General features: G+C 38.3%; 1 protein-coding gene across 1 annotated transcript; it reads right to left on the reverse strand.

Moving 5' to 3' along the window:
* Positions 1 to 27,212: 27,212 nt before the first annotated feature.
* LOC150079900 (CD151 antigen-like) lies at positions 27,213 to 89,810 on the reverse strand. Its single transcript, XM_090383274.1, has 10 exons — positions 89,688 to 89,810; positions 84,979 to 85,170; positions 76,589 to 76,663; positions 65,296 to 65,400; positions 52,899 to 53,084; positions 46,919 to 47,034; positions 43,439 to 43,503; positions 43,105 to 43,167; positions 41,183 to 41,472; positions 27,213 to 27,275 (listed from the first exon to the last, which is right to left on the reverse strand). The coding sequence occupies exons 1-10, from the start codon at positions 89,808 to 89,810 to the stop codon at positions 27,213 to 27,215; spliced, it is 1,278 nt and encodes a 425-aa protein (XP_090239400.1).
* Between the last annotated feature and the right edge of the window lie 54,369 nt (positions 89,811 to 144,179).

The raw sequence follows: 144,179 nt of genomic DNA on the forward strand, positions 1-144,179 counted from the left end.
CCCAACGCTACAATACTCAAACTTACACTGAAACCTACATTGCCTCCGGCATTTACAGAGCTTGTATTGCAACACAGAGAATACCTCGAGGTTTGAAGGGGTAACCCTCGGTGCTGCTGGACAATATACGCTATACACTATGCACTTTACTTATCTCCAGTCTGGTCTTCTGCTCCACCGTCATACGTAAGCAGATTCCTGGCAGTCGAATGCTGGATAATGCAATGGATGAATAGGGTCATGCGCAACCCATTCACCATTTCCAGGGCTGTATTCTTTACCAATCTAAATATCACCACCTGACGAGTTCACATAGCATCCAGCAATATTCTTCTGTTTCAAATGCTTACCGGTGTGAATGACTCCACAAGTCTTCGAGGCGTTATCTTTACTGACGTGCTCGACGCAGTAATGGCAGGCAACCCGTACCTACAGTTACATACTATACTGTCCAGCGTCTTCTGTACAAAGAATTTCTTTCCAAACAAAGCAGTCAACTTTTTTAATCCACTGGCAATATACCTTGTGAAATATTCTGAAAGCATGCTGAGCCTTTACTTTTGTAAGTTACTGTTAATAATTGCTTCTTGTAATATTACCAGTAACTGCATTTTGTAAAACAATTGCTGTTCTTGCCTTTTTTTATACACCCTTCTTGCCGATTGGTGGTGTTTAAGTGGTTAAAGCAAACACCTGCTAGAAAAAACCGAAAGTGCACATGTAAAGCTAAACGTTTGCTAAACTGAGAAGCGAATCCACCTGACCGGAAAAAAGTAAACGCTCTGCTCACATTTCCGCAAAATGTGACAATCGTTCAACACCTGTGGGGTTGTACAGAATGATATACGTGATCAGAAGTTTTGGGATTATGTTAATACCGGATACAGTATTTTTGTACGTTTCAAATTTATTATTTTTATCATGATCGAATATCAGGAAATTTCTTTAATTAATCTTTTTAAAATCCATGAGAACACTGACTGAAATGCTAACTGGACTACAATATATTAAAGGTATAATACTCTTTAAAATACTGTAGTCCAGTTAGCGTTCCAGTCAATGGTCACATGGATTTTACTAAAATCCACGTGAAGGATTCATATTTACAACCGAGTAAATCTGATCAATCGCGAAAAATTCGTCACGGAAGTGACGTCATCGGCGGCTTCCGCCAGACGCTTCCCACGCTCCCACCACTAGTCTGTCCCTAGCACTCACTAGTAGTGTGATTAGAGCGATTGACACATTTTTCATTACCGGTACAGTATCTCGAGTTCTAGTGAACCGATTTACACCAGTATGATTGCAACAATACAAGTATTTGTCATATGACAAATACGTGTATTATTGCAATCAAATGGGTAATTAGGCTAAAAACTGTGGCCATAATTAAAGTATCCCTATTCAGAGTTCTCTGTAACTCGTAATAAGCGGAATTCCACCAAAATTAGTAAGTAAACTATTCAAAGTATAGGGAGAAGGATCCAGTGAAAGAATAAATTAGTTCCAAAATCTGCCAATAGGAGATAATATGGGGCTGTACAAGAGGAAAGACATGACAAAGTACCAACAAATATATAACTAAGACAAACCTTAATGAAATTAAAAAATTTTATTTGTGCTCTGCAAAAAAACAGAAAGAAACTGAATTGCACTAAAGTTTTAAATCCAAACTAAAAAATAAGACACCTAAGAGAGCAGAAAATTTGCATAAATCTGAGTTAATTTAATTTTCCCAGCAGCTATAAAGGCACAACACGAACATCGCAAGCGTATTCTGTAAGTTTACTGTTAACAATGCGTCTCACTCTGCCTGATCGCGCTTTAATTGCGAAGTTCTGTGTTAATGGGTGCAATGCAGCAGCCGCTCTGCATGCATTTAGACGCTGTAAGAACTTACGTCAAGGTCCTTTATCAGCTGCAGCAGATAGAAGGATGATTAACAAATTTGACGAAAGTGGGTCCTTGGTTGTTAAGCCTGGAAGAGGAGAGAGCCCGTTTCACCTCAGGTAACAGAGGAAGTTGCAACAGCTGTCGTCGACTGATCCATGGATACAGCTGCTGGAACTAGTAGCAGTGCACGGGGAGGAGCGAGGCAATTGTATGTCCCATATTCCACTGTGTGAAAAATTCTTCGGAAACTAATCCACTATTATCCATGCAAGATCAGTCGCCAACAGCAGTTGCAAAGAGATAATCCTGAAAAACGAATGGCATTTGCTCTAACGTTTTTGGCTGGAATGGAAGTGGATGATGCCTGGCCATGGAACATCCTTTGGGGAGATGAGACCCATTTTTATCTGGATGGGACTGTCAGCACTCAAAACTGCCGAATATGGGCTTCAGAAGTACCTCATGCTATTCAACAAATCCCATTACACTCGCCGAAAATCACCGTCTGGTGTGGTGTGACTTCAAATTCCATCCTAGGGCCATATTTTTCGAGGAATTGCACCCAGCAGAGGCAGGCAGCCACCTGTTCCGTTAAAGCACAAAGATATCATCACATACTGAGCAGTTTGATTATTCCTCGACTGCACCAAAGAGGATGCTTGGATGAAACAATTTTTATGAAAGATGGGGCTCCTCCTTATATCGCACGACCAGTACAACAGCTTCTCCGGCATCACTTTTCTGCAGAAAAAGTCATTAGTCGTTTGTTTCCCATTGCATGACCACCACGTCGACCTAACCTTTCACCGTGTGATTTTTGGCTGTGGGGCCACCTCAAAGCCAATGTCCATCGAGGAAGTGCCCCTAACCTGGTTGTCTTAAAAGACAACATAATGCAGCATGTGTGGAACATTACTCCAGAAAATGTTGCATTCTGCAGTCGAGAACACTGTGCATCGCATGCAATTTCTGGTCCAGAACAATGGTAATCACATCGGAAACCAACTCCACTATCAGCGACATCATCGACCATCGGAGGTAAACTGTGAGTGAATTTGTAGCTGTGAAACCATTTCCTCTGCCTGTTTAGTTCAGTTTCTTTCTGTTTCTTTTGCAAAGAGCACAAATAAAAATTTGTAATTTCATTAAAGTTTGTCTTAGTTATTTATTTGATAGTACTTTGTCATGTCTTTCCTCTCGTACAGCGCCATATTATAACCTATCGGCAGATTTTGGAACTAATTTATTTTTTTCACGGGATCCTTCTCCCTATGCCTTGAATAGTTTACTTACTAAGTTTGGTGGCATTTCGCTTATTACTTAGAGCTACAGAGAGCTCTGAATAGGGATACTTTAATTATGGCCACCCTGTAAATACTTTTAAATAAATAATTTGCTGAAATTATGTAAAATTTGTGAATGATGATGGATATTTTATGTTTTATGTGTGGTTTTATGTTTCACATAAAACCATGTACCACGCGTGCCCGGCACGCACGCCACTTTTTTTTTTTTTTTTTCTGAATAACACCTTTGATTTGGATACAGCCATTTTATCAGCATAATGGAAAGTGATGAAGCCACAATATTGGAAAGACCAGAAAAACATTTAACACCCTTTTCATTCAAAACAGCTTTTTTCAAGATTCACCTGTATTTTATTATTATTTTTTTAATACAAAAATATGCAGAGTGACCCGCATTCCTTGTGATAATTTGTTTAAGACAGTGTTATACTGGGGTGTTTTTATTTATTATGCTTCTTGCTTGCTTATTAATTACTTACTTTCGTTCGGACTTCTCTGGACAACACATCTGTATGGCGGGACACTTTCCTTCCTTAATCATTTGTTCAATGATAACCCCAGTATACTCACGTGATTGTCTAGTGGTTTTTCATATTAGGACAATGATCTCGGCCCTCGGTAAACTATTCAAGGGAATAGGAACTGCAGCTTCGATCAGGCGTTGTGAAAATACTCAAACTCTTTCCAATTATAGGTAGAAATTCGAGTACCCGCGGTATCAGTTCTATTATATAATTCTTTGCTTACTCATTCGTGTGAATAGAGGATAGGCCTGAGGCATATGTTTAAAACAAAATATAGTTTAATATACTCCACTATAGAATTGATACATGTATGAAAACTACTGCCCTAGCGGCAGTGACAAGCAAATCCTAAATCATTTGGTTACAATAATATAAACTGACTTTATGGAAGTATTTAAGAGTTCTTAGCATTTATTGATGTTTTGGAAATTAATGGGTTCTTCACATAGGTGTTCTTCGTGTGGATACTTCATCTCAGGCAAGGACTAGCATATGACATAGTGGTTGTACAAACATGATGGGGTCAATACTAAAAATTCTGCATAAGATGTGTTTTAACTTATTGTACACTATTTTATCTATCGTTAATTGCGATAGACGACAATATAAATGGTGCGCTATTTAAGATAGCAGCATTAGGATATTCTATACTTAACAATACCATCATAATAAATCATACTGGTTACATTCAGTGTCAAAAGAAGTAATGGGAGTTATTACTAAAATGTCGCGCTATTTAGGATAGCACACATAAAATAGGTTTTACCTTGTGACACATCATGTTACCAATAGTAAATTATGATAGACTGAAATACTATGTAGTAAGCTATTTAAGATAGCAGCAATTAGGGTATTCTACAATTTATCAATGCTAACATAATTAATTATATTATTGAGGAGTAAGGTTTATGTATAGCTGTTGGGATAACTTACCTAAATACGGATGACTCATTCTACGGGGGGCGGAACTCGGTGAGGGGATTCCGTGCTTTCGCAGCCTTCCTTCAGGTTCTGCTATCTTCGCTCGCTCATTCTGTATCTTCTTGCGCTGTTCTTCAAGCTTCTCTCTGTACAGTCATTCTGTAACGTAATTCCCGTTTCCAAAAACTTACTGTATTTTTTCACTCTCTCTCATACAGACTAACTAACCGACTGCTTCTACCAAAAGCCACCACAAAACAACCCCCTTTCGCTCATCGTCCACCAGGGTATATGCTCCTTATCGCATGAACTTTCGCCTCACACCGAGCTTGAACTAGGGTGGGACACTTTTCTCACGCGGTCAACATCAGACACACTGACCAGTATTTGTCAGGGAGAGCGAAGCTCGTATTTTCGTGGACTTGTGAACTTACTTCTACGTAGCGACTGTTATCTTCAGTTAGGAAAATAATGGCAAAGGGAATTTATAACTGAGAAAGCAACTAAGTCGAATTTAACCATTCTATATTTGACAAGAAACTGATAGCGGTTACTCATGTACGATTGGCATTTATATTTTCTGCTGAAACGGTCAAAACAACTCTTTAGCAAGAAGGGGCACAGCAAAGGGGGGGGGGGGAAATGCATGGGAAATATCTGTAAATTAATATGAAAAATGTGGGCATTTTACAACAGGCATGGCACTAATTAGCTACAGAAATTTCTTTCTGTTCACCAAGTGGGGCAAAGAATTTCCTTCAAACAACCCTAAAGGCTGTAAGTGGCAAAAGACGGATAACATAGATAGGTATACCTAAAAACAGTGAGTTTTTTGGTCCACAAGTTGCCTACAGAAAATAAGAAAAAAATGCTACCTGCTCCAGAATTTTCAAAGGTGTTTGCTTTGCCCCATATCTGGTTGAACGATGGGACAAACAAATCCTGATTCTAATTTTAATTCCCTTCTAATTTTAGGTTGTTTATATACAACCTAAAATTAGAAGCTAAAACTTGAAACTCCAAGCATGTTGCTTGAAACGGCATGTACCAGCAAGGCAGCAACTCTGGAATTAGTGGTGAATAGTAAAGAAACATATTAATGCAATTAACATATACGAAAAAATAATATTTATTAATTTCATATAATTGAATTGAACTGGTTTCAAATGTTTTTGCACAATAAGTTTATATTATTAATATGAGTGGTACGAACTCAAATTTAGCTCTACTATATGATAATATAAGGAATACCAAAATACGTTTGACAAATGTCCTCAACGTTTAAACTTGATATATTATTTTTGTCTTTTACCTCTCTCTTGTAGCCCACAATTTATCTTCCTAAACGATATTAATGAAGGAATACAGGATAAGTTGTCAAAGTTTGCTGATTAACTTAAAACTTGGGAGGGTGGTCAGAAGCAGGCCATGCTGTTTGAAAAGGATTTAGACTGGCTGAAAGTACAGGCAGTAACATGGCAGCTAAAGTTTAATGTTACCAAGTGCAAAGTATTGCACTTAGAGAACAGAAACCCAAGGGTAGTTTATAGATTATGGAAGAGAAAAGATGTGCTGGCCTTGGAGATTACAATATAGAAAACCATGAAGATCAACGTGTAGTGTAAACGAGTGACAAGACCGGCATATAGAGTTCTATGATTTATCGGAATTTTTCAAATAGGGAGAAGAAGGTCATTATTCTTCTTTATAAGATGGCGTGACCATATGGGGGCTATTGTATCCAGGTCTGAAAACAGCATCTAAAGAAAGATATAGAATTAATTGGAAGAAGGGCGCTACGTGGTATTCATAATATGGGAATGAATATAAGTAAGCAACACCAGTATACTATATAAACGATTAAAAATTACTTAATTGAAAATGTCTTTCTTTAAAGTCCAAAATAATTTAGAAATTATTGAAGAAATTTATCAGAACCATTTAAAAAGCGATACGTCGCTAACCTAAAGGTATTATGTTGAATACAGAATTCTCCTGGAAACGGCTGGCAAAGTTTTCTACCGGCGAGTATTTTCAGTTAATAAATATCAATAATTATTTATGTGTCTAATCTCAGGCCTCGAAGATTGTGTTTTTCCTTCCTGGGCTCGAAAAAAGTTGAACTGTGTAGTAATGTCGGCTCAAGGATGTAAGAATCATTCTGTTAGCATAGTAACCAGGAAAAAGAAAGTCAGAGGAACGCGGATAGAATTCCATGCGAATATGATCAGGAAAAGTATATCCGGACGTCATAAAGACAGCTGACAGAGAAGTTTAACTATGTTAAAACTTAAAATGTTAACAGTATGAATATCAAAGAGAGTCTAGTAAAAGAAAGAAGAAAATGGATACGAAGGTCTGAAAAGAATACAAAAGTAACCGAATAAGGAAGTGCATCAAGTTGTGGGAGAGGTTTTGGTGACTACCTGAACATTTTCGCTTAAGCTACAATTCAACAAAAAAGCCAGGATTGCTTCTGAATTTTAAAAACCGAAATACTTTATTAAAACTGAAGAGCTGAAAGTTAGAAAGCTGAGAGGTTTCTGAAGCCTTCTAACGGTTTGTTTACAAAAGCTACAACTCACTTCAAGCGATCGTGAACAAGTTTAATGAAAATTCTATTACAATTTCTAATATTCAAAATCCTTTGTTAATTCGCATTGAATGAAATGTATTCGGATGATCTCCATGCGGTGCAGATTAAATGAAATTACACGCTATTTACAAAAATATACACCTGTTCCAAGTAGAGGTTACTGTTTTACTTGTGTAACTTTCTATGTAATTCGTCTCATTGATAGGACAAAAGAAAAAATTCAGATTTATGACTTCTTCCATTTTACTAGAATAATTCATGTTAAATTAACGCGTGACGATTTATATTCTTTTAACAGTGTATTCGTCTCCACATTCTTCAGCAATTGGAAGCTGGGGAATTTACTTTCATGCATAGAAATAGGGCAGTGAAAATATAAATCAATTCATTGTATGTTGTTGTAGTAGTGAGGTTTTTAGGAGCATCAGCGACGTCGTGTATTCTGTGGTCGATTTTCTGTTTGCTGGACAAAAAACTCGAGTTTCCAGGAGAAAAAAATCATGCTTCCCTCGCCTGAGACCGACTAACTCATCCAAATTGTGAAAAAGGCCCATATAAATTCCTCACATCATCGACGGGACATGAACTCAAGTCTTTTCCACCCAGTGTGGGGAGGATGGCAGTTCTCCCAGTTGTGCTATCCACGAGGACATTAATTCATTAACAAATTACTAAAAGAAAAATAATAAAATAAAAATAATTGCAGGACTACTGTGAGAAATAATTACACTGTTACATATTGTTCGAAGACATTACGTGGAAATTAATACATGTATATTTAGTAAAGATTTAAAAAACACTAGGATTGGCGTGAGTTAAATATATTTTAATTTATTGTCTGATATAATAACCTGAATGAAAGAAAACAATCTATTCGTAGAAATATATTGCACCTGTGCTGATAGCTCGTGTTTTCCTCCTTTACTGAAAATAATTACGTGTTATGTAAAACATTACATCCATGTGCGTGATGGGAATAAAATATTTCGAAATAAAACGTGTTTTATTTCGAAAGAAATCGTACGTTTCCTTCCACGTTTCAACAATTTCTTAAATATTATTGTAATTTTTACTATTTGCATAGCAGCATAACTTCAAATTTGAGAGGCTTAGAGCAATCGGCAAATTAAAATATAAATACTGTATATTATTTATTATGCTTATTATTGCTGGATGTTATTTTATAACATAAATGTTACGTATGTACTAATAAACGGGTATAAAGATATATATTCGTATCCTAAGTTAACTAAATAAAAAATTACTAATGAATATTTATGATTTTCTGAGATTTATGGTTTCCTTGTTACAACTATGTAGATGGCGCGGTTGTTCCCCATTTTGCTAATAAAAGTGGAAGTTACTGTTACTGTACCTCTAAATGATGTCTGTACTGTATTTAAAATTTTAAACTATTTAAACTACGTAAGTTGTAGTTAAACAGTTTAAATAATGGTTAAGCTGGTATTTTGAATATGCAGGTATTTACTTTATTAATGGTTAATAAGCTAAGCAAATGCACGTAAGTTGGTTAAAACTTGTTCGAAAAATTAGAGAAATTAAATTAATTACCTTCAAATTGTATATTATAAATTATTTACATTTATATTAATTGTATTAATATTAATTATAGATTAGTTATGAATTATGAAATTATAATGTAACTTCGCGAATATAAAAATCCCCTACACAAATAGGGGAATTTTTGAACATAAATCCATAGCTGAACACACATTTAAAAAAAAACAAATAAATTTTAAAAAAAGACTGTTTTATCCTGGGATAACCCTTTCGTTGAAATTCTTTTGGGCGAGCCCTTTGTTAACAAATTGGCACCACAATAGACCCTCTCCCCACACTACAAAAAAAAAAAAAAAAAAAAAAATCTACACGTGCGCAACATAGTCAAGGATAGATTGCTGCTACATCGTGTAGCAGACATTTACCCTTCACTGCGCTAACTAGGGCAGGAATAGTTTGTCTAGTCCTTGAATTGGTTTAATAACAACTGGATGAAATAGGGAAGTATAATCGATTAATAAGTACGCAAGTGTATCTGAGCAAATAAAATTACATAACGAGGTGTGATAAGTAGGTTTGGTGACAACTAATATTTTAGAAACGATCTCCTTTGTATTCTTGACACCTATTGCCAATTGCAAGGCTTCTGTAACTTGCTGTTGTTGTAGTATTAGGGTTTTGGGAGCATTTCTTTTGGAAGCGACTAAGTCCATATTGCTCCGTATATACTGTCTGTAAATTGCGTTTATTCTGTGGTCGATTTTCTGTTTGGTGGACGAAAAACCCGAGTTTCCGAGAGAAAAAACCATGCAACCCACGCCTGAGACCAACTACTCAGCTATGTTGTGAAAAAGGTCCATAAAAATTTCTACTGTCATCGAGGAGACTCGAACTCAGGTCTTTTCCACCCGGAAGACGGTGATCCTACCAACTGTGCTACCCACGATGGCTTTGTTCCAAAGCTGTAATTTCCAGTTGCTGAGAATTACTTAGTATCGGTAAAGGTAACCAATCCAAGTTGGCTGTGATCTTCCGAGGCCTCTGCTTTCGACTAAAGAAAAGAATCCCGACCTCCATACTTGACATAGAACTGAATCTCGATAATGACATCAAGAGAGAAAAGACTAGATGTTACAATGAACTCAATCTGTGGCAGCCCAGATGGGACACCTCTACCACTGGAGCAGTAACTAAAAAATTCCTCCCGATGGTAACCTTTGCAACAGCTTAAACCACCATCTCATGGTTTTCATTAAGTCTGGAAACTACATACATTGTCACCGGCCACGGTTCCGTTAATGACAAGCTCCACCAACTGGGATTGATCAATACAGATCTTTACATCTGTGGCAACAAAGAAAGCTGGTTCCATATCCTTTTCGAATGTGATCTATACGAAGAACAACGTGAACAACTGAAGACAACTGTCTATAGATTTGCAACTGACCAACTGGAGCAACTCATGCAGTACTCTGAGAACCTCCCCTCCTTCCAGGAGTTTGCCAAGGCTGTCTTTTCAAGGCGTCGTACCCTGCTGGCCAACTCTAACCCAGCAATAATTAATACCCATAATCTCATTATTATTATTAATTTTTTTTCTTTTAATTTTAATATTAATATATTTTTTTCCTTCTCTCTCCGTGCTCTGCTCTAACTCTAGGGCTGTCCTTGGAGTCGGAGTAGCTCTCTGCACTCCCTTTTCCTTCTAGTCCCATGCTGGATGAAAAACTTTTTTTTTCCCTCGTGTTCTGCTTCTCTGAACTAGACCCCACCCCCTGAGCAAGGCAGCCCCTCTTTCTCAAACAAAAAAAAAAAATTATTATTTATTTATTAATTATTATTATTTATTTAATATCTACTTATTTTTCTCCTCCTCTCTCTCTCTCATTCTACCCTGGATTGGGACTTCCCTGGGCCAGGGAAGTCTCGTCTCCCTCCTCTCTTTCCCCTCTTCATCTTTAGATAGTCCTACTTCCTCCCTGGGAAACCCGTTCCTAAGGGTTTCCGAAGGAGGAAGATAGTAGGGGTGAGCAGATAGTAGGGAGGCCTGCCTTCCTGCAGCTAGGGACGAGAGCCTGGAAGCGGTCATCCTGTTGATGGCTGCTCTCAGGTAGCCAAGTAGCCAATATACAACACAGTATGACAAGACGCAAACAGACAGTATTTATTTTCTTTCCTCTCCTCTGATGTGTATTAGCTGAACTTTTTATGGATGTGTATTGGATGAACTTTTTTTTTCTTCTTTTTTTTTCCTCTTTCCGCTTCTCTCTCTCTCTCTCTCTCTCTCTCTCTCTCTCTCTCTCTCTCTCTCTCTCTTAACTATCCTTTTCCTGAATTTTTTTAGCACTACACACACTGGCCTTACCTTCACAGTCTGTTAAAAAAAAAAAAGTTAAAAGTAACCAGGCCGAGTTGAACTTATGTTCTAGGAGCCGCCCACACATATCATACATACATATTCAATCCACGTATTGGACAAGATTTTGCAGCTTTGGCGAATAACAGGGTGCTTGCCCACCCACCGATGAAAGGACGGAAATTCTTGAAACGGTCACATGGACTGGGCCTTCCTCGGAGTGTGTCAGTGGGAGAGTGAGCAGCCCAATTGGGTTGAGCTATGCAAACAGGATCGGACATGGGTGGCTGTCCCTTTCAATTCATCAAGTTTTTTTTTTTTTTTTTTTGAGCCTTATAGGCCACTACGTAGTTCCAAAGCAGGACCCATATGTGGTCCTTATTGGGTTAATTTTATAGAAGAATCTGGAAACTGGAAAGCACGTCTGGTTTAACCAGAACGCCTATTTACCCGCTGATCAAGGCTAAAGAGCCAGAAACGGCACCGGGGGAAGAATTCAATCATCTTTACAGGACTCTGATTGGGTAATAACAGACCTCGGCAGCGGGGATACATTGCCAGCCGGGTCATGGAGCTTTGAGATCGCGTGAAGTAAAACTAATTATCCCTTTCATTTTACTACGGCATCTTTTCCTCCCCCTCTCTTACTGTCACTTTCCTACCTCTTTCTTCTTTGCTCAGTCTAATAGGGATATTGAGGATGGCTCAGATCTTCATCCAATACTATTTTCAAAACGGTGCCGTCTGGGTGGTGCTGCCCACTGGGAATAAGTAACAAGAGTCTTCTCTATCAGTCAAGCGTTACTTATTCGAGGTTGTGCAATACGTGGTAACTTGTTGTGAAGGAGGAGCACAATATGAGATAGTTGAAATGATGCCTTTTACACTACTGTCGTAGTTTTTCTTTTAAGAGTTGTTTATGATGTTTTACACGGATATTATAAAACTATCAGTTAAGAAACGCATAAAATCCAAGGAAGTACAGCCAGTTCACATGGCTGGACAATGCACTGTCGAGTCAGTTTGGTGTGGCATAAACACTGGAAAAGGAAAAATGAGAGTAGGAGTGTGTTATAGGCCTAATGACTGTGATGAGTATAATAAACAACTCACTTTTACTTAACAAGTACGTCACTGTAGGTCACTGTTGAAAAAAGCCGTGAATTAGGGTTGAATTTGAAAGTGTCTGCAATTCTGCCCAGACACGATAGGAGGGAGTATATGATGAGAGCCTCGTCGATCAATTCGGGCCTGGAAAGATTGTGCAAGACTCAACGGGTAGAATTTTTTTCAGCCTTGCCTGTATTTGTTAACAGGGAAGACTGCTTCTACAGGGATGGGATACACTTAAATAGAAAGGGTGCAAGAATATTTGCTGATGCTATCGAGACAGTGTTAGGTGGGTCGGAAAACTGCTAGCTTGGGGGAATACAAGGACTAATAGATTAACAGTAGCCACTGGCAAAGGTGAAAGTGATTCTTGCACTACTTCTATTGGAATGAGCAGCAGCCTGGAAAACAAGATGCAGGGTATTTCAGAGACTGCTGGGCGCCATTGCGGTACAAGTAAACACATGGGTTGTGTTAGGGTAGCTAAGAATAGGAACAGGTGCATGTATACTTGCGTGTACACCAATGCTAGGAGTTTGGTAAATAAATTTGATGAATTTGAGGTATTGCTCAAAACATCAAAGGCAGATATTGTTCGGATATCAGAGACGTGGTGTCACATAGATATAAGGAATGCAGAACTGGAATTTGGGGAGTACAATGTGTACAGAAAGGATAGACAGCATAGGAAGGTGGACGGGTTATGCTATTAGTTAAGAAACACATAAAATCCAAGGAAGTGAAGCCAGTCGACCTCGCTGGACAGTGCAGTGTCGAGTCAGTTTGGTGAGACATAAGTATTGGGAGATCAAAATTGAGAATAGGAGTGTGATATAGGCCTAATGACTCTGATGAGTATAATAAGAAACTGTATAGAGAAATAGAGTGGGCCAGTAAATCAGAGTCTTATAATGGGGGATTTTAATTTCCCAGATATTGACTGGAATTTGGGGGCTGGTCACTCACACACTAGCAAGGCTTTTGTGGATTTATTGGATGATTGTTTTCTACATCAGCATGTTCGGGAGGCAACTAGAGGGAGTAATACTCTTGATTTGATTATCAGTAGTGACAATAGTGAAATTATAGTATAGTATCCTTATTTTTTTATCAGTAGTGATTCTTCATGCATTAAGAATCTGCAGACACAGGAACTACTAGGTGGTAGTGATCACAGTGTGCTGAAGTGGAATTTACTCAAAGAGGTAACTACCATCAAGGGTAAAAGGAAGGGCTTTTGCTTTCGTAAATGCGACAACGATGGTCTGAGACAGTATTTAAATTCTATACGTTGGGACCAACTGATGATGTTAACAACAGCAAATTCAAAATGGGAAGCATTCAAAGAATTAACCTTGGAAGCTACTAGGCTTTTCATACAAACAAAGAAATATTGTTCAAGGTTTAGGCCTAAAATGAATGGCAAATGAATTAATGAGTAATGTGGTATAGAAGAAAGAATTCATGGGACACATAAATTAATCGGTGACACGGAAGCCTATGATAAATATAAGCTGGTCTGTAACCAAGTCACAATGGAGGTTAGGCAGGCAAAGGCAGATTACGAGAAATCCTTGGCAAAAGATGCAAAGAAAAACATCAAAAAGTTCTTTACTTATGTAAACTCTAGAAGGAATGGATGAAACAGATTGGTCCACTTGATATCGATACTTCAACTGTTAATACTTCAACTGTAAACTAAAAGGTGATATAGTTGTACACGTTGGCACTAATGACATTAAGAGTAGGAGACCGGCGGAATTATTTGACAAGTACAGGTCACTGATCAAAAAAAGCCGTGAATTAGGGTTGAAATTGGAAGTGTCTGCAATTCTGCCCAGACACGATAGGAGGGAGTATATGATGAGAGCCCTGTCAATCAATTCGGCCCTGGAAAGATTGTGCAGGGCTCAAGGGGTAGAATTTTTTTCAGCCTGGTCTGTACTTGTTAACAGGAGAGACTGCTTCTACAGAGATGGGATACACTTAAATAGAAAGGGTGCAAGAATGTTTGCTGATGCTATCGAGGCAATGTTAGGTGGGTCGGAAAACTGCTAGATTGGGGGGATACAAGGACTAATAGATTAACAGTAGCCACTGGCAGAGGTGAAAGTGATTCTTGCACTGCTTCTATTGGAATGAGCCGCAGCCTGGAAAATAAGATGCAGGATATTTCAGAGACTGCTGGGAATCATTGGGGTACAAGTAAACACATGGGTTGTGTTAGGGTAGCTAAGAAAAAGAACAGGTGCATGTATACTTGTGTGTACACCAATGCTAGGAGTTTAGTAAATAAATTTGATGAATTTGAGGTATTGCTCAAAACATCAAAGGCAGATATTGTGGGGATTTCAGAGACGTGGTGTCACACAGATATAAGAAATGCAGAACTGGAATTTGGGGAGTACAATGTCTACAGAAAGGATAGACAGGATAGGAAGGGAGGAGGGGTTATGCTATTAGTTAAAAAACACATAAAACCAAGGAAGTGAAGCCAGTCGACATCGCTGGACAGTGCAGTGTCGAGTCAGTTTGGTGTGACATAAGCATTGGGAGATCAAAATTGAGAGTAGGAGTGTGCTATAGGCCTAATGACTCTGATGAGTATAATAAGAAACTGTTCGGAGAAATAGAGTGGGCCAGTAAATCAGAGAGTCTTATAATGGGGGATTTTAATTTCCCAGATATTGACTGGAATTCGGGGGCTGGTCACTCACACAGTAGCAAGGCTTTTGTGGATTTATTGGATGATTGTTTTCTACATCAGCATGTTCGGGAGGCAACTAGAGGGAGTAATACTCTTGATTTGATTATCAGTAGTGATTCTTCATGCATTAAGAATCTGCAGATAAATGAACCACTTGGTGGCAGTGATCACAGTGTGCTGAAGTGGGAGTTATTCAAAGAGGTAACTACCATTAGGGGTAAAGGGAAGGGGTATTGCTTTCGTAAAGGCGACTACAATGGACTGAGACAGTATTTAAATTCTATACAGTGGGATCAACTGATGATATTGCCAACAGTAAATTCAAAATGGGAAACATTCAAAGAACTTATCGTGGAAGCTACTAGGCTTTACATACCAACTAAGAAATATTGTTCAAGGTTTAGGCCTAAATGGTTGTCAGATGAACTAATGAGGCATATGGCAGAGAAGAAAAATGCATGGGATACATACAAATTAACACGTGACACGGACGCCTATGATAGATACAAGTTGATCTGTAACCAAGTTACAAAGGAGGTTAGGCAGGCGAAGGCAGATTACGAGAGATCCTTGGCAAGGGATGCGAAGAAAAACAGCAAAGAGTTCTTTACTTATGTAAACTCTAGAAGGAAGGGGATGAATCAGATTGGTCCACTTGAGATCGATGGGTCAACTGTTGATGACCCTGCTCGGGTAGCTAACAAACTAAATGAATATTTTGCATCGACATTCACACATGAGGAGTTATTCAGCGAGGGGAATGCCAGAGGTGTATTCAATTCTAGCAGTAAGCTAGAGAATCTTGTAATAACTGAGAGCAAAGTGGAGGAGAAATTGTTGAAGATAAACACAAGAAAGGCACCTGGGGTGGATGGGATCTATCCAGTTATATTAAAGGAGGCAGCAAAGGAGGTAAGCAAACCCTTAGCCATAATTATGAGAGCTTCCTTGGACTCAGGGGAGGTACCCATTGACTGGAAATGTGCAAATGTGACCCCAATTCACAAAGGGGGATCAAAGGCTGACACAAGTAATTATAGACCTGTGAGTTTAACTTCTGTTCCCGGAAAATTAATGGAGGCACTGGTGAAAGAAGCACTGCAGGATCATCTAGACAAGACTTCAGTTATAGCTAGGACACAGCATGGTTTTGTTAAGGGGAAGTCTTGCCTGACCAATTTGATTGGATACTATGATGCAGTCACAAAAGAACTGGATGCAGGGAATAACTTTGATATTATATACTTGGATCTTAGAAAGGCTTTTGATACTGTTGCACATGGAAGACTGCTGCACAAATTGGAGCAGTGTGGCATTGGAGGCAAGTTGCTGCTATGGATAAAGGGGTGGTTGAGGGGGAGAAGACAGAGAGTGGTAATCAATGGACACTGCTCATCGTGGACTAATGTTATTAGTGGAGTCCCTCAGGGTTCAGTATTGGGGCCTTTATTGTTTTCTGTATTTATAAATGATATTGATGATGGTATATCAGGCTTAATGTCCAAGTTTGCGGACGATACGAAGGTTGGCAGGGTTGTCAAGGACACTACTGACACTATTCTGCTGCAACAGGATTTGGAAAGGTTGAGCAGATGGGCTTCGAGGTGGCAAATGAAGTTTAACATTGACAAATGTAAAGTACTACATATGGGAAACAGCAACCCCAGAGCAGCGTATCAACTCTGTGGTACTACACTGACAGTGGTAGAGAATGAAAGGGACCTGGGGGTGGTGGTGCAGGCAGATATGAAGTTCTCTGAGCAGTGCAGACGAGCTGCAAGAGTAGCTCATGGTGTATTGTCAATGATATATAGGAATTTTTCTAGCAGGGATAAGGAGGTGATTATTCCCTTGTATAAGGCAATGGTCAGGCCACACCTAGAGTACTGTATACAGGCCTGGAGGCCTCATTTCAGGAAGGATGTAGAGCTGCTGGAAAGAGTACAGAGAAGGGCAACTAGATTGGTGAATGGGACAAAGGGGTTCTCTTACGAAGAAAGGCTTAAGTTTTGCAAATTACAGTGTCTGGAAACTAGGCACCAGCGGGGTGATCTGATAGAGGTGTACAAAGCCTTGAATGGTTTGAGCATGCTCAATGCTGATGGGATTCTTCCTCTAGCTCAGAAAAATCACCTGAGGGGGCATAAATTCAAATTGAGGAAAGACAGATGTAGGATAGATGTGCGGAAATTTGCCTTTAGCCAGCGGGTGGTTGGTGGGTGGAACAGACTTCCATCCCTTGTCGTGGAAGTTGATAGCCTAAATAAGTTTAAGGCTCAGCTGGACAGGTATTTCGAACGAACAGAGGGGTGAAGTGGAAGTGGTTATTTTTATTTATTTATGTTACTTTTTTTTTTTTTTTTTTTTGGCTGATGCTGCATAAGCTTGCTTTCTTGCATCAAATGCCTCTACTAATGCTAATGCTAATGCTAATGCTAATGCTAATGATCCTTCTCAGGAAGATTACAAATTAAATTAGTATTTTGCGTCTATATTCACACATGAGGAATTATTCAGGGAGGAGAATACCAGAGGTGAATTAAACTATGGCAGTGAGGTAGATAATGTAATAACTGAGCAAAGTGGAGGAGAAATTGTTGATGATAAACATAAGAAAGACAACTGGCGTGGATGGCATGTATCCAGTTATATTAAAGTGGGCAACAAAGGAAGTAAGCAAACCCTTAGCCATAAGTATGAGAGCTTCCTTGGACTCAGTGGAGGTACTCAAGGACTGGAGATTTGGAAACGTGACCCCAATTCACAAAGGAGGAACAAAGAGCGACAAAAATATTTACAGAACTGTTAGTTTAACTTCTGTTCTAGAGAAATTAATGGAAGCATTGGTTAGAGAATAACTGCAGGATCATCTAGACAAGACTTCAGTTATTGCCCGGACACAGCATGGGTTTGTTAAGGGGAAGTCTTGTCTGATCAATTTGATTGGATACTATGTTGTGGTCACAAAGGAACTGGAAGCAAAGAATAATTTTGATATCATATATTTGAATCTTAAAAGGGCTTTTGGTACTATTGCACATATAAAACTGCTGCACAAATTGAAGCAGTGTGGCATTGGAGGCAAATTGCTGCTATGGATAAAGGGATGGTTGAGTGGGAGAAGACAGAGTGTGGTAATTAATGGGCATTGCTCTTCGTGGACAAATGTTATTAGTGGAGACCCCCAGTGTTCAGTGTTGGTTTCATTGTTGTTTTCTGTATTTATTAATGATATTGGTGATGGTATATCAGGCTTAATGTCCAAGTTTGCAGACGTACAAAGTTCGGCAGGGTTGTTAATGACACTAATGATAATGCTCTGCAGAAAGTCGAGCAGATGGGCTGAGAGGTAGCAACTGAACTTTAACATGACAAATGTAAAGTACTCATATGGGAAGCAGTAACCCCAGAGTAACGTATCAATTGTGTGTTACTACACTGACAGTGGTAGAGAATGAAAAGGACCTGGGGGTAATTGTGCAGGCAAATATGAAGTTTTCTGAGCAGTGCGGAAGGGCTGCAAGAGTAGCTCATGGTGTCTTGTCAATGATATACAGGAAGTTTTCTAGCAGGGATAAGGAGGTGATTATCCCCCTGTATTAGGCAATGGTTAGGCCACACCTTCAGTACTGTATACAGGTCTGGAGGCCTCATTTTAAGAAAGATGTAGAGCTGCTGGAACGAGTACAGAGAAGGGCAACAAGATTAGTGAATGGAATAAAGGGTTGCTCTTACGAAGAAAGGATTAAGTTTTGCAAATTACTGTGTCTGGAGAATAGACACCTGCGAGGTGATCTGATTGAGGTGTATAAAGCCTTGAGTGGTTTGAGCATGCTCAATGCTAATGGGAATCTTCCTCTTGCTCAGAATAATCACCTGAGAGGGCATAAATTCAAATTGAGGAAAGACAGTTGGAGGATTGAATTGCGGAAATTTTCCTTTAGCCAGCGGGTGGTTGCTGGAACAAACTTCCATCAGTCTTAGAAGTTGATAGCTTAAATCGATTTAAGGCAGAACTAGACAAACATTTGGAGCAAGTGGATCGGTGAATTGAGAAGAGTTTTTTTATTTATTTTTGATGCTATATAAGCATGCTTTCTTGCATCATGTGCCTTTACTTCTAATGCTATTTAATGATAGGAAGCTGAGAACGTCACTGTTAATGATGTTTACTGTTCAGTCACCGTCAAGATAAAAAAAAAAAAATTGTCATAGCAGGACCATCCAAGAACGAACTTATATGCACATGTGTATTATGTCCATAAATTGTACGAGTTCTTTCGTCTCGGTCGATTTGACTGTTTTGCGGGAGTTTGCAAAAATTTGAGTTTCCTTGGAAAAAGCTCGCTATCTACGCTTGAAATCGAATAATTAAGCATTGAGTGAATCAATATAAATAAGTCCATAAATGTTCCTTTCGTCATTGTTGTGATTCGAACCTGGGAATTTTTAACCCAGTGGGTGAAGGACGATGAGTATAACTACTGTGTACCAGCGCACACCTGGAAGAATCAAGGTATCTACATAGGTAGGTACGTACGTACGTTGTATGTATGCATGTATGTATGCGTGCATGTGTGTGTGTGTGTGTGTGTGCGTGTGTGAATGAACATGTATAGAAAGTTGCGAAGTCACGTGAACAGTTTGCACCATTTTCAAACAATTCAGCAAATCTCCTTACAAGGTTTGCGACCATGGATGAGAAGTGGGTCCATCACTTTCGGCCAGAGAGCAAGGAGCAGTCCAAACAGTGGAAACATATTTTCTCTCTCTTCGTAGACAGCTAACTCGATTCCTTGTGCTGGCCGGGTGATCGCATTGATTTTTTTTTGAGATGCAGATGTGTGTTGCTAGTTTGGCCTCGTCTGGCCTTCAGAAAGGCCAGACAGTCACAGAAGAATATTACACAGACCTTGTGAAACGTTAGCGTGAAAACATCAGAGACAAACGAAGAGGGAAGATTCAGCAAAGGAGCCTTGTTCTAATAGGGCAACGCATCTGCTCACAAGTTTGTCATTGCCTTGGCTGCACTGCATGAGTTCAGCTTTGAAGCCTTACACCATCCGAGAATCACCAGATGTAGCACCGTCGGATTTTAACCTATTTTCTTAAATTTAAAAATGACTAGCTGGCATCCATTTTCCCACTGACAATGACGTTATTACTGTAGTGGATGCATTCCTGGAGGGCAAGAGAAATATTTTTTCGCAGATAGAATCAAACATTGATTCCATCTGCGAAACGGTGCATCGGTGGCAAACGTATCGGTCCAGCATCGGTGGCAAAAGTGATACAAAAGGGGACTATGACTCCTCAAATAAACCCTTTGCACTCAAGCCACGAATTCTTATTTAGATTTGGACGTTAAATTGGAACCTTGGAAAAACTTGGAGTAATTGTGCAGTCATTGAAGTTTTCTAAGCAATGCAGACAGGCTGCCAGAGCAGGTCATGGGGTATTGTCAATGATATACAGGAATTTTGATAGTACGGAAAAAAGGAGGTGATTATCCCTTTGTATAAGGCAATGGTCAGACGACGCCTTAAGTATTGCATACAGGTCTGGAGGCTTCATTTTAGAAAGGATGTAGAGTTGCTTGAGCTGTACAGAGAAGGGCAATAAGATTGGTGAGGGTAACGAAGGGGTCCTATTACCAAGAAATGCTTAAATTCTGCAAATTGCGGCTGCTGGAGACTAGGCACCTGCGAGGTGATCTGATTAAAGTGTATAAGGCCTTGAATGGGAGGAGCACGCTGAATTCTGATTTATTCTTCCGCTTGCTCAGATTACGAACCTGAGGGGGCATAAATTGAACTTGAGGAAAGACAATTGCATAAGAGATGTACAGATATTTGCCTTTAGCTAGCGGGTGGTTAATTGCTGGAACAAACTTCCGTCCATCTATAGTTGTGGAAGTTCGCTTAAACTCAAGGAATTGGACAAACTTTTAGAGAGAATGGATGTGTGAAATTGTTTTTGGGGGGGGGGCTGATGCTACACAAGTTCATACGCTTGCTTTCTTGCCTCACATGCCTCCATTACTACTACTACTACTACTACTTACTTTTAACAATTATTGTTGCTGTTGTAGGAGTTTTAAGAGCATCGGCGACTAAGGCCATAATGTTATAATATAATAAGGTTATAATTTTAAGGAGGCGGAAAGTGGGTGCATTGAACCATTAAGGCTAATTATGAGAGCATCACTGAACTCTGGAGAGATTCCGTTGCATTGGAAAAGTGCCAATGTATCGCCAATACATAAAGGCGGCCCGAAGAGTGTAGTGGGAAATTACCGACTGGCCAGTCTAACTTCAGTAGTAGAGAAAATAATGGAGGCAATGTTCAAGGGTGGAATTTAGGATCATTTAGATAGAAATGGAATTCTGAAGGATACACAACATGTTTTCGTAAAGAGAAAATCATGTTTAACAAATCTGGTCAGCTATTTTGACAGGATCACTTATGAGCTGGATTTAGGAATGATTTAGATTAGATTTCAGCAAAGCATTTGACTCAGTCCCACATGAGCAGTTATTTTATAAGCTCGAACAGGTTGGAATCACAGGGAAAATCCTTAAATAGATAGCAAGATGGCTTCAGGGCAGGAGGTAGAGGGTTGTGGTAAATGATTGTTCCTCAGATTGGGTTAATGTAAGAAGTGGGATTCCCCAAGGATTAGTATTGGGACCACTGTTATTTTTGATTTTCTTAAATGGCATCGATGAAGAGATAAAGAGCGTGTTGTATAAATTTGCAGATGATGTAAAGATCAGTAGAGTAGTTAATGATTACTACCAAGCAGAGCTTCTTCAGAGTGACTAGATAGACTTCAGGAATGGTCAGAAAAGTGGCAGCTGTGCTTTAATTCAGCAAAATGCAACGTCTTACACCTGGGGAACAGCAACCCCAAAATAACATACACTTGGTGAAGTTGAACTAAAGTCAGTAGCGGGAGAAAGGGACTTGGGTGTTACGATACGGTGAGACACGAAGTGCTCCGAGCATTGTCAACAGATGGCAAGGAAGGCCCATGGTCTATCGATGATTTAGCGAAGATTTGCTAATAGACATAAGGATGTCATAATCCCATTATTGTAAGGCTATCATTAGACCACACTTGGAATGCTTTGTTCAAGTATGGAGACCGCACCTAAAAAAAGACATCGAGCTTCTTGAACGAGTCTAAAGACAGGTAACTCGCTTGGTGAGTTTCGGAAAAAGGGCGGCCATATGAGAAAAGACATCGAATATGTGGGTTGCACAGCTTGGAAACTAGGCACCTTAGAAGAGACTTGATTGAGGTGGTTAAGGCTCTGAGAGGTATTAGTAAAATGAATGAGGACGAAATTTTCACGGTTATAAATGATTTTAGAGCTAGGAGCCACAAATTTCAGTTACAGAGTGGGAGATGTTTAGAGTGTATTGCAGGAAGTTTTATTTTAGACAGTGAGTTATAAATTACTGGAATAAGTTACCTGCATGGGTGATTGAGGCTGACAGTTTGGAGAATTTCAAAGATCAACTGGATCAGCTTCAAAGATCACGGAAGGAGGGAAGTACATAGGTTGTTTATTTCCTTTTCTCTTATTATTATTATTTTTAAAAAATTTTCTTATCATTATTATTTTATTTTATTTATTTTTTGGCTGGTACAGCATAATCCCGCTGTATAAGCCATAAATTTCTTTGCACCATGTGGCCATTGCTAATAGTAATCCATAATTAAGGTGATACTTTGAATTATTGTGTTTACAGAAGGCAAACAACTTCCTTAACTATATTTTATTATGTCTGCTAATGCCGAAGGCGAATGCTGAATAGAAAGCCATGCACGCAATCCAAAGGGATGAAATCACAACCTAATTTATGTCTCAATTATACATGCGGGCGGAGGTTGCCGGTTTTCTTTTTGCTTAGGGATCTTGTAGGCCGACCATTTATAATTAGTTTTTTGTCTATCTTACAGTATACATTCATTCGTCTTATTTCGTTCAGTAAATGGTTGCTATTTACCAAGATTTTAATTTTTTGTAATGAATTCTGATATTTCGATTGGATTCGCATTATTTTAAAACCAGAATGTACTGCAATGGTTAAGCAAGCGTGGGATTATTGAAAGCTCTATTGGGCAGAATATAAAAACAAGGAGAAATTCGAGAACGCAAACCCAATTAAAATGCGTCCTACTCTTTTGTATAAAATCGTGGACAGAAATAAATGTCTAGAAAACAAGAAGAGAATCTATTAGAGAGCCGAGTCTTCTTGAAAAGGACGTGTGGTCATAATGACTATACAACTGCGAATGTGTTTGTCTTGTGTGTTGGAACTTCTCAGAATAAAGTATATCCGGTGGCCCTAACTGAAAATATCAAATTATGAAAAGTTTATTCAACAAATGAAAATTTTATTATTCCACTGCACTCTTTATCACTTCTTTTTCAAAGACATCTCTTTCAGGTTGCTGTGTCCCCACTGTCTGGTGCGAATAGCAAGTACCACTGGTTATATGGAGGAGGAGTGCTGAAGTTCAGCTTTCATCAGCCTAAAGTGAATCTTATAGTAGCGACCAGGGCTATGCTGCACGCCCCCATTCTCCTGTATGTACATCTATGATGATAGGCGTCCAGCAGTATATTCCACAACCCAGGAGTTTCACTCCCCTGTTGGCCATGCAGCTCCATGACTAGGATGTTAATCTTCCCAGTGTGTGGAATGTTGCAGACGTCTTCCATCTTGACGTGGGATCTCGGCGACCTCATGGGTTTTATCCATTACCTTTACTCTCCTTAACCTGGGGGAGAGATGGCTACCCCCAGTATACCCCTCCCCACTCTACCCCATCTCTCTCTCTCTCTCTGGGTAGATGTTTTCACTTGCATCCACTTCCTATTATTCCCTCCTTCTGCCCTCCCTCTTCACTACTCTAGGGATCCCTTTCCCTATAACTTTACCTCCCCTCCCCTCCCCTCTTCTCCCTAGGTGGAAACTCTCCCCTCCCCTTTTCGCCTGGTGGATAAATCCACCCCTCTTTTAGTATCCCCCCTTGAGCAGGATGGGCATCCAGTTTATCGAAAGATAATCCTTAGAGATAGGGAAATCATAATCCCGCTGTATAAGGCAATTGTACTATTACATTGGGAACACTGTGTTCAAGTATGGAGATCTCATCTGAAAAAAGTCATCGAGCTTCTTGAAAGGATCCAAAGACGGGCAACTGGAATGATGAGATCGACAGAAGGACGATCTCATCATTCCAGTTGCTCGTATACCAAATGAGAAAAGATTCCAATTATGTGGGCTACAGAGCTTGGCAACCAGGCACCTCATAGAGGTGACCTGACTGAAGTTTATAAGGCTCTGAGAGGGACAGTTTACCTTTGAATTTATTAAAGCTGTCAGCCTCAACTACCTGCGAGGAGAACTTGTTCTAGCCATCAACGACTCGTCGACTAAAAGAAAACTTCCTACAATCTAATCTAAAAGAAAACTTCCTACAATCTCAATCCCTGTAATTTGAATATGACCCCTATTCTGGAATTCTTTAGAACAGTAAGAATTCCACTTTCGTTCATTTTACTAATCCCTCTCCGAACCTTATAAACCTCAATCAGGTCACCTCTATGAAGTACCTGGTTGCCAAGCTCTGTAGCCCACATAATTGGAATTTTTCTTCATACTGTCGTCCTGCTGCCGATCTCATCATTCGAGTTGCCCTTCTTTGGATCCTTTCAAGAAGCTCGATGTCTTTTTTCTGATGAGATCTCCACACTTGAACACAGTATACCAAATGTAGTCGTACAATTGCCTTATACAGCGGGATTATGACCTCCCTATCTCTAACGTTATCTTTCGATAAATCATCGATAGGATACATGGGGTTCCTGGCTGCCTGTTTATACAGTTCAGAAAACTTCATATCTACCAGTATTATAACTCCCAGTTCCCTTTCCTCCTCCACTGTATTTAATTCCATCCCTCCAAGTGTATAATTTATTTGTGGGTTGCTATTCCCCAAATGTAAGAACTTGCATTTAGTAGCATTAAAACATAGCAGCCACTTCTCTGACAATCGTTGAAGTCTGTTGAAATCATCCTGAAGGAGCGCTGCTAGGCACTGATCATTAACGACTCTGCCAATGTTTAGGTTATCTGCAAATTTTGACATCACGCCTTCTATCCCTTCGTGATGTCATTTATGAAAATGAGAAACAACAGTAATCCAAGAACCGATCCTTGAGCGAACCCACTCCTGACGTTACACCAATCTGAAGAATATCCATTGATCACAACCCTCTGCCTTCTGCCCTGCAGCCACCCAACAATCCATCTTACAATCTTATCATTAACCGCAACCTGTTTAAGTTTATACAGTAACCTCTAATGTTTTGGCCAATGAGTGTACATTGCAATGAATTCAATACAAAAAAAAAGTATGGTATAATTTGAATATCAAGATAATTTTAATTTTAGCATAGTTAAATGTGATGGCCGGTTACCAACTACTAGGGTTTCTAACAATCCATAAATTAAAAGGTAGATTGGGGCGAAAAAAAAAAAAAATAAATAAATAAATAATCGTAAACTCAATTCCCGGTTGACATTTTCGAATGATTTACATTTATCTTTTTGTTTGCAGAACTCGAGGTCGAAAACGGGTTTTATAATGTATAAGTAAATTGAACGAATAGAAACATGAATATTCATTGTGCTTAGAACACTTCTGACTCTACGTGGCTGTCCCAGAAAATTCGAGGACAGCCACGTAGGATTCAGTTCTTGTAAGATGAATACTTAATAATTAAACATGTACCAAAATACTCAATTCTTTAGTGTTCATCTTATAATTATAAAGTATTATAAATTATAAATTTAAACGTATATTTTAAGGCATAAAATATATTATACTGAAATAATAACATTTCATTTTGAAAATGTACTGTTTGAGGTTATAACTAACTTGCATTCAATGGTTTTGTTGTTTTACCTATAATGATGGTACTGTTATTATTATTATTTTGTTACTGGAATAAATTCTACAGGAAATGAGTATACACTCATGAGCCAAAACATTATGACCAACTATGTAACAGCGTGTTGGAGCGCCCTTTTGCCATGATAATCGTTTTCACCCAGTGTGGCATCGAATTCACGAGACCGTGGAAAAGCTATCCTTTGGTATTCTGGACCAGATGGACAGAAGGACGTCGGAGCGAGATTGGTGTGGAATGGCGAATATTGCGTTCCACTGCTTCCCAGAAATAATCAATGGGACTGCTATCGGAGGCAATTTGGCGACCAGGAGAGCACAATAAATGCTTGGACACGATCCAAGAACTATTCCTGCACAATGCAGGCCTCATGACACGCGGCGTTGTCTTGTTGAAAGAGTCAAGTGCTATCTAAATACAGGATCACTACGTAGGACCAGAGCCGAACCAAGGTATTTCAGCGCCCCGGGCAGAAAGGTTTTTCGGCGCCCACTTACTAAGGATATATATATTTCTTGCCTCATCTTTCTTGTTTTTGGCGCCCCTTAAAGATTGGCGCCCCGAGCAAGGGCTCTACTAACCCGTGCCTTAATCCGGCACTGCCTAGGACAAACCTTGGTTCGAAACAGTGCCGAAGTGGAATTTAGCGGTGGCTTCATTGGGGATGAGAGGATGCAGTGACGTCCATGAAAACATCCCCCAAACCATCATACCACCGCCGCTGGCTTGTTTTCATCCAACCATGCAATCTGGTTTTGGAGCTTTTCACCTACTCTCTGTCAAATATACACCATCCATGGGAATGATAGAAATGGAACCTTGATTCATCTGACCAGACGACTTTTCTAGTTGATCAATGTCTATGAACGGTGCTCCCATGTACACTGTAGGCGAAGGTGTCAATAACGGTTGGTCAACATGAGAACATACGGGTCACCTACTCCGTAGGCCCATTTGCAAGAGTGCCCAATGGATGGTGCTGGGAACGTTTCTCTGTGCACCTTGGTTGCAGTCTGCTATTAATTGCGGGATTGTGATCCGTCTGTTGTCCTGGACAGCACATGCAAACTGCCGTTCACCTCGACTGTCAACCAGTGGTTGTCTCCCCATAATGACACATTGGGTGGTTGTTTGTCCCTCTTTAGACAATTCTCGCCACATCCTAATTATGGCGGATCTCAATCAGCCGACAATGGCCGAGGTTGTTGAAACTCCTGCAGGTCCTTCCCTTTCCCCATTATACGGGTCTCGTACTGACGAACTACCAGGCACTATCATTGCAATCACTATATATGTTGCGTAGTCATGATATCAATCCTAGGTGTTTCGGGAGGCTCATGAATGTATTTCTATAAAAAGAAAAAACACTTTCAGTATCTTGAGAATTTTGCCTAGCTTGAATTTAATTTAAAAGAAGAATGTCCTCTATCTTGAACAATGAAAAATACTGCACTTACCTAAAAATCACATCTTATTTCTTGGATCCCGCTTCTCTTATATGATTTTCACCTTCCTTCTCAACGATAATTCTCCACTTTAGTTACCCCTACAATCTTCAATGATCATATGGTGACAATCCTGCAATCTTGAACTGCTAACAATGATTAAATTACAATCTTTGTATTGTGATAGACTTAAAACTTCTGTATTGTGACTATACTGTATGTTATTATGGATTTGAGTGCATGTTAGCAACTATTAATAATTCATGATATAAAAAATATCTCAAAGAGCAACAACTTTTATGCGTGAACCGTGAACTTTTGGTATCTGCGCATCCGCCACATTGCCCATTCATTCCTCCAATGCATGGCAAGAAACATAATATCCACTGTTCAGCTATAACATATAAGGTGTATGGATAGTCTATCTGGCATGTATGGAAAAAAATTTAAATAAAAATTTTCAGATTCGATTTTAATGAAACTTGGAAAGTCTCGACAAATCGTTCTCATAGAACGAAATATAAAATTTCATGAAAATCGATACGCTGGGAGTGCAGTTATGACATGCGGATGGACAAATAATAATAATAATAATTGTTCGATTTCTATTGATCCCATTTTAATGCTATTTGAGATGACCTGACCGTTTTAAAAGGCTAAATGTAAAAAGTCATGAAAATCCAAGAGTCGAATTGTTACATGCGGATGGACATGGTGAAGATATCTTTAACTGCATTATGCATTCATTAGGTGCTCACATCTGGTGAGTATGGGCTTGGCACACCCAGGGCCCTGAGCTGGATATCATAATTCTTCTCTTTCACCCGGTTTGGGGAGGACAGAGATTTGCCACCAACGAGTGCCGATTCATTTTTACCTGGATTTTGATGGATTCTTTCAAAATGACCACGCAGCTGTCTACCGTGCAACAATTGTATCTAAATGGTTTTAGAACATTTCCAAGATTTCCAACATCTACCCTGATCGCCTAATTCTTCAGACTTAATCCAATTGAGAATGTCTGGATATGTTGGAAAGGCCATTTCGCTTTTGTAGTACTCTACCGACCACAGTATAGCAGCCGACAAATATCCTGATGGAAGAATGGTCCAATCTGGAGTTAGATTCCCTCGGACGCCTAGTGTCATCCATGTCATGAACTGTCATTCTGGAAGAGGTGGCCCTACTAGGTATTGAATAAAGGTTTATGATTTTTTGGTCAGTGAGTTTACATATTACGTTTTATTGTTTCTTCTTGCTGGATGTCAACACCATCTAAACTTTGTTGTGTTAAGAAAATATCATTTGACTTTCTTTCAGCATTCGTATCATTCATGTGAGCAAATATTATCAAAAGCCAAATATATATTTAGTAAATAAAGGATATATACTGAGTGGACAGAAATCATGGGATACCTACCTACCAAGTAACGGGTAGGCCCACCTTTCGCCCGGATAAGTGCAGTCACACGACGAGTCATTGAATACACTAGTTCACGAAAACGTTCCACAGGTATTTCTATCCATGCTTGCTGCACTGCTGTCCATAATTCCGTCGCATTCCTGGGTGGAGAATCCAAAGCCCGAACAGACCTTTCAACAGCATCCCAAAGATGCTCCACGGGGTTCATGTCCGGTGAACGGGAAGGCCATTCCATGATGGTAACATCTACGGAATGCTCTTCGAATCATGTTCTAGTCACCACAGATCTGCGGGGTGGCACATTGTCCATTGCCCTGTGGGTGCATGATGACCATGAAGGGATGCAGTGGTCTGAAAGAATGGACACGTAACCTGGACCATTCAGAGATGCATCTAGATGTACCAGAGGTGACAAGGTGTGCCAGGTGAACATGCCCCAGACTATTACCGACCGTCCACCTGCCTGAACAAGTCCTTGTTGACATCACGGTGCATAGCTTCGTGCGGTTTCCGCCAGATATGCATCCTTCCGTCTTCTCGAAATAACTGTAAACGGGATTCATCGAACCAAGAGACCCATCTCCAATCATCCAAAGTCCAGTGCCGATGTTCTTTTGCCCTGTTGAGGCGTAGAGTCCTGTGTCGTGGTGTCAGCAATGAAACTCTGGTAGTTAGACGGTTCCCATAATCTATTGTGGCTAATGATCGCCTGTGGTCTTGGCGGAGACGTTTGTGGCACCTACCTCGTTGAAGTTGGCGGTGATTTGTGCCACTCTCGCTCTCTCTGGTTGGCTGAAACAATGCGGATGCGGGACAGACGTCGACGGTCACGTTAATCCACCACCTTTCTCCGCTGTTGGCGGAGAAAGGTGGTGGACGAACGGGCCCCCCCAGAGTTGTTGTTTTTTTGGGGGGGGAGGGTGTTTTTTTGTGTTTTTTTTCCATTTTGTCTCATTAACTGACACCTAAGGCGTTTACTGGAACTGGCCCACCTTCCCGTGGTGTGTGGACCACTATCTGGAAGCAGCCTTCCCGCCGATCGCTGCTTTTAGCTAGCCAAGAGGCCAGCAAATCACAACAACACAACATACATAAAATACACAAACATCACACTACTCCAAGTCTGAATGCATGCACACACGTGCTGTATGCAAACATCCAAAGTAATTACGACTGCATGGATGCGTATATATTATGTATCACTGTTGTGTATGTGTGCATATATATGTATGTTCTTATATGTGTATGTGTACATAAGTTTTTTTTTTTTTTTTTAGGTCCTAGCCGCCGAAATCTCAGGAAATTATGCGGCAGGACCTGCCAGAGTAACTTAAGTCTACTAGGTTCCTGGTCTGCCTCCACGGGGTGAAGATGGGGCAATACTGGGCTCTAGCAGGGTCCAGCGGCTAAATGACCAGATGAACAACGGTACACGACATTACACAGGTACAATACCCACACACTTTTAAACCTCTGGCATTCCCAGCAAACTGGTACACCCACAAAGAAAGCAACGCGGAGATGGGGGAAACCCCTGGTGCCGCATGACAACAATATTCCTTATACCTTACTCCAAGTCTGGCCTACTTTATAGAGTCTGTTAAAACCTACAATAATACGAGGCGTATTTTAACTGACGTTCTAGGAGCCGCCCTAATAATAACACATGTCCACATGTCCATATCCGCCAACAGCGCTGTCCACGATGAGATGATGAGATGTTATTCCGGAAATGGCGTATTCCCGATACACCCTTGATACTGTCGAATGGGGACAGTGCAATTTCTGTACCACTTCCCCGATAATGACCCATGCGTCGGGCACCCACTATCATCCCTTTTTCAAAGTCGGTTCTCACGATGGTTCTCACGATATTTATCCATACTAACATCGAATTACCACCTATTATGATTGCAATGTACCTATATACCTGCCAAGCAATGGGTTCGTTCATTAGCGAGAGGGGGTCACAGTGTCGCACTGCCCCGGAACTAGGTATACCGTGAATTCTAAACTTTCAGTGTACATAATTGAGTCTTATGTATCGATTATAATATATTAAAAGATATGAAACATTCAGAACAACTTATGTTTGGATATTAGGTGTTATTTATTCTACTCAGTTGTTGTTGAAGTAGGATTTTAGGAGCATTACCGACTAAGGCCATATCGCTCTGTGTATAATCTGTAAATTGCGTGCGTTCTGTGGTCGATTTTCTGTTTTCGATTTTGTGGTCAATTTGCTGGACGAAAACCCCCAGTTTCCGGGAGAAAAAACCATGATACCTTTGACTGAGACCGACTAACTCAGCCACGTTCTGAAAGAGGCCCATTAAAATTCTTTACATCATCGGCGGGAACTCGAATTTAGGTCTTTTTCACTCGGTGTGGAAAGGACCGCGATTCTACCAACTGTGCTACCCACGAAGGCACTTCTACTCAGATAATACTACTTAATGATAACAAATATAATTGTATCTGAACATGGAGTAAAGAACGAGTGGAACACGTATTTCCAATTGAAAATTTGGTATTCACATGTGACGGAATTATTTCTCAATCAATGCAGGTGTATGTGGGTGTCTGTCATGGCCTTACTTAGCGTTAAAAAGCAACGCTAAGTAAGGCCATGAGGCGAGGGTATGTTTGTGTATTACGTATATTCTGTGGTGAATTTACCTATTTTCTGGATGAAAAACCTGGGTTTCGCTAGAAAAAAACACCATGCAACTTAGCCTGGGGCCGACTAACTCATTCATTGTGAAAAAAAGTCCATAATATTTCCTTGCGTCATTGAGGGGATTCGAACCCGTGCTCAATACATGCAGTTGTCGATCTATGTGTGTCGGGGATGTATTCTGTGAACAGCGATGTGTGTATTGTATTGAAACGACCATAATCGGTAATCAGACATTTATATGTTATAACAGGCGGATGCCTGCTGTGGACTTACTCCAGCTGTATGTTACGCCATACACCATTCATCGTAACTGTTGTTGCTGTTGTTGTAGGGTTTTAGGAGCATCAGCGACTAAAGCCATATTGCTCCGTGTAAATTGCGTGTTCTGAGGTCAATTTTCTGTTTGCTGGACGAAAAACTCGAGTTTCCGGGAGATAAAACCATGCTACTCTCGCCTGAGACCGACTAACTCAGCCACGTTGTAAAAAAGGCCCATAAAAATTCTTCAGATCCTCAACGGGAAAAGAAACTCAGGTCTTTTCCACCCAGCGGGGGAAGGATGGCGATCCTACCAACTGTGCAACCCACGAGGGCCATTGTAACTGCACTCGGCGATTTGCTGTCGCATGGTTCACCGAAACAATAGGTTTTTAATCAGTGCTGGATTAAGGCACGGGCTAATAGGGCCCTTGCCCGTGGCGCCAAAAATAGCATTAGCATTAGCATTAGCATTAGTAGAGGCATTTGATGCAAGAAAGCAAGCTTATGCAGCAACAGCCAAAAAAAAAAAAAAAAAAAAACCCACTTCCACTTCACCCCTCTGTTCGTTCAAAATACCTGTCCAGCTGAGCCTTAAACTTATTTAGGCTATCAACCTCCACCACAAGGGATGGAAGTCTGTTCCACCAACCAACCACCCGCTGGCTAAAGGCAAATTTCCGCACGTCTATCCTACATCTGTCTTTCCTCAATTTGAATTTATGCCCTCTCAGGTGATTTTTCTGAGCTAGAGGAAGAGTCCCATCAGCATTGAGCATGCTTGAACCATTCAAGGCTTTATACACCTCTATCAGATCACCTCGCTGGTGCCTAGTCTCCAGACACTGTAATTTGCAAAACGTAAGCCTTTCTTCGTAAGAGCACCCCTTTGTTCCATTCACTAATCTTGTTGCCCTTCTCTGTACTCGTTCCAGCAGCTCTACATCCTTCTTGAAATGAGGTCTCCAGACCTGTATACAGTACTCTAGGTGTGGCCTGACCATCGCCTTATACAATGGAATAATCACCTCCTTATCCCTGCTGGAAAAATTCCTGTATATCATTGACAATACTCCATGAGCTACTCTTGCAGCCCGTCTGCACTGCTCAGAGAACTTCATATCTGCCTGCACAACCACCCCCAAGTCCCTTTCATTCTCTACCACTGTCAGTGTAGTACCACAGAGTTGATACGTTGCTCTGGGGTTGCTGTTTCCCATGTGTAGTACTTTACATTTAACAATGTTAAACTTCATTTTCCACCTCTCAGCCCATCTGCTCAACCTTTCCAGATCCTGTTGCAGCAGCATAGTGTCAGTAGTGTCCTTGACAACCCTGCCAACCTTTGTATCGTCTGCAAACTTGGACATTAAGCCCGATATACCATCATCAATATCATTTATAAATACAGAAAACAATAATGGACCCAACACTGAGCCCTGAGGGACTCCACTAATAACATCAGTCCACGATGAGCAGTGTCCATTGATTACCACTCTCTGTCTTCTCCCCCTCAACCACCCCTTTATCCATAGCAGCAATTTGCCTCCAATGTCACACTGCTCCAATTTGTGTAGCAGTCTTCCATGTGCAACAGTATCAAAAGCCTTTCTAAGATCCAAGTATATAATATCAAAGTTATTCCCTGCATCCAGTTCTTTTGTGACTGCATCATAGTATCCAATCAAGTTGGTCAGGCAAGACTTCCCCTTAACAAAACCATGCTGTGTCTGAGCTATAACTGAAGTCTTGTCTAAATGATCCTGCAGTACTTCCTTAACCAGTGTCTCCATTAATTTTCCTGGAACAGAAGTTAAGCTCACAGGTCTATAATTACTTGTGTCAGCCTTTGATCCTCCTTTGTGAATTGGGGTCACATTTGCACATTTCCAGTCTATGGGTACCTCCCCTGAGTCCAAGGAAGCTCTCATAATTATGGCTAAGGGTTTGCTTACTTCCTTTGCTGCCTCCTTTAATATAACTGGATAGATCCCATCCACCCCGGGTGCCTTTCTTGTGTTTATCTTCAACAGTTTCTCCTCCACTTTACTCCCAGTTATTTCAAGCTTCTGTAGCTTACTGCTAGAGTTGAATACACCTCTGGCATTCCCCTCGCTGAATAACTCCTCATGTGTGAATGTCGATGCAAAATATTCATTTAGTTTGTTAGCTACCTGAGCAGGATCATCAACACTTGACCCATCAATATCAAGTGGACCAATCTGATTCATCCCCTTCCTTCTAGAGTTTACATAAGTAAAGAACTCTTTGCTGTTTTTCTTTGCATCCCTTGCCAAAGATTTCTCGTAATCTGCCTTCGCCTGCCTAACCTCGTTTGTAACTTGGTTACAGATCAACTTGTATCTATCATAGGCTTCTGTGTCATGTGTTAATTTGTATGTATCCCATGCATTTTTCTTCTCTGCCATATGCCTCATTAGTTCATCTGACATCCATTTTGGCCTAAACCTTGAACAATATTTCTTAGTTGGTATGTAAAGCCTAGTAGCTTCCAAGATAAGTTCTTTGAATGCTTCCCATTTTGAATTTGCTGTTGGTAACATCATCAGTTGGTCCCACTGTATAGAATTTAAATACTGTCTCAGTCCATCGTAGTCGCCTTTACGGAAGCAATAACCCTTCCCTTTACCCCTAATGGTAGTTACCTCTTTGAGTAAATCCCACTTCAGCACACTGTGATCACTGCCACCTAGTGGTTCATTTATCTGCAGATTCTTAATGCATGAAGAATCACTGCTGATAATCAAATCAAGAGTATTGCTCCCTCTAGTTGCCTCCCGAACATGCTGATGTAGAAAACAATCATCCAATAAATCCACAAAAGTCCTGCTAGTGTGTGAGTAACCAGCCCCCAAATTCCAGTCAATATCTGGGAAATTAAAATCTGCCATTATAAGACACTCTGATTTTGATCTCCCAATGTTTATGTCACACCAAACTGACTCCACACTGCACTGTCCAGCGATGTCGACTGGCTTCACTTCCTTGGTTTTTATGTGTTTCTTAACTAATAGCATAACCCCTCCTCCCTTCCTATCCTGTCTATCCTTTCTGTAGACGTTGTACTCCCCAAATTGCAGTTCTACATCCCTTATATCTGTGTGACACCACGTCTCTGATATCCCAACAATATCTGCCTTTGATGTTTTGAGCAATACCTCAAATTCATCAAATTTATTTACTAAACTCCTAGCATTGGTGTACACGCAAGTATACCTGCACCTGTTTCTATTCTTAGCTACCCTAACACAACCCATGTGTTTACTTGTACCGCAATGGCTCCCAGCAGTCTCTGAAATACCATGCATCTTGTTTTTCAGGCTTCTGCTCATTCTAATAGAAGCAGTGCAAGAATCTCTTTCACCTCTGCCAGTGGCTACTGTCAATCTATTGGTCTTTGTCTCCCCCCCAAGCTAGCAGTTTTCCGACCCACCTAACACTGCCTCGATAGCATCAGCAAATATTCTTGCACCCTTTCTATTTAAGTGTATCCCATCCGTGTAGAAGCAATCTCTCCTGTTAACAAGTACAGTCCAGGCTGAAAATAATTCTACCCCTTGAGCCTTGCACAATCTTTCCAGGGCCGAATTGATCGACAAGGCTCTCATCAAATAGAAGAAAAATGAGGCAATAAATATCCTTAGTAAAAGGGCACAGAAAAATCGTTCTGCCCAGGACGTGGAAATACCTTGGTCCGGCTCTGTTTTTAACGTTGTCATCCCTTGGTTCATTGTTTGCAACAAAGACGTAAAGTATTTGTTGGCATGAAATACACACAAATATTGTCATCTTGGTCTTCAGTGTGACCAGGCATATTGCCAGAAACCCGCCCCTATCGTTGATAAAACTTCTAGACGAAGAGAGAGAGATGTTTTTACCCCCAGGGGCTCACATCTGGTGAGTATGGGCTTGGCACACCCAGGGTTCTGAGCTGGATATCATCATTCTTCTCTTTCTTGGTGATTCCTTTCTACTTTCTCTCTCTCTCTCTCTCTCTCTCTCTCTCTCTCAGGGTAATAGGGAATTTTTTTTTTTTTTTTTTTTTTTTTTGCCTGGTGCAGCATAAGCCTCAGACTTCCTTGCACCATATGGCTAATAATAATAATAATAATAAATTTAGAATTTAAAAAAAAATTAAACGTTATATCGAAATAACACAATTCAGATACAATTTTTTGAAACAGTTGTTTTAAAAGCGATCGGTAGATGGCACCACTATCGAGAGGGAAAATTACGGACACGGTCAACTGGGCGACAAAAATTATAATAAAAAAATTTGTTAAATTTATTTCATGAATAATCAATTTTATTTGTTTTTTGTTCTTTTATTTATTAACCTACAATAACATTAGACATGCTGTTCATAAAATAATTATTAAAGTTACACATTTTTAATGTTTATGTTTATAACCCCAGGGGCTCACAACTGATGAGTATGAGCTTGGCACATCCAGGGTCCTGAGCTGGTTATCATCATTCTTCTCTTTCTTAGTGATTCCCTTCTACTTCTGACTCTTACTGGCTCTCTGGGTAACTTGGGATTTTTCTTTTTTGGCTGTTGTAGCAAAAGCCTCAGGTTTCCTTGCACCATATAGCTAATGATGATAATAATAATAATATGCTGTTTATTTATTATTGATTAGTGATTTACATTTTTTACTTTATAAAAATTGATCTATTTTTTTTTCTTTTAGTCCATATTAAAGATGAGTAATATTTTGAGTCAAAGAGCCAATGAAAAATACTCTTTCGATGGTATCATCATACCACAGATAAAGTTAATAAGGAATGTTCAATTCAATTCTGGCACTGTGAAAATAAGCACAAAGGATGTAAAGGTTGAATATTATTATTATTAGCCATATGGTGCAAGGAAGCCTGCGGCTTTTTCTGCACCAGAGAGAAAGAGAGAGTTCCTGAGTTTCAGTCCTGGGTTAGTCCTGTCGATCATGAAGGGTATTTTTATGTCTTTTTCACAACTTGGCCGAGAATTAATCGGTCTCAGACAAAGGTAGAATGGATTTTACTCCCAGAAACTCAGGGATTTGTCCAGTAAACAGAAAATTGACCTCAGAACACATGTAATACAGACAATATACACAGAACAATATGGCCTTACATTACATTACAATTATTTGTAAAAAAGAGATAACATTAGACATGTCCAACAGTAGTTTTTTTCTTTTTTTCAAAAATTATTTTCAGCCTTATCCTGTGGCACCAGAGACCAACCAAGTGGTAGTCAAAACAGTCTTTGAGTAAAATTCAGTTGATTGAGTTTATGTCAGCATTAGCATTAGTTGAGGCATATAATGCAAAAAGAAAGCTTATACAGCATCAGCCAAAAAAAAAAACTGTTTGTCTAGTTTAGCCTTAAATTTATTTAAGCTATGAGCTTCCACAACAACAGATGGAAGTCTGTTCCAGAAATCAACTACCTGCTGGCTAAAGACAAACTTCTGCACATCTATTCTACAACTATCTTTCCTCGATTTGAATCTATACCCCCCTCAGGTCCTTGGTCTGAGCAAGCAGAAGTATCTCGTCAGCATTGAGCCTGCTCAAACCATTCAAGGCCTTATACACCTCAATCAGATCACATCGCAGGTGCCGAGTCTCCAGATGCTGCAACTTGCAGAACTTAAGCCTTTCTTTGTAAGCACACCCCTTTGTTCCTCTCACCAGTCTTGTTGCTCTTCTCTGCACTCATTCTAGCAACTCTACATCCTTCCTAAAATGAGGCCTCCAGACCTGTATGCAGTACTCAAGGTGAGGTCTGACCATTGCCTTATGCCTCCATGACCTGCTCTGGCAGCCAATCTGCACTGCTCAGAGAACTTCATATCTGACTGCACAATTACCCCCAGGTCTTTTTCATTCACCTCCCTGAGTGTAGTAGCACCCAGTTTGTACATTTCTCTTGGGTTACTGCTACCCATACGGAGTACTTTGAACTTGTCAATGTTAAACTTCAGTTGCCATGTCTCAGCCCGTCTGCCTAACTTTTCTAGATCCTGTTGCAGTAGCATACTGTCTTTACTGTCATTAACAACCCTGCCAACCTTTGTATCATCTGCAACCCATTAAATAAATGATAACCTTCTGAATTGTCATTGTTATTAAAATTGCACTAAAGAACACTTATGATTCTTGTATTTCTCAACAGTATTTCTGCATTGTTGATGCACATTTAAATTTTACTTTTATGTCCAAGTTCAATTAATGGCTTCAGAAAATTTCTAAGAAAATATACAAAAATTTTTGGCATAATTTTTAAGCATTACATTCATACTATTTTTTATTCCTGGTTGTATGGTACTACAGAAATTCATTTATAATCATATGTCTTCAATTTATGTCCTCGTGGCAGTCCAGCACTGCAAGGACATTTGGTAGATCCTACTGATAAGAAATCCTGGATTCGACATTTTTATTTGGAGGTTTATCATTTAACGAGGAGATATTAGTGAATCCAATGAAAAAATAATAGCTCAGTAATGCCTCATGAGTAGTATGCCCAACAGTTATGTTAAGTGTGTGTTAAGCTCCAAAGCAACTATTTCCAGTTTAAAATGGAAGCCAAGAATCCTAGAGTCTGTATGCTTGTCATTTGTCAAACTCATTTTTTTTTCTTGAATATATTACTCATTTTTTTTTCTTGAATATATTCTGAACGTTTATCAATTTTGCATCACACAGAAAGTGTCTCATATCCATTGCTTCCAAAAATACATTGGGAACAACAGTATCATTGACGGTGTAGTGATTTTGTGACAATCTCCTTCAACGTGACAAATGTAATTATTGAATTACATTTGTTGACATTAAGATCATTTAAAATAGCCCAATTCAAGAAACTACTGATCACACTTGACTAGTTACAGTCCTGGAATGAAGTGTGCAGCCCACTGTTAACTGTCACACCAGCTTGTCTGCTGCAATAAAACTATGAACCAGCACTCAATCACAACATTCCCCAGTCAAATAACCAGAATATATAAATCAAAAATATATAAGATAAACTTTTCTTTAGAAGAATAGAGTAATTCACTATTTAAGGATGCTAAGGTCAATGGTAGTGGTGGTGGAGGGGGAATTATATGCTAAGAGTTTTGTGCAGATTTCATCTGCTCATTTACTTATAATTCTTTCCATACACCGGTCAACAAGTAGGGAGTCAGTGCATAATCTATTGGACAATCTACCATATCAATATCCAATGTGGCTGCAATCTACCATATCAATATCCAAATCAATATCAAATGTACAGATGTGTAATGTTTTTGTTTATACTTCCGGCACAACCACCAGGTCAGTAAATCAATCAATACAAATTTTAATCGTATTTAGCACTCACAGGCTTGAACCCCGATCCATTTAAAGAGCATGTGCTACTGAACTCATGCTCCTGATCACTATGCCAGACAAGACTTCCTCTTAACAAAACCATGTTGTGTCCGAGCTATAACTGAAGTCTTGTCTAGATGATCCTGCAGTGCTTCTTTAACCTCCATTAATTTCCCTAGAACAGAAGTTAAACTAACAGGTCTATAATTACTTATGTCACCCTTTGATCCTCCTTTGTGAATTGGGGTCACATTTGCACATCTCCAGTCCATGGGTACCTCTCCTGAGTCCAATAAAGCTCTCATGATTATGGCTAAGGGTTTGCTTACTTCCTTTGCTGCCTCTTTTAATATAACTGGATAGATCCCATCCACCACAGGTGCCTGTCTTGTATTTATCTTCAACAATTTCTCCTCCACTTTACTCTCAATTATTACAAGATCATCTAGCTCACTGCCAGTGTTTACTTCATCTATGGCATTCCCCTTCCTGAATAACTCCTCATGTGTGAATGTAGATGCAAAATATTGATTTAGTTTGTTAGCTACCTGAGCAGGATCATCAACAGTTGACCCATCAATATCAAGTGGACCAATCTGATTCATCCCCTTCCTTCTACAGTTTACATAAGTAAAGAACTCCTTGCTGTTTTTCTTTGCATCCCTTGCCAAAGATTTCTCGTAATCTGCCTTCGCCTGCCTAACCTCGTTTGTAACTTGGTTACAGATCAACTTATATCTATCATGGGCTTCTGTGTCACATGTTAATTTTTATGTATCCCATGCATTTTTCTTCTCTGCCATGTGTCTCATTAGTTCATCTGTCATCCATTTAGGCCTAAACCTTGAACAATATTTCTTAATTGGTATGTAAAGCCTAGTAGCTTCCAAGATAAATTCTTTGAATGCTTCCCATTTTGAATTTGCTGTTGGTAACATCATCAGTTGGTTCCACCGTATAGAATTTAAATACTGTCTTGGACCACTGTAGCCACCTTTACGAAAGCAAAAACCCTTCCCTTAACCCTTGATGGTAGTTACTTCTTTGAGTAAATCCCACTTGAGCACACAGTGATCACTGCCACCTAGTGGTTCCCCTATCTGTAGATTCTTGATGCATGAAGAATCACTACTGATTCACTTCCTTCGATTTTATGTTTCTTAACTAATAGCATAACCCCTCTTCCCTTCCTATCCTGTCTATCCTTCCTGTACACATTGTACTCCCCAAATTCCAGTTCTGCATTACTTATATCTGTGTGACACCACGTCTCTGATATCCCAACAATATCCGCCTTTGATGCTCTGAGCAATACCTCAAATTGGTCAAATTTATTTACCAAACTCCTAGCATTGGTATACACGCAAGTATACATGCACCTGTTCCTATTCTTAGCTACCCTAACACAACCCATGTGTTTAGTTGTACCACAATGACTCCCAGCAGTCTCTGAAATCCCTTGCATCTTGTTTTCCAGGCTGCTGCTCAGTCCAATAAAAGCAGTACAAGAATCACTTTCATTTCTAATGTTAATCTATTAGTCCATGTATTCCACTAAGCTAGCAGTTTTCTGACCCACCAAACACTGCCTCGATTGCATCAGCAAATATTCTTGCATCCTTTCTATGTAAGTTATCTCATCCCTGTAGAAGCAGTCTCTCCTGTTAACAAGCACAGACCGGGCTGAGAAAAATTCTACCCCTTGAGCCTTGCACAATCTCTCCAGGGCCAAATTGATCGACAAGGCTCTCATCATATACTCCCTCTTATCGTGTCTGGGCAGAATTGCAATTTATCAAAGAAATAAAAACATAGCCTGTAAAATCAAACAAATTATAATAATAAAGAAATTATTTATGACTTACAAATGTTAAAGAATATTTATTCTTTATCATTATCAACTAAATGCACACTCGTTGATCAGTCATTGTTGTCTTGGCACTTGTTGTTGGTTTGTTGGAAGCACAAGGAGTCATCTCCTTCAGAAATGTGCCAAGAGGCATTTGTTTTCCAAGATAGTCTTCTTATTTCTTTATAAATTTCACAATAACATGCATAAGCATTTTTTAAATCTATAGCAACTTTCCTAGTACACTCCAAATTTGAATCTTGTGACTCGAAAATCTCATTGCTTTTTCTTTCTATGTGTTTAAAAGCTTCATCTAGCCTCTCGAGAGTGAAGGAACGAACAGGAGTTTCGGCTGTTAAATCTGCTTCTTCACATTTTGCCATATCAAAGAGGTCTTGATTTGTGAGCTCTCCATTGATTGCTTGAAGCAAATCAGTGACATCAGTTGTAGAAATGTCAAGCTGCAATTGGTTAGCGACCACTTCTGTTTCTTTTTGTTCAATCTCTTCTGGTTCTTGAAATCCTTCAAAATTATTAATAAACTGAAGACACAGTTTATTCCAAACACTCTTCATGTTCTTCTCTGTAATTTTGTCCTAGGCTCGTATTATTTTAATTGCATCTAAAATATGGACCTCCCTCCTTATCCGTTGCATTAATTATCATTTTAAATGTCTTCCAAAGATTATGCATTTTAAACATTGAAATAATTCCCTGGTCCATTGGCTGCAAAAGTGGTGTCATATTTGGTGGCAAAAAATTATTTTAATATTAGGGTGGTGATGTTGCAGAAACGGTGGGTGGCCAGCTGCATTATCTAAAATCAGAATCACCTGAAAAGAAATATTTTTATCTTCACAATACTGTTTTACTTCTGGCACAAAGTGATGTGAAAAAACAATCTTGGAATAAAGGAATGAAGAGAAATTCTGAAAATTTATTTATATTTTTTATATGATTGAAGATTTCAGTGAAGGGAAAACATTTTGCAAATGCAATAACATCAAGTTTACTACCCATTTATAATTGATTGCACTAACAGAAAAGCCCAATAAACCAGAAAATGCAAATTGTTTTTATTGTTTTATGGTCATAACCTCCAGAAATGTGTTTTAGAAAAATATCACAAAGGCATTCAAAATTGATTCTTATAACAGAACATAGGATAACGATGAAAGTGTAGTGCATTTTAATGATTTGAATTGATAACTAATAGAATTTTCATTATAAAATTTTAGAGACTTTTTAGAGAAGTAAATTGCTTAGTTATAATAGCGAAAATTTGAACTTCCGAGATCTTGGAACGAATAAACAAAAAAAACTATGTGTTATTGTGTTCACATTACGATATTTTCACAATACAATGGTGCCTCTGGAACTGATTAATATTGTAAAGCATGGGTACACTGTACCCTATAGCTACAAGCATGGTTTGAACTGCAGAATTTATGAATGTTTAACAATCATTTTTTGCAATTAATGTTCATATATTCAATTTTGTTGATACTTAAAAAAAAAAAAAAAAAAAAAACAGTTAAACCTGGGAACTTGTAAAGCGGAAACTGCCTGTATTATTATAATAAAAATGTTGAATTTAGGCACCCCCAGATGTTGGCTCCTCTATGCCCTGCTTATTAGGCTTACCATGTTCCGCCGGCCCTGGGAAAACTGCATTTTATGATCTTCTTCCTGTTCAGTGTTAGGCCTAGTGGCCTGTTGTGGTCTCTCTCCATCTTTGCAGGGGGTCTGCCTCTGTAGTTTAGTTTGTAGTTTGTAGTTTAGAATCTCTTTCAGGTAGCATCTATCCTTCATTCTCTCTACATGCTGGATCCATCTGTTTCTGTATGAGTCAATACAATTCAGTACGGTACTGAAGTTGTCTACAGTTCTGACAGGACGTCTTGATTTCTTTTTATGTCAAGTCTGGTTTATGATAGTTTAAATAAAATAAATTCTTTCTTATAACCTTGATTAAATAAAGAACTGTGAGATATCTGCAGTATTATTTTCCAAAATGAAATGGCCTCTTCAGTGCACAGATCTCGCTTTTTATATACAAGGGCCTATAAAAAAGTTTTAAGCCTAATTTGATGACACAAACAGAATTACATACACACTTAATAGTGTGTACGAAATTCTGCAGGGCTGGTGTTACCTGTTAGAAAAATTAGGTCCATGCCTGGGGCACCAAAATCTGGGTACACCACAAATTCTGAACCTAGATAAAATTACATAATCTAAGTAAAGATACAAAAACAAAAAATGCATTAGTGACACAAATCTAAGGACTCGCTTTGGGGTGCCTCCATAGCCAGGTGGGCAGGAGCAGCAGTGCGTAGCACACGCTTCTTGATTAGACCAGGGTTCCAGCCCATCACCACCAAATACGGAGGATGCGGAAAAGTCACAGAATGACTACCGCATATCCCCGGAGCAATATGGCCTTAGTTGCTAATGCTCCAAATAACAACAACAACGAACAAACTCACTTTGGATGCCAAATACCCTTGCCCAACCCCAACTATTAAAATGTATTTCCTTTAAAGCAGCCTTCCTACAAACGAATAGTCTTAATAGTCATAACACTTTCTTTAAGCATGTCTGAAACTCTTCTTTCAAAATGGCTACAGTATTTTAATCAAATCTGTCTCCTTTAAATCGCAGTTTTATTTCAGGAAAGAGAAAGAAATCACAAGTGGTCAAGCTGAGGAAGCAAAAAAAAGGAGATAGTAATATAGAAACATTGTGTTTCACAATACATTAGGATTAGCATTAGCCATATAGTGCAAGGATGCCACATGATTTTGCTGCACTAGCCAAAAAAAAGTAGATAAGAAAATGGACAAATTAGGTGCATCCCTCCTCAAGTGGATAACTATCCAGTTGACCTGTGAATTTCTTCAAACTATCAGCCATAACTAGCAGCAGAGGCAACTTGTTTTAGTAAATAACAATTCACTGGCTGAAAGAAAACTTCCTAGTCTAACCTTCTTTGCTGGTAATTTGAATTTATGTCCCCTAGTTCTGGAATTCTTTATAACAGCAAAAATTCCACTTCATTTTACTAACCCATCTCAGGGCCTTATAAACTTCAATCAAGTCCTTTCTAAGGTGTCTGGCTGCCAATCTCTGTAGTCAACATAATCAAAATCTTTCCTCATACAGTCACCCTTCTGACAATCTCACCATGCGAGTTGCCCATCTTTGGACTGTTTCAAGAAGCTCAATGTCTTTTTTTTTTTTTTCAGATCAGGTCTTCATACTTGGATACAGTATTCCAAATGCAATCTTACAATTGCCTTATACAGTAGGATTATGACCTCCCTATCTGTTCAATAAATCATTAATAGGCCACCAGCCTATTGGGGCTTTCCTGGCTACTTGTTTACACTGCTCAGACAGCTTCATATCTGCCCGTATTGTAACTCCCAGATCCTTTTCTTCCAATACTGTTTTTAATTCAACCCAATCAAGTGTATGTTATTTTGGGGTTTGCTATTTCTCAAGTGTAAGACCTCGCATTTTACTGCTTTAAAACATAGCTGACCATTCTTAAAGTCAATCATCTTGAAGGAGCGCGCTGCTTGGCACTGATCATTAAGACCTCTCCCAATCTTGATATCATCTGCAAATTTTGAAAGCACACCATCTATCCCTTTGCCAATGTTGTTTATGAAAATCAGAAATAACAGCAGTCCAAGAATTGATCCTTGGAGAACCCCACTTCTGATGTTACACCAATCTGAAGAATATCCATTAATCACAACCCTCTGCCTTCTGCACTGCAACCACCCTGCAATCCCTCTTAAAATCGTTTGAGTAATCCCAAGCATGTTCCAGCTTATACAGTGACCTCTCATGAGTCATATGCCTTGATAAAATCCAAAGAAACTATATCAAAATTGTTCCTTTGCTCCAACTCCAACTCAACATAAAAATATGCTGAAAGCAATCTTCATGAGTAACTATATCAAAATAGCTTATCAAGTTAATTAAACAAGATTTTCCCTTAATACGAGATTGTGTATCCTTCAGAATGGCATTTCTATCTAAATGTCCAGGGACATTTAGATAGAAATGGCATCCTCTTAATCATTTCTAAGATTTTCCTTACGACTGACGTCAGACTATTGGTGATATGCTGGCACTTCTCTCCAATCCAAAGAGATCTATCCTGAGTCCAATGATGCCCTCGTAATTAACCTCAATGATTCAATATGCTCTCTGGTTGTCTCCTTCAAAATTACTGGGTATATGACATCAACTTCAGAATCCTTACTTGCCTTTATGCTCGAAAGTTTTTCTAATAAACAGTCATCTGTAATTTTGAAATCACTAATATATGTCTCAGACTCACTCATACAGGCTCTTCTTAGCTTGAAGGGTCTTTTGTCAGTAAAGATTGATGCAAAATACCTATTCCATTCATCAGCAACATCAACTGGGTTATCTAAAATTTTCTGAAAATTTTTTACGTGAAAAACTTCTTGTCCCCATTCTTCACTCTCTTAGCTAGTGATTTCTCATACTCAGCCTTGGCCTCACTAACCTTATCTGTGGTACTGTTACAGATCAACTGGTAGCTGTTGTAGGCTTTAGTACTTTTCACTGCTCTGTAATTTTCCCATGCTATCTTTTTTCTGCTCTATTAGACTGGCCAGCTCTGTGTATTCATCCATCTTAGCATTCACTTCATGCTATATTTTCTTAATGGCTTCATGGCGTCTGTGATTATTGCACTAAAGGAATTCCATTATTCTATTTGCTCTCCCTCTGCAATCTGTCCAATTGACAGATGCCATATAACACCTTAAACTATCATAGTCCCCTGTTCTGAAATTAGCTACTGCAAAATATTGACTGTATGATCACTACTTGCCAATGGTTTCTCTACTGTAAGTCCTATATGATGCCATCTGATTCATGGTTAATGATAAGGTCTAGAATGTTCTTATCCTTAATATTTTCTCTAACATGCTGGTAAAAATAATAATCATCTAGTTTATTTAAAAATTTTATTCCCCACCTGCTTACCCCAATCAATTAGGGGCAGATTGAAGTCACCCATATTGCCCATTCCATCTGCACGTAGAGACTTTCATCATACTCTTCATAATCTTCTGGTCTGTAGATTACTCCCACTCTCATTATAACTTTGCTTCCAAATAACTCACACCACAGATTCTATGCTGGCAAAGCTTCACTTCTGACCCAGCAAAAAGCTCTTTTTGTGCTCAGGCTGCTTTTGATAAGAAGCATGATCACACCACCCCTTCTATCTTCAATATCTTTCCTAAATACATTATACACACTACAGTGGAACTTGTCATCCCATAATTTCCGGGTGGCATCATGTTTCTGTTAGCCCTATCATGCCCTAATTATATCAATAAAAACAGGTGATGCACTTTCTTTGAACACCACTGTAGTACTGGAAATATTTTATAATAAAAATTCAGAACTGTTATACAATTTCAGAGAATACAGGCTTAGTGGTTCATGATAAAAATATGCTGAAAGCAATTCGCGAGTCAAAAAAGGTTGGGAACTGCTGCTTTAGCTTAATTGCTTTCTTTTATATTTTTCACCACAATATAATTTTCCTGCTTATTGAAAATATTTTTCAGTTTCTGTATGTGATCCTGACCCTAAGTTCTTCAACAAATGTGGTTTCAAAAGTAAACACTGCCACAAAAAATAAAAAAAAAAAAGTTCAAGGACAAATTAAGTGAATGAGGTGGCCAAACAACAGATGATCCACTTCTCTTGAATCACTTGTATAGAAAGAATTTGTTTTTTATTCAATGAATAATTTTAATGTTTGAATTGATTTGAAAAACAAATGATTTAATCAGAAAACTCATATAGTTTATTTATCAATACATCGCAAAGTGCTACAGAGTTTATAAAACTATTTCATGCCTTGCAAGAGTCAAATATTATATTTAACTTTTCAAGTTATTTTAAACATAAAGTAATTAATAGCGAGAAATCCCTGTAACTGAATTACAGAAGCAGAAATACTTATTCCTGAAATTATTCCCAAGTTCCTCTGCTTTTGTCCGACAACACTTGAAAGGCAACCCTAATTTTAGAGAAAGAGAGCAAATGAGTTTCCATATATCAGTCTGCAATGTATATTTTATATGTGCATACTGTAACAGGACTGGGCAAATTATTGGATAATAAGAACCACTTACTTTCATTTTTGTTGGACCACTAATTTATTTTTGCAGTCCACTAATTTATTTTTACTTAATTTATAATACTAATCCCAATTTCAGAACTACTGTCAGCATATGAGCATTAGCATTAGTAGAGGCATACGATGCAAGAAAGCAAGCTTCTAGCAGGGATAAGGAGGTGATTATCCCCTTGTATAAGGCAATGGTAAGGCCACACCTTGAGTATTGTATACAGGTTTGGAGGCCTCATTTTAGGAAGGATGTAGAGCTGCTGGAACGAGTACAGAGAAGGGCAACAAGATTAGTGAAAGGAACAAAGGGTTGCTCTTACAAAGAAAGGCTTAAGTTTTGCAAATTACAGCGGATGGAGACTAGGCACCTACAAGGTGATCTGATTGAAGTATATAAGGCCTTGAATGGTTTCAGCATGCTCAATATTGATGTGATTCTTCCTCTTGCTTAGATTAATTGCCTGAGGGGACATAAATTCAAATTGAGGAAAGACAGTTGTAGAATAGATGTGCGGAAATTCGCCTTTAGCCAGCGGATGGTTGATTGCTGGAACAAACTTCCATCTGCCATTGTAGAAGTTGACGGCTTAAATAAATTCAATGCAGAACTAGACAAACATTTGGAGCAAATGGATGAGTCAAATGAGAAGGGTTGTTTTTTTTTTCTTTTTGGCTGATGATGTGTAAGATTGCTTTCTTGCATCATATGCCTCTACTAATGCTAATGCTAATCCATACAGCATCAGCCAAAGAAAAACCATTCCTATTTCGCCCACCCATTCACTCCAAAAGTTTACCTAGTTCTGCCTTGAATTTTTTTAAGCTGTCAACTTCCACAACAGATGGCAGCTTGTTCCAGCAATCAACCACACTAAAGGCAAATTTGCACACATCTATTCTACAAATGTCTTTCCTCAATTTGAATTTATGCCACCTCAGGTGCATAATTAGAGAAAAAGGAAGAATCCTATCAGTATTGAGCTTGCTCAAACCATTCAGGGCCCTATACACCTCAATCATATCACCTCACAGATGCTTAGTCTCCAGAAACTGGAATAAGTTACCTACATGAGTTGTTGAGGTTGATAGTTTGGGGAAATTCAAAGGTCAGCTGGAGTTACCTATAGGAGGAAAGAAATGCATAGGTTGTCTGTTTCCTTTTCTTTTATTATTTATTTATTTTATATACTATTTTACTTTTTTTCTTCTTTTTTTTTTTTTTTTGGTTTAGCATAAGCCTTATGCTTCCTTGCCACCATACGGCCATTACTAATAAATACTAATTTCAGGAATGCTTTTGATACTGTTGTACATGGAAGACAACCATACAAATTGGAGCAGTATAGCATTAAGTGCAATTTTCTACAATGGATAAAGGAATGGTTGAGCAAGAGAAGACAGAGAATACATAAATCAATGGACACTGCTCTTTGCAGACTAATGTAATTAGTAGAATCCACCAGGATTTGGTGCTGGGCCCATTGTTTTGTATATTTTTCAATGGTATTGATGATGGTATATCAGACTCAATGTCCAAGTTTGCAGATGGTAAAAAGGTTGGCAGGGTTGTTAATGACAGTATGCTACTGCAACAGGATCTGGAGAAGTTAGGCAGATGGGCTGAGAAGTGACAACTGAAGTTTAACGTTGACAAATGCAAAGTACTGCATATGGGTGGTAATAACCCCAGAGTAAATTTACCAATTGTGCCGCACTAAACTCAGGGTAGTGAAGAATGAAAAAAGACCTGGGGGTAATTGTCAGATATGAAGTTTTCTGAGCAGTGCAGACAGGCATGCAGGGCAGGTCATGGGGTCTTGTCAATGATATAAACAAATTTTTCTAGCTAGGATAAGGAGGTGATTATCCCTTTGTATAAGGCAATGATCAGGCCACACCTTGAGTACTGCATACAGATCTGGAGGCCTCATTTTAGGAAGGATGTAGAGTTGCTAGAACAAGTACAGAGAAGGGCAACAAGATTGATAAGGGAATAAAGGCATGCACTTACCAAGAAAAGCTTACGTTCTGCAAATTGCAGTGTCTGGAGACTTGGCACCTGCAAGGTGATCTGATTGAGGTATATAAGGCCATGATTGGTTTGAGTAGGATCAATGCTGATGGGATTCTTCCTATTGCTGAGATTACGAACCTGAAGGGGTATAAATTCAAATTGAGGAAAGACAGTTGTAGAACAGATATGTGGAAATTTGCCTTTAGCCAGCAGATGGTTGATTGCTGGAAGAAACTTCCATCTGTCATTGTGGAAGTTGATAACTTAAATAAATTCAAGGAAAAACTGGACAAACTTTTGGAGCAAATGGATGGGTGAAATTTTTTTTTTTTTTTTGGCTAATGCTGTATTAGCTTGCTTTCTTGCATCATATGCCTCTAATAATGCTAATGCTAATATGATGCAAGAAAGCAAGTTTTTAAAGCATCGACCAAAAAAAAAAAACATTCCCTATTCCCATATCACTTGTCAACCCTTCCAATAATTTGTTTGTTCCTTTCTTGAATTTCCATCTTGTTTTCTTCTTGAATTTCTATCTTCCTTCTTCAGATGGAAGTTTGTTCCAACAATCAATCGTGTGCTGGTTGAAGGCAAACCTCTGCACATTTATCCCTAAACTAGTCTGAGCAAGAAGAAGAATGAGAGCTTCTTTGGACTCAGAGGAGGTATCCATGGACTGGAGATGTGCAAATGTGACCCCAATTCACAAAGGAGAATCAAAGGGCAACACAAGTAATTATAGACCTGTGAGTTTAACTTCTGTTCCAGGAAAATTAATGGAGGCGCTGGTTAAAGGAACACTGCAGGATCATCTAGACAAGACTTCAGTTATAGCTTGGACATAGCATGGTTTTGTTAAGGGAAAGTCTTGCCTAATCAATTTGATTGGATACTATGATGTGGTCACAAAGGAACTGGATGCAGGGAATAACTTTGATATCATATATTTGGATCTTAGAAAGGCTTTTGATACTGTTGCATATGGAAGACTGCTGAACAAATTGGAGCAGTGTGGCATTGGAGGCAAATTGCTGCTATGGATAAAGGGATGGTTATGTGGGAGAAGACAGAGAGTGGTAATCAATGGGCACTGCTCATTGTGGACTAATGTTATTAGTGGAGTCCCTTGTACTTCAGTGTTGGGTCCATTGTTGTTTTCTGTGTTTATAAATGATATTGATGATGGTATATCAAGCTTAATGTCCAAGTTTGCAGACGATATGAAGGTTGGCAGGGTTGTTAAGGACACTAATGACAGTACGCTGCTGCAACAGGAACAGGATCTAGAAACGTTGAGCAGATGGCTGATAGGTGGCAAATGAAGTTTAACATTGACAAATGTAAAGTACTACAAATGGGAAGCAGTAACCCCAGTGTAATGTATCAACTCTGTGGTACTACACTGACAGTGGTAGAGAATGAAAAGGACCTGAGTGTAATTGTACAGGCAGATATGAAGCCTTCTGAGCAGTGCAGACAGTCTGCAAGAGTAGCTTATGGTGTTTTGTCAATGATATACAGCCAGGCCTCGCATAACGCGAGTTCAATTAACGCGTGTTTCAGTTACCGCTATTTGAAAAAATTATACCACTTTTCACTTTACACAATGTAAATTTCCAGTTAATGCGGTCTTTTTTTTTATGAGATAGTTGAAAAAGATTTGAATTGTGCGTTAAGCTTACTGCACGTCAGACAGGTAATAAACAAACATTTGCCTGCTGCCCGCCTTGGTGTGTTCCATCCATTAATAAAGTCAATGCAGACTTGCATTTAAAAATTCTAATTTTTAAATGAGCTAGATGAAAATGTTACCGCAAAGGAGATAACGGTAAAAGAACTAGATGAAATCTTTTGTATTGCAGAGAACCTGAAACAAAATTTGTGAGGTTCTCTGCGATATTTATTTCGCCAGGACCCAGAGAAGATTGTCGGCTATCGGAAATTGATTGATGAAAAGAGAAAGTCAACACTGTTCAAATATTTCAGCAACAGTCATTTCTTAATTGTGTATTTTATGTCAGAGGTTCCCAAACTTTCTTGGTTCAAGGCGCCCTTAGTGTCTCAGTAATTTTTTCAAGGCGTACCTAGACCAAAAGAAATACCTAACAGTTCCGTTTAGTAGTTAGGTCCAAACAACTTAATAAGAAATGTTGAAACTGTGAACTACCTCAAGCTAGTAGTTCGCGTGGTGTCCGACAGATGTCGAGTATCGTTGTGCTTCCATTGAAAATTTAAAATATTCCATGGCACACAGTTTGGGAACTGCTGTTTTATGCAATAAACATTTAATTCCATAATTATTTTCATTATATTTTACATTGTATACAGTTAAAAAGTTATTTAAAAGGTATTTTTAAAATTCTTTATAGACATTCCAGAAGGTCAAGGACCAATTATAATTTTTCCTATTGATTATTATATTCGATTAACGTGTTTCCGTTTTGTGCAATACGCTCGCGGGGTGAATTAATTGCGTTAATCGAGGCCAGCCTGTACAGGAATTTTTCTAGCAGGGATAAGGAGGTGATTATCCCCTTGTATAAGGCAATGGTCAGGCCACACCTTGAGTACTATATACAGGTCTGGAGGCCTCATTTTAAGAAGGATGTAGAGCTGTTGGAACGAGCACAGAGAAGGGCAACAAGATTAGTGAATGAAACAAAGGGTTGCTCTTACAAAGAAAGGCTTAAGTTTTGAAAATTACAGTGGCTGGAGACTAGGCACCTGCAAGGTGATCTGATTGAGGTGTATAAAGCCTTGAATGGTTTGAGCATGCTCAATGCTGATGGGATTCTTCCTCTTGCTCAGAATAATCACCTGAGAGGGCATAAATTCAAATTGAGGAAAGACAGATGTACAGAAGTTTGCCTTTAGCCAGCGGGTAGTTGGTTGGTGGAACAGACTTCCATCCTTTGTTGTGGAAGTTGATAGCCTAAATAAATTTAAGGCTGAGCTGGACAGGTATTTGGAACGAACGGAGGGGTGAAATGGAAGCATTTTTTTTTTTTTTTTTTGGCTGATGCTGCATAAGCTTCAGCCATCACATGCCTCTACTAATGCTAATACCACCAGTACTGATTTTGCCAAATCTATTCAAAGCCTTAAACTCCTCAATCAGATCACTTGCAGTTGCCTAGTCTCCAGATGCTGCAGTTGGGAGTGAATATCTGGCACAAATTCATTCTCAACATTATCAGATGTGGGAAGTGAATTTTTGCACACAGAAGCACAGACCTAGTCCTTCATAGTAGTAATACAGATTACTGATGCCTCCATTGGAATTTATGACCTCACTGTGAGAGGTTAGTTTTAGCTTTTATTATACAGAGTGATAATTTAAACTTTTTTTTTATTGTAGTATTTTTCTAATATACATTCCACTGCTCAAACAGAAGTGTCTATATAAAATATTTTTAAATTTCCTTTCTAATCTTTTCTAATCTGTTTTTTCATGGATAAGCATTAATAAAATCCCTATTGTTACCTACAATGAAAATTATGGATTCATAAAGATAAACAAACTACAGCCCATCAAATTACTTTCTGTGATCTATATAAGAGATATTTGTCTCACCAGGTTTATAATCTCTGGCAATTCTTTACTCTCACCCAATCAGAATAACTTAAGTACCTTTATAACCAACAGTAGCTGAAAAATTTACTATGGTATACTAAATTATTATGTGTCAGATAATTTGCTACCCAATAGAGAATCAAAACCTAAAATTTTACCACTAACCTTCGTAAAGATCATTGCTTCATTTACTGAGGTAAAAGGTGGGGATCCTTCATTACAAGTCTTGACATTACGGTCTCTGCAACATGTCTTTGGAACAACTACAGAGGTTTTCAATCTTCGCTGTTCATTCCAAAAGGTAGTGTTTTGATACCACTCTTGATAACCATCAACACCACAGCATGAAAACTAAACAAAAGAAAATAGTACAAAAAATATTAAGAAAATGTACATTTTTCTGAATTTTTAAAATACACTTTTCTAAATTTTGCTTATATAATTTATTACAAATGATGTGCATCTTAATTTCAATGTTTGGACTGTTACAGTGTAGCTGTGCTTGAAAATTTTAGAGCTCACTACCACACAGACATGTAGTGGGTTCATGCTTCTTATCAAAAGTAACCTAAGCATGATAAAAGCTGTCCCAGATTCAGAAGTTACACATGCTAGTAGAGTTTGTTTATACATATAACATTACTTAACTAGTTGTCTTTGTATTGGTATAATGTTAATAGATAAAAGATATAAGAATAAAAAAATATGCTTTACCATGCAATTAAACAAAAGTAAAATTATTTTTTAAAATAATTATATTTGTACTAAATAAGGAGTTTTCATTACTGTAATAAGTCTACAATTCAGTGCATTGAAAATGCATGACACAGGAGAGCAAAGGGTGTAATGGACATTAATTCAACCACAGCAACACCTACTTTTTATATTGAAGTATTAAATTTTTATGTTGCCTAAAGTTAAAATTGTACAGACTCCATAAAAACTTAGGTTACAGAATTTATATCGTTAGAAGTGAAATGTCATTTAAAAAAGCATACTTATTGAATTTATCAATGAGAAACTAGAATGATTACACAGAAAGCTTTCAAAATTATAGTAAAAAACAGGAAATTTTTGGTTAATTATAGCTTAATGTTTTGAGAAATTTAATTGTGAAGAATTTCAGTAAAGAATTAATAAAGAAAAGTGTACAGTATATTAAGAAAGAAAAAAAGAGATCACTACTTGTCATATAACTACCATCACTTAATATTGATACTAGTGTATAGATATTAAGGTATAGGTGAAAAGTTCAGAGGATGAATTTTTTTGATTCAGAATGAATATGCAATAATCACTGTATGAATCAGAAAATTCATGGTGCAGGGTGATTGGAAGAGGCAGCTTCTTCTGTAGTATTAGCCATTTTTAGGTATGGCATTAGTAATAGTATTTGCCATATAGTGCAAGGAAGCTGCAGGCTTTTGCTGCATTGGCAAAAAAAATAATAATAATAAAAAATCAAGTAGATAAGAAGATACAAATTATATGCTTCCCTCCTCATATAGGTAACTATCTAGTTGACCTTAGAATTTATTCAAAATGTCAGCCTCAACTACCTGTAACAGTAACTTGTTCTAACAATCAGCAACTTGCTGCTAAAAGAAAACTTCCTACAATCTAATCAAAACTTTAATCCCTGTAATTTGAATTTTATATATTTTTTTATGAAGACCCCAAGCACAGGAGGTATTAGAACATATGGTACTTAGTACTGCACGTGGGTTGAGAAGACAAAAAATGATACCTGTTGACATTTGAATCAAATTTCTGTAGGTTGTAATTTTCAGGAAATATGTACAAATGGAGGTTGTTCCAAAAAACGGGAGTTGAAGGAATAAATGAGGAAGAAAAAAAGTTGGTTCTGTGAGTTTGAAGTTGGACGGTAATAGGATGCTGACTGGTTGTGGCATGTGTTTGAAATGGTTTGGAAGAGAGAGAGATTGGGAATTATAATAGTGAATTCAGAAGAACAGTAGTTCCCATAGAAGTATCTGTAGAAAAGGCATGCAGCAGAAACAAAACTTCCATGAGAGAGACAGTGGAAAGACTGTTAAAAATGAGTCATGAATTAACCTAACTGACCTCTTTTGAATGGAGTCTAGGAGCCTGAGAGAAGTTTTGGAGCACTGCCACAGATGTGGAAACAATATTCCACGGTAGAGCAAATTTGTGATTTGTACAGCATGAGCAGCTGTTTGGAAGAAAAGTAATGCCAAGAGAAAAAGAAAAAAATCCAGTTTTTTAGATGCAGAGGAAGCAATATTTGTGATGTGCTTATGCCAAGAGTGATTAGAAGTCTGGGTAATTCCTAACAAAGATATGTGAACTTTTCTAGAAATCTGATTGTCATCACAGATAAGCATAGGAGCAGAAGAATCTTTCTTTGTGAGATATAAGATGGGACTGAGTTTTAGAAGGACTGGAATTAACTAAGTTATCTTTTCCCCACTGGAGAATTACCTGGAGATCAGCATTTAGGAAATTAGTAGCGGATATTTGGGAAGTTGAAGCTGTTTGTGCATGGCAAGTATTCTCGAACTGGTAGGTGGAATGCAATGTGCTGTCATCAGAAAAAACTCTGGATAGAATTTCCAGTCAAAAGTCATTAATATAAGAGAAAAAAGGTGTGAGAAAGAACTGAACCTTGGGGAACACCTGCATTAGTGCAGAAATTAGAAGACAGCCATCTACCATCCCTGCAGTGAGCGGTAAGAGAGAAAACTGGATACCCAATTACAAAAAACAGTTGGCAAACCATAAGATGAAAGCTTATTTAGAAGAACTTCATGTCAAACACAATCAAAGGCCTTTGAAACGTCAAGAGCAACTGTTTGAGTTTCGCCAAACTTTTCCACTGAATTTGTCCACAGCTGGGTAACATAAGCCAGTATATCACCAGTGGATCGACACTGAGGGAATCCATACTGGCAATCATTGATCAGTTGGAAGGTTTCTAGATAATTTAGGAGTTGACGGTTAATAGAATTTATATGCCCGAGTTCTGGAATTCTCTATAATAACAGTGAAAATTCTGCCTTCATTCATTTTACTAATCCCTCTCAGAACCTTATAAACCTCAATCAGGTCACCTCCGAGGTGCCTGGTTGCCAAGCTCTACAGCCTACATAATCAGTCTTTCCTTCTACATTAATCCTTTTGTTGATCTCACCATTCGAGTTGCCCATCTTTGCCTCCTTTCAAGAAGTTCAATGTCTTTTTTTCAGATGAAGTCTCCATACTTCAACACAGTATTCCAATTGTGGTCTTACAATTGTGTTATACAGTGGTATTATGACTTCCCCAGCTGTACAGGATAGCAGCATTCAATAAATCATCAATAAGAACACCATAGGCTTTCCTGGTTGCCTGTTTACACTGCCCAAAAAACTTCATATCTGCCCATATTGTAATTCCCAGATCCCTTTCTTCCTCCATTGTTTTTAATTCAACCCCACCAAGTGTATAATTTATTCTGGTGTTGCCATTCTCCAAGTGTAAGACCTTGTATTTTGCTGAATTAAAACATCCCTCTTTTTGGGATGACATGGTTTCTATAAATTCATCAATGTCATTTATGACAATGAGAAACAACAGTGGTCCAAGAACCAATACTTGGGAGACATCACACCAATCTGAGAAAGATCTATTAAGCATAACCCTCTGCCTTCTGCCCTGCAGCCACCCAGAAATCCATCTTAGAATCTTACCAGTATTTCCAACCTGTTCAACTTAATACAGTAATCTCTCATTAGGTACTGAGTCAAATGCTTTGCTAAAATCCAAATAAACTATGTCGAAATATTTCCCTACATATAGCTCATGAGGAATTGTGTTAAAATAAGCATACTAAGTTAGTTAAACATGATTTTTCCTTAATAAAACATTGTTGTGTGTTCTTCAGAATGCCATATCTAGATAAATATCCCTGGGTTGCACTCTTAATCTTTGCCTCTAAGATTTTGCCTACTACTGAAGTCAGACTAACTGGTCTGTAGTCACCAATTTCTCTCTTAGAACCCTTTATGTATTGGCAATACCATGACACCTCTACAATCCAAAGGAAACTCCTCTGAGTCAAAAGATGCCCTCATAATTAACCTCAATGGTTCAATACACTCTCTGGTTGTCTACCTCAAAATTATTGGCTGTATGCCATTAACTCCGGACCCCTACTTACCTTTATGTTCAAAGGTTTTTCTAACAAATAGTCATCTGTAATTACGAAATCACTAATTTCATGTGGCTAATTTCAGTCACACAGAGGCTGTGTGACTGAAACATAATTTCATGTTTCAGTCATACAGCCTCTTCTCAGCATGTAGGGTCTTTTGTCAGTGAAGACCAATGCAAAGTACCTATTCAATTCATCTGCAACATCAGCTGGGTTATCGAAGACTTTCCTACACCCAGTACACAAGGGTCTGATCTGATTAGCTTTATGATTTAGTTGACTTCAAGGCAATGTTTTATATTTCCTCAGGTAAAAACTTTTTTTTTCATCACCAATCTGATGAATTGGTTAAGAAATAATTAATTAATCTCAATAAACAGAGAAAAGACCATAAAACACAAATATCACTGTTGCTACATAACTTTCTATCTCTCTAGTAAAATGATGCTCTCATCACTCCCAACGGTGAATGCAGGATGTTATGCTTGGGCCTGAAATGCTATAGCACATCAAGCCAAAGAACAGCAATTGTGTTTAACAGGGATAGGGCTGGTTATACATCCTGTCCATGAAAGTCATTACCAGACACAATAGAAAACCAAACAGAAAATATTCTGCAGAAACAGAATATTTTCTGTTTCTGCAGAATTCCCAAGTTACAGAGATAAACAAAACTCTCCTTCATGTCTCAAGTGAGTCAGGTATCTCATAAACCAATAAGATCATATACAAGAACATTTCCAACAGAGTGCATATCTATAAGCATAATGAATAAGTGATTGTGAAAGCATTGTGATCATAGTGTTTTTGATAAGAGTTCATAATTGTGGTACTATAGCTTTTAAACAAAATTATTAAATTTAATTAGAAAGGCTCCAGTTTAAACATCACACTGAAGAGAAAAAGAAAAAAGTTAAACACATTCACAACAAAATAATAATTTACAAAAAGCAGGACAACTCCTCTTTACAGTCTAGAGGACAATATAGAAATATATGTCTGCCAGGAGTGAAAGTTGATTACATTGTAGAACAGATAACATTTTTAAATGCACAAAAGGTGATATTCTTCTACACGTTGGCACTAATGACGTTAAGAGTAAGAGATCTGCAGATTTACTTAACAAGTAGAGATCAATGCTTAAAAAAAAAAAAAAAAAAAAAGTCGAGAGTTCAGGTTAAATTTGAAAGTGTCTGCAATTCTGCCCAGACACGATAGGAGGGAGTATATGATGAGAGCCTTGTCAATCAATTTGGCCCTGGAGAGTTTCTGCAAGGCTCATGGGGTAGAATTTTTTTCAGTGTGGTCTGTGCTTGCTAACAGGAGAGACTGCTTCTACAGGGATGGGATACACTTATTCAGAAAGGGTACAAGAATGTTTGCTGATGCTATCGAGCAGTGTTAAGTGGGTTGAAAAACTGCTAGATTCGGGAGATTCACAGGCTAAAAGACTAACAGTAGCTGCAGGCAGAGGCGAAAGTGATTCTTGCACTGCTTCTATTGTAATGAGCAGCAGCCTAGAGAGCAAGTTGCTGGGAATTTCAAGAGCTGCTGGGAGTCATCGTGGAACAAGTAAATATACGGGCTGCATTCGAATAACTAAGAGTAAGAACAGGTGCATGTATACTTGCATGTACACCAATGCTAGAAGTATAGTAAATAAATTTGATGAATTTGAAGTGCTGATTGAGACATCAAAGGCAGATATCGTTGGGATATCAGAGACATGGTGCCACACAGATATAAGCAGTGCAGAATTGGAGTTTGGGGAGTACAATGTGTATAGTAAGGATAGACAGAGTAGGAAGGGAGGAGGGGTTATTAGCATTAGTAGAGGCATTTGATTATGCTGTTAGTTAAGAAAGGCATAGATTATGCTGTTAGTTAAGAAAGGCATAGGTTATGCTGTTAGTTAAGAAAGGCATAGGTTATGCTGTTAGTTAAGAAAGGCATAGGTTATGCTGTTAGTTAAGAAAGGCATAGGTTATACTGTTAGTTAAGAAACACATAAAATCTAAGGAAGTGCATCCAGTTGACATGGGTGGACAGTGCAACGTTGAGTCTGTTTGGTGTGACATAAACACAGGGAAAGGGGAAATGAGGGTAGGAGTTTGTTATATGCCTAATGACACTGATGAGTACAATGAATGGTTGGGCAGAGAAATAGAATGAGCCAGTAAATCAGAATGTCTTGTAATAGGGGATTTTAACTTTCCAGATATTGACTGGAACTTGTGGGTTGGTCACTCCCACGCTAGCAAGACTTTTGTGGATTTATTGGAGGATTGTTTTCTACAGCAACATGTTCGAAGGGAAACCAGAGGGATAACACTCTTGATCTGATTATCAGCAGTCATTATTTATGCATTAAGAATTTGCAGATAAAGGTACCATTAGGTGACAGTAATCAGAGTGTACTGATGTGGGATTTACTTAAAGTGTCACTACCATCAAGGGTAAAGGAAAGGGTTTTTGTTTTCGTAAAGGTCACTTCAGTGGTCTCAGACAGTTTTTAAATTCTATACCGTGGGATCAACTGATGAAGTTATCAATAATGAATTCTAAATGGAAGCTTTCAGGAACTTAATCTTGGAGGCTACAACGCTTTTCATACCAACTAAGAAATACTGTTTAAGGTTCGGGCCTAAATGGAGGTCAAATTGATTAATGAGGCTCGTGGCAGAAAAGGAAAATGCATGAGATGCATATAAATTATCAGGAGACTCATAAGCCTATGGCAGATATAAGCTAGTCTGTAATCAAGTCACAAAGGAGGTTAGGCAAGCGAATGAAGATTACAACAAATTTTTGGCAAAGGATGCCCCAAGAAAAACAGCAAAGAGTTCATTCTTTATTTATGTAAACTCTAGAAGAAAAGAGGATGAATCAGATTGGTCCAATAACATAGATGGTTCAACTATTGATGATCCTGCTCAAGAACTGATAAACTGAATGAGTATTTTGCATCTACATTAACACACAAGGAGTTATTCAAGGAGAGGAATGCTAGAAGTTTATCAAACTCTAACAGAGAGCTAAGTGACTTTTTAATAACTGAGAGCAAAGTAGAGGAGAAATTGTTGAGAGCAAAGTAGAGGAGTAAACATAAAAAAGGCACTTGGGGCAGATGAATTCTATCCAGTTATATTGAAGGAGGCAGCAAGGGAAGTAAGCAAACCCTTAGCCATAATTATAAGAGCATCCTTAGAGTCAGGGGAGATCCCCATGGACTGGAGAAGTGCAAATGTATCCCGAATTTACAAAGGGGGTAAATTTATTTTTGTAAATTTATAATTATAATTATAAATTATAATTATAAACCTGTTAGTTTAACTTCTGTTCCGGGGAAAATAATGAAATCACTGGTTAAAGAAGTGATAATAGATCACCTAGACAAGACAGTAGTAACAGTTCAGACACAGCATGGGTTTGTTAAGGGGAAGTCTTATCTGACCAATTTGATTAGATAGTATGATATGGTCACAAAGCAACAGTATGCAAAATATAATTTTGATATCATATACTTGGTTTTCAGGAAAGCTTTTGATCCAGTTGCACGTGGAAGACTGCTGTATAAATTGGAATGGTATGGCATTCAGGGCAAGTTGCTGCAATGGATAAAGGGATGGTTGAGTGGGAGATAGCAGAGAGTGGTAATAAATGGACACTGCTCTACATGGACTGATGTTATTAGTCGAGTCTCCCAGGGTTCTGTACTGGGCCCATTGTTGTTTTGTGTATTTATCAATGATATCGATGAATCCCAAAGGCTTAATGTCCAAGTTTGCAGATGATACAAAGGTTGGCAGGGTTGTTAATAACAGTAATGACAGTATACTAACTGTGTGGTACTACACTCAGGGAGGTCGAGAATGAAAAAGCATTAGTAGAGGCATGTGATGGCTGAAGCTTATGCAGCATCAGCCAAAAAAAAAAAAAAAAAAATGCTTCCATTTCACCCCTCTGTTCGTTCCAAATACCTGTCCAGCTCAGCCTTAAATTTATTTAGGCTATCAACTTCCACAACAAAGGATGGAAGTCTGTTCCACCAACCAACTACCCGCTGGCTAAAGGCAAACTTCCGAACATCTATCCTACATCTGCCTTTCCTCAATTTGAATTTATGCCCTCTGAGGTGATTATTCTGAGCAAGACAAACCATTCAAGGCTTTATACACCTCAATCAGATCACCTTGCAGGTGCCTAGTCTCCAGCCACTGTAATTTTCAAAATTTAAGCCTTTCTTCGTAAGAGCAACCCTTTGTTTCATTCACTAACCTTGTTGCCCTTCTCTCTGCTCGTTCCAACAGCTCTACATCCTTCTTAAAATGAGGCCTCCAGACCTGTATACAGTACTCAAGTTGTGGCCTGACCATTGCCTTATACAAGGGGATAATCACCTCCTTATCCCTGCTAGAAAAATTCCTGTATATCATTGACAAGACACCATGAGCACAATTACTCCCAGATCCTTTTCATTCTCTACTACTGTCAGTGTGGTACCACAGAGTTGATACGTTACTCTGGGATTACGGCTTTCCATATGTAGTACTTTACATTTGTCAATGTTAAACTTCATTTGCCACCTCTCAGCCCATCTGCTCAACTTTTCAAGGTCCTGTTGCAGCAGTGTACTGTCATTAGTGTCATTAACAACCCTGCCAACCTTTGTATCCTCTGCAAACTTGAAAATTAAGCCTGATATACCATCATTAATATCATTTATAAATACAGAAAACAACAATGGACCTAACACTGAATCCTGAGGAACTCCACTAATAACATTAGTCGACAAAGAGCAGTGTCCATCGATTACCATTCTCTGTCTTCTCCCACTCAACCATTGCTTTATCCACAGCAGCAATTTGCTTCCAATGCCACACTGCTCCAATTTGTGCAGCAGTCTTCCATGTGCAACAGTATATGATATCAAAGTTATTCTTTGCATTCAGTTCCTTTGTGACCACATCATAGTATCCAATCAAATTACTCAGACAAGACTTCCCCTTAACAAACCCATGCTGTGTCCGAGCTATAACTGAAGTCTTGTCTAGATGATCCTGCAATGCTTCTTTAACCAGTGCCTCCATTAATTTCCCTGGAACATAAGTTAAACTAATAGGTCTGTAATTACCTGTGTTTCCCTTTGATCCTCCTTTGTGGATTGGGGTCACATTTGCACATCTTCAGTCCGTGGGTACCTCCCCTAAGTCCAGGGAAGCTCTCATAATTATGGCTAAGGGTTTACTTACTTCCTTTGCCGCCTCCTTTAATATAACTGGATAGATTCCATCCACCCCAAGTACCTTTCTTGTGTTTATCTTCAACAATTTCTCCTCCACTTTACTCTCAGTTATTACAAGATTATCTAGCTTACTGCCAGAGTTGAATACACCTCTGGCATTCCTCTCCCTGAATAACTCCTCATGTGTGAATGTCGATGCAAAATATTCATTTAGTTTGTTAGCTACCTGAGCAGGATCATCAACAGTTGAACCATCGATATCAAGTGTACCAATCTGATTCATCCCCTTCCTTCTAGAGTTTACATAAGTAAAGAACTCTTTGCTGTTTTTCTTTGCATCCTTTGCCAAAGATTTCTCGTAATCTGCCTTCGTCTGCCTAACCTCCTTTGTAACTTGGTTACAGACCAGCTTATATCTATCATAGGCTTCTGTGTCACATGTTAATTTATATGTATCCCATGCATTTTTCTTCTCTGTCACATGTCTAATTAGTTCATCTGACATCCATTTAGGCCTAAAACTTGAAAAATATTTCTTTGTTGGTATGAAAAGCCAAGTGGCTTCCAAGATTAATTCTTTGAATGTTTCCCATTTTGAATTTGCTGTTGGTAACATCATCAGTTGGTTCCACCGTATAGAATTTAAATACTGTCTCATACCACCGTAGTCACCTTTACGAAAGCAAAAACCCTTCCCTTTACCCTTGATGGTAGTTACCTCTTTGAGAAAATCCCACTTGAGCACACTGTGATCACTGCCACCTAGTGGTTCCCCTATCTGCAGATTCTTGATGCATGAAGAATCACTACTGATAATCAGATCAAGAGTATTACTCCCTCTAGTTACTTCCCGAACATGCTACTAGAAAACAATCATCCAATAAATCCACAAAAGCCTTGCTAGTGTGTGAGTGACTAACCCACAAATTCCAGTCAATATCCGGGAAATTAAAATCCCCCATTATAAGACACTCTAATTTACTGGCCCACTGTATTTCTCCACACAATTGCTCATTATACTCATCAGATTCAATCGGCCTATAACACACACCTACTCTCATTTTTCCTTTCCCAGTGTTTATGTCACACAAAACAGACTCAACATTGCATTGTCCACCAACATCAATTGGATGCACTTCCTTAGATTTTATGTGTTTCTTAACTAACAGCATAACCCCCTCCTCCCTTCCTGTCTTGTCTATCCTTTCGGTACACATTGTACTCCCCAAATTCCAGTTCTGCACTTCTTATGTCTGTGTGACACCGTGTCTCTGATATCCCAACAATATTTGCCTTTGATGTCTTGACTAGCACTTCAAGCTCATCGAATTTATCAACTATACTCCTAGCATTGGTGTACATGCAAGTATACATGCACCTGTTTCTACTCTTAGTTAGTGAAGAGAATCAAGAGAAATTCTACCAGCACATACAGTCAATGAAGAAGAGGTACCAAGAAAGATGGGATGAAGCTGTGATGGGCAACTATATGTGGTTCTTGGTTTAGGATGGTCACAATGAACACAAAGATGTTTAAATGCACATTTGTTAAGGAAAAAATTTTTGATTAACCCAAGGAGAGTTTCTAATTTTCAATTTTTAATTTCTTTGTCATTTTATTTATTTGTAACAAAGATTAATACTTAATTCTGTACAAAAGTTAAACACTGTTAATAAATCTGATACAGTATTATTGGATATTTACTATTCTTTCATTTTTTGGGAAAACCATGATATGCAAATATTAAGGTCATATTTAGAATTAGCATACCCAAATTCATGAAGAACAAATTACCAAAGTGGCAAGTACGAGGAGAGGAGGGGATTCAAAAAAGATTTGTACTCACCCAGAAGTAGTTGCGATAGAAGATTGAAACAACTACCATGTATTACACTTTTTAAACCTAGTCACCAGACAAAATGACACATTTTTGCTACTTCTGAATACACTTCCACAGACATTTTGTAGAAGTCCTCTGACCAAGACTTTGCAGCAGAAATCATTTCATCATCAGCAGCAAAGTGTTTTCAATGAAAAAAGGACTTCAGGGAAAGAAAGAAGAAGAAATAGGACAGTGCAGGGCCAGGAGGAATAAGCAAAATGCAGAAATATTTCAGTTTTTCCTGGTACATCGACAACATTTCATGTGCCCTTTCCTTCTTCAAGTAATGGGTCAAAATACTGAGAACTCATCTAGCAAACATAACTCATATGCAACTGTTGATGAATGATGCTCTCCAAAGACCCTACACTAGTTCTTTGATGCTAATAGCATGATTTTCCAGGATTAATGCCCAATTTATGCAACATTCTCTTCTGTTACAGCAGTTGGGCATCCTAGGATTTCTTCATCATGCACTGAGATTCTTCCACATTTGAAATGTTTATACCAAGGTGCAACAACATTGTAACCTGGGCTGTCTTTTCCATAAATAGTGACCATTTCTTAGAGAATTGTTTTGGGGGTTTTCCCTTGCAGAAAGAGGAATCAAATCAGTGATCTGTATTAAATTTTATCCACTGTGACACTTCACTTCATTCAGCATAGCAAAGAAAAAATGGAATTGCCAGATCAAAACCAAAATTTGTGTGGTTGCTGTAGAGATTTCATGAAATCAGACAAAAAAAAAAAATCTTCATCTTTCTATCATAACTTATCATAATTTCATCTTTCTAACTACTTCTGGGTGAATACAAATCTTTTCTGATCCCCACCTCCCCATACAACTGAAATACTACCAAATAGCATACAGGAATACTCAAATTCAAATTCACCAGAAATGTATATAAACAGAACCTTTTTTAAAATTTGTTATACAGTGTAATAATTTCTTCCCTAGATAGATAACTGTTTTTATATATGATTTCAGCTAAAATCAGATAAACTCCTTGGTGAATCAATTTCAGTTAGCAGTGTATAATTTAGGAGATTATCCTATTAATATTATTACCAGCTATTACTTTATTATATGCAAAAATTGCGAAATTATTTCCATCATTCTAATGACCATATGCCATTAGAGTGTTGATTTAGTAGATTATGTAACATTTTGCATGTAGTTATGTTGCATATATTTCAAACTATTATCTTTAATACTGTATGTTTACAAGTATCATTTTGTTAGAAAAAATTTAATCATACCTTTTTCTGTACATAATCAACACTAATGAAATAATCAGAATGATTTGCCATTCCATACTTGTTATTTACCATATCTCGGAATTTGTCTTTTATTATGGCCTCAAGCTAAAAATAAAAAAAATTTTTTAAAAAGTGAATAAACTGTAAAATCAAGTTAAGTAATATACAGTCTATGTTTTTCAATACTGATTATACTAAAAAATAAAAAAAACTTTGGTGATTATGCTTATGTTTTAATAAGATAGCTTTAGTTATTATACCAAAGCTACTTTATTAAAATAGAAGTATGCTGAAATACCAAAAGTATATTTCTAATGAAATACAGATAGCATTTATAATGTCAGCTTAAAGTACAGTTGAATACCACTTGTATGTGATTATCATCAGTGATGGTGAGCTTAGCCACTGTAACCAATTACAATAACATATTGTTGATATACTCATACTAATACTAGTATTCAGTGATAAAATATATATCATTAGGTAATCTAAGACTTTACAATCAAAAATCCATTCCATGCAGTCTGAATAGCAAAAGCCATCTATTCTGAATATGAGTTGGTACACCCGTGCTCTTCCATCCTTAACAAAAAAAAAAAAAATATATATATATATATATATATATACATATTTTTTTAAACACACACACACAGGAGGGCTGTTCAATAAAGAATGATTGTAATTTTTTTTCACAACATACCTTTCTTAATCATCTACATTTTGATGGTCCTTTTCAAGTAGCCCCCCCATTTGATGAAATACACTTACACCAATATTTCTACCATTCTTCAAAAACATAGTGGAAGCTTTTTTTTGACATGCATTTTAGAATTAACTCTGGTGTCTTTACAACTTCTTTTGATGATTGGAAATGTTTCCCTCACAGCTCCTTCTTTAACTTTGGAAATAAAAAATCACAGGGTACAAGGTCAGGGCTGTAGGGTGGATGAGAAACACATTTGACATTAATGCTGGCTAAATACTTGATAGTATGAGCAACATGAGGTCTTGCACTGTTGTGATGCAGTATCCACTCACCTGCATGCAGTAGTGATCGTTTGTGACAAATGTGATCCCACAAAGTATACAGTTCTATAATAAGGTCCTATAACATTTGTATGACATGGCACAACATATTGGTAAACCATTTCTTGAATGTCAAAAAAAACAGATGACCATAATCTATAACCTTTCCTGCAGAAGCAACAACTTTTGCTTTTTTCGGTGTTGTTGATGACACTGACCTCCAAACAGAACTTTGCTGCTTACTGTATGGGTCAAGATGATGAAGCCATTTATTATCTGTCATTATCACCTTATGCAGAACCTCACCATTTTCAGCAACCATCTGTTGGAGCTCCTGACAACCTCCATGTGAAGTTGCTGCTGCTCAGTTGTGAGTAGTTTTGGAACCCAGCATGCACAAACACATGTCATATGGAGAATACTGTGCATGCTCCCTACTGATATTCTCAATATCTCTGCTAGTTGCCCTACTCTTATGTTGTTTTGTTATTTGGTTTTTAGGAGCATTAGCAACAAAGGCCATATTGCTCAGGGATGTGCGGTGGTCATTCCCGGACCTTTCCGCATCCTCCGTATTTGGTGGTGACGGGCTCAAATCCCGGTCTAGCTGCAGATAGAGGTGAAAGTGATTCTTGCACTGAATGAACTGGAACATGTAGTAGTCCAGAAAGCAAGATACTGGTGATTTAAAGGTCTGTGGGTCATCTTGGAGCAAACAATACTTGAGCTGTGTTAGGATAACCTAAGCATTAGCATTAGTAGAGGCATATGATGCATGAAAGCAAGCTTATATAGCATCAGCCAAAAAAAAAAAAAGAAAAAAGAAAAACTCTTCCCATTTCATCCATCCATTTACTACAAATGTTGCCTAGTTCTGCCTTGAACTTATTAAGTTGCGGACCTCCACTACAACAGATGGAAGTTTGTTCCAACTATGAACCACCTGCTAACTAAACTTGGCTTTCCGCACATCTATTCTACAATTGTCTTTCCTTAATTTGAATTTATGCCCCCTCAGGTGAGTAATCTGAGCAAGAAGAAGAATCCCATTAGCACCGAGCTTGCCCAATCCATTCAAGGCCTTATACACCTCAATTACACCACCTCACAGGTGCCTAGTCTCCAGAAGCTGCAATTTGCAGAATTTATGCCTTTTTTGGTAACACCAACCACTTGTTTCACTCACCAATCTCGTTGCCCTTCTCTGTACTTCTTCCAGTAGCTCTATATTTTTCCTAAAATGACCTGTATAAAGTCCACCAGACCTGTATAAAGTACTGAAGGTGTGGCCTGACCATTTCCTTATACAAGGGGACAATCACCCTCTTCTCCTTGCTAGCGAAATTCCTGTATATCATTGACAAGACACCATGAGCTACTCTTGCAGCCTTCTTGCACTGCTCAGAAAACTTCATATCTGACTGCACAATTACCCCCAGGTCCTTTTCATTTTTCACTACCCCAAGTGTAGTACAACCCAGTTGATACATTATTCTGAGGTTACTGCTACCCATATGCAGTACTTTAAATTTGTCAATGTTAAACTTCAGTTGCCAACTCTCAGCCCATCTGCTCAACTTTTCCAGATCCTGTTGCAGTAGCATACTATCATTACTGTCATTTACAACCCTACCAACTTTGTATCATCTGCAAACTTAGACATTAACCCTGATATACCTTCATCAGTATCATTGATAAATACCGAAAACAACAATGGGCCCAACACCAAACCCAGGGGGACTCCACTAATAACATTAGTCCATGAAGAGCAGTGTCCATTGATAACCACTCTCTGTCTTCTCCCACTCAACCATTATTTTATCCATTGCAGCAACTTGCCCTTAATCCATAATGCTCGAATTTGTACAGTAGTCTTCCGCATGCCACAGTATCAAAAGCTTTCTTAAAATCCAAGTGTATGACATCAAAATTATTCTTTGCATCCAATTCCTTTGTGACCACATCATAGAATCCAATGAAATTAGTCAGACAAGACTTCCCCTCAACAAACCCATGCTATATCTGAACTATAACTGCAGTCTTGTTTAGACAATCCTCCACTTCTTTAACCAATGGCTCATTATTTTCTCTGGAACAGAAGTTAGACAAACAGGTCTGTAATTACCCATGTCATCCTTTGATCCCCCTCTTTGTGAACTGGTAACACATCTGAACATCACCAGTCCATGAGAAATTCCCCTGAGTCCAAAGAAGCTTTCATAATTATGGCTAAGAGTTGCTTACTTCCTTTAATATAACTGGACAGATCCCCTCCATCTCAGGTGCCTTCCTTATGTTTAACTTCAACAATTTCTCCTCCAATTTGCTCTCAGCTATTACGAAATCACTTAGCTCCCTGTTAGAGCTTGATAAACTTCTGGCATTCTACTCCTTGAATAACTCCCCACATGTGAACATAGATACAAAATACTCATTCAGTCTATCAGCTACTTGAGCATGATCATCAATAGTCAAACCATATATGTTAAGTGGACCAATCTGATTCATCCCTTTCCTTCTAGAGTTTACATAAATAAAGAAATCTTTGCTGTTTTTCTTTTATTATTATTATGCTGCACCAGCCAAAAAAAACAATTTCTGAACCACCCCGAGAGAGAGAGACACACACACACACACACACACACACACACACACACACACACACACACACACACACACACACACACACACACACACACACACAGCTCAGGATCCTCGGTGTGCCAAGCCCATACTCACCAGATGTGAGCCACTGGAGATTTTTTGCATCCTTTTCCAAAGATTTTTCATATTCTTCCTTTGCCTGTCTAATCTTTTTTGTGATTTGATTACAGACTATCTTATATCTGCCATAGGCTTCTGTGTTGCCTAATAATTTATATGCATCCCATGAATTTTTCTTCTGTACCGTGAGCCTCATTAATTCATCCGATATCCATTTAGGCCTAAACCTTGAACAGTATTTCTTAGTTAGTACGAAAAGCCTAATAGCCTCAACAATTAAGTTTCTGAAGGCGTCCCATTTAGAATTCATCATTGGTAACATCATCAGTTGATCCCACTGTATAGAATTTAAAAACTCTCTGAGACCATTGTAGTTACCTTTATGAAAGCAAAAACCCTTACCCTTACCCCTGATGGTAGTTAAATCTTTCAGCAATGCCTTATAATGGGGGATTTTAACTTTCCAGATATTAAGTGGAACTTGTGGATTGGTCACTCACACACCAGCAAGATCTTTGTAGATTTATTGGCAGCAAGCAAGAGCAATATTCTTGATTTCATTATCACCAATGATTATTGATGCATTAAGAATCTGCTGATAAAGGAATCACTAGGAGGTGGCAGTGATCATAGTGTACTGATGTGGGATTTACTTTTTTTTTTTTTTTTATGTGAACCCCAAACACGAGAGGTATTAGAACCTATTCTACTTAGTACCATGCTTGGGTTGGAGGTTGAGAAGATGAAAGAAGATATTTGTTGACATTGGACTTGAACTTCTGTAGATTGTAATTTTCAGGAAATACGTATGAGGGAAGGTTGTTCCAGAAAACGGCAGTTCAATGAATAAATGAGGAAGATGAAAAGTTGGTTCTATGGGTTTGAAGTTGGACAGTAAATGGATGTTGGCTGGTGGCGGCACGTGTTCGGACAGTTTTGAAAGAGAGAGAGGGAATTATAGAAGCCAATTCAGAAGAACAGTGCCCATGGAAGTATCTGTAGAAGAGGCATGCAGAAGAAACAGTACGTCTATGAGAAAGCGAGTGGAGAGACTCTGTTAGAGATGAATCATTAATTAACCTAACTGCCCTCTTCTGAATGGAATCAAGAAGCCTGAGAGAGGTTTTGGGGACACCACCCCAGATGTGAGAACAATATTCCACGGCAGGGTGGATTTGCGACTTATACAGAGTGAGAAGCTGTTTGGAAGAAAAGTTAACACTGAGAGCGAAAGAGAAAACCAAGTTTTTTAGATGCAGAGGAAGCAATATTTGCAATGTGCTTGTGCCAAGAGAGATTAGAAGTCAGGGTAATCCCCAAAAGAGATATATCATTTTGCCTAGAAATCGGAGTGTCGCTAAAGATAAGCATAGGAGCAGAAGAATCCTTTTTGCCAGATATAAGACAAGACTGAGTTTTAGAAGGGTTGAAATCAACTAAGTTGTCTTTGCCCCACTGGAGAATTACCTGAAGATCGGCATTTAAGGAATTGGTAGCAGATTTTCGAGAAGTTGAAGCTGATTGAGCAGGACAAGATTTCTCAAAATGGAAAGTGGAATGCAATGTGCTATCATCGGCAAAACTATGGATAGGATTTCCAGTCAATGGAAGAAGGTCATTAATATACAAGAGGAAAAGAGTGGGGAAAAGAACTGAACCTTGAGGGACACCGGCATTAGTGGAGAAGTTAGAAGACAGAGAGCTATCTACCATCACCATCAGTGGGCGATCAGAGAGAAAACTGGATAACCAATTACTAAAAACAGTTGGCAAACCATAAGATGGAAACTTGCTTAGAAGACCTTTATGCCAAACAAGATCAAAAGCCTTTGAGATGTCAAGTGCAACTACTTGTGTTTCACCGAACCTTTCCATTGAATTAGTCCATAAATGGGTAACATAAGCCAGAATATCACCAGTGGATTGACACGGACGGAATCCATACTGGCGATCGTTGATCAGACGGAAGGTTTCTAGGTAGTTTAAGAGTTGGCAGTTAATTGATTTCTCCATTACTTTAGAAAGAGTAGAAGTAATTGCAATGGGACGATAATTGGATGGGAGGGATTTGTCACCCTTTTTAGGAACTGGCTGGATGTGAGTAAATTTCCAAGCAGAAGGAAAATCATCTTTGGAATAAGAAAGTGAAAAAAGGCGGCAAAGAATAGGAGTAAGTTCAGGAGCACAGGTTTTGAGAACAAGGGGAGAAATACCATCAAGACCTGGAGCTTTCTTAGCATCAAGATTCATCAAAATCCTTCTAATATCCTTTTGACGGAAGACCACAGGAGGCATTGAATGGAGCGTGTTGGGAATGGTGGGAGGTGTTTTACCAAGATCATTAATGCATGAGCTGGAAGAAAAATGGGATGCTAGCAGGTCAGCTTTATCCTTGGATGGAGTGACAACAGAAACATCTGGTTTGGACAGAGGTGGGAGCAGAGATGGGCAAAAGTTGCGGCCAATAGCTTTGGCAAGAGACCAGAATGCTCAGCTACCATTAGGGCAAGAAGCAAGTTTTCTACTCTTAGCCTGTTCAAACGCTAGTTTGGACTGATTAATAACTGCTTTACAATTGTTGCGAGCTTCGGTGTAGGCAGAAAATGAAACTGAAGAATTAGAAACAAGCCAATTACGATATGCAACATTCTTCTCTTGAACAACCTTAGCACATTTATTGGAAAACCAAGCATATTGGCTGTATGATTAGGATTGTCTAGTATTCTTGTAGGTAAATGAACAATCTGTGCTAGGTGATTAGTAATTGCAAAAGCCTCAGCATCTCGACCTGCTGGGTCGGTGTGACTAGAAAACGGAAGCCAGCTGGAGTTGTGAACATTAAAATCACCGAGGAAAATTACCTCACTGTTAGGAAAGTTGGACTGGAGAAAGTCAAGTTGCAAAGAGAGGAAGTCAAAGAGATCCAAGTGATTAGTGGAGTTGGGAGAATAGTAGAGACAACAGATGAATTTGACACAATGAGGTAGAGAGATTTTAAGCCAGAGAAGATCAAAGAGAGGAGATTCCAAATTGCCAAGTCTCTGACAGGGAATATCAGAACGGACATATGCACAAGTACCACCTTTGAGGTGAAAGGAATCATACAGCGAATAATTTGGGCATCTGAAATGAGCAGTAGTTGAATCAACCGATAACTGAGATTCTGTCAGAAAAAGTACATGGGGTTTGGCAGACTGCAAGTGGAAATGGACATCGTTAAGATTAGAATTGAGACCACGTATATTTGTGAAATGAATTAGGAAGTGCTTAAAGATGCAACTACCATCAGGGTAAAAGGAAGGATTTTTTTGCTTCAGACTGTTTTTAAATTCTATACAGTGGGACCAACTAATGTCACCAACAACAAATTGTAAATGGGAAGCATTCAGAGAAATAATCACAGAAGCTAATAGTCTTTTAATACCAAATAAGAAATACTCTTAAGGCTTAGGATTAAATGGATGTCAGATGATCTAACAAGGCATGTGGCAGAGAAGAAAACTGCATGGGATGCATAAAAATTATAAGGCAATATAGAAACCTGTGGTAGATATAAACCAGTCTGAAATCATGTTGCAAAGGAGGTTAGGTAAGCTAAGTAAAATTATGGAAAACCTTTGGCAAAGGATGCAAAGAAAAACAGTAAGGACTTCTTTACTTATGTAAACACTAGAAGTTAGGGGATAAATCTCATTGGTCCACTTGATATCAATGGATCAACTGTTGATGATCCTGCTCAGGTTGCTGACAAGCTGAATAAGTATTTTATATCTACATTCACATATGAGGAATTATTTTGGGAAGTGGATGCCAGAAGTTTATGAAACTCTAACAGGGAGCTAATGATTTTGCAATAACTGAGAGGAAAGTGGAAGATAAATTGTTGAAGTTAAACATAAAACTTGTACATCTGGTGGCAGTAGTGCTGCATTCATTTGTGCTGCCAGTAAGCAAAATGAAATTTGCCGTTATAAATGTTGAATACTGATATACCAATGGGCATTAACCAATTAGAAAACAATATCAAAAAATTTTTCGGTGCCCTCTTGAACTGCCACCCGTAAGCAAAGTGTACCTCGCCTACCCACTTGCGGCGGCCCTGTGTGGTGGATAGGATATATCCAATTATATTAAGGAAGGCAACATAAAAGGTAAGCAATCCCTTAGCATAATTATGAGAGTATTTTTGGATTCAGGGAAGGTCTGATCTGGTGATAAGTGAATGTATTCCCAATTCACAGAGGGGAGAAAAGTGTGACATGAGTAAATACAGACCTGTAAGCTTAATGTCTGTTCCAGGGAAAATAATGGAGTCACTAGTTAAAATATAGTGATACAGGACCATCTATAGAGGAGTGAGGATATACTTCAGTCATAGCATGGGTTCATTAAGGGGAGATCTTGTCTGACCAATTTGACTGGATACTATGATTCAGTGACAAAGGAACTAGATGCAAAAATAAACTTCTATATCATATACTTGGACGTTCAAGAGTAAACTCAATGCTGATGGGATTTTTCATCTTGCTCAGACTATGCGCATGGGAAGTCAAAAATTTAAATCAAGGAAGGTTGTTGCAGAATAGATTTTCAAGAAGTTTGTCTTCAGCCAACAGTCAGTTGATTGCTGGAACAAGCATTCATCCATTGTTGAAGTGGATAGTCTGAACAAATTCGAGGAAGAACTAGATAAATTACTGGATAGGATGGATAGGTGTAATGGGATTTTTTTTTTTTTTTTTTGACTGATACTGTATAAGCTTGCTTTCTTGCATCATTTGCTACTACTAATACTAATACTAAAAACTGAAAAATCAATGTTATCTGCCAGAATATTGACAAAATAAGAAAAATAGGTCCCAAAAAGGGTTGAGAGGTTCCTAGCCATAATGCATTCCTGCTTATAGTGCTCTTTACTGCTAGTTCCCTAGAAAGTGCTATACAAGTGCTATAAGAGTTTACTGTATATACCTAAATGCCACAATGATCATATACATTTACAAATAGAAATAATTTAGAGTTAAATAAATAAATTAATTAATAAATTTTCATTTATACTTGTATGGTTACCATGGCCAAAGAACTTTATAACTTCACTGTAAATGTTAGATAGGTCCGATATAACTGAGCAGTCAAGTGTGAGAATGCAGCAACACTTGCATTTGAGTGGATCATGATTCAAAGCCTATGCGACTGCTAAATATGGTTAATGATTGTATTCAATGTCAAAATGATTAATTGTAAACACCTCTGACCTAGTAGTCATTCTGGATTATATCATAACATTTTTTGGTCCAACATAGTTGAGTAGCCAAGGGCAAGTATAAACTAGCAAGCACATTTGAGTGGACCATGGTTCAAATCTGCATGACTGCTAAATATATGATTAAAAACTGCATTCCTTGTTGAAATGGTTAATTGTAAACTCCTCTAACCTAGTGGCAATGTGGAAGTATAAACAGTACAACAGTTAACAATGGGCTGTCCATTTTTAATGTGAAAACATCTTTGGTGGCACCTACTAAATTTTGGACTGAAGTAAAACCAATTTGTCACAAAAATGCAATGCATAAACGATGGAAAGTTGACATAATTCAGGAAGTGATGTAAATTATGTCACTTCCTGAATTACATCAACTTTCTAAATGACCAATGACCACTACTTACTCTACCTAGAGTAAGTAGTGGTCATTACTTACTCCGTGATTTAGAAAGTGGGCTGAAGTAACGTGATAACGAAAACGAGAGACAGAAATGATGCAAATGTCATTTCCATAAAGGTTACTAATCTTTGCATTTCTTTTAAGTATTTTGATTTGTATATATTGGTTATGGAATGAAAGAGCTTTTGTACTGAAAATATTTTATTGATCATTCACAGATTTCTATAATTTCAGCTGGAAGACAAGATACAATGGATTTATGCCTAATAGCTTAATTTCCATGTGACTGTCATCTAAGAATGAGTGATCTATCGTGATTTGATACAATCGATAGGCAGCCTTGTCGACCAAATATTGAAGCCACCTTAACCACTCGCTTTCTTACTAACCTGATCAAATAGCTGGACTTGTGTATTTTCTTTCATTTTATATGCACGTTTATACAATGATCATCGTCAATCTTCCTTGGCAAGCAATGGACCATCATGTTGACTGAAACAGGCACATTGATCACTTGGCCCAGAATGCCATATTGTCTGTATGCATGTCTCAGGCACCTTATCTGTATGAATGGTAAGCAAGGAGAAATAAGCTTCTCTGTCACTAAATCCAACTTTGGTAAATGCGATGGAATTTCTGAGTAGACAAAGCCATTCAACTTAGATCATGCTGGAATAGCATGATTCTTAAGTGATCATCTATAACTATTACACACAAGGATCCCATCGATGTCAACATTGGGAAATGCAGTGCATATCAATGGTGTATCTTTAGCAGCTGGTTTCTCTGTGTCAATTTCAAACCATAGATGAACACAAATCATTTTTCATAAACATCCTTTCAAACTCTCGATGCACATTCTTGTGTAAATAGTAGTTGGCATAAGGAAAGGGAGCTTGTTCATTTAAACTCATCTGCTCCGCAACTGGAGAAATTTTCCATTGTACATAATTAACACTCACTTCGGGTACATCATTATTAGATGGAGCGGCATTGCTGGTTGAAGGCAATACTAAATCCAACACTTGATTTTCTGTTTGTCTTTTACGCAATCTCGATAGTCTTTGTCATTCTTGTGCATTCATTGCTACCTCTGTCTTTGTTTTCTCAGGTTGGCTTGTTCGATACTCTTGACAATGCTCCACATTTGACTTCGGCATCGTTGAACACAAAGGCTATAGCAGTGCGGCATTCAGTCCCTTTCACTAATCAGAAAATTATCGATGTGCAAACATCTATAGCAGCACCTGACGATGGAATGTAACAAAAATGAGGATTGTAACAATACAAATACTTGTGTTGTTGCAATCATACTGTTACACAAATGACTACAATCAATTGGCTTGGATTTTGCTAACCTCTTCCAAATGTTGATTCAATAGAGTAAGTAGCGGGCGCGAGCATAAAATACTACATCATTCATACTAAATATTTCGGACTGAAGTATGATGCTAATGTCGTTAACGTTGATTCAGTAGAGTAAGTTGGCAAATTATAGCTTTGGTCGCTGATGTGCCAATAAAACCGAAAACAACAACAACAGTAGAGTAAGTAGCCAGCGTGAGCATAAAACATTACATCATTCATAACTTTGGTTCTAGCTGTTCAATTTTAAAACAGTTCTGATTTTCGTCAAAGATGCTTTCACATAAAACATCTTTCATGCATATAGGGTATACATGCAGGTTTTTTTTTGGTGGCACATAGTCTCAATCTTATAATACATGCCCATGTCCACCATACATAACCCCCCATGACACAGCCAGCCCATTGCTTTTACATTGATAATGTTTCAAAAGAAACCTTTTTTTTTTATACAAAAGAATCACCAAAATTAATCAAAAATTTTTGTATCAATATAAAAAGAAGCATTTACTTACATCAAAAATCCACACAGCAGATATGGTTCCACAAACAACTTGAAATACAAACACAATTGCCAGGAAATAGGTATACTAAGGCAAAAATTAATGGTTTAAACAAATGAAAATTTAAACTTGATTTTAAAAATGAAAGTAAATTCAACTTCCAAATATTAATTATCATAGGGTAGTTAAACCTACTGACTGAAAATATATAATGATATATATTTTTTAATTAAAAATCGTTATATAATGTTATTATTATGAACTGAAACTACTTCATTTTTAACACTAATTTTATATTCTTGTTAATGACACGCTATTAGTCGATTATATAAAAAAAAGAGAGAGGTGAAACTGATAATGAAAGGCAGTCACTTTGTTCAATTTCAAATCTAAATAATACTGAAGTCTAAAAAAAAAATTAATGAAACAGTGATTAGTAATAAAGACCAAACTCTGAGAATCTATGCATGTGAAATATTCCAATTGATAATGATTTTGGAATACAATAATATAAAGACCAATTCAAAAACCACTCCAATTAAAAATCTGTCTGTAGTTAGGAAGGCAGAAAAAATTTAAAATTTTAATCTTCAACAAACACCTAATGCAAGATCATTATTCTTGAAAGGAACCTCCTAAGTCCAGCATCAGAGTTAATAAGTAATTAATGTGTATTATACAATACATGGAAAAATCATATGTCATTATGAAATATGCTAAAAATAAAGGATGTCCATTTTTTATTATTACAGAGCACCTCTTTCTAATAGTGGGACATTGAAAATATAAATCAGCAGCCAATTTTAGGTTTACATTTGAATGCAAACTTAAAATTGGCATTTGGTATACATATAATGTCATGTTGTGACAAAATTAAGAAGTTAAAGTTTAAAAATTCAAATTAAATTTTTAAATTCCAAACCCATACCAAGACACATTCTTGAGAAGTGTCTCAAATTGATTTGATAAGAATGTGAACAAATGAATTGATGATATCTAAGAAACCAAGGTATACATTATTTTGTTTTTGTTGGCTGAAAACTATAGCAGTTTTATTCCCTACCTGATGGGTTTACCAAAAACCACTGTCACTTTTTTTTCCCAACATATCAGTTTTCAAAAAATGTTTTACAACATTTGCTGGAAGTGCTTTCAGTTAACATTCAAAATATTGTGAACTTGTATTTTCTACTAATTAAAGAAGTGTTATAGGTTTTAATTCTTAATTTATGGTGAATATGTGCTAATACTATTAATGTAATGTATTTTTTTATCATTTGATTAAAAAAATGTGACCAAAAGGGGTTGATCCAACACCTGGATGGAAAAGTATAATTGACAAGCTACTTGCTTCAAGCAGGGTTCTTCTGTCACTTATAAATATAAAAGTGGGACTAATGAAACAGTTTGTTAAGGCCATAAATAAAGAGGAAAGCTGCTTTCCAGTACATCATTTCAAAATTTCCCATGGTAAGTGATGTTAAACTCCATGTTTTCGACAAACCACAATTCAGCAAGCTGCTGCAAGATGAGAATTTCATAACTTCTACATCTCAGAAGTGGTTTGTTTAGCAGTAAAGAGTACTGCAAAAAAGCTTTAAACATTTGACTGTCAACAACGTGCTAACTAGCTTCAAAAACCTAGGTTGTAAAATGAGTGTGAAAGTTCATTTGCTACATGGTTACCTTGAATACGGCGCCTCCGTAGCCAGGTGGGCAAGAGCAGCAGTGCATAGCACACGCTTCTTGATTAGACTGGGGTTCGAGCCCGTGCCCACCTAATACGGAGGATGCAGAAAGGTCAGGGAATGACCACTGCATATCCCTGGAGCAATATGGCCCTAGCTGCTAGCTCCTAAAAAAGCCAAATAACAAACAAACAAAACCTTGAATACTTTCTACAAAATCATTCTATAGTGAGGAATGAGAAGGATAAAAGGTTACAAAAGTGGAAGGGTGAAAGATATCAAGATTATGGGGGAAAAAACATAACAAGGTAAATAGAATGAGGTGGTGGTGGCAAACTACTGTTAGTGTTTGATGCTTGAAAGGAAGTTTTGTAATAACTAAAAATTACAGATTCATCCAAGTGTAAAAATAGTGTTGAACCACCTATATAAATTATTTATTTTGAGAGATGACCCAGTATCTGCATATAGTAATGGCAATAGAAATAGCCATATAGTGCAAGGAAGCCACAGGTTTTGCTGCAGTGGCTGACAAAAAAAAAAAAAAAAAAAAAAAGACTAGTAGATAAAATACAAATTATTCAATTCCCTCCTCACATAAGTAACTAACCAGTTGACCTTTGAATTTATTCAAACTGTCAGCCTCAACTACCTGTGAAGACAACCTGTTCCAGCAATCAATGACTCGCTGGCTAAAAGAAAACTTCCTACAATCTAGTCTAGCCTACAGTCCTCTTCCCCTGTAATTTTAATTTATGCTCCCAAGTTTTTGAATTCTCTACAACAGTGAAAATTCTGTCTTTGTTCATTTTATTAATGCATCTCAGAGCCTTATAAATCTCAATCGGGTCACCCCTGAGGTGCCTAGTTGCCAAGCTTTGTAGCACACAAACACGGAGTCTTTCCTCATATGGTTGCCCTTTTGCTCAACTCGCCATACAGTTGCCCATCTTTGGACCCTTTTGAGAAGCTCAATGTCTTTTTTCAGATGAGGTCTCCATACTTGAACACAGTATTCCAAATGTGGTCTTACAATTGCTTTATACAGTGGGACTGTGACCTACATATCTCTACAGGATAATGTTCGATAAATCATCAATAGGACAAGGGGGCTTTCCTGGCTGCCTACTTACACTGCTCGGAAAACTTCGTATCTGTCCATATTATAAATCCCAGATCCCTTTCTTCTTCTACTGTTTTTAATTCAACCCCACCAAGTGTATAATTTATTTTGGGGTTGCTATTCCCAAAGTCTAAGACCCTGCATTTGCTGCATTAAAACATAGCTGTCACTTTTCTGACTATACTTTTCTGACCATTTTTGCAGCCTGTTCAAGTCATCCTGAAGAAGTATTGATCATTAGCTACACTACCAATCTTTCTATTTTATAAATAGAAATTTATTTATAAAAGCCTGGGTAAAGTATTCATTATATTCAGAGTGCCTAATATATAGTACTTCAGTTAAATAATGGAAAAAATTTTCAAATGTGAAAATTCAAATGAGCTTTTACCAATGCAAACTGTTAAACACTAGGATTTACTATAAAAGCCTGACACAGCTAAATGTTATGATATTTTGGGCTTTTAAGGGTTAACAATGTTATAATTCACGATTTATAAAAGAAAATTTCTTTCTGCGTATCCACCACATTGTCCATTCATTCCTCCAACTGATTTACGTTTATTTCCAATGAATGGAAAATCCAGTGCTTCAGCTACAATATACATTATATAAAGAAATTGATTCAATTTTTAATCATTTTGGGAAGGACTAACAAATCTTTCTAAAAGGCTCAAATATAAAATTTCATGATAATCCATACACTGAGATTTGAGTTATTACATGCAGACAGATGGACAAAGAAATAATAATTGTCAGATTTCTATTGGTCAGATTTTAATGAAATTTGGCATAGCTTGACAAAAAAATTTAACCCCAGGGGCTCACATCTGGTGAGTATGGGCTTGGCACACCCAGGGTCCTCAGGTGATATCATCATTCTTCTGCCGACCGGGCTAGCAAGGTGGGTTAAGTGCCTGCCTGGCAACCCAAAAGTTTGCGGGTTCGAATCCCGCCTGGGGCTTGGATACCACGATGGTGCCGCACCTCCGGTTACGGTTGGATTTCACTGCCACGATACATGAAGGAAGCAGGAAAAAACTGGTTCCTTCGTGTATTACTCACATCATACGAAATAAATAAATCATTCTTCTCTTCCCTTGGTGATTCCCTTCTTCTTACTCTTGTTTGTTATCTCTCTCTCTCTCTCAGGGTAACTCAGAAAATTTTTTTTTTGGCTGGTGCAGCAAACGTCTCAGGCTTCCTTACACCATATGGCTAATAATAATAATAATAATAAAATATTTCTAAAAGGCTCAAATATAGAATTTCATGAAAATCCACCCACTAGGAGTCGAGTTGGTACATGAAGGAAGATGAACAGATGAATGGACAGGGAGAAGATAATAGGTGCATTATGCATATATGCTAATGTGCCTTAAAATGATATTAAATACTTTTGGTCAACTTGCAGGTAAACATAGTTTTTTTAGAAAGTGTCTAAGCTATGTCACTATCACTGAAGAAACAACAGTATCTGTCGACTCATGACAGAAAAACATAAGGCTGTGTACTGCTATTTTTTGAAACTATTTCAATACCTGCATTGAAACAGTACCCTGATTCTTTATGTAATTGTTTAAATGAGCTATTAAAAGCATTCTGAATCTAGTAGTAATAGTAATGGAAAATGATGCAAGTAAACAAGCTTATATATCTTGTATATAAGCTTATAGCTTATATACATCAGCAAAAAAAAAAACAAAAAACTACACACTCCACCCATCGGCGCCTCCGTAGCCAGGTGGGAAGGAGCAGCAGTGCATAGCACATGCTTCTTGATTAGACCGGGGTTCGAGCCCGTCACCACCAAATACGGAGGATGCGGGAAGGTCATGGATGACCACCGCATATCCCGGAGCAATATGGCCTTAGTTGCTAATGCTCCTAAAAACTAAATAACAAATAAATAACAACTCCACCCATCCATACACTCCAATAAATTGTCTAGTTATTCCTTGAATTTATTCCAACCGCCCACTTTGACAACAGATGGAAATCTGTTCCAACAATCAACCACCCACTAGCTGAAGGTAAACTTCTGCCCATCCATCCTGCAACCATCCTTCCTCACCTTGAATTTATGCCCCCGCATATGTATAGTCTCAGCAACAGGAAGAATGCCAAATGCTAATAATAATAAGCTCACTCAATCCATTCAAGACCTTAAACACCCCAATCAGATCACCCTGTAGATGGCTAGTCCCAGATGCTGAAATTTTCAGAACTGAAGCCTTTTCTAAATATCAGCACCCTTTTGTTCCCTTCACCAATGTGGTTGCCCTTTTCTGAAACTGTTCCAACAGATTCACATCCTTCCTAAAGTGAGGCCTCCAGACCAGTATACAATACTGAAGGTATTGTATACTGGTCTTGGTATTGGTTCCTGGTAATCACCTTCTTATCTCTGCAAGCAGTTTCTGTATCTCATTGACAAAACCTCATGAGCTGTCTTGGTAGTCTGGCCACACTGCTCAGAGAATTTCATATTTTACCCCAGGGGCTCATATCTGGTGAGTATGGGCTTGGCACACCCAGGGTCCTGAGCTGGATATCATCATTCTTCTCTTTCTTGGTGATTCCTTTCTACTTCTCTCTCTCTCTCTCTCTCTCTCTCTCTCTCTCTCTCTCTCTCTCTCTCTCTCTCTCTCTCCGAGGGTGACTTGGGAATTTTTTTGACTGGTGCAGCATAAGCCTCAGGCTTCCTTGCACCATATGGCTGCTAATATCTGAGTACACAGTTACCTCCCCCCCACACACCAGATCTTAACTCTGGTAACCCAGATAAGTTACCCTGGGATTACTGCCATTGATATGCAATACCTTACATTTGTCAATGTCAAACTGCAACTGCCATTTCTCAGCTCATCGACCAAATTTTCCTAGATCTTGTTGCAGTAGCTCACCCTGTTTACCTTCATATCATCTGCAAACTTATTCATTAATCCTGATATATTTTCATCAGTATCAATAATGAATACTGAAAACAATGATGGACCCACTGAACCTAGGGAACTCCACTAATAACACTGGCTCACAAAGAGCAGTACCCATTGATAACTACTCTCTGTCTTCCACTTAACCATCCCTTTATCCATTGCAGCAACTTGCTCTTAATGCAACATTGCTCTAGTATGTACAACAGTATCAAAAGTATTCCTGAAATTCAAGTATATTTTATAAAAATTATTTTTTGCATCCAGTTCCTGGTATCTACATCACAGAAACCTATAAAATTGGTTAGACAAGACCATCCCTTAACAAATCCATGCTGTGACTGCAGTATAATTGCTTTCCTGTCCAGATGATTCTGCATTACTTCTTTAACCAGTGACTCCATTATTTCCCTGGAACAGATGTTAAGATAACAAGCCTGTAATTACTCATGTCACCTTTTGATTTGCCTTTATGAATTGGGGATTTGCACATCTCCAGTCCATAGGGACCTCCTGGATTCTGTGAATCCAAGGATGCTCTCATAAATATAGCTAAGGGTTTGCTTGCCTCCTTTGCTGCCTCCCTTAATATGATTGAATAGATTCCATCCACCATAGGTGCCTTTTTTATGTTTAGCTTCAACAATTTCTCTTCCACTTTCCTTTCAGTTATCACAAAATTATTTAGCTCCCTATTAGTGCTTGATAAACTTCTGGCATCTGCTCCCCTAAAGAATTCCTCATGTGTGAATGTAGGTGCAAAATGCCTATTCAATTTGTCAGCAACCTGAGCAGGGCCATCAACAGTTAACCCATTGTCATCAAGTGGCTCAATGTTATTCAACCCCTTCCTTCTACTGGTTATAGAAGTCTTTGCTCCTTTTCTTTTACATTCTTTGTCAGAGACGTCTCACAATCTGCCTTAACCCTGCTAACCTCCTCTGTGACCTGATCACAGACTAATTTATATATAAAATAGGCTTCTGTATCACATGATAATTTATATGGATCCCATGCAGTTTGCTTCTCTGCCACATGTCTCAATTGTTCATCTGACATCCATTTAGGTCTAAGCCTTGAACAGTATTTCTTTTTTGGTATGAAATGCCTAATAGCTTCTTTGATTACTTCCCTGAATACTTCCCATTTAGAATTTGCTGTTGGTAACATCATCATTTGGTCCCAATGCACACAATTTAAAAACTGTCTGAGAACTCTGTAGTCACCCCAGGGCCGGCAAAAAACATGTTCAACCAGTTCTGTCGAAGAGGGCCCCGTGCTCAAATGGTCCAAATAATAATACCATCCGTGTCTTTTCCGCATTTCTATCAACGAGCCTACCTATTGATTATTGATTGCTATTATTATTTGTTCATGTTTCAATTTTTATGAGATGACTGCAATTGTTGAACAATATTGTTGATTAATGTATTAAATATTATTTGAATTTAAAATATTTGTTCAGTATAATATAAAATTATTCAATTATTTCTGTTAATGTAAAATTTTAAAAAATAAAAAAATTAAAAATTACTATTATAAAAACACCCCGTATAAGTTTTTCACAGGGCCCCACAAGTAATCCTTGAACAGGGCCCAGCAAATTTTGGGGCTGGCTCTGAGTCACCCTTATGAAAGCAAAAGCCTTTCCCTTTACAGCAGTTGTCTTTAATTAAAACCCACATTAGCACACTGTGATTGCTGCCATCCAGTGGGTCTTTTACCTGCAGATCCTTAATGCATGAAGAATCACTGCTGATAACTAGATGAAGAGTATTGCTTCCTCTTGTTGCCTCTCTAACATGCTGATGTAGAAAACAGTCATCCAACAAATCTGCAAAAGTCTTGATGGTCTGTGAGTGATCAACCACAAATTCTAGTCAACATCTGGAAAGTTAAAATCCCCCATTATAAGACATTTTTATTTACTGGCCCACCCTATTTCTCTGTATAGCTGTTTGCCATACAGAGAAATAGGGCCTATTTCTCATCAATCATTAGCCCTATAACATACTCCTACTCTCTCAACTTTATTTTTCCTGCACTTATATCACATACCAAACTGACTGAACATTGCACTAGTCACCCATGCTAACTGGATACACTGCCTTAGATTTAATATGCTCCTTAACTAAGAGCATAATCGCTCCATGCCTCCTATCCTTCCTTTATAACATTGTACTCCCCATATTTAAGTTCAGTATCGCTCATGTCTGAGTGACATCATGTCTCCACTATCCCTGCTATGTTTTCATTTTATGACTTAATCAGTACTTCAAATTCATCAAATTTATTTACAATGCTCCTAGCATTAGCATACAAGCAAGTATACATGCATAAGTTCTTATTCTTAATTACCCTAACACAGCCCATGTATTTATTGTTCCATGATGACTCACAGCAGGGCCCAAAATCCATGACAACTTGCTTTCCAGTCTGCTGCATTTGCCAAAAGAAGTAGTGCAAGAATCACTTTCACCTCTGTCTGCAGCTCTAATTAATCTATTAGTCTGTGTATCTTGAGCTGCTTAAGAAAGATTAATTTTAGTATACACAAAATAAGCTCAGTGATAGAGAAGAAAAATCATTAAATTGAATTTATCACAATCAGTGAAAAAGACTGGTATGCTTGAAATTTCTGTATGGCTCACTTACCAAACATAGCATCCCACGCTGCATATGCTGCCAACCCCAACAACCCAGAATACTTAAGAGGAGAATAGAGGTTCCAGTTCCAACCATAATAGATGAGTTAGCAATATACACTGTAGTGCCAAGATGTTTATCTTCCTCTGATGTAGCCAGAATACCCCATACACCAACTGCAAAAACTATTGTAGCAATCATCTATAACAAATTTAAAAAAAAAATAAAACAAATAAAATAGATCTTCATCTAATATAATGATATTGATAAACAAATGGGAATACGTGGAAGGTTCACATTTATTTTGAGAGTACACTGTGATCAATAAGTTTAGAGCAATAGGATATGTACTGAAAATATCATACAAAACAAACAAGTCAGATCATGTATTCTAATCAAATGTGTTATCAGGAATGCTTGACTTTTTTTCCCTAAATGAACTGAATCTTTCAATTTTCTGTGATAAAAAGAAGTGAAAATTAAGTAAATATGTAATTTTATATTGATTATTAAATTAACTAATATATATATATAAATAATTATTTTCACTTCATTAGATGTATCTCACAGTGTAATGCTCAACTTTTTTTAATGCAATTTAATTATTTCCTCCTTGATTTTAACAAAATTTGAATGTAACACACATTTCACAGATCTTTTGTGACTAATAAAATAAAAAATAGTAATTTTTTTTTTTTTCTGGCTGATGCTGCATGTAAAAGTTTCCTTCCAAGAAGCTTCCATGTATAATCTTTTCTGTAAATAGCAAGTAATTTACATGTAAAAAAAAAAAAAGCAATATTCCATGTTATACTCACTGTGTCGTGAAAAGTGACATCAAAAAGTTGAACTGGATGACTTAGAGCCTGGGCCTCAATACCAATAAGCACTTGTGAGATGAATTGGAGCCAGACTGGGCTGTGGCCAAAACAGCCTTCTTCCAAGCTAGCTTTTGCAGCTGCTTTTCAGGAAGAATGAAGACAAATTACAGCCAATACTTGCTAGACTTTAGTAGACAGTATGCCCAGGAGGGGTGAAGGTGTCATATAGGTCAAAAAGTGGCTCTATTGAGGAATGTTTTAGGTTTTTGATTTAAAAGCTAATATCTGAAGACTTTTGGCCATGTGGCATATGTAAATACTGTAATAACAAAGCAATCACTATTTACAGACACTAATTTTACCTATTTACATTTCATTCACATCATTATGATTTATCTAAACAACCTGTCAATAATAAATGTAACAAAAGTTGAAATTAGAAGGCATGCCAAGGTCAAAGAAAGGCCTTGGCATACTTGGCATAAATTTACTACTGCAGATTCCTGATTCTCTTGAATTTTTTTTTTTTTTATAATTAAGGAGGAAAGAGAAAGATGGATGAATAAAAAGAACACATTAAGTGAAATAATTTTCAAAATTCTAGAAATAATAACATTAAATAAACATTTAGGAGTAAGTAATCTTATTAGCATAGTAAAGTTAGGCAAGACAGGTGATCTGGAAAGGAGGAGAAAGAATCAATCAAGAAAGCTGGGTGAAAGTTTTCAAATAATAATTCCAAAAATGCTAATTTGAGGCTATTTTATGTCACCTCATTGTGCACATAATGTGGGCTAAAGCAACAGCTTACATACACCAATTATCAAATGGTAATCCCAAGAGCATTTCAAGGGTATTTGCCGCCAGGGTGCCAGTAAAATTTTTCCACCCCTCGTACCAATTACAACTCTAACTAAAGGGAAGGGGGTGATTTTAACTTTTTGCCACCTGGGCTGCATATCCCTTGCACCCCCAAGTTGAAACACTACTAGGTAATCCAATAAATGCAACAGAATCTGGGCAAGCATTATTAAATATCAGCCCTAATAACCCATCTGTTGTCTAAATGAACATTGGCTCTGTTACTTGCATAATTATATAGTATGAATCAGAGCTGTGATACTCAATATGTTCTACGTTGATAATTAATTAGATAGTATGAATATTTTACTTTAATGTACCGGTAAGTTGTCGATTTTTTAGTTTTTTCCGTTTTAATTTCTGGAGGGTATCATACAGAAGTGTTCCACGTACTATATTGAGGTAAACTCCTCTTATTAATTTACTAATTGCATAATTATGTACAGTGAGAGAATTGTGCATTGCAATGTAATGAACAATTCTCTCATTTATTTTAAGGATTGATTTACACATTACCATAGCATCTGTATACCATATCGGTACTGTATGTGATGGTGCCATTATTTTAATATTGTCCAATGGTACTTTCAATGTATGCATTTATGCACATCCAGCTTGGCATTCAGCAACAGAGAATGTCCATACTGTATACTTTCAAGAAGTCACTAGCAATGATATTTTAAAGTTTTCGCTGTTCTATTATTTTGTTTATAATTCAATTACCATTATCTTATAAATTTTGATTTCATTTGAATTTAGAACTGCATGATTTCTTGCATCCTAACTACCTCAACAGCAACTTCAAGGTGAGGATTTGGAAACAAATGAATGTCACACTTTTCAGAAACACTGTTATTACTGACTACTACAGTAAACCCCCGCTATTCGGGGGGGGGGGGGTTACGTTCCTGAGAAATGCCATGAATACCGAAAACACGAATACTGAGTTATGGCTCCCATAGTAATAAAGGGGTTTCGTTCCAAAGTATGAAATATATAAGAAAAACTAGTCTAAAATTTTATGTATGTATGTATGTATTATATGTACCTTCATAATATGACTATGTACATAGACAGTACATAGTGAAATGCAAGCATAAGGCATCGAAATGAAAATAAGAAACAATTTAATATTAAATGTAATATTTATTAGAAATTTCAAACAAATCTTTCAAACCAGCACCTTTGCTAGCTAAAAAACTTATCCCACCAGTGCTATCACCAGTTTCGTTAAAGTGTTGATAAAGGAGTTTTGCTTTTTCACAAATGATGAGTGAACTTAACGGAATTTTATTTTGAGTTCGGTCTTCAATCCACAGATTTAAAGCTTTTTCCATTTTTTCTAATTTAACATCACAAGTTACAGAGCAAATGTTTGAAGCAATTAGCGCGTTTTCACGACATTATGGCGGATTTTTTCTTCCGATTTCTTGATTGATCGTACCGTTGACTCATTGATTTTATGTTTGGCCACTGAGGAGACACTTTCACCATTAGAAATTTTATCTAATAACTCAATTTTATTCGTTAATATCATCACCTTCTTTGATCTTTTCACATTTCCCTTGTTATTCGTAGCCATATTTTTGTACGGGTTAGAAAGAACTTGTCCGTAATAAAGTCACTTTCTTCCGTTAACACACTCGAAAAAGTCTGTTTTACACTGCAAAACGGTAGATTTATCACTTTTGTAAGCATATCAATTTATAAATTGATAAATTTATTTAATTTATAAGCATATAAATTAAAAGCAAACGACGAAACCTTCCATGACAAGCGCATAACACATACTGAACAAGGATTAGCGAGAAACATCCACGCTCGCGATTTTGTCACCCCTCTCTCCCCACCCACAGTGCTGTTTTGACCGGGAGAAGATAATTTTAGCCACGCCCATGTTTTTTTATGGCGGAAAATGTTCACGGCGCTTTAAAATTCACATTTTTTTAGGTTTCATTTTATGTTAAATCAGTGACCATGAATACAGATACCGCGAATAGCAGGGGTTTACTGTATTGGCATTTTTCCATGAAAACTGAAAAATGCTTTGACTGCTTCTCTGACAGAAAATGCTTGCTAGGTTATTTGTATGGGCATATTTTCTAAATATATTTGAGTAGACTTGCTCTTACTGGTTATTATCTATATAGTGCATTAACATCTAAGGTACTGCACTGTGTGCATGTATTCAGAGGCAGATCTACAAGTTGTGCAGACTGAAAACCCTGATAAAAATTCACAGGGAAAAATCAAACTCCTTTGCCTGAGATCAGCTAACTTCAACTCCAATTGAAGAGCCATTTAAGAATTCCTCAAGTCTGTGAGAGGATTTGAATACAAACCTCTCCAAATGAGTAATGTGGCAAAATCACTAAACTGTCATGGAGAAGAGCTGCTGATGTGTCATTATCAATAGAACATTATCGATAAAATTACTGAAGTACCATCTTATTTTTTAATAAAATTATGTAAAAAAACACACAGCCAGTATGATTAAATCAATGTTTTCTGATTTTGACTGTATCCTTCTGTTATAAATTTGCAAATGCATAAATGGACTGAAATGCACTTCTTCTTGCTACTGTCATCATCTTTCTTCAAAAGCAAAGCAATCATAGCAAGTTCTCTTGTTGAAAATGTAGCCATTTTTCATCTAACACTAGTATATACTAGAGTTATAAAAAACACTAGTATATGTGCTTCTGACTCACATATCAGAGAGAGAGAGATTGGTTGACACTGATATTATACAGCATTATATGATAATGTGTGAATACCAATGTTGCCATTAAAGGCACTGAGACAACAATCATATAGTACAGACACTACAGTAATGTGTAAATCAATCCATACTTGTTTTCTAATTTTCAAAGGAAAATAAAAATAGCTCATGATTTTATCTGGCCAACTCGGACACATTTCTTTAATCACAGTAAAGGAGTGGGCCAGGAGATTCATTTGGATTGCAATGAGGCTGTCAAAAAAAAAAAAAAAAAAAGGAAGTGTAAGAATATGTTTAAACTATAAGCTACTTACCATTAATGCAGTATTGATACAGAAGAGCCATTTCATATAAAACTTGAAATCAGCACTGTCGATATTACGCTGTGCTGCAACCCTATCACTAATTACATTAAACTGTAAATAAAATAAGAACATATTATTTCTGAGCATTCACACTGAGGAAGAGATAAATGATATAACTGATAATTAATTGAGAATAGCTGGTAATTTATCAAGTATGAACACAAAGAATTCAAATATTTAAAATTTGCATGATTAAGATAATATATTCCTGAAACTGTAATGGAACCAAATGTTATAACTGTTTTTATTTTTATTTTAAATATTTGATGCTTCATCACTATTATAAGTCAAATGTCCACAATCAGCATTAGCATTAGTAAAGACATGTGATGCAAAAAAAAAGCAAACTTATACAGCATCAGCCAAAAAAAAAAAAAACCATCTCATTTCACCCATCCACTCGCTCCAAATGTTTGTCTAGTTCTGCCTTGAATCTATTTAAGCTATCAACTTCTACAATGACAGTTCGAAGTTTGTTCCAGCAATCAACCATCCACTGGCTAAAGGCAAACATCCACACAGCTATCCTACAACTCTTTCTCAATTTTATATTTATGTCCTCTCATGCAATTATTCTGAGCAAGCAGAAGTATCCTGTCAGCACTGAGCCTGCTCAAACCATTCAAGCCTTATACACCTCAATCAGATCACCTCACAAGTGCCTAGTCTCCAGACACTAATTTGCAATTAGTCACACTGATAACATCAATAAAGAGCCAATATTTCAATAGTAGTAATTGGAAGAATACATTAATCATTCACACAAATCACCCTTTTCTTTGACTCTTATTCAAACAAATCACCATTTAAAAAATTCCACTTAATGAAATACACTATTTGTATAGTAATATTGTTTAAAAATAGTTATCTCTATAGAAAACAAAAACTCTTGAACACATAAAAATCGATAAGTCCATTTCCCATATGATCACCCTTGTAAGCAGTACAAACTTAAGACTCTTCAATAATTTGATGAAGAACCACACTTCCACGATGATGCTCACACTATGGAAAAGTAGTAGTATTAAGTATTTTTTCCACTATGAAAAAAGGATAACATGGTACTTAATCAGGATTAAATAAAATTCCAAATGCCACTTTAGGCATCTTATCTTTCATTGTATTATCATCTTATATTTCATCTTATCTTGCTTGTTTGTCACTAATGTGACAAACAAGCAAGTTACTGCTTTGATAAATGGCTAGTTGGATGGTGGAAGACAGAGACTGGTTATCAATGGGCGCAGTTCTTCTTGAAGTAATGCCATTAGTGGAGTGCCCCCAGGGTTCAGTGCTAGGCTCAATGTTGTTTTCTATATTTATTAATGATATTGAAGAAAGAATATCAGGCTTGATGTCTAAGTGTGTAGATGATACAAAGGTCAGCATGGTGGTTAATGACAGTAATCAGGGTGAGCTACTGCAACAATATCTAGAAAAATTAGGCTGATGGGATAAGAATGGCACTTGAAGTTTAGCATGTCGATGGATTGCAGTAACCCCAGATAAATAAACCAACTGTGTGGTACTACACTCAGGATAGTGGCAAATGAAAAAGACCTGGAGTAATTTTTCAGTCAGATGGTGTTCTCTGAGCAGTGCAGAGGCTGCCAGGGCAACCCATGGAATTTTGTCAATGATATCTAGAAATTTTGCCAGCAGTGATAAGGTGACCCATTGTATTAGGCAATGGTCAGGCCACATCTTGAGTACTGCATACAAGTCTGGAGGCCTCATTTTTGGAAGGATGTCGATCTGTTGGAATGGGTGGTGCAAAGATGGGTAGTGACATTAGGGAGAGGAACAAAAGGGTACCTTTACCAGGAAAGACTTCAGTTCTACAGACTGCAGTGCCTAATATCAGCACTGCAGTCCATAGAACTGATTGAGATGTGTAAGGCTTTGAATGGATTGAGTAAGTTCAGTGCTGATGTAATACTTCCTCTTGCTCAGATGAGGAGGCATGAATTCAAACTGAGGAAGTATGGGTGCATGGTACATGTGTGGAAATTTGCCTTTAGCCATGGATGGTTGATTGTTTGAACAAATTCCCATCTGGTGTTGTAGAAGTGGGTAGTTTGAAAAAATTCAAGGAAGAATTATACAAACTGTTAGAAGAGATGGACAGATGATACAGAAAGTGTTGGATCCACTTTTTTTTCTTTTTTTTCCTGATGCTGCTTTCTTGCATCATTTACCACTACTAATACTGAAAAAAAAAATTGTATATTGGTATCTGAATACATTCAGGCTCTAACCAGTAATTAATCTTTGATAAACTGTTCAAACCAGTATTTGCCAGTTAAAAAAAAAATCCAAGTTGAGCGCAACAATTTCTAAGCTGGCCCAGCCCATAATTCAAGATCAGAAGGATTTAAATCCTTAAAGGTGCATTTTTATAGATGTGTAATGGGCCATAATTCAAACAGGATGTGAGATGCAAATGATTTGCTCCTATATGCCAATAGGGTGGGCTAATTCTCTTCTTGACAAGTCTATTCTTTTAACTATTCTTGAGAATTGATTGGAAGAATGGACTTGTCAGTTATATCTATAAACTGAAATATCAGCTTCTAGATATATTTCAGTGTTGGGCTTTATGTTCAAACAATGCCAATTCTTAGTTTTTTGTCAATACAAGTGTTAAAAATCCAAGTCAGTCATCCATACATAAGCTAAAAGCCTATCAAACGTTTTTCAGTTAAACAGCATCAGTAAACAGTCTGATACAGATTCCATAATGCTGTCTACCTCTTTTGATGGGGCTGATGTCAACCTCTTCTAACATGGATCACATTTTGAAAAAGATTTCTAAACTACTTAAATCTTCTTTCTGGTTTCAACACTGTAGTTTTTCAATAACTTTATTTATTTATTTTATTTTTTATCTGATTATTGGTTCCTTTCTCAGTAACATGATACCATTAGCAGGAAATGAACAAAATTTATGGGCACACCCATAAATTTTGTTTATGGTTGGGGGTAGCTCACACAATCCACACCAGTCACTTTTGCAAATATCAACACACAGCAGTATAATTATAAAATAAATTTTCTTCAGGAGAGGATTTTAGTTCCCACAGCCTCTCCCCCCCCCAGCTGGATGTGGTCTGGAAAATCAGTATCAATAAAGCAGATTAATTCCTTGCATTGGGAACACAATATTGGAATAGGTATTTTGTAGACTATTTCTGATCTTATTTACAAAAATAATGAACACAAGTGGCTAGCTAAAGGGATAGGTGAAAATACTGTGAAGCTCACCTCAGTTAGTAGGAACACTATATGAAAAGTTCATAGAGTCCCTGGGTTAAAACAGTTTGAGGAAGCTCTTAAAAATATTAATTAAAATATTTGTATTTATTATTAATTTTTAGTACTATAAATATACCATTGTTTGGCCATTCTTTTGTGAATTACATACAATGCTCTTTTCTTAATCAGATGAAGTGCAGGGGTTTTGGGCAACTACCCCTGTCAAGTATCCAGCCTTCATTGAAAGCAGTGCTGAAACTGAGTGGGAACAACTAGAATGTTATTCCAGTTAATGTGTTTATTTCTTGATATTGTACTCAAAGTGAAAATTCCAACTGTTAAACCTCCAAAAAAATAATAAATAAACAAGTTTTTCAAAATGTCTGTCTGGTCACTCCTTATAAGTTTGAGCATTGTAATTGAATTGTGGCATCCAAATTACAAAGGCCAGAACCAATGAGAACTGGTATATAAAGTTGGAATGAACTTTAGAGAAAAAAAATAAATAAAATAATAATAGTCAGGAGCAGAAGTGCAATTACACATGACTTTGAGTAGATGGGGGTTCAAACCCGACTGCTAAATATGGTCAATCTGGCAACCTGCATTCGACCAGCATGGCAGATTATGGTCCTCAACATAATTTGTTGAGTAGGGGCCTCCATCCTGCAATAGACTGACAATGGCTGCAGATTTATTTATTTATTTATTATATATATATATATTTTTTTTTTTTTTTTTCACACAGATAGATATTGTGTGAAAGGCATGGTGTAGGTACACAATTTTAAAGTATTAAAACACCTAACTTTAATGCAGTGCCAGATTAAGGCATGGGCTTACAGAGCAACCACCCAGGATGCCATTCTTACAGTGGTACCAGAAGCTGATTATAGCTCAGGGTCGGCACCCTTACACAGATTTCTAGGATATGCAAAGGAGCACCAAAATAATCTTTCTGCCAGGGGCACAGGAATACCTTAGTCCAGCCCTGCTTTAATGATAAACAGATATTATAGTCTGTTGGTTCCAAAATGTAATTTAATTACTGCAAAATAATCTCCAAATAGCAAGAAAATCTTTCCCTAAATCCAACAAAAGTTATGAAACTCTTTGGGATCTATTAGAACTAAAATCTGTTCTTCTGTATATGGTGATAAAACTAACACTATATATTTATAAAGTATTAGCAGTGTCACAAAAATTATATATATATATATATATATATATATATATATATATATATATATACAGTATATATTATTTATTTAATCTTGTTTCTGTTTAAAATTTTAGCATTTCGGTACGTCACATTTCCCGATGCGTGCAATGTCTGAGAGCATTGATTGCATTAGTTTAGTATCATGCTTCATCACGTAGGAGTTAAAAAAAAGCGGGAGAGAGGCTTAACCACTTTATCCCTACCCCGGACCGCCCCCGAGCACAGTATTCCAAGTGAAAAATATTTGCAACCGGAAAGGCAACATTTGGCAACTAAAATAAAACAATATATTTTTTGTCAAAACTTCATCCATCACACGTAAATCAGTTTGCACTCGTTCTGACAGCAGGATGCCACAATTATTAATAATAACCGAATCGTTAATAACCGAATAGCCTAAAACTGTTTTTGGAAGTTTGCCACGGGCCTTGAGCTTATTTTAAAAATTAAATTAGTCCAACAGAAATGGCATTTGGAGCCGAATTCGAATACTAATGACAGGTATACTCCGTAAAAAGAACGGGTGTAACCACTCTACAGTATTACTTTCCTAATAGATGGCGCTATAGCAATTCGACAAGGGGAGACAATGTCTTAGAGACAATGTCTCTGTGACCAGTCTCTACTGGTCACAGAAAGGAGTCAGTGTGAATGGAGAGTACTTAAACCATTTACGATTTGCAGATGACATTGTGATCATAAGCCACGATCCGAAGAATTAGAGGAAAATCTTAGTCAGTTATGCAGAGTTAATAAGGATTTCGGACTAAAGATGAATATGACTAAAACAAAAGTAATGATGAACAAAATACCCCAGGGGCTCACATCTGGTGAGTATGGGCTTGGCACACCCAGGGTCTGAGCTGAATATCATCATTCTTCTCGTTCTTGGTGATTCCCTTCTACTTCTGATTCTTTTTCAGATTCAGATTTTTTTTTTTTTTTTTTTTTTTTTTTTTGGCTGGTACAGCATAAGCCTCAGGCTTCCTTGCACCATATAGCAAATAATAATAATAAATATCAGTTGACCAAAGAAAGTGCACCATATTACAAGTACGAACCAGGCAGTACTAGAGACCCGAACCCACAAGCTGTACTGGGACCGCGCCATAATAACGGATAAGACCAGTCCGCACAACAGACCGGACATAACCCTTGTGGACAAGATGGAAAAGGCTACCTACCTGATTGACATAGCAGTGTCAACCATCGGAATGGTTCCAAAGACTCTACATAGCAGCCTAGCAGCAAAGGTCTCCCAAAGAATACCTACAAGAAACTCCAGAAAATCGCAATCCTGAACACCTGTAGGATAGTCAGAGAGTTCCTCGACCAACAGTAACACCAGACATAACAACAATCACCCTGTGTACTTAGTAGCAGTACCCGTCACGGGGTGGAATCCCACAATCAAGGAAAAATTATATAAGAGTAACAATAATAATAACGGATAGGACAATCCCGCACAACAGACCGGGCGTAACCCTTGTGGACAAGAAGGAAAAGGCTACCTATCTGATTGACATAGCAGTACCCAACACTGGCAACCTGCAGAAAACACATGGGAAAAAAATCAGGAAGTACACAAACCTAAGACAGGAGATCAAAGAGATGTGGCATATGCAACAAGTAACCACCATCCCGATCATCGTGTCAACCACAGGTATGGTGCCAAACACCCCTACATAACAGTCCAGCAGCAATAGGTCTCCCAAAGAACACCTACAAGGAACTCCAGAAAGTGGCAATCCTGAACACCTGTAGGATAGTCAGAGAGTTCCTCGACCAACAGTAACACCAGACATAACAACAACCACCCTGTGTACTTGGTAGCAATACCCGTCACGAGGTGGAGCCCTCAATCAGGGAAAAATAATATAAGAGCAGCAATAATAATAATAATAATAATAATAATAATTATTATTATTATTATGCCATAGAAAGGTATATAATATTTGAAGGAGCAGTAATTAAAAAGGTGGAGTCATGTACTTACCTGGGACAAGTCAGTAGCTGTAATAATCATAAATGGCTGGAAGTCAAGAGAAGAATATTGGATGGATAGCATTCAGGAAATATAGTCACATACTGAAGAGCAATATCCCAATTTGTCTGAAACGTAAAATATTGAACCAATGTATACTCCCCACCATGAATTATGGAAGTGAAATTTGGGGCACTCACCAAAAGCGAAGAATGGAACGAATTATATTAGGAATCGGACTGCTGGATAAGAAGAGAAATACATGGATTAGGCGGCAAACACAAATAAAGGACATTCTTATCAAAACTAAAGAACTGAAATGGAGGCAGAACACATACCTCGAAGACGGACTAAGAAAATGATAGATGACTGATGGGACTAAGAAAATAACAGAATGGTACCCAAAAGGAACTAAAAGAAAACCCGGAAGACAACGACGGAGATGGACAGATGAAATTCACGAGTTGGTGGGTAGTAAATGGATGGCCATTGCACAAAACAGAAGGAACTGGAAAGTTGCGGGAGAGGCCTTCATCCTGCAGTGGATTGAAAATGGCTGCTGCTGATGATGATGAATACTACATGTTATGTGATAACGTAACACTGAGGTTTTTTTTTTTTTTTACGTGTTTACTTTATACGATGTCTGGAAAGATTCGCTAAATAATTTAAACCTGTTGCTCTGATTTTTTTTTTTTTTTTTTTTTTTCAAACACACAGCTTAATTAACTGTTTTAGGCTGAACTTCAGAACTGGATATGCACTCCAGACTAGCGGCGAGAAGAAAAGGAAGAAGGAAGTAACTGACCGGTGGTTTCACTGTAACGTACCGCGAGGAGAAGAAGGCTTTCCCCCTCTTCTCCTCGCGGTTCGTTACAGGGAAACGTCATGTGACGAACAAAAAAGGTAAAATCGGGAAACGACCTTCTTTCCCCCTAGGTGCTGATTTGAAATCAGGAAACGTGTTACCCCCCCCCTTCTAATTGCCACCATTTTCTCATTTCAATTCCGGCACGTGACCTTTCCCTGTAACGTACGACGAGGAGAAGCAATAAGGGAGGAGTCTCCATCGGTCAGTCACTACCTTCTTCCTTTTCTTTCGCCGATAGTCTGGAATGCACACTCTGTTCTGAAGTTTTATCCTGTGTCATCATGTGTAATGTAAAATCAGTCTTCTACAAATTTGCTAGAAGCAACTTCGGATATATAGGTATCAAATACTGTATACTGTTCGCCAACCAATCGAAATTATTCGTACTCTCTCATATTTGGAAAAGCACGACTTTCAACAAACAAATTAAAAACCGGCATGCTCGCCTTTATCCCCAATTACAGCATCGATCACGAAACTATAAGGAACTACTAACCAGTTCCTTATGGCATGCAGCATGGATTTGTGTTCATTCCTCCATCAGTGGCGTCACAAATTCAAACGAGAAGAAGGGCATATTGGAAGCACACATATCTGGCATTACGATTCGTCTCAAAAGCATGAACTGCAATATTCGATAAGATCTGAGTCTGAATTCTTGGCCGTTGTTGGAATTAGTTTTCCTGAATGCAGATTTTTACACTGCTTGCTTTGTAAGATTTGAGCATTATCGTGTTGGGACACGGAGAGCCTATTTTCATAAATGTTCCAGAGTGCAGGCACCTCAGAATTGTCCAAGATGTCAAAAATACCACTCGGCACTAATAGTTTCTAGCACTACAACGAACGGTCCGAGTGAGGACCACGAGAAACAAGCCCACACCATGACCTTGCTCCTCCTAACTTCATTATGGGCAGCACAGTACATGCAGAAGATGGTAATTGCCAACAATTCTCCACAACCAACATTTGATGTCTGATCTCAAGCCAGTTCAATCTGTCCCATCGCTTCATAAGTTGTTTCCAACATTCCATTCCACAGACCAACAAAGGCAGGAACCACAGCAAATGTCTAGCGATCGCTGGTGTAACGTGGTTAACTAGTCTGGTATCAAGACATGGAGCTCACTACAGAATGTAAATGTATGCAATGCACTTATGGACACTCCATTTCTAACATACCTACATCGTCCTTGTTCTTTCACCTTTTAACTACATTGTCGACGATAGACTTTGCAAGGTTCAAGCGCACATCTGTCGCGCATTATTACAAATGGTTGACAATTATTTCAGCAAACAGGCAACTGACTGAAGAATACAAGAAAATAGATTCAATACACTAATATCTCAGGGGCTTCAGAAACTTCACCCACTTAAAAATATAATCAATCAGACGATAAGTCTCTTTGATACTCCGTAAGCTACTTTTCCAGTTTCATTTTGCTTATTTGTGATTTAAAATCCGTTCTTGCTTCAGCAGAACGTTCACTATATTGGAAAAAGTCCTCTTGGATCTGACCATATTTGAAAATTTGGCTTGAATTTAACTCGAACATGGACTGTTCCCATACTACAACTTAATCTCATGCAACGCAGCATTTGGCAATTTTCTCAGGCTCTGGTGGAGGGGGTGATTGCTGCTCTTGGATCCACTCCCACTACGTTAAAATGAACCATACTCGCCATCCATGTGTCAAGAATAATTAAAAGAACTGCATTCACGTTATAAATAAGCCCTTTTTATTTCAGCCGGAAAAAAGAACAACGTAATGGTGCTTTATCCTGCTGAAATAAAAATGTAATACTGTAATGACTTGTCCTGAAGATGAGAGTGTAGAATATAATGAATTCAACGTGCATCAATGAAATGTCCAATATGGATAATTGTATCCCTAGTTAAAACTTCCAGATTTAAAATTTTAAACAATAATCACAAACTGTACTTATAAATTTATTTACATAAATTTATAAAATATAAATAAAATTAATAACAAGATATAAAATAATACAAATTTATTATAAATGAAGATTATATTTTAAATCATTATCTGAATATATTTAAATATAAATATTAAAAACACCTGTACTGTATATATTAGGCCTAAATTAAATAACAAAAATGATTCACTTACATCGAACATTTTCTTCGCTTTTTGAACACACAAAAATTACTTATTTAGGAGCTACAACAGCAGTACATAATAACTGAAACCTAACTGAAGAAACGAAAAATTAAACATTTCTTTTATTCCTTACTTCATTTTAATCATTAAAATCCATTCTATACTTATCTCGGAGTAAACTGCAATTGTATAAAACGCCGCCATAAATTAATCATATAAAATATGTATCGGTATTTTAAAAAATTATAATACATTCTCTTTATAAGAATTAATATTTTTTTTATTTTAATGATAAAGATTATTTATTAGTATTTTAAAAATAATACATAAATTAAATAATAAATTAAAGTTAATTAAAATATAATCATAATTTAAAGTAAGACATTTTAATAGGAATGGAGAGTTTAACCTTTCATACAATATCATTTCGAGATAAAATCCTATAAATTTAGTGGATAATTAATAAAATAATAATGATAATATTAATATTAATTAGTTTGAACGAGGATGCTACATGGTTTGTCATCCTTATACAGGTGAGAAAATACAGGTAACTCAAAGTCACCCATGACCTTTTCTTCCATAGAGTGGGAAACCGATAAAGTGACTTTGAGCGAACTTTCCTTTTCTCCCTTGTAACCAAGGATTTCCACAAAATAAAGTGGGAATGGACAGATGATATGGGAAGTTTTTGGCTGATACTGAATAAGCTTCCTTACTAGCATCATTTAGCACTATTAAAACCTAAGAACCCATTTATACCACTCCACTTGCGAATTTTGTATAAACTTTTTAATGAAATGCTATCACTACAATCTAAATTTAATACAGATTGACAATGTTTCTGAACTCCATCGAACGCCGTCATCGGGGCTCTGCAGGAAGAAACAGCAAAGGAAAACATTACGAAAACATATTAAGTACCCAAGGTAAGAGTAAGTATTGCATTAAATTGAGTTGTAAGAAACTAGTGGCAGAGAAGGAAGTAGAGTGAAAAGGTCCATTTAATGCTAAAACCCTTGATAAGAGACCTGAAAAAAACTTTTCAAGTCTTTTAGCACTGTGATGTGTGGCTTTATGCTGGGAGTTCTAACGACGACTTGAGTGAAACTGCTACACTGTAAGACAAAATTATCCAGAATGTAGGAAGTTCAAATCATGTTCACATGCACTAGAACCAATTGATCTATTCCATATCGTCAAGAACACATCCTCCATACCTAACTTCAACCATCAGACTGAAAGAGCGTGTAACATTATTCGCTCCACAGAACTGATTTCCATCAATCCGCAGTCCAGGTCTGGTGTGATTTACGCCATGGAAATTGAAAGTGTGCATTTGCTTTTATTATCAAAGCCTTATTAATAGAGCTCATCTATTAAAATTGGCATATACCTTTTTGCGAGTCTTGAAGACAGATGTTTACTTGTGATCGCAAAGTGTGCGTGCCAAAATCACATTATCCAAGGCCTGGTGGAGGGTTGATGTAAGCCGTCTCAAGACGCATCGGCTCCCTTCGCTAGCATTTTATGCCAATCTGGGCGTGTCTTGGGCTCATGTATCACCTCTGAATTTTCATTTCTTCAGCACGTTTTCAATTTTCTATTTGGGAATTTTTAATTCTTAATCAATAGCATGCATTTAAAATTTTCCCACATGACATCGAACAAAGTTACAGTCAAACTCTGTTAGCCTTTCCATGTATTCATTATTCGACGCAAATTATTATTATTATTATTATTATTATTATTTTCTTAACAAGTTCATTTATTGTAAGCGAATTCTCTTGATAAATAAAATTGTATTGTATTCTATTGTATTATTATTATTATTATTATTATTATTATTATTAGCCATATGGTGCAAGGAAGCCAGAGGCTTATGCTGCACTGTCCAAAAAAAAAAAAAAAAAAAAAAAAAAATTCCCTATTACCTTGAGAGAGAGAAAAATAGAAAGGATTCACCAAGAAAGAGAAGAATGATGAAAACCAGCTCAGGACCCTGGGTGTGTCAAGCCCATACTCACCAGATGTGAGCCCCTGGGGGTAAATGTTTGAAATTAATTAGGGACTAACGCTAATCGTCTTTATAAATGAAAACATTAGCATTTGTTTGGTAGCACACAATTTAGTGTACAGAGGGGTGTCTCAGAAGACAATGTATATTCTGACATTAAATAAAAATATATCTTCTTTGGAAAAAAAAAATTATATGCATTATGTTCTCATGCGGTTTAATGACAGACTTGAGAGACGTTCCAGATATATTTGGTATGTAGAATTGGAATCTAGCTCCGTTGTTTCCATAACACTGGTTAATTCTCTAAATGAACCAGGTACTCATGTTCTGGTTCTCAATTGTTTCAAACTTCCCAAAGGTGGTTTTCCGTTGGGTTTAAGTCAGGGCTCTAGGTCAGAAAATGCATGTTTACCACATTATTGTCTTCAAATTACTGTTGTACGGATTTTGAGCTTTGTAACACCCACGTTATTATGTTAATAGAAATACTGTCCCCTTCTTCAAAGAACTGCCACAATGCACGTAAGGCAAAATTGCTGGAAATATCAAAGTAGATTTTTACACTCACAGTTTCATCAATGAGGGTAAATAGGTGAAGTCCTATGTAAAACAAGCATACACTAACAAAAAAAAATCAAATTATTATATTAGGGTTACCAGTAAACGATTACATAAACCCATATTTGTGTCTGTAAATTGCGTACGTTCTCTGGTCGATTTGCTAGTTTCCTGGACGAAAAAAACTGTTTCTGGGGGTAAGGGGAAACCTTGCTATCTACGCCTGAGACCAATTAACTCAGCCACGGATTGAAAAAAGCCCATTAAATTTTCTTGCGTCATCGACGGGATTCGAATCCGGACCTTTTCCACCCGGTGTGGGGAAGACGGTGACGATACCACTGTGCTACCGCGCAGACAGGCATATGCTAACACCACGGAATTTCACTATTCATACAATACAGTACCAATAGTGAAATTCTTCGCGGTAGAACAACGGTAATCACTCTCCATCCCACGCCGGATGCAAAAGGCCCGAATTCGAATCTCATCGATGAATCGAAGAACTTTTATGGGTTGTTTTCACTCTATGGCTGAGTTAGTCGGTCTGAGAAGAGGACCGTAAGGTTTGGGTAAGACTTGGGTTTTTGGTCCAACAAAACAGGCAAGCCGACCAGAGAATACAAGCCAGTTATGGGCAGATCAGGGAGTTCTCAGGTAATCCTAATATGGCAATTTTATAATTAAATTCATATTATAATCTGTAGCTATTTGCATACAATATCAGCATCACAGGGTGAACCAGGCCTTTCACCAAGTGCCTGAACGGAAAGAAGGATGAATTCTGGGTTCACTGCTTCGAGATGCTTCTTCTTCCGACCACATATGTGTACACAGCACTCTGCAACGTTGAATACGGATTTGTCTATTCCATTCACCAGAGCTTTCGGTTTGCCATAAAACTGCATGGACTAATCTCTGAACTCTCCGCTGTTCAGAACGAGTTCCTGACAATCTGGTTTTAGTGATAGACAATTCTTTTTTTTTTTTTTTTTTTATATTATTTGCATAGACAATCCAGATATTTTGCAATCCCAGTTGCAGAATATCCTCTTCTCGCCATATCTGTTCTTCTAGTTTTATTCCACAGGAGCTACTGAATGTAAACCTTAAACACTCGCTATCTGCGTCAATATATGGATGAAGACCGCTATTGACGATGTTGATACTCTCCTATTGCACGAGCTCCTATGATCACGTCTCTCATAAGTTGATTGATGTTGCCTTCCTTTCAGGTGGTACAACTTTAGTGATTTCACAGATGTAACGAAGCTCAGGTTATAAGCTTATAGTGATCCGTGATACCCAGCACATCATGGTCTATTTTATTTTCCTAGGAAAGGCTCGTGCAGATATCACTCAAAGGATTCTCTCTAAATTGGTAAGGCAATGTATTAAATGTTGCATACTATATCCATGGTCCGGAATATAATCTCCTATATCTTACTGGAAAATTGGTTTCGAAATATGGCTCCTTTTCTGGGAAAGTACGTTAAGATAGCATGTCTTGCTATCTTAATGTAATGTCTTGCTGTTAAATAATACGCTACAAACATTTGAATTCATTGCTTATAACCAAACAAATATTTTGCTGAAAATAATTAATAGTAAGGCATTATATATCTCAATTTCGTGTATCTCAATGTCTGATTTCCTGTTTCCTTGACAATAAATCTGAATTTCCCGGAGAAACAAATATGCAACCATCGATATAGAGACTGACTCAGTCGTGTTGTGAAAAAAATGCAATAAAAGTTCCTCGGATCACTGAGGAGGTTCGAACCCGAACTATTTTTACATGGTATGGGAGGACTGTGGTTGTAACCACTGTACTCATAGCGAAAGTGCAAAGTAAAAATTTCTAAAAATTTCGGTTGGGTTAAACACCGGTTATGCTAATTATCTAAGCAGTGTAATTGATTGTTGTGAATTCAACTAATTTATAACGATTCTTTTAATGAAAAAAGGGCTGTTTAGGGATTTTCAAGCACCGGATGGCGCTCTAAAGGTCGAAAGGTTCTCAATAATGCTGTATTCACTTTTCTATCGTTTCTCTGCATGAAAATATCCCATTAATACCTGCAGTTCCTATTGACATCCTGAAATATATTTATATTATTTTCTGAATTGTGCTATTTATTAGCAAAATTTCTGTTATTAAATTTTACCCCAGGTGCTCACATCTGGTATGGGCTTGGCAAACTCAGGGTCCTGAGCCGGATATCATCATTCTCCTCTTTCTTGGTGATTCCTTCTACTTCTGACTCTCTCTCTCTCTCTCTCTAATTAGGGTAATGCAGGAATTTTTTTTTTTTTTTTTTTTGGCTGGTGCAGCATAAGCCTCAGTCTTCCTTGCACCATATGAACAATAATAATAATAATAATAATTGATTTGTTCGTATGTAAAAAGGGTGAAATGATTTCTTTAAGAGACCGGCATGAATATTTTTTAAAACTTTTTTTGGACCAAAATTATTCGATAAAAATCTGTTGATCTATCGTAGTAAAATTATTCAAAATAGTACATAGTCCATAGCATGCGTATCAGAATCCACGTGAACCAAAAATTTGATATCTGATATCTTTAATAATTGTGAATAATTATGGGGGAACTGAGATCTTTGTATTACATGTCTACCATGTACATGGTAGACATCTTGTTGTAGGGTTTAGGAGCATCGGCTACTAAAGCCATATTGCTCCGTGTATATAGCTAAAAATTGCGTGCACTGAAGTCGATTTTCGGTTTTGCTGGACAAAATACTTAAGTTTCCAGGAGGGAAAACCATGCTATCCACGTTATGAAAATGACCCGTACAAATTCCTCCCATTATCGACGAGACTCGAACTCAGGGCTGGTGTGGGAAGGACGCGATTAAATGTGCTACCCACAAGAGTCTACCATGTACAAAAAGGTCTTAGCTACCATGTTAGCTATATCATCGGCTATCTGTAACTGTGTAACCTGTGGTTTAAATAACGTAGTAGATGAATCATATGATAAAGTGACACAGTTTTAAAGTAAAATTTAAAAAAATATTTTATTTAACAAAACTCTCTTTATCAGACAACACATTTAATGCAAAATCCTAATTAGTCGTTTCTTCGGTAATTGGTTTCCTTCGAAAATACCGGTACAAAAGAAACCCCGAAATTTGAAATGAGGACACGATAAAGGCTACGTTACCAACGACAGAGAGTAAAGCGTTTTCTGTGAAGCTAATGCGCTCCATGCAACCCTAGGGAGAAAAAGTAATTAATCAAAGAACGATTTTTTTTATATATACAGTAAATTGGCAAAAATATTCCTATACTCCTGAAATTTGGTAAAAATGAAGTATTCCCATCATTCACATATAATTTTAAAAGCAACTCATTCGTGCTAGGATGCTAATATGGTGTCCATCATAAGATGCTATATAAGCGATCGATCTGGTCATGCCACTGCAGCAAAACTACAACACCCTACATCAACGGGGACTGATGTGATCACTAAATGAAAACGTTATGCTACAACTACACCCGGGAAACGTATGGATGGACTGCAGGAGTGTATTCGGGTGGTAGATACATTCTATCAGTTCCCAACGAATACTGCCAACCAGGATTTCAGAGAGACCACAACAACTGAGTAAAAGGACGATACATAGGGAGCTACACTGAACCTTCTTTTAAAGAAGAGCTGCAGTACAGAAACCAACCAGCCTAGCGCAATTCACAACATTGGCTTGTGCAGCAGTAAGTCACTGTAACTGGGCTCCAGAACGTTGGAAAACTGCAGTAGAGTGACCAACCACTGTGCACCCTTTTCCAATTTGATGTCAGTGACAAGTTTTGGAGAATGCTCAGAGAATATTATTTACGAGTGAGTGTAATCCCAATTGTGAAATTTGGCAGAAGTACCGTCACTCTTTGGAGTTTGGGTTTGACCAATGGTAATCTTTCGAGGATCAATGAAGGCCATGCGGCATATTGAAATCTGAACAATTATGCTTTTCGTACATTGTGGCAGCAGTATAGGAAGGGCCATTATATGTTCCAGTAAGAAAATGCAAATACTGGAACCTGTAGTAATTTGATTTGAGGACACGAAGTCCTCTAAAGATGAACTGCAACTTTCGCTTCGGGACAGGCTAAGGCGCCCGCCATTAGTAGCTGAATTGACCGCTACATTGAAGGAGGAATGACCAAAACACCGCCTTCTTGTTACCAAAAAAGTGGTCCAGAATCCACTGACAAGGATAAAATGCGTAATTCAGTCTCCTTTTACAATCTTTATTAAATACTGTATCAACAAAAGGCTCTTTCACAGAAGCAAGTGTCTGGATATTTTTGGCAATATATTGTATTTCTATTATGTAAATTAGCGTATATCGATTACTATGAAATTTTTGTTACATGTATGTTTAATTTGCTGGAATATCCAAACTCGGGCTGACTAAACTAAACATTTAGATTTTTTTGCATAATCGATAAATTAATTTCAAAACTCAGAAGAACCATTCTTTAATTTCAGCAATTGTTGATTTTAGAAGCATAGACAACACAGGTTACGATTGGGGGCGGGGAGAAAAGGTGACTGTAAATTGCGTGTATTCTGTGAGTTTGACTCCTTAAAGGCCCTCGTGGTTGTTCTTACGTCTCGTGTAGAAGTCTTGAGTTCGAATTCTTTCCATACATGAAGCACCCCCAGAGCAAAAACCATGAAAGTTCTTACTCTAGATAGGAGTGAAAGGGTTTGGAGGAAGGTCAATGAGCAAAATTACCTGGCAGTCGTGAGTGAGCTTTTTACGGTATAATTTTTTTTTATATAAACCCCAAACACGAGAGGTATTAGAACGTACAGTACTTAGTACCGTGCTTGGGTTGGAGGTTGAGAAGATAAAAGAAGATATTTGTTGATATTGGACTTGAACTTCTGTAGACTGTAATTTTCAGAATACGTATGAAGGAATGTTGTTCCAGAAAATGGCAGTTGAATGAATAAACGAGGAAGCTTAAAAGTTGGTTCTGCGAGTTTGAAGTTGGACAGTAAATGGATTTTGACTGGTGACTGCACGTGTTCGGACTGTTTTGAAAGAGAGAGCGAGAATTATAGAAGCCAATTCAGAAGAACAGTGCCCATGGAAATATCTGTAGAAGAGGCATGCAGCAGTAACAGTACATCTATGAGACAGCGAGTGGAGAGACTCTGTTAGATATGAATCATTAATTAACCTAACTGCCCTCTTCTGAATGGAATCAAGAAGTCTGAGAGAGGTTTTGGGGGCACCACCCCAGTTGTGAGAACAATATTCCATGGTAGGGCGGATTTGCGATTTACACAGGGTGAGCAGCTGTTTGGAAGAAAAGTAACGCCGAGATCAAAAGAGAAAATCAAGTTTTTTAGATGCAGAGGAAGCAATATTTGTAATGTGCTTGTGCCTAGAGAAATTAGAAGTCAGGGTAATCTCCAAAAGAGATATATCATTTTGCCTAGAAATCAGAATGTCACCAAAGATAAGCATAGGAGCAGAAAAATCCTTTTTGCGAGATATAAGACAAGACTAAGTTTTAGAAGGATTGAAATCAACTAAGTTGTCTTTTCCCCACTTGAGAATTACCTGACGATCCGCATTTAAGGAATTGGTACCAGATTTTCGAGAAGTTGAAGCTGATTGAGCAGGGCAGGTTTCTCAAAATGGAAAGTGGAATCCAATGTGTTATCATCGGCAAAACTATGGATAAGATTTCCAGTCAATGGAAGGTCATTAATATATAAGTGAAAAAGAGTTGGGGAAAGAACTGAACCTTGGGAGACACCGGCATTAGTGGAGAAGTTAGAAGACAGAGAGCCATCTACCATCACCCTCAGTGAGCGATCAGAGAGAAAACTGGATAACCAATTACAAAAAACAGTTGGCAAACCATAACATGAAAGTTTGTTTAGAAGACTTTTATGCCAAACTCGATCGAAAGCCTTTGAGATATCAAGAGCAACTACTTATGTTTCACCGAACCTTTCCGTTGAATTAGTCCATAAATGGGTAACATAAGCCAGAATATCACCAGTGGATCGACACTGACGGAATCCGCACTGGCGATCCTTGATCGGACGGAAGGTTTCTAGGTAGTTTAAGAGTTGGCGGTTAACGGATTTCTCCATTACTTTAGAAAGAGTAGAAGTAATTGCAATGGGACGATAATTGGATGGGAGGGATTTGTCACCCTTTTTAGGAACTGGCTGGATATGAGCAAATTTCCAAGCAGGAGGAAAAACACCTTTGGAATAAGAAAGTGAAAAAAGGCGGAAAAGAATAGGAGTAAGTTCAGGAGCACAGATTTTGAGAACAAGTGGAGAAATACCATCGGGACCTGGAGCTTTCTCAGCATCAAGATTCGTCAAAATCCTTCTGACGGAAGACTACAGGAACCTTTGAATGGAGCGTGTTGGGAATGGAGGGAGGTGTTTGACCAAGATCATTAATACATGAGTTGTAAGAAAAATGGGATGCTAGCAGGTCAGCTGTATCCTTGGCTGAAGTGACAACAGAACCATCTGGTTTGGACAGAGGTGGGAGCAGAGATGGGAAAAAGTTGCGACCAATAGCTTTGGCGAGAGACCAGAATGCTCGGCTACCATTAGGGCAAGAAGCAAGTTTTCTACTCTTAGCCTGTTCAAACTCTAGTTTGGACTGGTTAATAACTGCTTTACAATTGTTGCGAGCTTTGGTGTAGGCAGAAAATGAAGCTGAAGAATTAGAAACAAGCAAATTACGATACGCAACGTTCTTCTCTTGAACAGCCTTAGCACATTTATTGGAAAACCAAGGTTTAGATAAAGGACGAGATTTTTGTGGAGTGTGGGATAAAGGATTCCATTCCTGCAAGAATAATTTCACTGACACGATCTGAGCAAACGTTGACATCAGAAGTTTTGAAACAGTGATCTGACCAAGGAAAAGAAGAAAAGAAATCTCGCAGGTCATCCCATTTTGCCATAATGCCAAACAACACAAGGTTGGGAATAGCTATGAGATAAAGGCTCCATTGAAGAAGAGACAATCACCAAGTTGTGATCTGAAGTGCCTAAAGGACCTCTTACGTCGACCGTGTAGAAGGGTTCTTTGTGAGAAAAAGATCACGCGTGTTGGCTGTATGATTAGGATTGTCACACCGACCAGCTGGGTCGGTGTGACTAGAAAACGGAAGCCAGCTGGGGTTGTGAACATTAAATTCACCAAGGAAAATTACCTCACTGTTAGGAAAGTTAGACTGGAGAAAGTCAAGTTGCAAAGAGGGGAAGTCAAAGAGCTCAAAGTGATTAGTGGAGTTGGGAGAACGGTAGAGACAACAGATGAATTTGACACAATGAGGTAGAGAGATTTTAAGCCAGAGAAGATCTATTATATACGATCTACGCAAGACTTTACTGTACCATCTTTATTGTTTTTTGGTTTTTTTTTTTTTGTTTTCTTTTAAATTGCTGGCCTGCTCAGACTGCCTTTAAATAAACAGCAGTTCCTAAAAAAAGAAGTATGCTCTTCATCTGAACAAAGTTTTGCCACACCTGCATTAAAAAGTTTCTACTAATTTTCTGATGAATTTGTCTTATAGTTAAAAGTGCTGTCAGAACAGTGTCCCTTCAAAAAAAAAAAAAAAAAAAAAATAGTCCTATTTTATAAATAGTTGTTCATTTGAAAGCAGTGTGTTATTAGATAAAAGTTATTATTTTTGCTAATGGGAGTCTATATTTTAAAAGAATACGGTAATTGGGAATTAATTGCCCTACCACATTATATAACTGTGTCACATTATACACATCAGTGTATGGTGGTTCCCCTTTATTACAGGTCGATTTTTGAAAGCGACTCGTCCAGCAGCATTCAAATGGGACAACCAAATCGTTCTTCAAGAGTCGTTGTTCCTTCCACCAAGATGTATTAATCCATTCTCTGTAATCTTCGATTCCACAACAATGTAACTGACATAGAAGAGACAGCAATTTATTTCACATTGGATAAAAATATGAACTCAAAGATATATGAATAATTAAAACCTAATTATTTAAAAATAAAAGTCGACAGTACTGAAAGGTAACTTTCAGGCTAAATGTCTATTATAAAGAAAATATTTTTCAAGTTAGTTTTACATTGCTTTCTCTGAAACTGCGTCGTTTGCTGTCTGTTTCAAAGTGCCTACACAAGTTTCAGGACAATATTCATGTGAATAGGACACCGTCATGGGACCCATTGGCATGGTGCAAGACACTGAATTTGAATTGTGGATCATAATTCAAATTAGAAACCATGAAAAACCGTCTCAAACCCACTCCACAAAAAAATCGGGACGATGCATTCTGGTAGGTGCCTTTCTCAGAGAATCCACCACACCAAGGCACGAGCGTCACACGTGCAAACCATGTACCGTGACTTGTCACTCCAAAGCACAGCTTTCGATTTGTTTCCATTTGTTTGAGGGCGTTACACCAAGCCATATGGCAACTGGATTTAGTTCGGATGATTAGTGCCTTGCAGAAGGCTGTAGGATCGTGGTAACCCATTTCATGCAGTGCACACTGGTGATCCATCTGTACTGTACTGATTGCTGCATACTGTACTGATAATGACATATGTCTCAGTCGTCTCACTGAGGGGGCCTCTTGGTGCTGCGAAAACGTCGACCTGTATTCAGGGTGGACGATTCTCTGCAGGGCACTCCTGTCACGCGCTGTCAGTGTTGGAGGTTTTCCGAAGTTTCGTGATGGTTTCAGCACCATTCCACTTCCAATTGCAAACCCTGCTTTAAAGAAAATAATATCGGAACATTGCAGAAACTCTTCAAAGTATATTAAGTAGAGGACAATGCCAGCACAGAGTTCCGTCCGACACAAAATTTAACCACTTTGGGATGAACTGCTATGCAGAATTAGGGCAAGGAAAGACAGCTCTCTTCATTATTCCAGCTCTTGAATCCTGTAATTTCTTTGAATAAATACACTCTTTGTATTTACAAGTGTCCCATGGCAGGATTGAGCATAAGTTCAGACAGGTTTGTTAACTAATCACCGATTACTTTATATTCACACTTCGTATAAGTTTATCATTAATAAAATAAATAAACAACTAAATTATAAACAAATGTTTAGTCATGGAGGGTCTTAAAAAAAAAACGATTTTAAAAATATATTTTAAGAGATGCTGATTTATATTTTTGCACTAAAGAAACTAAGGCATCAGTAAACTGTCTTCAAATTGCGCATACTTCTATGGTAGGTTTGCTTGTTTTTCTGGAAGAAAAATCGACATTATACATACTGATTTGGTTTTACATTAAAACATCCTTTTTTTGTATGGACATGGACTGGACTGTGACGTTGGTGAAGGCTTAAAGTCGGGAACAGCTGATATAAGATTGTAATTCGCACATCTTGTAACCGATTTTTCAATGCCTGCGAAGAAGAATGGATTGACATCGATATCTTTCCGAATTCGAAGTTGGGATGATTGTGTGAGCAAGACGTGCAAGTGCTAGTATCTCGAAATTAGTAAACATGGTTAAGTGTTCCATTCTGTGGTGTCACAAGCCTACTGTGATTGGCTCAACAATGGTCGGACAACTAGCCAAACGTCACACGTCGAACAGCCATGTGTGATCGACGCCCATGGCGAGCGCTGCGTGTCTCGTCTCGCATCACAGCACAGCACAGTGGACCAGCAAACAACATAACCTAGAAATAGCACGACTGATATCGATATGGACATAAGGGCCGGACATTAGCTCCCATAAGCTATGGCAATCGACAGCTGTCATGAGTACTCACACTCACTGCGCCTTGCATGGTCACGTCAACACCAACACTGGACCACTGAATGTGCAAATCTGGAGTCTGATCTGATGAATCCCGTTGTCATATGCAGCATGATGACGGGCGCATGCGCATTTGGAGAAAGCAACATAAGGCCATGGCATCTGGACACACTTTTGGTGTTCGGCAGGCTGGAAGCGGTGGTGTTATAGTTTGAGGTCTGTTTTTATAGCGTGGCCGGGATCCTCTGACCACCGTTAATCAACGGCTCCATGGGAACGCCAACCTTTCTATCATCGCTGACCAAGTACATCCCCTTCATACAATTAAATCCAGACAACACGAAATCTATCCACAAGGCAACGCTCAATGCCACACAACTCTAGAGTTGCTAATTGGTTTCAGGAGGAAAACATCCTCTCCTTTCGTCCGACATGCACGTGACTTCATATAGCTTTTACAACTTGAGGCTTTGACATCAGACTTAACTCTTACGTTTTCTTCTCCTCCCCCGTTTATTTCAGTGTTAATTTTTATTAATTAGTAAATAAGTCATATATTTAATGAAATTGTAGTCCCATTATTTTGAAAGACCTGGTAAATCTTTGCTTTTCTGCTAAAAATGCCAATTACATTTCAGCATTAAATAGCGATCTTTTCCATAATCAAATCATTGTTCAATAAATGTTATTATTATCTTTTATTTTCTCCTAAGATTGTTGCCAATGGTGGCAATTATTTATCATATTTATACAATTAAAAGTTAAAATTATTATGCGCATACCTCCCTTTGTAAAATCAGCATAGTATATATTACATCAGGATAACTTTCTTCGCCAAAATGCAGAACCTCTCTGCTGTTCCTCAAGAGGCTATCCATCTAGATAATTGCACAAATTTCGGAAAGATTTATAATTCAATTTAATTATGAATTTTACATTAAAAATTTTAATAGAGACAAAACATTACTTGAACATATATACTCCATTTAGACATTACTACATTGCTAGTTTTAAAAGGAATGGTTTTTAGCATTAGCATTAGCATTAGCATTAGTAGAGGCATTTGATGCAAGAAAGCAAGCTTATGCAGCATCAGCCAAAAAAAAAAAAAAAAAAGTAACATAAATAAATAAAAATAACCACTTCCACTTCACCCCTCTGTTCGTTCGAAATACCTGTCCAGCTGAGCCTTAAACTTATTTAGGCTATCAACTTCCACGACAAGGGATGGAAGTCTGTTCCACCCACCAACCACCCGCTGGCTAAAGGCAAACTTCCGCACATCTATCCTACATCTGTCTTTCCTCAATTTGAATTTATGCCCTCTCAGGTGATTCTTCTGAGCTAGAGGAAGAATCCCATCAGCATTGAGCATGCTCAAACCATTCAAGGCTTTGTACACCTCTATCAGATCACCCCGCTGGTGCCTAGTTTCCAGACACTGTAATTTGCAAAACTTAAGCCTTTCTTCGTAAGAGAACCCCTTTGTCCCATTCACCAATCTAGTTGCCCTTCTCTGTACTCGTTCCAGCAGCTCTACATCCTTCCTGAAATGAGGCCTCCAGGCCTGTATATAGTACTCTAGGTGTGGCCTGACCATTGCCTTATACAAGGGAATAATCACCTCCTTATCCCTGCTAGAAAAATTCCTATATATCATTGACAATACACCATGAGCTACTCTTGCAGCTCGTCTGCACTGCTCAGAGAACTTCATATCTGCCTGCACCACCACCCCCAGGTCCCTTTCATTCTCTACCACTGTCAGTGTAGTACCACAGAGTTGATACGTTGCTCTGGGGTTGCTGTTTCCCATATGTAGTACTTTACATTTGTCAATGTTAAACTTCATTTGCCACCTCGAAGCCCATCTGCTCAACCTTTCCAAATCCTGTTGCAGCAGCATAGTGTCAGTAGTGTCCTTGACAACCCTGCCAACCTTCGTATCGTCTGCAAACTTGGACATTAAGCCTGATATACCATCATCAATATCATTTATAAATACAGAAAACAATAAAGGCCCCAATACTGAACCCTGAGGGACTCCACTAATAACATTAGTCCACGATGAGAAGTGTCCATTGATTACCACTCTCTGTCTTCTCCCCCTCAACCACCCCTTTATCCATAGCAGCAACTTGCCTCCAATGCCACACTGCTCCAATTTGTGCAGCAGTCTTCCATGTGCAACAGTATCAAAAGCCTTTCTAAGATCCAAGTATATAATATCAAAGTTATTCCCTGCATCCAGTTCTTTTGTGACTGCATCATAGTATCCAATCAAATTGGTCAGGCAAGACTTCCCCTTAACAAAACCATGCTGTGTCCTAGCTATAACTGAAGTCTTGTCTAGATGATCCTGCAGTGCTTCTTTCACCAGTGCCTCCATTAATTTTCCGGGAACAGAAGTTAAACTCACAGGTCTATAATTACTTGTGTCAGCCTTTGATCCCCCTTTGTGAATTGGGGTCACATTTGCACATCTCCAGTCAATGGGTACCTCCCCTGAGTCCAAGGAAGCTCTCATAATTATGGCTAAGGGTTTGCTTACCTCCTTTGCTGCCTCCTTTAATATAACTGGATACATCCCATCCACCCCAGGTGCCTTTCTTGTGTTTATCTTCAACAATTTCTCCTCCACTTTGCTCTCAGTTATTACAAGATTCTCTAGCTTACTGCTAGAGTTGAATACACCTCTGGCATTCCCCTCGCTGAATAACTCCTCATGTGTGAATGTCGATGCAAAATATTCATTTAGTTTGTTAGCTACCCGAGCAGGGTCATCAACAGTTGACCCATCGATCTCAAGTGGACCAATCTGATTCATCCCCTTCCTTCTAGAGTTTACATAAGTAAAGAACTCTTTGCTGTTTTTCTTCGCATCCCTTGCCAAGGATCTCTCGTAATCTGCCTTCGCCTGCCTAACCTCCTTTGTAACTTGGTTACAGATCAACTTGTATCTATCATAGGCGTCCGTGTCACGTGTTAATTTGTATGTATCCCATGCATTTTTCTTCTCTGCCATATGCCTCATTAGTTCATCTGACAACCATTTAGGCCTAAACCTTGAACAATATTTCTTAGTTGGTATGTAAAGCCTAGTAGCTTCCACGATAAGTTCTTTGAATGCTTCCCATTTTGAATTTGCTGTTGGCAATATCATCAGTTGATCCCACTGTATAGAATTTAAATACTGTCTCAGTCCATTGTAGTCGCCTTTACGAAAGCAATACCCCTTCCCTTTACCCCTAATGGTAGTTACCTCTTTGAGTAATTCCCACTTCAGCACACTGTGATCACTGCCACCAAGTGGTTCATTTATCTGCAGATTCTTAATGCATGAAGAATCACTACTGATAATCAAATCAAGAGTATTACTCCCTCTAGTTGCCTGCCGAACATGCTGATGTAGAAAACAATCATCCAATAAATCCACAAAAGCCTTGCTACTGTGTGAGTGACCAGCCCCCAAATTCCAGTCAATATCTGGGAAATTAAAATCCCCCATTATAAGACTCTCTGATTTACTAGCCCACTCTATTTCTCCGAACAGTTTCTTATTATACTCATCAGTGTCATTAGGCCTATAGCACACTCCTACTCTCAATTTTGATCTGACAATGCTTATGTCACACCAAACTGACTCGACACTGCACTGTCCAGCGATGTCGACTGGCTTCACTTCCTTGGATTTTATGTGTTTTTTAACTAATAGCATAACCCCTCCTCCCTTCCTATCCTGTCTATCCATTCTGTAGACATTGTACTCCCCAAATTCCAGTTCTGCATTTCTTATATCTGTGTGACACCACGTCTCTGAAATCCCCACAATATCTGCCTTTGATGTTTTGAGCAATACCTCAATTCATCAAATTTATTTACTAAACTCCTAGCATTGGTGTACACACAAGTATACATGCACCTGTTCTTTTTCTTAGCTACCCTAACAATTATATGATATGATTCTTTATATGATAAAGAAGTCTATTGAAATGGAATAGATAACTGCTTCATTATTGAAATACACTCACCTCCAAAAAGTATCTGGACAGCCCTGTTTTCATAGTCCATTGGACCTTTCCTGATAAATAAGTGACTCAGACTAGAATATAAGGAAAGCATATGCACATAAAGTCGACCAAATTTCGAGAGGCTGTAATTGTCGGATATCACATCATTGGTTTGTCGATCAGTGCAATTGCTGAGCATCTAAACCACCTAATGTTGTTGTTGTTGTTGTGGTAGTTGGGTTTTAGGAGCATTAGCGACTAAGACCATATTGCTTTGATTTAAAAGTATGTACATCATACTTTTAAATCAAAGGCTGTATATGTGTTCTTTTGACCTTGAGAATTAGTGCATATGGGCCTTGGCCCTGGAGGCACGTATAGGACGAAGTTCTTAATATATATAAGGCCATATTGCTTCGTATATGCTGTCTGTAAATTGGGCGTGTTCTGCGGTTGATTTTCTGTTGTCTGGACGAAAACCCCAAGTTTTCGGGAGAAAAATCCATGCTTCCATCACCTGAAACTGATTAACTACACCACCTAAAGTCAATCGCTTGCCATGTTATCACGAAATGGAAACATGATGAGAGTACCACCACCATTCAGCAATGAACAGGATGACTACGGAAATTCATTCCAAATTAACAGAGGGTATTTGGAACTTGTACGACAATCTAGTGAGACATCCTAGCAAAATATCAACGAAGAGATTCAAGCGTCAACGGGGGCTTGACGTGGAGAGGGGTTAAAGACGTCAGCAGCAGCGCTTATGCGTTGCCGCTGACGAACATTACCAACCACAACCAGCGGTCTTGCCTTACATGGTGCAAGGAAAGTGTTCTATAAGAGCAGTGGAAATTTGTTCTATGGGGTGATGAATGTTGTTACACCCTGTTCCACTCACATTCCAGATGGAAAAGGAACGGGTTCGAATCCCAACGACGACGCGAGAAACTTTTATGAGCATTTTTCACTCCTTGGATGAGTTAGCCGGTCTCAAGCGTATACAGCAAGGCTTTTCTCCCCGGAACTCGGGGTTTTTCGTCCAGCAAAGCAGGCAAATCGACTAGAGAACACACTCGATTTACAGACACAATACACATGTGTAGATGAAATAACTTTCCGGGTGACCTTAATAAATAGTTTTTTGTTCCACTTAATGGGCCATTGTGCGAAAAATGAAATTCAGATGAATGGATATAGTTATAGTGTCACCTTTTTGGTTGTGCAGAGAACCATGAACGTTTGGATCTTCCTTAACATTTTGGACAATTGAGTGCTCCAAACGATGTAAGAGTACCCATGTTTGTTTCAAATGAATAATAACCTATGTCAGCGGTTCCCAAACTGTGGGTAGCGGCGCCCCAGGCCACCGCAGCGAACTCACAAGGGCGCCGCGGTATATTTTAAAATTTCGAGGGAAACACAGGGATACTCGACATCTGTCGGACACCGTTCAAATTACTAGCTCGAGGTAGTTCACAGTTTCAACATTACTTATTAAGTTATTTGTACCTAACTACTTAATAAACAGAACTTTTCGGTCAGTGGTTTTCAACCTTTTTTTAATAACGGAACCCCTAAGTAATTTATTTTATTTTGTGGCACCCCTACTCAATTTTCTGCCTGTTAGATCCTTTCTCTGTAATATATATATGGATATATCTAATATTAAAAAAATATGTTATATGATAATTAAAATAATATAACTATAAACAAAATTGCAATTCATAATACAAATTATATATATATATATAATAATTTTATTCTTTATACAGAGGTACTAAATAAACATCAATTATAAATCACCACAAAATTAAAAAGATACCGTATACCTTTTTATAATGAAATAAATACATAAATAAAAAAATAATAAGTTTAAGTAACTTAAACCCAAATTACGTGGCATCCCTGGAATGTTGTTGCGGCACCCTGAGGTGCCGCGGCATCCCGGTTGAAAACCACAGTGTTAGATATTTCTTTTGGCCTAGGGGTGCATGAAAAATTACTGAGACACTAAGGGCGCCGTGAACCGAGAAAATTTGGGGATCTCTGCCCTATACCATAACTGCAGTGCTGTTCGAGAATGGTCCATGGACACAAATAACTTTGAATGGCCACGGCAGAATTTCAATTTAAACCCATAGATACCGAGGAGGGTGGAGTGTGTCACATCGGCCAAAAGTAGATCGGCAGGCTATCGCGATGGCAGTGACGCCAATGTAAAACCGACTTGTGTGAATACTTTTTGGAAGTTAGTGTATATTGCCGTGCTTATGCACTGTCTTCTTCAATATTTGCTAGTATTCAAATACCTTTGGATAGCGGCTAGAAATATCCAACTAACTTAAACTAACATAAATTAATTCTTTCGTTTCCGAATGAAAAAAATACCAACCTCATCTCTGTAGGAAATTGCTATGGCTCCTGATACAGCCTGAATCACTATGGCAAATGCCATTGCGGCAAGAATCTGCAAAGGAATTCAAAATCATCCATTTTCCACGAAGATTACAGATGTGTCACAACAAATAAACTGAAGAACTTAAGTTTACTCACCACATAATAAACTACTTGTGGCATCACAAATGCCCCCACGCATCCAAAACAGCTGACCATAATAATCAGAACTCCACAGACGATAAGAAGGATCATTGATGAAACGTGAACTTGACTTTCCACCATGTATCGTAAAACAAGGTGTTCCTTAAAAGCCCAAGATCCTGTTGCAATCAGAAGGATTCCGGAACACTGGAAAGTTAAACAATGGGGATTAAGTGATTTGATGAAAAATTTGCGACATTAGAAGTTTGTGTTGATATAGAAAAAATCAAATTGCAATTTGAAGTGTTTTTATATACGGTAGCGGACAAAAAAAACTGCATCAACTTAAAAAGAGTAACATTTGTAGTGAAACGTATAAGATATTGTTTGATTACAGTCATTTTGTTTGTCGCAAAGCAAAGGTATTGCGTCAGATAACGCTTCTATTGCATCAGACAGTAATTGCAAGGATTGCATCAACCGTTTCTATAAGTACGGCGTTGGAACTGTATACAAGCTCATCAGAAATCGCCATTGAAACTAGGAGACCAGGCCTAGTGTGATTGTTACGCAGAAATCGGCTTAGAAGAGCAACGAAAACTGAACTCTAGCGTGTTTGAGTTTCTCGGGAAAAAAAGCAAGATTTGTCATAACCGAAGATGAGGAGAACAGAGACATGCTTGATCTGCAAAAATCAGGTAAAAAATACGCTTTTCTGTGTAAGCTGCAAAATGGAATATTGTCTCAAATGTGCCTCAATGTCACATAGAATATTTAAGAAAATGAAGCAAGATAAAAATTAATGGAGTTGTGCTGATTGTACTGCAACAGAAATAAACCGAACTGGGAAAATATCTGATAAAAAACGAAAAGAAGCGCTCTCTAAGGTTATTGATGAATTCTCAGAAAACGAAGTCTCAATTCTTCAGGTATTCGAAACTAAATCCGAATTAGCTATTGTGTACGTCGATATTGAAGCTGCTTTTGACAGTCTAGATGTCACAGCCCTTCTCAGTCTTCTGCAATTATTCTTCAGGATTAATGGAGACCTACTAGCTTTCTTCATCGCCTTATTGAGGAAAAGAAGTGTTCACCTCACAATGAAGACACACTTTACAAGGAAGATCAAATCAGGAGTCCTACAAGGTGGCGTTCTGTGTGGCCTTCTTTTCTCAACCGTTCTAATTCCTTTCATCGTTCCCGTGATGATGCTCTAATATATGCCGATGATATAAAGTTTCTTACCTTAATCCCACCCTCTGCAAACCCAATGGCAATTAGGTCTTCAATCACAGAGAACTTGACCACTCTTTCGACTTACTTGAAGATATTTGGATTAAACCTTAACCCTTCAAAATCTGCAATAATGATTTACTCATTGAAAAAGCAACCAACAGTAATTCAACCATCAGTTTTGGGTACTCTCATCCCAGTGGTTACCTGCAATAAGGACCTCGGTGTGTATTTTGATCCGAAGCGGACATTTAATATTCACACAGAATACCTCCGGAAGCGATTTAACACCCTATGCTGGAGGGCGAAGCAAAACTTACTTCATTCCAACGATGCCGCAACAACTACCAGATATCTTCGAACCACTATTTATCCGGTTATTTTATACGCTGCTGAAATTTGGGCATCTGCGTCGCCTTCACTTCAAAAACCGGTGTTCTCGTGTGAGTACTGGACCCTGAAATGGGCCACAAATAAGCATCGCCGGCCCCCTCAATTGAGAACAACTGACATGGCTATGCAGCTAAATGTACCCAGGCTCCCAAAGTTATTTGACAGCAGGCGTTTAATGACTACAGTAAAAATGTACACAGGCGTGATAAACGCCCCAAACATCTGGGATTTCTCTCAGTGGTACAATCCTCTGCCATCCTTGAGGTCTGAACTCGCACTAATCCTCAAATACAACCGGTTGAAACCGTGTAATCGTTTCCTACCTGCCCAGGCACTCCCCAAAATTCAGGCACTGCTCCGTCTTGGAGTCAACCTACAGAAAGTAGCTACCGACTACAAATACCGTCACATGCTCCTCGAGTGGATTGATTCTATTGAACTGGGATAAATTATTCCAAACTGGGTCACGACGTTTAGTTCCTCTTTATATTTTCCTATTATTATAATTTCATTTTTACATGTTTAATTTTGTGTAACTCATAATTTCCCATATAGTAATTTTTACCAATTTAATTCATTCCTTAATGTAAAACCTCTGGCCATGACGCCGTGATGAGAATTATTGTTTCTAGTACCTGTACCGTGCTTAGCAGCAATAAAAGAAGTTTATTTATTAGTATTCTGTTTTGCGGAGGTGTAAGGATGGCGCCATTTGATCAGTTGACACCTAGATGAAAAAGTGTATCTGTTGTTTTGTCCCAGGAAGGGCTTTTTGCGCGTGCTATCGCTGATAAAATAGGCTGCCACCGGTTAACAGTATCCTGGGTGCTGAAATTAAACCGGTGATGTGAAGAGAAGACCTGGATCAGGCCGTAAGAGAGTGAATACGCCTTTCCAAGATCGATATTTGAAACGGCTATGCCTTCGTAATCGCCATGCCAGTGCTTCTTATCTAAAACTGGAGTTTGAGATGGCCTCTGGGGTTGAAACAAGTGCACGAACTTTCCAAAGACGGCTTTCGGAATGTGGTCTGCATGCCTATCGGCCCAAGAAGAAGCCTTTGTTGACCCAACAAATGAGGAAGAAGTGACTTGTTTGGGCTAAAACGCATGTTTCATGGACAAAAGAGCAATGGGACAGCGATATGTCAGAAGACGAAAATCGGAAGCATACCATCCTGACTGCAAAGTTTCCGGCTGGTCAGATGGTCTGGGGATGCAGAACAAGCAAAGGGATGGGGCGAATTAAGTTTATTAACGGAACGGTGAATGCAGAAACATACACTGCTATCTTGGAGCAGTGCCTGAAACCCGTTTTAGGGAACACCACACAGACATCCAAAACTGCATTTTTAAACAGGACTCAGCACCTTGCCACACAGCAAAATTGGTAAGTTTTATGCTATTTAGATTTAATGATGAGTTTGTCTTCTTGTCTCACAGGGCTTAAAGCATACTTACATCAGTGTTTTCCCCCCGTTTTTCTACCTTAAGGTGCAGTCATACCTCAGAAACGTTGGCATTGCAGTGTTGGATTGGCTAGGCAACAGTGCAGATTTGAATCCTATTGAAAATTGCTGGTACATAATGTCGTCTAAAATTGCTCAGAAGCCAACAAGTAAGATTCAGCTGCAGGAGAGCATTGTGAGGGTGTGGTACCACGAAATTGGGTAACTGTATATCCAGAAGTTGATTAACTCTATGTCAGATCGTTGCAAGGCTGTAATTTGCAGTTCGAGGAGAAACAACAAAATGTTGAGGCTTATTTTGCTGATTTACAGTACATAATACTATTACGTTAACTTGTCATTTCAGTTTGCACACATAAATGCAATGAAATGTGTTTGGTTGTCACGATTGCCATTTGCATGATTTCTCATATTTCTATTAATTACGCATTTTACCCTTTGGGAAGATATTTATGGCAATTCGGTATATCAGGTGAAGTCTTTTTATTGTATTTCATTCACAGAGATATATATCCCATCTAACAAATGCATTTCGATCATTTCTGCAACTCGCAATGCAGTCTTCGGAACAGATTAAACTAGAGAAGGGAAGAGCAACTCGTTGGACTGGATTAAGATGATTAGAACTTAACCCGGGAAACCAATGTGATGAGGTATATCAGTATATCGTGTCTCTAAGTTGAGTGTATTCCGTAGTGCCCTCACATGTAACACAGTGGCTATTATCATCGTCCTTTGATAAGAGCAGTGGGTAAAAGCTGGATTCAAATCTCTTCAGTGGCGCTAGAAATTTTTATAGTCATCTGCACACCGTGGTCAAGGTAATTGGCCTGGGGAACGGTAATCCCCCCCCCCCGGGGAACTCGAACTTTTTCGATCATTTGAGAACTTCGGAGACACTCAGAAGAACACAATGCAGCAATTAGAGGAGTTATCTTCCATGAACTTCCGTTGCTGTTTTAGATCCTGGAAATCGTGAATGAAGAGCTGCATAGGCACAGCTGGAGAGTACTTTAAAGGAGATAAACATTGAAATTGTTGTATTTTAAAATAATAAACGATTTGAAAATATTTCTCGTTTCTTTTTAGCCACACCTTGTATACCATAAATAAAGATTTGGATATCGAAACTGTCTACTTAGCTCAAATTTCATTCTGCATTACTTAATTCGAAGTTATAATGGAAACGGAAATAACGTGAATGAAATTTTACATTTACCTACTGACTTCATTAATTGAAATGATTAATTTCCTTTTATTAAAAAAATACTTCAAGGTATTAGCATTTTATTTTCTTTAGCAGATATACAAAACAGCCTCTCTCTTTTATTATTGTAAATTGTAAAGGTCGAAATAGTATTTATAGTTCAAAGTTTCAGGTAAATCTATTATTTCTAGGTACGATCCATTTCAATGATGGGCACATTGTATTCGGATATGTACAATGTGTACTACACTGTTCGACAAAGTTAAGAGAACACCTAGAAAACGTGGTGTAACTTGTGAAGCTTGCGATGAAGCGGGGCAAAATTGGGTGCAGTTCTGTTCTCTGTTTTAGCCTACAAACAGATTATAGACGTTATTTCATCTGGAGACAACGAGGAATGCAGTCCCATCCTTCTAACATCAAAGAAATGGAGACTTACGGTGGAGGCAGTGTTCTCGTTTTGGTAGGAATAATGATCAACGGCTGCACCCCTCTTCATGTTTTTGATAGAGGTACCGTAAGTGTGCAAAGGTACCTAGAACAGATCCTCGAACCCTATGTGCAAATTCTTAGGGGTGCGGTTGGCTCACATTTTCATTTCATGCAAGACAATGCCACTGCTCACAGAGCTCAATCTTGAAACTGAAGATAGTGGTCACAGTGTGTATCTGTCAGTGGTACCAGTGGTCCCCCAGAAAACCGCGTAAAAGTGTCACTGCGAAGTAGCAAAATCTGCTGAGGCCAGATGAAGGTACAAGCTGTAAAGTGTGTTAGTTGGGCCCCACCGTTGCCCACACTTTGCCAGAGGAGGTAGGTCAAGTTATTTAATAATAAGCCCAGTAGATTATTTAAGTACTCTGGCAGGCTCCACCACCACCACCACCTAATTTCCAAGGATTTCAGTGGCAAGGCCTTAAATAAAAAAGGAGGGGATGTACACTAGAATTTGGCCAAAACAGATTTACAAGATAACGGTAGAATTTAGGCATTGATTAGAATTTGGCGGCATTGTTAAGGGGTGTACTCGGTCGGTTTAGTGAGGTGGGGGGGACAGATAGAAGAATAGGGAAGATAGAGTAGGCATCCCCAAAGAGGTCAGTGGAGACGAGCCCACCAGGCGAAGTATAGGGGATAACCAGGGAGGAGAGGAAGAGACCTGTCTCCTCCCTCCCCTGCCCGGGGATGGGGTTTTAAAGGGAACCAGGTTAGAGTACCCAGTTCAGATCGCCAATGGCGTGTCGGCAGCAAAGACGCAGAATGTCTTCGTCGATGTCAAGTCCAAGTAGTGTCGAATCCCGCAGGAAGGTCAAGGTGCCCATCCCGCTCCGGGGGTTGGGATTAATTGGCAGTGGGAAATCCACCAGGCGAGGGGTGGAAGAGACACACATTTACTTCATTCATAATCTGCATTCTCACTCTACTTGCATTCTATTTTTATACTTTTTTCTTATATTCTATATATATTTTTTTTTTCTTTCAAGTTTCATATATATATGTATGTATAATTTTTTTTTCACTCACACACCACGAGCTGTGTGGGTATCGTGAATATAGTGTTGTTCTTCTGGCCACTTAGTTACTGGAAGACTCCCTCATCATGAAGGGGCATTCTAGCATCCATCCACGGCACGGGAAACCAAACCAGGTCAGTAGAGGGACGTCTGTCAGGGTCTACCCCTCCTGCCAAGGAAGGAGGGGGAGGCTGACCCAAGGAATGAAATACAGACAGAAGGAAGGGGATAAAAAGTGATGAGAAATTGTGGGAACCAGGTGGAGCAAGTCCCTCAGGCGAGTAGATCAGAAGCTGCTAGTGGTAGAACACCCTTGAGTAAAAACAGCAAGACTGCAAGTTGATGACAGAAACAGGAGTGAGTACCGAGAGATCGACAGAGAAGGCGCTCTGTCGATCTTCCTCCAAAAGAGGAAGAGTGCAAGCAAAGAGAGGGGCCAATACAGAGGCATCGCACATCAACATTGTGGTCTGCGATGAAATTCTGCCCAAAAGGGTTTGCAATGATCTCCAGGTTTCACGCCTGACTGTGGAAAAGACTGGGTTCAGGTTTAGCCAAGATGTGCGGGTTAGTCAGGAGCTGGTGGGATGGCAGGTGTGGAATCAGTGGCCAGAAGGTGTCTCCTTCACTTAAAGAGAGATATACAAAATTATAGAAAGTCGGAAAAAGCTTCCTTGTTTACAATCAGGGAATGGAGCGAATGAAGGTCAGGAAGGAGCTGTTGCCTGAGGTTATGGTAGGGCAAGCAGTCGTGCAGGAGGCGAGTGCATTCTTCCTTCTCACTGCAGATACAGGTGTCATCCTCAACTATTCCAAATTGTTTTTGGCGATCCTTAATGGAGATATGGCCGGAGCAAGAATGTAGTTTCTAGGGTCGGGGTAAACCAGGGCAGGGGTGTGTTTGGTTAAGAAGCTGATATCAGGTATGAATTTTCTGGTGGCTTCGTCTTTGCTTCCAGAGTCTCAGTGGAACTGCCATAGGTTGGTAATTTTGGACCTCAATCTGTTCTTATCCATGTACAGTTGTCTTCAGCGAAAATAGAAATTCCCAGAAGTGAAGATATTGAAACGACTGCTGTGGCCAGCAAGATCACCAGACTTAAATCTGATCGTGCATGTGTAGGACGCCCTAGGGCATCGCATTGCTCGCCAACAAGCCAACTCCTCAGTGACTTGGTGAGCTAAGGTTTGAGCTGGTGGAGTATAGGATTTGTTGCCACATATTCTTATAGACACCCTTATATCAAACATGGTTCACGACTGTCAGGTCTGTTTATCCGTTAGAAGGATCATACACTGTACTGATTTCATGATTTTCGAGCATCTTGTATCAACTTGTGTAATTCGACCTTTTTTTGGTAATTCTTATACCCCTATAAATGTCCCTGATATCTGTTCTATAAGAAGTTTCTCGCTGTCTCCTTATTTCATCGTAATTTTATGGTACACCACCTTACCAAATTTTGTCCCACTTCACCGCAAGCTGCACGAGTTACACCACACTTTCTATATGTTCTGATAATTTTGTCAAGCAGTGTGGTTACGCTGAAAGATAATTCAACATTTTAGAAAATTTATATTCCACAATAAAAGAGATGCTTTTTCTCCTCATCCTTCTCTTAACTGATAATGCACTGTTACTAATTCGATATCGATGATATTGAAAATCGGGCCTCTCCCAGTATTGCTACAGATGCATCATAGAGTAACAAAGTTGCCAAACGTTTCAAAATCGGACGTTCATTCTGAAATATCTATCCTCTGTTTCATAATCCTTCATATAAATTGTTTCCTCTTTTTATTTACTCCTGTTTTTGATAATTAGCCTGTTTAAAAAAGTCGAAATTTTAATGAACTTCTTAGTAACAAAGTAACCTATTATTCACAGAAAAATAAATGAAATTATACTTACAAATATTAAGACACACCAGACTAGAATATCATCTCTTTTATTCTCATCTGAACCAGGGAGAGGAAAATCAACTATGTTCTCAGCAGATTGGGCCATTTCTTTATTTTACAATCGCATCTGTAAATATTAAACAGAAAATAAATAGTACACGGATTACCAAATATAAACTGCCCTACCAATTTATTACAGAATCCTGTGCTCTGTGTTTATATGCTGTCAATACGTTCCATTGATTATTGAACGTACCATGGGAAAGGCAAACTACTACATGAACTCAATGCTCTCACAGGAGCTCCCTCAGGTGAGCAGATCAGAAGCTGATCTGCTTGCTTGAGGGAGCTCCTGTTAGAGTCATCCATGTGCGCGTGCGCGGGTCATGCCCCACGCGCTGTAGTTCACCTACACCGATGAGCTAAACATTATGATCAGCAAGTCGTTATGCAAATCGAAGCAACTGCAGATGAACTACAGCGCATGCGCGGGTCGGGACACGGTATAGCAAAAGGATAGTTAAGAGAGAGAGAGGAGGAGGAGAAAAATAAAATAAATAAATAATATATATATATATATTTATTTATTTTTATTATTTTTTTTTTTTTTTGAGAAAGAGGGGCTGCCCTGCCTGGGGGGTACCATTTCAGAGAAGCAGAACGCGAGAAAAAAATTTTTTTCCATCCCGCATGGGACTAGAAGGGAAAAGGGAAGGGGTGCACAGAAGAGCTACTCCGACTCCACGGATAGTCCTAGAGTCAGAGCAGAGAGCGGAGAGAGGAGAAGGAAAAAAATATATTAATATTAAAATTAAAAGAAAAAAAAATAATAATGAGATTATGGGTATTAATTATTGCTGGGTTAGCGTTGGCCAGCAGGGTACGACGCCTTGAAAAGACAGCCTTGACAAACTCTTGGAAGGAGGGGAGGTTCTCAGGGTACTGGATGATTTGCTCCAGTTGGTCAGTTTCAAAGCTAGAGACAGTTGTCTGTAGTTGTTCATGTTGTTCTTCATATAGATCACATTCGAAAAGGATATGGAACCAGCTTTTTTTGTTGTCACAGATGCAATGGTCTGGAGCCAGATGAACAATGGGCACAACAGACATTATACACAATCCACATATTTTAAATCTCTGGCTTGACAGGACACTTTGACTCGATACAGAGAACACCGTGGAGATGGGAGAAATCCCAGGAGCCGCTACACCTTCAACATACCTAATACCTAAACATCATTAGTCTGCGCGGGTAGCACAGTGGTAGCGTCACCGTCCTCCCCACACCAGGTGGAAAAGGCCCGGGTTCTAATCCCGTCGATGACGCGAGGAACTTTAATGGGCTTTTTTCACTACGTGGCTAAGTTAGTCAGTCTGAGGCGTAGATAGCAAGCTTTTCCACCCCCCAGAAACTAGCGTTTTTCGTCCAGCAAAACAGACAAATCAACCATAGAACACACGCAATTTACAGACATAAGACACATATTAGATGAATTTAATTATTCGGGTGGTCTAAAAATAATAGTTTGGTTTTGGTTTTTTTTTTACCTAAACATCATTGCTGACCAGGTAGACCCTTTCATGGTAACGGTCTTCTCCTCTGGCAGTGCTGTCTTTACAGGATAATGCGCCAGGCCACACCACCCGATTGTTCGTGACTGGTTTGCGGAACATTATTATTATTATTAGCCATATGGCTCAAGGAAGCCTGAGGCTTGTGCTGCACCAGCCAAAAAAAAAATTTCCCTTTTACCCTGTGTGAGAGAGAGAGAGAGAGAGAAAGAAAGGAATCACCAAGGAAGAGAAGAATGATGATATCCAGCTCAGGACCCTGGGTGTGCCAAGCCCATACTCACCAGATGTGAGCCCCTGGGGGTTGAGGAAGACTTCCGGTATTATCTGGCCTCCAAATTACCCAGACATCAAACCCATCGAGCATCTACGGTTTTTGTTGGAACAGCAACGCCGATCTGCGGCATCTCAACCTCGGACTTACAGGAGTTAAAGGATCTGTTGGTTACGTGTTAGCACCAGATACCACAAGCCACCGGCCTCCGTAGCCGAGTGGTCAGGAGCGGGAGTGCAGTAGCATACGCTCTTTGAGTAAACCGGGGTTCAAGCCCCTGACTGCTAAATACGGTCGATCTGCCAACCTGCACTGGACCAGCGTGGCAGATTATGGTCCACTTCCATCCTGCAGTGGGTTGATAATGGCTGCACTTTGCTTTACTTTTTACCACAAGCCACATTTAGAAATCTTGTAGCGTCAATGCCTCGCCATGTATGAGCTGTTTTGGCTGCACGTGGAGGCCCAACATCATATTAGGTAGGTGGTCATAATGTTTTGGCCCATCGGTTTATTCAAAGTGTATTCAGTATGGCGTTGAAGTTTACTCGTGTTTCGATGCGGACAATCTAGGATTTTAAACAGTGCTCATAGGGGGCACAGAACTAGTAGGAAGGACGAATCCAGTCAGAAGGTACTCCATAATGGGGACCGTAAATGTCTGATTTCCAAAATTTCGCCGCACGACAGGAACTATTTCCATCGACAGGGCACGCACAGTGCTCAGTAAATGGTGTGGTCACACGAGTCCGTGAGTCGTTTGACCGCACTATGATGTCCTAATGCATCTTGCTCTGTACATGCTATTGGTGGTTGTATTCTGTCATTGCCGTCATGCGAAAGGTGGATCTCAACATTAGTCCACCAAGTTCACCCCATAATGCTGACATTGTACTTGAACGGCGACAGACTACATACCGTTGTCCACAGGCTTTAGGGCCCCCTCTCCAGTAAGCTTAGGCAACTGAGGGTTGGCTCCACCAGGGTAGAGTTCCCTAATAACCTGTCCCGACTCGCCGTGCCGAATGACACTAACTAGGGGTCGTTGGTGTTCCATAGGCCCCCTTGGTTAAGGGGCCAGATAAACAGAATACCAAAATTATGCAGCACGACCACACTGTCACACAAACCATACAACATACACTATCTGGTCTTTACAGAATACTGTATGCATCACAGTTTAACTATCGCGGAGTTGAGGGCACTATAGCAGCAGGTTGAATACACTGTGCATGAATGGTATACAGCACACTCCAACAATACGCAGTAGCTGCAATTTTCTGCACATTTTCTGGACCTGAATTTCATGGAGAGTCTGGGAAATCATGTCTAGTGGTAGGGATATGTCACAGGCAGTATACATTATATTTAAATAATCTTCTTCTATATTTCATATCTAAAAAAAATTAAAAAGGCCAATATTCAGTATAGTTAATATTATTGTTCAATGTTTTTTTTTTTTTTCCTGCCAACAAGTGCTGTGAACGGAGACAACTTGTTGATGTCAGATGACGGTGGTTGAAGACTATTATTATTATTAGGTATATGGTGCAAGGAAGCCTGAGGATTATGCTGCACCAGCTAAAAAAAATCCCTAGTTACCCTGAGAGAGAGAGAGAGAGAGAGAGAGAGAGAGAGAAGGAAATCACCAAGAAAGAGAAGAATGATGATATCCAGCTCAGGACCCTGTCCCTGGGTGTGCCAAGCCCATACTCACCAGATGAGAGCCCCTGTGACTTTGAAGCTATCAAACATTTAACTTTAAAGATATATGAATATTACACAATTTTTTCTCTGTAGACAAGGCCTGCATAATACTCAATTAAATGTCTTCCTCCCCCACCAGGAATCAATTTCTGCAGTGATTCTGATAACTAATAATATTGACAAGCAGACGCCACAATATAAATCCGGAATATAAATCGTCATTCAATAGCACCTAGAAACAATAACCCATGTAATTTTGCCATTACTAATATTAATATTATGTTTAGGATGATTTAAAAAATAGTTAGCGATGCCAAATAAAGGTTAGAATTCAAAATCTGGTATCCCTTTTGCGAGTAGTAGTGACATGCCTAGCCCGCAATGGATAGTCTTAGGGTGTTTATTCCCCCCTTGCCGCTGTTTTAAAATCGGAAAATGAGTTCCCGATTTTAAACCAGCAGCAAGGGGTTAGGTTAAACACCCTAAGACTAACCGTAGTAGGCTAGGCATACCAAGCACTGCTACTCCCAACGATCATTCGGTAGAGGTACCAGATTGTTATTATTATTATTATTAGCCATATGGTGCAAAGATTAACCTAAATAAACATTACAATGAAAGCTATTATAAAACTTACCTAATTATAAAATAAAAAAGAAAAAAAAAACACATACACAATAGGATTAGATCAGATTTTGTACGGAATTTTCGTACTAAGCCTAAAATTAGCCAAATGGCGCCAGGAGTGCTAATATTTCGATATATGTAAAATACATTGAAAATTAAAAATAAATAATATATATATATATATATATACAGTATATATATATAATAAAATTCAACGATACAATTTACAAAGATCATTTCATTTAGTTAAATTCACACAATTGTAAATTAAAGAATTTCAGTTTAAAAAAAGGGGAAATTGGGAATTGGAGGTTATGGGACAAACTTACAAAGGTATAAGTTTATCTTCTATGCAGGGAAAATTATGAAGTGAAAAATTAATATGAAATATAAGATTAATTTTATTATGACAGAACCAGCAGGAAGATTGGACCAGGTTGCCATCTATGATTTCGATCAGCTCCACCAGTCCATCTATGGTACTCACCTTAGTTCATGGTGGACAGTGAGTTGAGTGCTAGACAGACGCATAGCGGGCCCAGGGAATCTTCCATGAAAAGGTTCCTCTTCTGTAAGGCATCGATCTGGTCGTAATATTCCCGACCTTGATGGTAGTCCTACGCATCGTCATGGGGGGGACAACTAGCATTCTGAACTGGGTACCCTAACTTGGTTCACTTTAAACCCCCCTCCCCTAGTAGGGATAGGGAGGGGACGAGTTTCTGTCTCCCCCCCTCACTGCCACCTCCTTTTTCTCCTGGTGGGGCCAGTCCACACTGACCTTTCTGGGGGTGCCTTCCCTATCATCCCCATATTTCTATTTGTACCCCCTTCTTCAGTCTTCACCCCTACTCTACCTGAATATGAATTTTATTTATTTATTTATTATTTTTTTTTAGGGCGCTTGCCACTGAAATCTTCGGAAATTAGCTGACAGGGCCTGCCAGAGTACTTACTTCTAATGCGATCTCTCTATGCCTGACCTGCCTCCTCGGGGCTAAGTGTGGGCAAGGGGGTTCCCACTAGGGGCCCAATGGCTAAAAGGTCAGAGGAACAACACAACATAAACATGTAAATGTATCTTACACTTTTTAAAATCTCTGGCCTTCACAGTGTTCTGTGTTTCACTAACAGAGTACACAACACGGAGATGGGGGAAACCCCTGGGGCTGTTAGACAATGAACACTTCACACTTTTACATCGCCATGGGTGTCTGTAGTAAGTGTGTCAGTGTCAGATTGATTTTGTAGATCGTGTCTCTGTAGGGCACGGAGTTGATGACCCAGCTTCATCCTTGTATTTAATGGCTCCATAAGATATTTCAGTGTGTTTTGGTCTAATTGTAACCATTCTTCCAGCAAAATATCGCAAAGTTCAAGAAGACTTTGTTGCCGAATAGCTCTCTCTCTAGCATATCCAAGACATTCTCGATAGGAGATCAGATAAGTTGTTTGTTTGTTTGTTTTTTGTTATTTGGTTTTTAGGAGCATTAGCAACTAAGGCCATATTGCTCCGGCGACATGCGGCGGTCATTCCCAGACCTTTCCGCATCCTCCGTATTTGGTGGTGACGGGATCGAACCTCGGTCTAATCAAGAAGCTTATGTTACGCACTGATGCAAAAATCGGCGCCAAATGTGACAAAAAAAACTGAAACCTTGCAGAGGACCAGTACTTGGACAAGAATGCTGATCACACGAAAGAGAAAAGCAAGGACGGGGGAATGCAGCACAGACTAAACGCAGCACAGTTGCAAACAGCTTGATGGCGATCTGAAGAGGACACCCTCGCCCTCTTCACCTATTATTCCTACTTCCTTGGGGGGAGGGGACATTTTTTGTTCCTTCTCCTCCACCCCCAAACTTCTACTCTGGTGGGGCATGGGCATGCCCCACTGAAAACTGGGGCTATCTACTCTATTGGCCCCATATTTCTGTCTTTTCCCCCAATCTTCGGTCTCCCTCCCCTCTCTACCTTCATCATAGCGAAAGCCCCACACGTCAAAAACTTAATATGATAAAATTACCTTACGCCCAAAACTCGGCCTAGCAAACCAAAGCGACATTACCCCAGCGCAGATTTTTTATTTACTTATATATATATTTTTTTATTTTTTTTTTTATTTGTTTTTTATTATTATTATTATTTTTTTTTTATTTTTTTTATTTTTTTTTATTTATTTATTTATTATTTTTTTATTTTATTATTTTTTTTTTTTTTAAGGTCCTAGCCGCCGAAATCCCAGGAAATTAAGCGGCAGGACCTGCCAGAGTGAATCTACAGCTTCTGGGTTCCTGGTCTGCCTCCACGGGGCGTAAGTGGGACAACGTTGGGCCTCAATAGGGGTCCAACGGCTAAATGACCAGATACACAACGGTACAGAACACAACAAATGAACAATTCCCACACACTTTTAAATCTCTGGCATTTCCCAGTGAACTGGTTCACCACAATGAAAGCAACGCGGAGATGGGGGAAACCCCTGGTGCCGTAAGACAACAACACACACTTACACTTACACTTACTGATGCGCCTTCCCACCTGGCTACAGAGGCGCCATCAGATAATTGAGGGAGCCAGAAGAGATAGTAGAAATATGTGCCATGTTCTCTGAACCATTCAGGCGTGATACGCTGTTGCATTGTCATTCAAAAATGTAACATTGCAGGATACAACCGATAAAAAAAAAATTCAGGTACTCCCTGGATGACACTCGGTCTTCCAACGGTATCAACAGAGTTATCAGCGTTAAGAAAATATTCCTTATATCACGATACCATCTTCAGATGTTTGAGTGATCTTAACGAAACAAGCAGGGCCATCATTTCGTGAGGTTTTCGCAACACTCTCTGCCTACCACAGTACTAAACAACATGTATCGTTATTCGCCTAACCAATGACTTTCATTCATTGTTCCACTGTCCAATTACAACGCTCTTGACATCAAAAGCGAATTTTTCTCTGAAAAAAGTTGTTTCCAAAGAGGCAGGTGACTGCCAATAGCCAATTTCTTGAATTCCGTGTGCATGATACGGGTTGAAATAGTGCAGTGCTGGGCTTTGTTGAATTCAGATGTTTGCCTGAACACTGGATATCCTATTTTTCTAAACACTCCTTCTCAAAATACAACGACTTTGCTCTTGAAGTATTGTTTTTCTGCCACATTTATGCCTTTGAGATGACGAAGAAACACTTGCTTTCCAGTAATTAAAAACGTTGATATTGATGCATTTCAGAAACCAGTTATGTTTTTCGTTTCTTGCATCGTGGCTACTGTTAAACGCGAACTGACCATAAGACGGTTTTCAAACTCAGATAGATCAATCGTTTTCCTCATTTTGGCTTCAGATTACTGAAGTAATATTTATTATATCACTACTTAGTTACAAGAGCACAAGGAAAAACTGTGAAGTTACAGAAATAACTTCATAGTTTTCCCTTGCACCTATTTCCATTTCTTCTGCCCGTGACTCTCACAAAACAAAGTTTCGTTTTTTTTTTTTTTTTTGTTTTTTTTTATTGGCCAGGGTTTGTATTATTTTTTTGTATAGCGGTTAGTTAGTATTTCTATTTCTATTTATTTCATTATAATTTTTTGTTTGTTGTTTTTATCGACGGGTGTTCTGTGAAACCGCTGTGAAATGATATTGATTGCTCCTGACAACTGCTAGAATTACAACTTTTTCTTCTTGTATAGTCACAGAAGAGATGAGAAAAGAAATTACAGAACCTTAGAGACGAGTTCCTTCGTATTTTTAATATGCCACAGAAACAATCCAACCATTCTTCTATTAGAGAATAGAGAACACATTCCAACTGAAGTTTAACATTGACAAATGCAAAGTACTGCAAATGGGTAGCCTTAATCCAAGAGTAACGTACCAACTGTGTAGTACTACACTCAGAGTGGTGGACAATGAAGAAGACATTGGAATAATTGAGCAGTCATACATAAAGATTTCCGAGCAGCTCATGGGATATTGTCAACGATATACAGAAATTTTGCTAGCAAGGATAAGCAGGTGATTATCCGCTTCTGTAAGGCAATGGTCAGGTCGCACCTTGGGTACTGCATACAGATCTGGAGGCCTCCTTTTAGAATGTAGAACTGCTGGAACTAGTACAGAGAAGGGCAACAAGATTGGTGATGGGGAAAAGGCGCGCTCTTACCAAGAAAGGCTTAAGTTCTGCAAATTGCAGCTTTGGAGATTAGGCACCTACGAGCTGATCTCATTGGGCGTGTAAGGCCATCAATGGTTTGAACAAGCTCAATGTTGATGCAATTCTTCCTCTTGCTCAGATTATGCACTTGAGGGGACATAAAGTCAAATTTAGAAAACAGTTGTAGATGTGTAAAAATTTGCCACTAGTAGCCAAAGGGTGGTGCAGGAACAAATTTCCATCTGTTGTGAAAGTTCATAACTTAAATTTATGGAAGAATTGTGCAAACTTTTGGGAGCAAATGGATGAAATGTTTTTTTTTTTTTTAGTTTTTTTTACGAGTTTGCTTTCTTGCATCATGTCCTTCTATTGATGTATGTCTTTACTACTACAGTTAGAAACCGTTTAATCAAGTGGTTTTAATTTATCATCAACATCACCTGTATATAATCTTAATTTAGCAGAGCAATGAGAAGTGAAAATGTTGTTTTAGCAGGGTTTTAGAATCATCCGCGACTAAGGCCACGTTGCTCAATGTATATTCTGTAAATTGTGTGTTCTGAGGTCACTTTTCTGTTTTGCTGGAAGAAACATCGGAGTTTCAAGACCTAAAAACCTGAGTTTTTAGCCCTTGCACAAGGTGCTAAAAACAAAACAATGAGGCAAGAAATATATATACTTAGTAAAAGGCACAGAAAAATCTTTTTGCCTAGGGCACGGAAATACCTTGGTTCGGCGAGGTCAGATGAGCCTATAAACTAATTTGATTGTAACAGAAACGTTTTAACGTGACTTTATCACATAGTACATAAGTTACTACATTTAATATTAGTGGAGCTGTGGACATGTATATATGTAAAGGGCGGCTCCTAGAGCGTTTGTTCAACTCTGCCTCGTATCTGTGTGAAGAACAGTATCACTACAAATGGGCCAGATATGTGTGACGTAGGTATGTGTATATTATGTGTGTGTTCTGTTGTTGTGTCTGGCCACTTGGCTACCCAGAAGCACCAATCACCTGGACAGATGATTCTGGGTACTCGTCCACACCACGGGAAGGTGGGGTGGGCCAGTCCATGTAAAGCACGTACTGTCTCAAGAGAGACTCTGATCCACCTGATGTTGCCAGAATGTAGTCCAGGAACCTCTTGGAGCCCATTCCAGAGAAAAAAAAGAAAGAAGTGGTGCTCCTAAAAAAATAAATAAAATAAATTTAATCTAATTTAATAAATAAACCAATAAAAGGAAGACAGTAGTGTTGGTCCTAAAAGAAAATAAAAAGAAATTATAATAATAAATAAATACACAAAAGAAAGAAAGTAGTGATGCTTCTGAAAAAAAAAAAAAAAAAAACGAGAAAGAAAGCACTTGATTCTGTCTGTGGGCTGAGGAATAATTTCACTTCTTGAGGATTTGAGTTTATATATTATTAAAGGAGATCTAACCAGTTATGCATCAGCAGGACCATTGTGCTGCATCCTGTTGAAATCTGTCGACACTGAAGAACGCCTTCAAAGAAATAAGCCTTGAGCGAAAGCCTGAAAATCAGATATGACTTCGAGCTTTGAAGCAGAGACAACTCCTGTCCTGGTTGAAAATTAGTAAATGCATGAAGAGGAAGTCTAAGATCGTCATACACGGAGCAAGGATACAAGATGTGATCCCAACTCTCTAGTGATTCACACGAACAGAGGTCTGTTTGTGAACAGACCTCTGTTCGTGAACCTAAAAAGACTCCGGTGCATCGATCCATGTCCTGTCAACAGGTAGGACGTGAATATGTCCATGCGGAACCACAATCGAAGACGTTTATCAAGGAGAAATGAAACTTGTGGTATTAACTTTCTCGTTGTTGCACCAACGGGAGCTGTGTCCCATCGAGACTGCTAGATATTAACCAGCACGTTCCGCAGTTTCCTTCTTTCTCTTTTAGTATCATATTGAAGGTTGATGGTTATTCCAAGAAATTCGGCTCAATCTGGTTTATCAGTCTGTATAAAAGTGCTCTATAAGTAACTTGCAAGTCTAATGGTAATGTTCCGGCTAGTACTTGCAGAGCTTGCGTTGAGACTGTCCTACATGCCTTAACTATACATCGCAAGATGGTTCTCTGCAAGGAGGCTAGTTTTGATTTGAAGTGGTTGAGCCGTACCCTGTGAAACCACACACCGGCAGCATACGTGACCAGAGGGAGGAAAACTGCATTGTAATAGATCCTTACACAAAGTTTTTCTGGTGAGCCCCCATTAAACACGAGACACCTAACAATTGCACCAGTACTGCGTATCTTAGATGATAAGTTTGTCAAGTAAGTTTGTCAAATTTCCAGAGGTGTGAACGAAATTCATCCATGTTTCACGCTTTCGAGAGGCAATGGCCTTCACGTAGCTTTTCCTCAATGAAGAATACTGCTGATAAAAACGATTAACGTCGGCTTGGGGCCAGTCTCTATGCCTTTGGTAATACCTACGGGCTCCATGAACCTGCCTTCTTAACTGGGATAACTCCTACGTTCACCATGAACACGTCTTCTGATTAACTCTCTTTTTCCTAGAAGACTTATATGACACTTTTATTATAGCATTTTGAATATAGTTTACTTGATGAGAAATAGGTGAGGTTTCAAAAGAAGCAAGTTTCTGTTCGCCAAGGTCCAGAAGAATGGAAAAGTCAAAAGCATTCCAGTCAATATTTCTGATGGAAAATCTTATTAGTTCTGGCTGTGAGAAAGTGTGTGATGGAACGGCAGAATCAGGGGAAAGTATATAATAGATGACTCTATGGTCACTGGTGCATAAGTCCGTATACACAGTCCAGTCAGTAAGCCGCAAACCGAAGTGAGTTTGTCATCGTTATATCTATATTAGATTATGTTGCATAACTTGAAAAAGTATGAGGGTGATAAGGCTTGTTGTGAATTGAAAAACAATGATTATGTCCTCCAAGAGAAGGCCAGGTGCATCTGTAGAAGAGCTGTGTCAAAAATTTGATTTTGCGTTGACGTCCGATGAGATCAATATATTGCTATTCAGTCCCAAAGTATTTATTACAGTCTCAAGGTAAGCAAGAGAATGATTAAAGTCCTCCGGTGGAGGGCAGTAGAGAGAAATTAAGTAAAAATTCATTAGTGTGTGACAAGAACGCAGGTAGAGAACTGAGTGCAAAATCCACGAAGAACTGTGATGTCTAAAGAGTCATTAAGAATATGATATACAAGATTTAGGATTCTGGTCAACAGGTTGTATTATTCTCATTTTTAGCGAGTAATCCAGGATTTTAGACTGTGGTCCAGACTGGACGCGTGCAAAATAAGGCTCTTGTATAGCGACAATGTCAATACAATTTGTCTCGGCAGAAAGCCTAATCTCGTCAACTACTGCCCGAGATCGCTGGCCGTTTATTTGCATAATCCTCAGATGGCCTGTCTCCCTCACAGACCAAACTGGCGTAGAACCGTATAGAGAAGTAGTTGTTTACATTATGTACAGAGTGATGAGCCAAATTACTCATAAGCGGTCCTTATTCTTGCAGCTTCTAATGCTCTTTTATATTCAGGACATTCACTGTCCTTTACAGAGTGGCTGTATTCCCGTTCACGTCGCTTGCAGTTTGCGCAGCAAGCCGCCTCTTCCTTATGAGGGCACTCAGAGAAAACACGACCACTGCAAGCACAGTGACCGCACGAAGGGGATTCGTGGGAACACAGCTGTGTAGTGTGCCCATATCCTCAGCAGAGGTAACACTTTGTTACAATTGTAAACAGACGAAATTTGTGAGAACTCCAAGATAAGAAAATTCTTTCTTGTGACAGAAGGCATATGTACATTCTTGGCGAGAAGCTTATTACCCAATTCACAAGTGACGATGATCTTGCACGGGTAGTAAATCTGAGAGCAATTTCCAGTTTACATTCCTCTAAGGAAAATCCATTGTCAGCCAAGTTTTTCACATGAAGATTTTCGATTATTTCGTCTTTAGTTAAATCCTTTGGAACTTCGTAAAGAAGCAAAGACGGGTTTCCCATGCGAAGGGGTCGGAGAGAGATGCCAGCCGGACTAAGAGACTCAGAAGCAGATAAATTTTCTAAATCTGTCTTGGTAGCAGTTTCTATAATAACTTCATTTCGTATCATGTGTAAGGACTTAATTTTAAGTCTTAAGATCAGACTATGAGGGTCTTAGTAACAAGATTTTTTAACTTCGCTATTTGTTTTGCACCCACAGGTGTCTGAAGCCCGAAGAATAAGAACATTATCAGTTTTAACTTCCGGTTGTCCAGTCTTATGTACCGAAATTCGAACAGTGTCTGCATGTGATCTAGGAAAAAGAGAAGCAGGTAGTAACCATCAGATCTTTTGATTTCTCTCGTCTGGCCGCATCTGAATTCATCACAAAGGCTGAGCAGGTGTTTATAATCATATCAAGCAGATCTGTTCTATTTTGTACCTCCTAATTAAGTGCCTTTAGTTTTTCGTTTTCAATGAGAAGTGACATTGCCACGGTTTCCAAATTGTGCCATTTTTCTCTTAGGATATTACCAGCTGTTTTAATAATCTTGTTTCCTCTTGGGAGAGAAACCCAGAAAAATCATTATGCGGTTTAGATAAGGTTCCCAAAATGATAGGTGCATCCATTTCATTTAGCTTTGTTTGTAAGTTCAATTCACCTTTGGAGACTGTATCCAGCTTGTCATTCTTTGGCTCCCCCCTTGAGATATAACTGTCCAACGCTGACTGTATATTTTCAGCCAGTGTTTTTTGTGTTGCAGAGTCCTGCAATGAGCCATCCCATTCCATCTGTTCAGTGGAAAGTGATTTCTGATGAAAAGTTTCATCTTGCGAAGACTCAGAATCATCCGAACTTTTTGGGCAACTTATAGATTTAATAACCCAGAATTTTCAGTAGTAGATATTGACGGAAGAAACTCCTCAGTATTAGGAAGTTGTCATCCAAGTATAGGTTTAAGTGGTTTAAAGAAAACACATGAACTATATACAGTTTAGTTATGTACTCTTCAGATGTCTTCCAGCTATAAAGTTTGTCCCGTTAAGGCAAACAAAAGACCACACATTCCTAAAATATATGACAGCAAAGCAACTTCCTGCCTGTGAGAATAATAGAAGAAAAATACAGTTGGGGTGGGGAAGGTATAATCCCTAACTTTGTTGACACGTGACGTTGTCCTTGACCTTGTAAGCACTGTATTGTCTTAAGCGACTATTGCTGCGTTCCGCTGCTGAGTCAACTACAGACTGACTGGTCATTACAACAAAAAACCGAAGTATGCATGCCTAAAAATTAAATATTAACATATTACCTGTCCAGGATTCCTTTAGCGGACTCTATATATCCAGATTCCAGTCATCATAAGCTCTCTGTCAATATGTAATTTGTGTATAATCCTTTCAGGTTTACTTTGATATTTGAATATTTCAGCAGGGCACAGAATTCAATAACTCACTGTTCATCACCACCTAGTGGATTCGGCTATTAGTAGAGTTGGGAAAAAAAAACCAAAGAAAAAGAACTTTTTCTCATGCTGCTCTCTCCTGAGTCCATTGTGAAAAAGGCCCACAAAAATTCCTCAGGCTCGACGGGCCTCGAACTCGGGTCTTTTCCACCTGGTTTGGCGAGAATAGCAATTCTACCAACCGATAGTTGGGTCGGCTGTGATGTACACGTATATCATTTATGTGTATATCTTAACAGAAACAGAGACCTGGACTATTGTTGTGGCTCCTACGATTTTCCCTTCTGACCCTTTTGAAGAAGTAGTTAAAAAAGGTCCTAGTACCCACAGCTTTTAGTTCTTACAATTATTATGCCCTTATTAATTAATTGCATTTTGTATTTATTTCAGGTAAATTGATTTTTTACTTACAGGTTCTCCCTATTCTTCCATGGTTACTACACCTTATAGCTCAACTCCCCTACCATATACAGAAATATACTGATATTTACCTTTTTGTCTATATATATATATATATATATATATATATATATAAGGTGTCTCAAAAATATTGGTACAAATGTTTAGGGGAGGTAGGTAACATCTAAAGGAATGTGAATCGCATAGGAATCCATAACTGGAAATGTCACAGGAAAGTAGTGGCAGAGGCACACGAAGCAGAAATGACACAAGACAGTAATTAATGGCAAACATTTATTTGACGTAATATTGTAATATCAACACATCCTAAACAATAATGTGTTACGTATGTTGTGGCAGGAGACCATATCTGTATCAGGACAATACTCCATGTCATATAGCTTGCTTTGTGATGGACTGGTTTGAGGATATGAGCATCGAAAAGTTGGATTCACAAGGCCAGAGCCATGACTTCAATTCTATAAACAACAGCTGGAATGAAGTAGATTGTTGAGTGCACGTGAAGAGAAACTGCCCAAAAGAGAGAGCAGAACTGGTTGCTGCTTTAAAGGCTAAATGGCAGAAAATATGGGAGGACAAAAACTGGTAGAGAGTGTTCCACGAAGACTAGTGGCCAACATAAAAGCTAAAGGTTTCACCATAGGTTATTAGTTTTCTGTAAATAAAGTATTTGTAGATATGAGGAGTCCAAATATTGATGGTAGGATGGTGCACATTAATGTTGCAATTAATAATATAATTTAAAAACAGCATATTTTAAAACTTGAAAGATTGAGATATCGTATCATGGCAGAACAACCAAGAGCAATTGACTGCAATCATAAATGTTGATGAAACATCACATGTGAAAGAACATGCTGAGCTATAATATTGCTGCTTATAAGTGCAGAAAATTAAAACTGAAAAAATAACATTATTGGGATATGTAAAATTAGCTTCTCATTACTTCAGTTTTTAGATTTTTACTTGCTTTGTTTCTTAATTGAACAGTGTCATCATGTGTATTTTATTGTTCTTATACTTTTTTCCCCCTTTCTAATTTAAGCAAGGTGTGAGTGACAGATTAGTAAGTATTAATCTGAGTGAGTAAATTTGATGAATAGAAGGCACTCATAGCACTGACCTGCAACTAAACCAGTGATTGACAAAGCAATCACAGGTTGGGCTGATGCACTAGCAATAGTAGAAATTTGTGACACCAAGCTGTAGGATTATGAATTTATCCATTAAAAAGTTTCAATCATGTTTCCTATATGTGAGTGTACAAAAAAAATCGTAGTACAACCATTCCCTGGCTTATGTAATGCTTGACTTATGGAAATTTGACTTTACATAAGTTTTTGCTGGTCGGGTCAAACTAAAAAAAAAAAAATCATAAATGGAGGTATCAGGAAAATATTGTAATGTGCACCCCATAACACATTATTCTTCTTTTCTTTTTTTTTTTTGGTAATCCGTTCAAACACCTTGGAAGTTGAAATTTTTACTGTATAATTAAGCTATTTATCTCTCTAAAAGGGCATTTTTATAATGGAAATTGCACTACACTTTCATCGTCATCATATGTTCCGCTATAAGAATCAATTTTGAAAGCCTTTGTAATATTTTTCCGAAACACATTTCTGGACGTCACTACCATAAAAAAATTTGCGCTTTCCGGTTTATTGGACTTTTCTGTTAGTGCAATCTAACAGAAATAGTGCCACAACATATGTAACACATTATTGTTTAGGATGTGTAAACGGGCAGTAAACTCGATCTTATTGCATTTGCGATAATACTGATAACTGGAATTCTGCGGGTTTTTACATTACAGTATTATGGTGAAATGAGTACCCCTTCACTGAAATCTTCAATCATATAAAAAACAAATAAAATATCAGAATCTTCTTTTCATTCTTATTTACTTATTACAATGGTGAGGGGAAAGGGACCAACGGAAAGTGATAGGAAATAAAACAAAATTGATTTAGAAATGAAGATGATTAATTAAGTAGTACAAAGCAGGACAAAGTTTGTCATCTATTGCACTGAATTAGGTCTCGCTGCTTCAAGAGTGAATACTATTTTAAGGGAAAGTGTAAGTTAAAGTTGTATGTATAAAAGAACATGTGAAAGGATCAACACATTTAAGATTAATAGTGATCAAAAAACAGCATTGAAATGCTATTATTGAAGATGGAAAAGCTATTAATAATATGAATGGAAAATCAGATTCAGAAGAAAGTGCCCCTGAGTCCAATGGTCATTCAAGCAAAAGCAAGAAGTATTTATGAAGATATTAAGGATAAGTACAGCGAACCCTAAGCCAAGTTCATGGCAAGCAATGAGTGGTTTAATAGGTTCAAGCATCATGCTGGTTTCCACACTATTTAAGTATACGGTGAAGTCATCAATGCCAATTCTGCAGAGAAATTTTGTGATGTGTTTGGAAAAACCCCTTCTAAATGCCCACAGTCCTCAACTTCCAGTGGCATGCTTATCAGCTAGAGAGTTAATTCTGGCAACAATGGCTGATGTTATGCCTGTCTTCTCTCTCTTTTTGTAATTTTATAATTTTGAAATTTTTGTAAACTTATAATTTTTCCTGTGCACGAGATAAAAAAATTGAATAAATAATTCTATTTACACGTTCATCGAACATTTTTTTGCTTCAATCAAATTTATGAGTGCTGCATAAGCATTTAAGGAAATTCCGACTTGCATAGTTCTGTGGAATGCAACCCTTACATAAGTCAGGGAGTGGCTGCACTTGTGAAATGTCAGCTACCATTTATTAAATATTGCCTTTCGTACATCGTACATTAAATATTGACTTAGTATAAGTACGAGAGCTTTAACATACTTTACCTCATAACTTCATGCAATTCAGAAAATAGCCAAGTTAAACTTCAGCAGGAGAAGAATACCCATGGATCTGTGCGACTGCAAATGGCCGGAACTATGAAGATTTGCAACTTGTTGTTATTGAATCACTTTTTCTTTTTTTAAAAAAAGGAAAAAAAAAAACTGATAAAAGTTAAATTTTAATAATTGTTAAAAGGTGATAATTATTAATAAAAATATATACTGTTTGTATAAAAAACTGCAGAATTTAGATCCAAAAAATGATAAACACTGAATTGAAAGAGAGAGAATGCCAGCTTATTATTCAGGGAAAGCATGTGGTTACATGTGACCTTAACTTTCTGTCTGCACCTTAAAACTTCCACTTTAAAGGGAAATATTCAGACTGAATACAGAAATAAATTCATGTAAAACAAAAAAGAAAAATAATTTAGTGTGTTATCTGTCTAGTGCAGGAGTCAGAAACCTGTGACTCTTTGGGCATGTAACTGCAGCTCTAACTTTTAGCCCACACGAAGCACAATTTGAAATGAAGTTAGAGGACTTAAAGATCAAGGGCATGGAGTGTAACACTAAAATGCCTTAAAACTGAAATTGAGGATTTGGAGAGGCAAAAGACTGCTCTTGCAATTCTGCACAAATGGACGGCAATAGACGAGTGAAAAGGCAAGACCAAATTGTGTGTGTGATGTAGAGTAGCTCGCCTGATGTTGAGAGACTCGCTCAAGAAGTTCGGGAGGAAGTCACATTAATTTGAACCTAATTGGATGTCTGTTATGTTTTTTCGGTATTAATAAATAATATTTAAAAAACTATATTTTTTTATAAAACACCTTCCCGCTCTTCCATTCCAAAACTCCCCAACCCTTCTCCCAGCTTGAGCTGAGGTGTGGCTCTTCACTCAAAAAAGGTTGCCACCCCTGGTCTAGTGCATTTAAGTCTAATAATGTGTGTGAGTGAGAATGGCACATCAGGCAAAAGGAACGATAAAGCCTAAACTATCTTGGAAAAGTGTGAGCATCTTAAGTTCAATCACAAGAGCATTACAGTCTATAAAACATGCAAGGTATATACAAGGCAAATAGTGACACGCTATGTCTTGTTTGGAGCCTTATTATCCAAAAATGTTGTGTATAAAAATCCATAGCTATTTTGAAGCTTCTTCACTTGCTTTTGCTTCAGTTTTCTCATGTCTACAGCCATTACTGAAAGAAGACCCAAGTTCACTGTAATCAGAAAATAAAAAAATGGAAATTGCACGCTAAAAATACAAT

The sequence above is a fragment of the Mastigoproctus giganteus genome, chromosome 10, assembly GCF_048544385.1.
Source record: "Mastigoproctus giganteus isolate SK-2022 chromosome 10, ASM4854438v1, whole genome shotgun sequence".
In the NCBI taxonomy this organism is placed as follows: domain Eukaryota; kingdom Metazoa; phylum Arthropoda; class Arachnida; order Uropygi; family Thelyphonidae; genus Mastigoproctus; species Mastigoproctus giganteus.

Excerpts from the sequence above, each read along its gene's own strand:
- LOC150079900 (XM_090383274.1), bottom strand. The coding sequence starts at position 89,810 with ATGTTCTTATTTTATTTACAGTTTAATGTAATTAGTGATAGGGTTGCA. Across the intron at positions 85,171-89,687 it reads GTATCAATACTGCATTAATG|ATGATTGCTACAATAGTTTT; the intron begins GTAAGTAGCTTA and ends AATTTGTTATAG. Across the intron at positions 41,473-43,104 it reads GGACCTAATTTTTCTAACAG|GATTTCAAGAACCAGAAGAG; the intron begins GTAACACCAGCC and ends ATAATTTTGAAG.